Source organism: Abramis brama (genome assembly GCF_963993115.1).
Source record: "Abramis brama genome assembly, chromosome: 1".
Classification (NCBI taxonomy): domain Eukaryota; kingdom Metazoa; phylum Chordata; class Actinopteri; order Cypriniformes; family Leuciscidae; genus Abramis; species Abramis brama.
Genome location: NC_139963.1, coordinates 57757674 through 57901852, shown reverse-complemented (window position 1 = coordinate 57901852; position 144179 = coordinate 57757674). Strand labels below are relative to the sequence as shown.

Sequence of the window (144179 nt, the reverse complement as noted above, 5' to 3'; positions counted from 1 at the left end):
ATCCACATTCAAACCAAAATATCTGACTTCCTTTTGCTCTGAGCTAATAACTGTAAATTAGAAAGTTGTCTGGCTCGGTGAGACCAATATATATTATGATTTTTGTAACTGTTGGTAAAACTAACCCCCCCACTTTTGTCAAAAGCATGTTGAAAGTGACACACTTCCTGCTGCCAGTTGGTGGCGCTATAACTTTGACTCACAATAGTTACATCCATCTGATCGGCCTCTTACCACGAACACACTGCTGAAGTTTCATCAAGATCAGTTAATGTATGCATAAGTTATTCCACTTCGTGTTTCTCTTTTCTCGCCATAAATTCGTTTCCTCGCCACGGCCAAACCGTTCGAGATATCAAAAATCCGTCCGCAATTTAGAATCCTCAATGTCTTGACTTCATGCACACCGAGTTTGGTGGGGATTGGATGAATTCTCTAGAAGGAGTACTTCGCATTCCACAGCAAGCGTTTTCCAAACAACCCATAATAGCCGACTTCCTGTTGGGCTGGCGTAAAACTTGACCAGGGGAAAGTTGTTCGGCCCGATGAGATCTATATGTGTACAGAGTTTCATATTAATTCATGCAAGCGTGTTTGATCTATGGACCAAGTTTTGGGACACCGTTCAAGGGGGCGCTGTTGAGCCCCCCTGCCATGCCCGGGTACCAGCTTCAGCCCGTCCCTGATGGCAGGGGGTTCTGACTTGTGTGCAAAGTTTCAAGAGTTTTTGAGCACGTTAAGGACCCCAAAAGCCCCTGAAACCTTGATTAACAATATAAAAGCAATAGTCAAATCCCCCCCTCCCCTCACACACACAGAGACACAGAGAGAGGAAGAGAAAATTCTTCAGAAAATCCACATTCAAACCAAAATATCTCTCTTCCTGTTGGTCGGAGATTGTTAATGTAAATTAGAAAGTTGTCCGTCTTGATGAGAACAATACACATACCAAGTTTTGTTGCTGTTGATAAAACTAACCCCCCCACTTATGACTAAAGGTGGCGCTACTGAGCCCCTCACCACGCCCGTTTCTGAAACTTTGCACAAGTCTACGGGCTAATAAGTGTGATGTGTCTGTCAAGTTTCATCCAATTTCAAGTATGTTAAGAGTCTCAAAAGCATCAAAAAAGAATATTAAAGTTTGAAGCGTTGCCATGGCAACAGTATTAAAGATATCAAAAATCCTTTCACAGGTCTACATCTGCCGTGTGTTTACATTATACACATACAGTTTGAAGCAAATCGGGTAAAAATAAGAGGGTGATTTCAAAGCATTTTGAAAGGGACACACTTCCTGCTGCCAGTTGGTGGCGCTATAACTTTGACTCACAATAGTCACATCCATGTGATCGGCCTCTTACAACGAACACACTGCTGAAGTTTCATCAAGATCAGTAAATGTATGCAGAAGTTATAACACACTTCCTGTGTCTATTTTCTCGCCATAAATTTGTTTCCTCGCCACGGCCAAACCGTTCGAGATATCAAAAATCCGTCCGCAATTTATCATCCTCAATGTCTTGACTTCATGCACACCGAGTTTGGAGGTGAATGGATGAATTTCCTAGGAGGAGTACATCAAATTCCACAGCATTGGTTTTCCAAACAACCCATAATAGCCGACTTCCTGTTGGGCTGCAATAAAACTTAGAGCACGAAAGTTGTTCGGCCCGATAAGATCTATATGTGTACCGAGTTTCATATTAATTCATGCAAGCGTGTTTGGTATATGGACCAAGTTTTCAGACCGCACTCGGACCCCATTCAAGGGGGCGCTGTCGAGCCCCCCTGCCACGCCCGGGTACCATCTTCAGCCCGGCCCTAATGGCCGCAGCTTCTGACCCGTGTGCAAAGTTTCATGAGTTTTCGAGCACGTTAAAGGCCCCAAAAGCCCCCGAACCCTTGAAGAACAATAATAATAATAATAATAATAATAATAATAATAATCCTAACGAAAACAATAGGGCCTTCGCCCTTTCAGGGCTTGGGCCCTAATAATAAACAGAGCAATTCCAAGAGGGTCCTCACACCATCGGTGCTCGGGCCCTAATAATAATAATAATAATAATAATAAACAGAGCAATTCCAAGAGGGTCCTCACACCATCGGTGCTCGGGCCCTAATAAACAGAGCAATTCCAAGAGGGTCCTCACACCATCGGTGCTCGGGCCCTAATTAACCACCTCATCTAAATAACTACAACAGCGTAAGTATGGAGCGAATTATGTGCCATAATTTAACAAACAAATCCAGCATTTTGCAAACAAACTCAATCTACTTCGCAAAGGAAAACTCGACTCGCAAACAAACTCGATCCGCTTTGCAAAGGAAATCTCGACTCGCAAACAAACAGAAAGCAACGTGCAAGCACAAAGGTCAGTTTGAGTGAAAATGCAGTGGAGTAACAAATATGTATTGTGTTTTACAAATATAAATAAATGAGCCAAGATAATACTTCACAAATATATACAAACCATCCTTCAAATTGCATGTAACCTTTGAACAAATACCAAATCTAGTGCATACAAATGCATCTGTCTGTTATGATTGTGTGACACTTCGCTTTGAGATCTCTCGGCTTGATTTTCTCACAAATGCGTCCAGGCAGATTTTCTCACAAATGCAGTTGAGCAACTTCCTCTTCTAAAACAGTAGATGGCGCTAAACTAGAGGCTAATTTAGCGCTAGTCTCCCAGGAGAAGCACTGATTTGAAACTTGCCTTTGCCTACAGCTGAGGAAAATGACCGGTGAACGGGTGTGTTTCTGTCTTATTTGATCTATAATTAACCTTTTTGAGGTTTTCTCTTAGTAAATTAGTAAATGTTGAAATTAATATGAACTAAAATTGATAAATCCTGTTCATTCTTATTAACTAATGTCAACTAATGAACCTTATTGTAAACCGGGAACTGCACTCCATGGTTCAAGTCTTACCTCTCAGGTATGTCCTTTATAGCAGAGGTCCCCAACCCCGGTACCGGTCCGTGGGACATTTGTTACCAGGCCGCACAGAAAGAATATATAATTTAACGTATTTTACGAGCAATACATTTGTTACAGTATTTATTTATCTTTGTTAATGTTAATAAAAATACAGCGGTTCATTGTTTGTTCACAGTGCATTAACTAATGTTAACAAATACAACCTTTAATTTTAATAACGTATTAGTAAATGTTGAAATTAATATGAACTAAAATTGATAAATCCTGTTCATTCTTATTTCATGTTAACTAAGGTAGTTAACTAATGTCAACTAATGAACCTTATTGTAAACCGGGAACCACACTCCAATGGTGTCACATTCACCACCTTCACCGTCTGTCTTCTCTTCACTACACTTCCCAGCATCCCTCGTGTCTTCACACCTGCACTCACTCTCCCCTGAGTAATCATCATCACCTGTACCTCGTCATCTCACCCCTTTATATTCAGCACTCACCCTCAGGGACGGACTGGGGCTAAAAAACAGCCCTGGACTTTCTCCCAAATAGGCCCATCATCCGGCCATTCGCCCCTGTGCGACAGACACTAGCGAGGATGTCCTGATACTATGCCACCTATCAGACAAAGTATTCACAGCAAGTAACATCTCAAACCAATGATGATAATTGGGGTTGTGTTTATTAATGAAGCCTCAGCCTTCAAATAAAGACAAAAAATGTACAATGCCATAAAATGCAAATAAAGAAATGTCACTGCAGGCTACAGAAACCCGAAATTACACAAACTTGTAATTATAAAACATATAGTTACCATATACCAGGGGTCTCCAACCTTTTTGTGTGCGAGGGCTACCTCAAGGGATAAAATAATACAAGGGATTTTTGTTTGTTAAACTCAAATATTTATTATACATATAACATGATGGTGCTTTTTTACTTACTTTACACCATCATATGCGAAATAATAAAATATCTTGATATGCTGGCTCAGACTAACAAGTGTTTAAAAAAATCAACAATTCCTGAAAAATTATGAAAATATTTATTGATTTTTTTGTTGATTTTCTATAAACCTATTGTATGCGTTATCAAAACAGCAGCCCAAACAAACAAAATAAATTAATAAACTGCCATAACTTCTTAACAAAAACATTAGCCTACTGCATTACATTTAATACATACATGACTATATTAATATAACAGTATTTTTAATATGAATATATACAGGCACATTTCTGCCAAAAAAGTTCGTTTTACTAAAGTTAATTCATAAGTCGTGGAGTGAACTGTCTTCTAACCGGTTTGTTCTTGGAACAATGTTTCGCCTGTTTTTTGCGTCAATATGTTGAGAATATTAGCGCTGTTTCATCTAGCTTTTTAAAAGCTTAAATCACATAGTCATCTGTGGGTTTATAATAGAGATAGAGAATTCTGCGCTGAATTTAAATGCTTCTCGGTGGATCGCGCAGCTCTGTGTAATAATGTTCGCGTGATCGAGATCAGCTTTGGCTGCGATCGCTGTTTTTTGGGCCGAGCTGATAATGCTCTGCGCTGCTCAGATCAAACAAGTTTTGTTTCGCTTTTTGAGTGTTTGCCATTTGATTTTTCTCATACGCAACGCAAATAACAGCGTAAGAGAGTTGGGTAATTTTGTAGAGGCAAAAGTGCAAACTGAAAAGTTTAGTTGAAAAGGTCGCAAAATTATTCCATTTAGTCGAAGTCTGGAGCCCCGATTTACAGTGGATCGCTATTGGCAAGTTGGGGCTATTTATAGAGTGTGTTTAGCGGGCAACTTACAGGCACCACGTTGGAGACCACTGCTATAGGCTACTATAACTTAACTATTCAAATATAATGTAAGAAAATGTAAAAGTGCAGTAGCACTTTTTTTTTTTTTTTTTTTTACACGTAGCATATAAGTGATCGTAAGTGCCCCTGCTGTTGGCTGTTCATATTGCTTTAGACTTTTTCTTGTGCCGACGGCCCTCGGTTGGACGGCCGTTCTGGACTTTTCCAGAACGCACAGATTGTCAGTCCGTCCCTGCTCACCCTTCAGTCATCGTCTGGTCTCGTCAATTCAAGACACTCAGATTCCCCGAACACTCACCTGGTTCCTTACCTGAGATGCTATCATCCTTCATCTGTCTGCCTACCTTCTTCATCGATCCTCTGTCATCACCATCTGCAAGAAAGAAAGAATGAGACACTTTACCATTCAGCTAAGACCATTCAAGATTATCTGTGTTGCTGTTACTTACCAATTGTCTTCATCTCCGATTCATTCTGCAATTAAACTTTAAACTTACCATCTTGTCTGTTTCATCTGTAAATAAATCTGATATCTGGGATGTTGTTGATCAAATTGTGATTCCAGTGGGTTATCGAGACATATTAAGTGTGGCTCATGACGGTACAGCTGGTCATTTGGGTGTAAGAAAAACATACCATCGAGTTTTGTGTAACTTTTACTGGCCTGGCTTGAAGAAAGATGTGTCCCGCTATTGTCAAACTTGCCATACTTGTCAAATGGTTGGGAAGCCGAATCAAACTATTCCTCCTGCTCCGTTGTTTCCGGTTCCTGTGGTGACTGAACCTTTGAGCACATAATCATTGATTGTGTTGGGCCTCTTCCTCGGTCAAAGTCTGGTTGTAAATACTTGCTGACCATAATGTGCGTGACTTTTTCTGAGGCGGTACCTTTATGTACTATAACAGCAAGATCGATATCTAAGGTACTTGTTAAGTTATTTACACTGTTCGGTTTACCGAAAGTAGTCCAGAGCGATCAAGGTACTAATTTTACAACTCGTGTATGTTTTCTCAAGTGCTTAAATGTTTCCACATTAAACATAATTTTTCATCTGCTTTTCATCCTGAAAGTCAGGGCGCTTTAGAAAGGTTTCACCAGACCTTGAAATCTATGCTTCGCTCTTACTGTTTCGAGCTGGAACGAGATTGGGAGGAGGGAATTTCGTGGCTACTTTTTGCTTCACGCGATGTAGTGCAGGAATCACTCGGGTTTAGTCCCGTTGATTTGGTCTTTGGCCATACTCCGCGTAGACCTTTGATAGTCCTGAAAGAAAGTTGGCTATCTGATCAAAAATGTAAATCTCTTCCTGAGTACGTTACTGATTTTCGTACCCGTCTTCATAGAGTCCGTGAGTTAGCTAAACAAAATCTTGAGAAAGCACAAGGTAAAATGAAGGTCTGGTATGATAAGAAAGCCAGAGAATGAAGTTTCAGACCAGGTGACAAAGTGCTGGTTTTGTTACCTGTGCTGGAAGGGGTCGCTGCAAGCCCGGTATAGTGGTCCTTATGTAGTGGAAAAGAAACTTTCCAACCGCGATTATGTTATTCATCTCCCAGATCGCCGTAAAAGTTCCAAAGTTTTCCATATTAACATGATCAAGATCTATCATGAGAGGGAGTTGAGTATTGAGAAGTCTCTGAAATGTATTCCTCCCAGTATTAAACCAGGACCAGCTGACATGACTGCTGCTGTATGCTTGGCTGTACAGGAACCGTTGTATGAAGAGGTTGGACCTTCTAGGTGTGTAGTTGAAGGTCGGTTGAGAAACTCTGAAGTGTTACTAACCTTGTCTAGTCAACTATCACATTTATCCGCTGTGCAACAAACTGACGTTTTGGAATTAGTGAAGAACTTCTTGACATTGTTTAGTGATATTCCTACTCAAACGTCTGTTATAGAGCACGATATAGATGTGGGGCTTAACACTCGACCTATAAAGCAACATCCATATCGTATTAATCCAAATAAAATAACTCTTTTGAATAAAGAAGTTCAGTATATGCTATAGAATCAAATCGCAGAGCCTAGTATTAGTCCCTGGAGTTCACCCTGTTTGCTGGTGGGGAAGTCTGATGGTAGTTATCGATTCTGCACTGACTATCGGAGAGTAAATGCTGTAACCAAGGCTGATTGTTATCCATCGTCGAGAGTAGATGACGTGTAGGTTCCGCTACATACGTCTCAAAACTGGACTTGTTAAAAGGATACTGGCAGGTACCTTTAACAGAACGTGCTAAGGAGATTTCAGCATTCGGAACTCCTGATGCATTCCTTAATTATAGGGTAATGGCTTTCGGAATGCAAAATGCTCCTAGCACGTTCCAGAGACTCGTGAACACTGTTCTGGCTGGTGTATCTGGTTGTGAAGCCTATTTGGACGACCTAGTTTTATACAGTTCTTCCTGGGATGAGCATTTAAACTTGCTTAGGGAGTTTTTTTCCCATTTGGCAGATGCAAAGCTGACTGTCAATTTAAGTAAATGTGAATTCGGTAAAGCTAACTTAATTTATTTAGGTGAAGTGATTGGTGGGGGACAGGTTCGACCAGTTGCGGCAAAGGTTACTGCCATTTGTGAGTTTCCACCACCTGTCGATCGAAAACAACTGCGTTTTCTAGGGATGGTCGGTTATTATCGAGCGTTCTGTAAAAATTTTGCAACTGTGGTTTCACCCCTTACCGATTTGCTAAGTCCTAAGCCATTATTTCACTGGTAAGATTCGTGTCAGAGTGCTTTTGAGAATGTTAAGTCCTTGATGATTTCAGCGCCTGTTTTGATGGCACCGGATCACTTAAGACCTTTTAGCCTCGCAGTGGGTGCAGGGGCAGTTCTCCAGCAGAGGGGTTCTGATGAGGTAGAACACCCTGTCTGTTACTTTTCAAAGAAGTTCGTTGCTGCCCAAAGGAATTATTCTACTATTGAGAAGGAGGCTTTAGCTTTAGTCCTCGCCATCTGTCATTTCGAGGTCTATTTGACTTGCTCTCATCCTATTGTTGTGTATTGTGATCACAATCCTCTTCTTTTTTTTTAATTCAATGCGCAACACTAACCAGCGTGTTATGCGTTGGAGTCTGACGTTACAACCATATGACCTCTATCAAACACGTTCGAGGTAAGGATAATGTGGTGGCTGATGCCCTGTCCCGGGTGGGTTAGCGGCGTAAACTAGAAAGGTACTGTAAAGGTGAAGGTTCACTTTTGGGGAGTGAAGGTGTTACATATTCATGTATTTGTGATTCGTTTGTTCTGTTATGATCTGTCTGTCCTCTGGGGGGGCGAGTATGTTGTGTCTTTGTTTTATTAGGGACTGATTGCCGGCATCTGTGGATCCTGTATGTTTGGCATAAGAAGTCCAAGCGGCCAAACCTGTGCGGCGGGCGGGGTGTTCGGCGGCGGTTCTGTGTGCTCTCCTGTTGTGTCAAACCCCGGTTCATTTTTCTATCGTTATGTCCATATCATGTTTGTAATAAATCCCCTATTGTACGAGCTGAGTTGTCTATGTCCTCTCTTGTGTTATGGCTGCGGTCGTAACAATTTGATATTATTGATATTTGGAGGGGAAACATTTCCAAACACTACATCCTGTACTTGGAGTAACAAATTGTTCTAGACAGTCCAGAATAGACTACTGGCTTGTTTCTCAATCTGTTAGGGACTTTAATGTTTCTGTTAGCATTCTCCCTTCACCCATGATGGATCATAAAGCAACTCTTATTCAATCCCCTCTATCTTCAGTTATCTCTTCAAAACCTAGAGCCTCTTATTGGAAGCTTAACTCTTCTTTGCTAAAGCATGATCAATTAAGGAAAAACATTTTATATCTGATTGAATATTATTGGATCAAAGCACAAAAGGAAAATAAATACAGCCTCAATTGGGAACTACTTAAACATGAAATTAGCAAGTGTGCTAGGAATTTTGGCAGCGTTCTAGCTAAACGTAAAAGACTTGAAGAGGAGACTGTCATTTCCAAAATAATGATTCTTTCTGATAAAATGCAGGATGGTTTGTCAGAAGCTGAATTGGCAGAATTTATTGATCTGCAAACTCAGTTGGACTCAATGAATAAGAATAAGGCAGAGGGTGTTTTTATTCGCTCTAGAAGAAGGTGGCTAGAGCAAGGAGAACAGAGTACAGCATATTTCTTCAGAATGGAAAAGAATAATTGTAGAAATTTAACTATTAACTCTTTAAATTTAAACAGTAAGATTAGCTCTGATCCTAAGGAAATCGGCACATTTTGTGCAAACTTCTACTCAAATCTTTACAAATCTAAATATTGCAAAGACTCAGTTTTGTCCTTTTTCCAGTCTCTGAAAGATGTTAGGGCATTATCTAATGCAGATAAGAACACCTGCGATAGTGATATATCCATTGATGAAAGAGTCTATTGAAGCTCTTAAGAATAAGTCTCCATGCACAGATGGGCTGACAGCCGAATTGTACAAAAGTTTTGCTCTAGAGTTAGCACCTTCCTTGCTTGAAACCTATTTGGAGAGTATTGCGTCTGAGACACTTCCACCTACTTTATCACAGGGATTACTTTAATACCTAAACCTAAGAAAGACATTCTTTTTATCGATAACTGGCGTCCAATTTGTTTATTAAACTGTGAATATAAGATTTTAGCTTTGTTACTGGCCAAAAGACTTAAACCGGTTCTAAGTACAATAATAGACGAGACTCAGTCAGGTTTCATCCCAAAGAGGCATATTGCTAACAATATACGCCTTGTGTTAGATTTGTTGGACTATGATGAACTGATTAGAGATGAAAGTTTTATTTTTTTTTTATTTTTATAAAGCTTTTGATTCGCTTGAACATGATTTTATTTTGCAATCCCTGTATAAATTCGGCTTTGGTGATTTCTTTTGCAAAATTGTCCGTACGTTATACAAAAATGGAAACTGCTCAATTAATCTGAAATCTGGCACTTCTCCCAGGTTTAATGTATTTAGAGGGGTTTGCCAAGGTTGCCCGGTTTCGCCTTATTTGTTCTTGATGGCCGCTCAATTCCTTACTACTTCCCTGTTGAATAGTCAATTACAAGGGATTAATATAGCAGATAAACACATTATTATAACTCAATTAGCTGATGATGCCACACTCTCTTTAAAAAACGACTTGCAGATCCCTATCGCTCTTGATCATATCAAAGTGTTCTCAAAAGCCTCTGGCCTTTCTTTGAATTTAGATAAATGTGAACTTCTTCCCTTAAAGTCTTGTTCTGCTCCATTCCTGCACAATATTCATGATAAGTCTCAAGTGAATTATTTGGGTGTTTCAATTTGTAAAGATGTCAATACAAGGGGAAAATTAAACTTTGATCCAGTAATTACAAAAGCTAAGAAAAATTTTAATTCCTGGCTCCAAAGAGACTTGTCTTTACGAGGAAGGGCTCTCCTCGCCAAAGCAGAGGGTATTTCTAGATTGACCTACCTGCTCTTTCTCTGCATGTGGATAAGACATTTTCTGTAAAGGTTGATAGAATGCTTTTTGATTTTTTTTATGGAAACACAAAAGACATTACACCAAGAAATCTGTAGTCATAAATATCTTTGAACATGGTGGTTTTAATTTTCTTGATTTTGCTTCTTTAAACAATACGTTTAAGATCAATTGGTTGAGGCAGTTTTTGAACGATTCTGATTCATTATGGAATGCTATTCCCAATTATATTTTTTCTAAAGTTGGTGGTCTCCCCTTTCTGTTAGTATGTAATTATAATATCTCTAATTTGCCCATCAAATTATCAAATTTCCATAAGCAGGTGCTGTTGGCCTGGCATTTGATTTACAAACATAATTTAGCCCCCACAGGTATTTTATTTGGAATAACCATGATATCCGATACAAAAATAAGACACTCTTCTTTTCAGATTGGTTTAATAATAACATTCTTCTGGTTTCTCAACTTGTAAATTCAAACGGTCATTTGTTTTCTTATTCTGAATTCTTAACCAAATATTGTATTCCTGTCACCCACGAGACTTTGCCAATGCCATAGTGATGGATGCCATCCCCAGTGGTGCTATTGCACTTTTGAAAAACTCAGGTGATTCTTTACTCTCTTCTACCTCTTGGATACATCCTTGTGAGACGGCAATAGGGAAGATCTGTTTTTTTATCTAGTCCCTCTCTTAGGAATAGAAAGATTAGAAAACTTTTTCAGAATGATATTACTGTCCCCTCTATAATATCATATTGGAGTAATTGTTTTAATGATATTCCTTGGAAGAAAGTGTGGTCTCTATCCAACAAATATTTAATCACTAATAAGGTTAAAGAGGTATCATTCAAGTTGTTACATCGATTTTACCCAGTCAATCTTTTTATCAAAAAAATGTTTCCTGAGTTGGATCCCTTATGCTCCTTCTGTGGAGTGGAACCTCACCTTTTTTGGGAGTGTGTTCATGTAGCTACTTTTTGGAAGAAATTTTGTCTATTTGTACGTGCTTCTTTATTAGTCAATTTTTCTTTGGGGTTTAAGGATGTCTTATTTGGTTTTTATAACTCTGACAAAAATATAAAAGACAGGTATTTTCTTGTAAATCCAAATTTTTTGTACACAAGTGTAAATTTTTGTCTATCAAACCTCTTTTTATTATTTTTTGCAATGACGTGAAATGTTATTTGGGTACTATCTCTTCTTCCAACAATGCTAAAGCTTTAAAGTCAGTTACATTGTGCACAAAGTATAATATTTATGTTTTTTTATAATGAAAACAAAAAGGGACTCGAGGCATTTCTATCTCTATTGAATTTATACTAATTTATGTTACCCCTGGATCAATCTTTTTTTATTTTTTTCGTGTATTTGATTTTTTTGTTGTTGATTTTTTTTACTTTATTTTTGTTGAACTTGCTATTTGTCTACTGTTTATAATTCTATTGTTATTGTAGTTTAAACTATACTTGCTGTTATGTTCAATAATAAAAAAAATAATAATAATAAAAAAAGATCGCGCTGTAACATGCAGATACAGACGTTTTGAAGACAATAAACCTGATTGCAATGATATTTGAGTTACCTGTGTTTTTCAAGCCATGCCAGGTATTTTCATAATAATAGATTGTATTTATAATGTAATGCTAATCTATATAGACTATAATTGTGCAGAACACTATACAATAGTTTTTATCTGAAGCCAAATTAGATCACAGAAGATTATTTAAAATACTTGACTTGCGTTATAAAGTAAGTTTGGAGCACAAACATGGTTTTAATCTCATAAATTGTCGTGTATTGATGGTGTGCTAAGCTAACATGCTAGCTAGCCCTGGGTGCACCTGCCACTAGCAGTTATACTTTTATGATTTTTTTTCTACATAGGAATGCTTACTGAAATGTTTCTTTATTCAAGAAATGCATTTGATACAGTTTAAAATGTGAGGTGAACTTTGATAAAATAAATTAGGGACTGAAACCCTATGAATAGCCTGTGAATAGCCAGTCGTTAGTAACTATAATGCAGACAAAAGAAATGCATATTTAGAGCCATAACCAGGCTGGAGAGGTGTGAATGTGTGCAGGAGATACTGAGACTGAATGGGGATCGTTTGCACCACAAAACAATAGAGACAATATACTGGATAGATGCTTAGAAGATGACAATAAACATCAGTTGCATTTTAGAGTCAAATTAAAATAAAGTAATTTGACATGGTCTTGAAAAACTTTTAACTAAATACAGAGTTTTGGACTTCAGATTTTAAACATAAAATGGTTAGACATGTGGCTTTAGCTGTAGTGCATTTCTAGATTGCTACAGTGCCAACTTCAATTTTATTTTCATGAGGATGTTTCATAAAAAATAATTTCTAATAACTTTACAAAACTTTGAAGCTATTTATAACATTTTTTTTCATTATAACAATAATTAATTCTACATTTACAAAAAAGTGTCAGCTTTCAAATGAGATCATACTTGTGCTTTTAGTACAAAGGGTTCATGAACTGTATCTGTTTCAGTTTGGGTATGTCATTTCTGGGGATTTTTCAAAAGTGGGGTTGCAGCTTAACAGGTTAATTTAATAAAATTAAAACTTTAATTGTGATCATTAAAATAATTGAATATTAAATATTTACTGGCCAAGTTTTGCGCAGCTCCCCGTCAATGATCTAGCACCCCCTCAGCACATGCGTTAAAAATTCTCTGGCGCCGCCCCTGCAGAGAAGCTAGGCAGTGTAATTTTTTTTTTTTTTTCATTACCTCCAACCCCCGTTTTGAGTCGCCGGATCAATATTAACAGATCTGCTGAAAACACTCTTTATTTCATGACAATAGTTCCTGTTTTCACCTCATTTATTATGCTGATGTCTTTAGATCTCCTATAAATTGACACCTAAAGCTCATTTCATTGGTGTCAGCAGAGGGGATTTGTTGGCTACTATATGTACGTTAATTTCTGAGTTTAACTGTTTTTCTTATCATTGTTTTTTTATTTGGAAGAATTTACTTTATGATGGACAGAGAAACATGATGGACAGATTTTTTACAGATTTATTCATTTAGTTTAAAAACACTCACTAACTGATTTATTTTTTAATTTGGCAGATAAGCTCCTCCCACAACAATTACATCATCAGTGAAGCTCCTCCCACAGCAGTTCAAGTTTTCAAAACAGAAGTTATGGCCGGACGGTCACACCACATGATGTTTTGACACTTTAAATAACTAAAAAAATGACAAATGACAAATAACTAAAGGTTTTTGAAAAGTTAAAGTGAGTACATACATGAGAGAAGTACTACAAATATACAGTATTTTTTTCTGAAAAAATGCGATCGGACAGAAAATTTAGGTGTCACGTCATTGACCCACATTTTCTTTATCATTTCTATGTTTCTGTCTATATTGTAATGTAAAAAGCAGGAGAGTGTTGTGGTTAGCCATAACATAAGATATACATATCAGTTACTTTACTTCAGACAGACATAATGCTTAGATGTGATATTTAGTATAAAAACAAATTCAGGAACTGATATTATTTTTTATTTTGTCAGATCAGCTCCTCCCACAGCAATTCTCCAATAAATGCTGTACATTCCCATCAGCTACAAGTGAAGACGAGCATCAGAGCATCAGGAAGAGCTGAAATCTGCAAAGACTGAGTTTATTAAAGAGGACAGTGAGAACATGAGTGATCCAGAACCCTGCAGAATGAAACACACTGAAGATCCTGAAGAACAAAGAGGTTGGTGTTTATTCTTCATTCATTCATGATGCTGAAGAACATTCATGTTAGAAACATTCAAGCACTTCATCACATTTAGATAAACAGTTCAACTATGAAATGGTACAGATTTTCAACAAATGGTCAGTAGAGGGAGGTTGGAAAAACTTTTATATAGATTGTCAACATCGGGTCAAATTATCTCCCTTATTTACACATATTTTATAACTGGTTCGCTATATTTTCTAATATAGTTTACAACATTGTGTTAATACTTCAGTGTATATTTTAAAGATTATTATTTTTTAAGCAGCAAACAGCAAACTATCAAGTAAATGAACTTTCCAGAATGGCTGACAGAATTGTAATTAAATTACTTTGTGCGCCGATAAGACAGAGCATCCAGAAAACCTTCTACCACACCATTGGATTCAGATGTTGGGACAATTGTTGTGTCATTAATCAAATATATTTAATATTTCTCCCTTTAGAAATGTGATTTGTGCCTATTTTTCTATTATTTCTTGAAATATGAATGTACCTCATTCATGCAATTAATTAATGAAACCAACACCAGATTTATCATAATATTTTATAGCAATTGTCTACTAGTACTTTCTGCTATTACGTCATGGCTCACTTTTTATATTTCTCTCTTTGAATTAATGATGTGCTGAAAATTAAATGAAACCTTTTTCTTTTATGTCAGACCCGATGAAAGTGAAGGAGGAGAGTGAAGAACTGAGTGAAGTGAAGGAGGAACATCATGTCAAACCTGGAGAAAAACCTTCGAGTCGCTCAAAGACTATAAAGGCCCTTTTAAACAAAAGAGTCAAGAAATCTTTCACCTGCACTCAGTGTGGAAAGAGTTACACAGCCAAACAAAGTCTTGAGCGCCACATGAGAATCCACACTGGAGAGCTGTTCAGATGTGATCAGTGTGGAAAGAGTTTCACAACCAAACAGCATCTTGATGTTCACATGCGTGTTCACACTGGAGAGAAGCCGTTCACATGTGATCAATGTGGGACGAGTTTTGCACAAAAAGCACATCTGACCAAACACAAGAGGATCCACACTGGAGAAAAGCCACATATGTGTGTTCAGTGTGGAAACAGTTTCACAACCAAACAAAGTCTTGTGCGTCATATGATGACCCACACCGGAGAGAAGCCGTTCACATGTGATCAATGCGGCAAAACTTTTTTAAGGGCATCAGAGCTGAAGAAACACCTGACAGTTCATACAAAGGAGAAGCCGCATTCATGTTCTGTGTGTGGAAAGAGGTTTTCACTGCTGCCATATTTACATAGACATGAGAGAACTCACACTGGTGTGAGAGAGTACATGTGCTTTGAGTGTGAGAATACTTTTACTACAGCGAACTATTTAAAACTGCACCAGAGAATTCACACTGGAGAAAAACCTTACAAGTGTTCACACTGTGACAAGAGATTCAGACGATCAGGACATCTGAAAAGACATGAGAGGATACACACTGGAGAAAAACCTTACAAGTGTTCACACTGTGACAAGAGATTCAGTCGATCAGGACATCTGAAATCACATGAGAGGATCCACACTGGAGAAAAGCCACACATGTGTGTTCACTGCAGAACTAGTTTCAGACACAAATCATCTCTTAAGCTTCACATGAGAGTTCACACTGGGAGATAGACCATTTAACTGTGATCAGTGTGGTAAACAGTTTCATTGGGCGTCAGTCCTGAAGAAACACCTGAAGATTCACACAAAGGAGAAGATTCATTAGTAATATTACAGCAGAAAAGACACGGCGGTGTGTGTTTCGGTGCTGAAGTCCTTTACTACAGAAGATGAACTGAAAGAGTGCCAGAAAATTCACACTGGAAAAGAGGCCATAACACTTTTTATTAAGGGCTGTTTACACCTGGTCACTTCATGCGTTTTCTCAGATGGGATAGCTATCCGATCGTGAAGAGACCAGGTGTAAATGCCCTCCGCAACGCATTTGAGACGGATTTGAATCCGATTGCACTCAAACCACTTCTGGAGGAGCTCTGTGCCACATTCCAGACGAAACTGGACAAGTGTAAATGCATCTGGTTGTTGAAACCACATATGTAAATTTTACTCCTCACAAAAATGCTAAAAAAATAATGGCCAGATATGATGGCGCTACTGGAACACGCATCTCCGCAGATGAGAAGCTGAGCATCTCTTCATCAAGCCAACGTGCGAACTCAAAGGGAATCAAATCAAATCGCAAATCAAAGGGAAAGTCGCAGATGCTTAACACAATCATCATCATTAAAAGTAAAGAAACAAAATGATCTTCCAGGGCTGTTGCTGCTCTCTCTTATTGCGGTCTTTGATTTTGACATTTTAGCTGATGATCAATAAAATGCAGCTTATATCTGTTGCTTTCAGTGACGTGCGCTCCATTAAATCTGAATATAGGGAATTGAAGATGGGATTTAAATCCATTTCGCAAAAACAAATGTATGTGACCAGGTGTAGATGGAATCGTTTTGATAAATTAGATCAGTTATCCGATCTGAGAAAATGCATGAAGTGGCCAGGTGTAAATAGCCTCTAAGAGAGACATGAATCTGATATTAATTTTTAACTCCTTCTTCATTGTTTTTCATCAGAACATCTGGTTTCTCTTCCACTTCTACTTTTCAATGCAAACTCAAGATATACTTTCATGTATCTTTGAAACTGGACACTTCTCTTCTTCTCTTGAGATGCTTTGGCTCTTATAAGTCAGTAAAGAGAGAGATATGTCTCATTCTCCTTCACTTTTACTTAATGTTTGTATTTGCTTAAAGTAATGATTGATTAAACTCTTTACTCATTTAATCAAAATTGTATTGTCCATTTTTATGCTGATTCTGTTTGAATCAAGAATCATTTTATTTCTGAAAGCCATGAAGGATTTTTTGCTTATATTGTGCTTTCCATGTTGTTAATTTCTCAATAGAGCTTTTAAATGCCTAATAAATTATATTTCACTGCACACATGACTGACACTGAATGAGTTTGCTGTCTGTCTACATTATTCCCAGCTAACAATTTTACGTTCTGGGAACGTTAGTTTTTGGTTCCCAGAACATTCCCAAGAACGTTCCCTATTGGTTAGCCAGGAAAGTTTTCTTTACGTTAATAGAACGTCCTCTATAGGTTAGGGGAACGTTCCCGGAAGGTTCTCGGAGCGTTCCCGGAACGTTCCCGGAAGGTTCTCGGAACGTTCCCCTAACCTATAAGGAACGTTCTATTAACGTAAAGAAAACTTTCCTGGCTAACCAATAGGGAACGTTCTTGGGAACGTTCTACAAACAACACATTCTACATTGTTTATTGTTCAAACACTTAAGAATCCTTTGAATATATATTACAATAAATTTAATTAACAGAAACTATCATTAATAAGTAAATCAATCAGTTTGTATTAAATAAATAAGCACATAATCCATGTTTTTGCTGATTCATTGTTTAATTATCAACCTAAAATAAGTCATTAAAAACAGCATTAGTAAAATGTATTCAGGTATTCAGTAACAGTAATTTACACTTAATAATTTACTTTGTTCCTTCTACATGGTATAAATCAATCATTAAACCTATTCCTAAATCAGCGAAAGATGACCCTCGCATACCTCTTAACTACAGAGGAATCAGTCTCCTAAGTACTGTTTATAAAATCTACTCTAGTATTTTAAATGCTAGATTAAGTAATTTTTTGGAAACAACAGAGTATCTAGTAGATGAACAAAATGGATTTTGAAAACACAGGGCATGTATTGATCATATTTATATAATCTCAATAATTGTCAGAACTAGATTAACTGAAAACAAACCTACTTTTGTTTGTTTTGTGGATTTTAAAAAGGCTTTTGACTGGGTGAATAGGGATTTGTTAAGTTTGAAGCTTCTCCAGGCAGGGGTTGATGGGAAGTTTTACTGGGCATTAAAATCCCTTTATGCAGACTATGTGGGATGTGTTCAGGTGAATGATGAGCAGACTGAGTGGTTTCGTATTCCTTTTGGTGTAAAACGGGGATATTTTGTCCCCAAGCCTGTTCTCTCTGTTCATAAATGATTTGGCTCTTGAAATTAAACATCTAAACTTAGGGGTGCGCTTAGACGGTGTCATTGTTGGCATTCTGCTCTATGCTGATGATGTAGCGTTACTGGCTGAAAATGAAGAGGATTTACAGAAAATGTTAGATGTTTTAGAAAATTGGTGCTGTAGATGGAGACTTGTTATAAATCAAGCAAAAACGCAAATTATGCACTTCAGGAAGGGTGTTACTTTACGAAGTATAAAAGTTTTTACTTTTGGTAATACCGTTCTTGAGTATGCAACCCAGTATAAGTATTTAGGATTTGTATTTGATGAATTTATGTTGTTTGACAGAGGAGTTAAAGTCTTAGCTGCTGCAGCCAGTAGAGCCCTGGGTTCTGTGATAAACAAGTTAAAAATCTGTAAAGATCTTGGTTATGGTACGTTCTCCCAGTTGTATGCTGCCTGTGTGTCCCCTGTGTTAAATTATGCTGCTGGTGTGTGGGGGGCCGTGCAGAGCCCAGCCCTGGACGCTGTAGAAAATCGTGCAGTCCGCTGCTTTTTGGGGGTTCATAAGTTTGTCCCTGTGCTGGCAGCGCTGGGTGATATGGGCTGGGTTCCTGGTTCAGTCCAAAGGAAATGTGAAATGGTTAGACTGTGGAATCGACTTATTAATCTGCCTGAAAATAGAGTAACAAAAAAAAGTTTTTCTGTGGAGTAAGAGTAAGTCCCCCTGGGCTGTAGAGCTCCAGACTGTTTTTGCTGATGTACAACTCCAGTACGTATTCTGTAATTATTTGCCTTGTAGCGTCAATAACATCAGATCCAATTTGATGTGTCAGTCAAACATGCGCCACAAGCGCGGCAGTTCATCTACATTAGACGGTGTAATGAAGCGTGTGGGTTACTACATCCAACAACCGAACATTTTAACTTACCCTCTCGTAACTTCTGCATCCTTTAGCTTGGACTACAAAATTGCAGCGAGAAATAAAAATGGCGGATTGCTCGAAGTGTTGGGCCGGAAGTCAATGTCCTTATTTGGCAGATCCGCTGCAAATACTGTGACGTAATAGTTCAAAAAACGTCATAGATAACAGAAAAATCGGAACAGGTTGAAAAATATGACCAAAACAGAATATAAAGATATCAATGAAGCACCTGAAGAGAATAATTTAATCTTTTCTGTACTTCTAAACACTCCAAATATACAACAAAATGCATTTAAGGGCTAAAAAAGTGCATTTAGTATGATATGTCCCCTTTAACATAGAAATTACCATATAGAGAACGTTCCCCAATGGTTATTGTTTATATACATATGTAAACTAACTTTCCAATTAAAACGCTGCAGATGTTTTTGTACCTGTACAGAGCTCTGAAACTAGTTTATGCAGCATTTAATAAAATTTAGCAATTAGTTCAATCCAAGCGCATTACATTGTGAATGTGAAAAGCAGTAATCATAAATTCTTGGGTTTGTTTATATCTTCATTTACTGCTCCTCTGCTCTGCACACGCTTCTCCAACACGTGTTGTTGTACACAGTGCAGTGTTTCCAGGATCTACGTCAGAACGCTGCCTCGTTATTGGCCAGTTCTGCGTCAGGATCACACACATTGGCCGACGCTGGTCATGTGATCAGCACAACGCGGAGTCTGCATTCTTAAACAGCGTAGGAGAATGACAGGGAAGAGAAAAAATTGATGAATAAAGTTGTTTTGATTTTGTTTTGTTTTTGGTGTTGAGATCGTCGGTTTTTGCTTTCTGCGGTCGCCATTCATTGTTTACTTGCACACCTTTTGTTTTCATTCAGATTTAGATTTAGTCATTTAGCAGATGCTTTTATCCAAAGCGACTTACAAAGTAGGACTAGATTAAGCGAGTCATCATGAAGAGGCAAAAAACAAAAGGCAGCGCAAGAAGTGCTCAAGATACAAAGTTCAGGCATTATTCAGAGTAGCATAAGCCCGATAAGTGTGGTTTAGAGGGAAAGGGGAGTTTTTTTTTGTTTTTTTTTTATGAGGTTAAGTGCTCACGAAAGAGATGGGTTTTCAGATGTTTTTTGAACATTCATGTTTTCATGTTTCTGAATTCATGTTTTCTGAATTCATTCCGATTGGTGAATCTTACATGAACGCTAAACAAGTGATCGGTTGATGTGCGTTTTACTATTGCTAAGAAAATTCCTGCTCCTCCGTGAGAGATACGGGACCGGTGCATCTCACAGGTGCCGCTCATCAGTAATCACGCCACCGGCCTCGTGTCGTTCTCCCGCGGCCCTCGCCTCGTCCTGCTCGCCACAGTAAACATAATGAATGGCGACCAATTCCCGAATCCCGGACATTTTGTGCGATCTCAAAAACCCGGGCAGACTCACGGAGACTAGCTTAGCTTTGTTGTTTACAACTGCTCTCTTACCGGTATCCGGTATCTCTTACATCCACATGAGCCAAAAATACATTTTCTGGCTTTTCTCAGTCTAGAAGGCTCCAAATTCAAAAATAATTTCACATTTCTATAAATTACCCAATTTAAATACACATTCATCTTTCCAGAGGTGAAGTGTCCCTTTAAGTTCATATATCCAGCACATCCAGCTTAGGTTTTAGGGCGAATAAAAGGGATTGGAACTGAATATCATATAGTATTAGTAATTTTAGTAATTCAAATTCTGTACTTAACCCTAAGTGATGGCGATTTATGTCCAGAGGAGATGGGGGAGAAATACTGGAAATTTTTAATTGTTAAACCTTTTATGCAATATTACTGTGGTGTTATATTATGTCTGTGGTGTTACTTCAAAACATATCTGAAATCTCTTTGCTTCAGAGACATTTAAATCTTATAATTGAATGTCTTTAGACTGTAAAGTGGTTTAATTGTTGTTTGTTGAGCAATTAAACATTGCTTTTACATTTTTTTTAAATGAGTCCTTAAAGTTATTTATTTATTTATTTATTTATTTATTTATTTATTTATTAATATTACCTAAAGTTGCATATCCCTGCTCATTTTAGAACGAACCAAAATTTGACTTCAAATATTGTTAACACAATAGACATTGTAAAAAAGGACTTGCTATTTAGCCTAGATTGGGGATCAGCCAATCAGCGCTTTCGTTTTGGGGTCACCGAGAGGACACTTGTTTGCGCTGACTGATGATGAGTTAGTAGTGAGAGTGACTACGGGCAGCGCATCGTAGATATTTCTGAAGTGCATAGTTGTCGTCTTTGTCGTTATCTGTGCATGTGTGCGTTCAGAGACATGTGAGTACCCTGGTGTAAATGTTTACATATGTGTATTTCGGTGCCTTAGGTTTGTCTATTCTGGGATGCTCAGTTCAGTTGAAATGCCGTATGTTAGCATAAAGTTCGCTAGCATTATGCTAATAGCTAGTATAGTGTTACACTACTAGAGTGTTTATGTGTGTACTCACCTGACATTGTATAGTTATTAGCTAATGTGTGTCATCTGGTATATTATTTGGTTATTTGATATTAAAGTTACTTGAAGGGAAAGTTGTACTAATTACCATTTATTAGCTTTACTTATTGCATCATAGCACTGTCGTTTATGCTGATATTTTTCTTTGTATTGTTCATTGTAGAACCACATGCACACTCAGGAAGACAGATAATCATCTGCTGGCTGTCAATAAATCCATTGAAGAGCATTAGAGCATTCGATTGCATTCTTACCGATGCACCACAGTGGTCACCTATTCTCAACTAGCTACAGTTACAGTCCTAGCTATCAAGTCACCATTACAGACATAAGTGGTTGTTTCACCAGTGTTTGATTTAAATGATTTAAAAATCAAAATGTTATTAAGCTGCAGTTTTAATAGATATAGAATATTAAACTAATTTTAAATGCATAGCCAGGGTGCGATTTGTGAAAAAAAAAAAAAAAACAGAGTGGGGGGGGGGATGTTTTGAAACATTTTTATTCATAAAAATAAATCACATAAACTTCATTCACTGCATTTGCTGCTCTGGACCCTTTTCATTGTTCCCAGCTAGCTAGCTAGAGTTTTCGCGCTGAAAAAATACATAAATATTTGTACTTGGTGACATTCTGAAAAGCCGTACATGGATCAAAGCTAATGGACAGGATCAGATAAATCAGAGCTTAGATTCTCTGCCCGAGCCCGAACTTGATCGAGCACTTGTGTTACAAAATGCAACACGTCACGTGTCATGCTCAGCGTCTCCTCGCACGCATACCAGGCCCGGGATAATAAACTTTAAAAATATTTATTTTGTTTAAAAAATATTCTATATTCTAAAACCTTGTTGAATTAAATTAGAGTTGTAGCCTAGGCCATCCAAAATTTATTCTTGTTCATTTTCTGTGTTCATCATTGTTCACTTTCCTTTTTCGGTAACACTTTATAATAACGTTCAGTTGTAAGTAATTTATAAGTGGTTAGTTCATGATGAACTAGTCATTTACAGAACATTCATAAATGAGTAGCAAGTGATATAGCCTACTAACATTTTATGTATGTTTTGTAAATTCCGTTACAAGTCAGTAAACTATTCATCACTTGTAAATGATTAATTCATGCGTTTACACATCTATAACAGGTGTTGAACACTGTAGTGTGTACTGTAGTGTAAGTGCTGACTGGTGAGGGTATAGACAGCTTCTCTGAAACACATGGAGTCTTTAACCACTGTGCACCTGATGTGAGCAAAACATGCAAAAAAAATGTAACATCATTTATTAAACATTTATGAAACGCATAGTCATGTTTAGTAAATGATTAGTTAATCATTAGCTAATCAATTGTAAATGACTTATAACTGAATCTACAAAACATGTAATGAACATATCACTAATTTATAATTTATGAATGATTAGTCATGTTTTTAAATGATTAGTTAATCATTAACTAATCAATTGTAAATGACTTGTAACACAATTTACAAAACATACATAAAATGTTAGTATGTCACTTGCTACTCATTTATGACTGTTTTGTAAATGATTAGTTCATCATTAACTAATCACTTATAAATGACTTACAACTGAACATTATTATAAAGTGTTACTTTTTTTTGCTTTTTTTTTACGTTCCTTCATTTGGACCCATTTGCGATCCATTTCATTCTGAATAAACAAACAAGGCAGTTTACATGATTTGTCCTTGTTGCATTATTCATTAAGATAATAATTAATAAATGCACGCACAATTATCCGTGAACTTGATGCTGGAAGCCTCTTCAAGACAATGGCAAGTTTTAAACTTTCAAAGCATCTTTTAACTGTTTGACTTAGCTGAAATATTGCCATACACTTAAAAAGTGGAAACACGTTGCTCTATATGTGCGTGCAACTATAGCTAAGCAAGTTTGTGGGTCCAAATGGAAAACGCAAATGCCTCATCTATAAAACTGCTTGTCATTGTATTTAGGGAGCTGCAAATAGCTAAGTTTGAGGCTGTCCATACGGCAGCTGTTAAGAACACTGGTCATAGGATTAAATAATGCCGACGTTGTTCCGTGATATTTGTGGGAGTTTTATTCAGCGACTACCTGGCTGAGGTTTGGACGTGTGCTCATAAAAGAAGCGTCGCGGTTGCGACACAGCGCGCTCGTTTGTCCAGGCGCTCCTATGCCGTGGTGAGATGAAAACATCTAAACTTTTTAGGGCCTGTTCACATATCGCGTCTTTTGCGCGCTCAAGTTCGTTATTTCAAATGTATGCGCGCTTCATAATGGAAGCGACGCGCTCGTTTTTTCCAAGCGCGTCCGCGCCGCATCGAGATAAAAACATCTCAAGTTTCCAGAATGCCGCAAGCGTGGTGGAATAATACGACAACATTGAAAGCTCGGCCGAACAGCTGATCATAGCTGGACAGGGCGGGTTTTTATTTCTCATCTCCATAAATATATGTATTCGTAAAGGGCTAGAAATAAATTAATCCTTACTTCCTCGTCATGGAGAGTGCAGTTCATGGCTGCATAGCAATGACAGACGTTTATTATGCTGCTTGCTTGTTGCTACTGTGTGCAATAGTGTAATTATTTTATACATGCTTAAATATTTATTTTCAGAATTTTTAGCACTGAACTTTTTTTTACTTTACCTCACATGTTTTTAATATTTGTCAAATATTGTTTTTTAAGTTCAATAAATGTTCCTTTTTTAAATTGAGACTTGTAACATTTGTTATCATCATTGTGTCATTTTTATGATTTAAATTGAGTGAGCAAAAGCAGTATCGGCTCCAAATATCGGCCCAAGAAAATCGGCAGCCCGTATCGGTCATCGGTCAAGGCTGATGAAAAAAAATCGGTATCGGCATAGGCACTAAAAAATCCATATCGGTCGATCCCTAATGCCGACTGTAGAACGCAAAAGCCGAATCCCGGACATTTTGGGCAATCTGTAAATCCCTGGCAAACTCATCACGTAGGCTAGCCTTGTTGTTTTCAACTGCGCACTCTTACCGGTAGGCGTGGCCTTCTGGGAGTTGTTGTCTTTCATCCACATAAGCCAAAAATACATTTTCTGGCTTTTCTCAGTCTAGAAAGCTCCAAATTCAAAAATGTCTTCACATTTCTTCTACTTAAATGACCTATTTTAAATACACATTCATCTTCCCAGAGGTGAAGTATCACTTTAACTAAGACGAGTTGATACATACCTTTCTCATCTCAGTGCGTACACACAAAATAAAACACAGTGCTTTTCTAAGTGGGTGTCAGAAATAAAGTTTATTCTGACCCGAAGTGCCTTTTCTTTCCGTCCTTTATTTAGGTAGTGAATGAATAAAACAAAAGAAAAGAAGAAACCAGCGCTGGGAAGCTCAGGAAAATAGCTCAGCTCCCAATATTCTAGACAAAGAATATATACTGAAAATGTATAGGGAGTATCACAATCTTAACCAATAAAATCATACATGACATCATAGGTATCATATACTGTTGTATAACATAACTATAAATGGTCAATATCCGATACAGTTTCCTTTAGGTCCTTTAGATCCGAAGGGCTTCTGCAACACACAATGCATAGAAAACACACATCTCTCTCCCCCTCTCTACATTGGGGTGCATGAAACAGATGTATCCTTACGTACACACAAAAGGAATGTGCAGACCAAGCCTTTTCTTCTGGACACAACTTATGCTATGGACAAAGCTATTACATGGACAAGCTGGGACAAAGAAAATACATTTCTAACAGTGGGTTAAAAATGATAACTATAATGTATGGTGGAATAGCACTTTTGGAAGTACTTCGACTGGCGCAGTAAAAAGTCACTTCCTGATCCTCTTTCCACTATTGACAGAAGTGAGAGTGACTTTTTACTGCGCCAGTCGAAGTACTTCCAAAAGTGCTATTCCGCCATACATTATAGTTATCCTTTTTAACCCACTTAGAAAAGTGCAACGTTTTATTTTGTGTCACCATACTTGGTCGTATAACTACTTGTGTAACTGTATTTAAATAGGGAAACCGTTGATGTGTTTGGTCACTTCTAAATTCATTGCTGTTAGATACCATTGAATATACTGGGCTAAGCTAAGTGCTTTCAAAGTGTCCCCGCGCGCCAGAGCGATTGAGTGCACACACTGAGATGAGAGAGGTATGTATCAACTCGTCTTAGTTAAGGGAATAACAGTTTAATATGAAAAAACGGTGGAGTATCCCTTTAAAGGAAAAGATACTGCTAAATGTTTTACATTGAGCCTATGATGAGCCACGTGAGACATAAAATCAATACTAATAAATATGAATAAATAGTGTTTTACTCTTGAAACAACAGTGCTTTGTGGTGATCTTTATCTGATCATTTTCAGTTTCTGTGCATATAAAATGTTATTATTTAAATGACTACTTTGAGAAAACCACTTTTATGATCCTAGACTAAGGTTACAATTTAAATTTCTGGATTGTTTTGAAAGAGTAATAGAAAGTGATGTGTTTATTTCAAAGTGAATTTATGTTTTCAGATTACATGATTTGTCAGTGTATTTTACAGTTCTTTAAAGTAGGTAATGCAGAATTGGTGTTCATATTTTACTCTCTTAGTGTTCACGTTGTAACTCTGTGTCGGTGTTGCGAGAGGCAACACTCTTGAAAGTGTTGAACTAACACTTTGAGGGTTGTTTCCATATTTACACTTTTAAAGTGTTGAATTTAAGTATATTGGTGTTGATTTTCCGGATTTCAAATTTACTGTGTAGTGATTAATGTAGTTATTATAAGATCAAACTATATATTTAGATTAATTTGGACATTATGCTGCTGTAAATACTTATCTGTAGTGGTTGAGGAAGATGAGTGTCATTGTTTTGTGTTATTGATGTTTTATTCATGTCATAGTGTGAGAAATAACAGTATTGTCTTTCAATAGAGCAGTTTGTGCTTTTATCATGTATCCTGACTCAAATAATGTGTTTCTAACAGCAAACACTCAGAATAAAGTGAGATGATCTGCTGATGATCCTGAATGGCTTGTTGAATGAGTGTTGATAGTCTGAGGCTCATCAATATTAACAGATCTGCTGAAAACACTCTTTATTTCATGACAATAGTTCCTGTTTTCACCTCATTTATTATGCTGATGTCTTCAGATCTCCTGTAAATTGACACTTAAAGCTCATTTCATTGGTGTCAGCAGACTGAGGGTATTTGTTGGTTACTATTTGTACATTTATTTCTGTGTTTATGATTTTAACTGTTTTTCTTACCATTATTCATATTTGGAAGAATTTAAATATTATTTTATTTATTTCTAGATACCTGTATTTTAATAAATAAACATAATAATGTTAGGATTAGCAATACAAATAATGAATGAATTATTTGTCACAGACTTATTCACTTGAGCTTGTGTTTCTGGTGTCCCACTTTCACATGCGTATGAATGGAAGTCAGTGGTAGGAAAAGTCTAGTGTGAACGGACATTAATAATTCAAAATGTTTTAGTAAAATAAATATCAATCTCAAAGCTGGTGTCAAAATATGGCAACAATGGGATTCGTGCCTGGATTCAGATTCAATCATGTTTTAAAAATAATAATTGGAAGATAAATTTACCTCATTCAAGGAAAGTTTCAAGGACATATATATAATCAATTCATAAAAATGCATTCTGCAAATGATCATAATATTTTAGAAGTGTCATTTAGTATAAAAACAAACTCAGTAACTGATATATTTTAGATTTTGGGCAGATCAGCTCCTCCCACACCAATTACATCATCAATGAAGCTCCTCCCACACCAGTCACATGGTCAGTGAAGCTCCTCCCACATCAATTCTCCATTAAATGCTGTAAATTCCCATCAGCTACAAGTGAAGACGAGCATCAGAGCATCAGGAAGAGCTGAAATCTGCAAAGACTGAGTTTATTAAAGAGGACAGTGAGAACATGAGTGATCCAGAACCCTGCAGAATGAAACACACTGAAGATCCTGAAGAACAAAGAGGTTGGTGTTTATTCTTCATTCATTCATGATGCTGAAGAACATTAATGTTAGAAACATTCAAGCACTTCATCACTTTTAGACAAACAGTTTTTCTATGAAATGGTACAGAATGTTCTGGGTTTTTCTTCAACAAATGGTCAGTAAAGGGAGGTTTGAGACATTTTTATATTGATTATCAACATCAGATCAAGTTAATACTATTTTTTTAACTGATAAATAATCAATTTATAAAAAGGCATCAAATTATCATAATATTTTATAACAGTTGTCTACTTTCTACTATTACTAGGGATCGACCGATATGGATTTTTTAGTGCTGATGCCGATACCGATTTTTTTTCATCAGCCTTAGCCGATGACCGATACGGGTTGCCGATTTTCTTGGGCCGATATTTGGAGCCGATACTGCTTTTGCTCACTCAGTTTACATCATAAAAATGACATGTATATAATATATAATGATAACAACTGTTACAAGTCTCAATTAAGAAAGGAACATTTATTGAACTTAAAAGATAAAACAATATTTGACAAATATTAAAAACATGTGAGGTAGAACAGAAAAAAAGTTCAGTGCTGAAAATACTGAAAATAAATATGTAAGCATAATTCAAATTCTGAAAATAAATTCTGAATATAAATATTTAAGCATAATTAAATAATTTGACTGGAACATGTTATTCTGTGTAGTTGTCTGATCTATGTAATCGTGATCTCCATTTTAAACAAAACAAAAACGATTTTAAACCAAATAGATTCTAAGTTTATTATGAATTAGGGATCGCGTCTAAAACGTGTGGAAAGCACGGCCGCGCCGCTTCTACAAGCGCTTGCGTCTGTTGTTGCTATGCAAACATGAACTGCTCTCTCCATGATGACGAGGAAGTAAGGATTCATTTATTTCCTGCCCTTTACGACTACATATATTTATGGAGATGAGAAATAAAAACCTGCCCTGTCCAGCTATGATCCGCTGTTCGACCGAGCTTTCGATGTTGTCATGGAAAGGTCAGTTGTTTTTTGTCACATGACCTGCGTGCACTTGCGGCGGCGGCTTTCACATATCGCGCCTAAAAACGCATAGAAAACGCTAGGCGCGCCGCGTTCTCTTTTTTCCAAAGCGCTCGGGTGGTTGCGCTCCGGAGGCGTCTGTCGTTGCTAAGCTTGGTTCTTGTCACGTGACCTGTGGTGCGCTTGCGGCATTCTGAAAAGTTGAGATGTTTTTATCTCGATGCGGCGCGGGCGCGCTTGGAAAAAACGAGCGCGTCGCACCGCGACCGCGTCGCTTCCATTATGAGCGCGCATACCGCGCGTCTACATTTGAAATAACGAACTTGCGCGCGCAAAAGACGCGATATGTGAACAGGCCCTAAGAAAGTTTAGATGTTTTCATCTCACCACGGCATAGGAGCGCCTGGACAAACCGTTTATACTGTCTATGGGACAAACCGTTTATATACTGTCTATGGAACAAACGAGCGCGCTGCATCGCGTGCGTGTCACAACCGCATCACTTCTTTTATGAGCACACGTCCAAACGTCAGCCAGGTAGTCGCTGAATAAAACTCCCACAAATATCACGGAATCACCGAACAACGTCGGCATTATTTAATCCTATGACCAGTGTTTGTAACAGCTGCCTTATGCATATGGATAGCCTCAAACTTAGCTATTTGCAGCTCCCTAAAAACAATGACAAGCAGTTTTATAGATGAGGCATTCGCGTTTTCCATTTGGACCCACAAACTTGCTTAGCTATAGTTGCACGCACATATAGAGCAACGTGTTTCCACTTTCAAAGTGTATTTCAGCTAACAGTTAAAAAGATGCTTTGAAATTTTAAAACTAACCGTTGTCTTGAAGAGGCTTCCAGCACTCTGCTAGTGTGGGAGGGGCAGTGCATGGGCTGCACGTGAACTGCAGCGTCTCCAGCAACACAGAGCTGCCTGCGGACGCCTGTCTGTAATTAATGCCGGGAAAAAAACTATCGGCGAACGCAGCAGCCCGCAAAACCCGCAAATATCGGCCCGATTTATCGGTCGATCACTCACTATTACTTTAGGGCTCACTTTCAATTTATATTTCTTTCAATTAATTATTTTGATGTACTGAAAATTTTATTTAATACATTTTTCTTTCATGTCAGACCTGATGGAAGAGAGCGAGGAGAGTGAAAAACTGAGTGAAGTGAAGGAGGAGAGTGAAGAACTGAGTGAAGTGAAGGAGGAGAGTGAAGAACTGAGTGAAGTGAAGGAGGAGAGTGAAGAACTGAGTGAAGTGGAAGAGGAACATCATGTCAAACCTGGAGAAAAACCTTTGAGTCGCTCAAAGACTAAAAAGACATTTTTAAAGAAAAGAAGAGCCAAGAAATCTTTCACCTGCACTCAGTGTGGAAAGAGTTACACACGCAGAGATCGTCTTGAGCGCCACATGAGAGTTCATACAGGAGAGAAGCCGTTCTCATGTGATCAGTGTGGAAAGAGTTTCACGCAATCATCAAACCTTGATGTTCACATGAGGATCCACACCGGAGAGAAGCCGTTCACATGTGATCAATGCGGGAAGAGTTTCACGCAGTCATCAAACCTTGATGTTCACATGAGGATCCACACCGGAGAGAAGCCTTTTAAGTGTGATAAATGTGGGAAAGATTTCAGTCAATTTTCATCCCTTAAAGGACACATGAGGATCCACACCGGAGAGAAGCCGTTCTCATGTGATCAATGCGGCAAAACATTTATTAGGGCATCAGACCTGAAGTCACACCTGACAGTTCATACAAAGGAGAAGCCGCATTCATGTTCTGTGTGTGGAAAGAGTTTTTCATGGCTGCAAACTTTACATAAACATCAGAAAATCCACACTGGTGTGAGAGAGTACGTGTGCTTTGAGTGTGAGAAGACTTTTATTACAGCGAACAGTTTAAATCAGCACCAGAGAATTCACACTGGAGAAAAACCTTACAAGTGTTCACACTGTGACAAGAGATTCAGTCGAACATCATCTCTGAGATCACATGAAATCATGATCCACACTGGAGAGAAGCCGCACAGGTGTGATCAGTGTGGACAGAGTTTTGCTTTTATAAGTGCCCTGAAGCGACACATGAGGATCCACACCGGAGAGAAGCCGTTCTCATGTGATCAGTGCGGCAAAACATTTATCTGTGCATCAGTCCTGAAGACACACCTGACAGTTCATACGAAAGAGAAGCCACACTCATGTTCTGTGTGTGGGAAGAGTTTTTCAGTGCTGTGCAATTTAAAAGTACATCAGAAAATTCACACTGGTGTGAGAGAGTACATGTGCTTTGAGTGTGAGAAGACTTTTACTACAGCGGGCAATTTAAAACGGCACCAGAGAATTCACACTGGAGAAAAACCTTACAAGTGTTCACAGTAGCCGCGTTTCCATTACCCTTCAAATTGCGCAAATTGAAATTGCGAATTGTAAATACGCCCAATGGAAACACGTCAATTTCGCAAAAACTCCCAGTTATCGCAAAAAAGTTTTTACGCTCGCATGAGCTGGTTTTTCAGGCAATTCGAAAAAGAAATATTTCGCAAAACTGCAATGGAAACAGTTTTTGCGCATTTACAGGTCACCTGACTTGGAAGGCGCGGCGTGTTTGGACAGAATATGAGATGGACTTATTGATCCAGAAATACTGGATTCTAAACCTCAAAGAAATGCCACAATAGAGACCTCGGAGCAGAAATGAGTGAGAAAAACCCAGAAACACCTCATATGTGCTGCTCACAGACACAGTATAACTTTACTTGACATTAATGCTTGGATAACACGTCGCTTGGATAACAGTGATTAAAATGTTGAAAATTGGCTGTAATATGTTTTTGTATACGTGACATGAACTCTGGTGGTGATGCACTCTAAAAACTTTTAATATGATTTACTCAATTTATTTTTTTTTTTGGTTAAACATTTTTAAGCAGTGAAATCAATTACATGCACTGTATATTAACTGAGTAAATGTAAGTAAAACCAATTAAATGATCTGAGTAACTGCATTTGATACATTAACAAATAAAAACAAACTGTGTACATTAACTGTGTTTATATGCCAGTAATATTAACTTTATTTCCTCTAAACCTTTGTAAAAAATATTCCATACAACCACCAGTATAACTATGTTACATGACATTGGCCTTTATTGTCTTTGAGTAACGTTAGCCTACAGCAAGGCAGCATCATTTTGTACTATTTTTAACACATAGGCTATACAATAATAACCCAGTTTTTTATATATGTAACTGCTACGCTTTTCAACAAAGCAAATAAAAATTGTTGCCACTCACACACTTTGTCCATTACTATAATATCGGTAACTTTCTCCAGGTTATTTTCCTGACAAATAGAGCAAGCAGCTATGTGCGGGGTCCGACCTGCATGACGTATTTGTTGCCTTCATCCAATAGCGTGCGTGGAAAGTGTCGGTGTTGGTGACACGGCGTTTGTGAACACACTGGCGCGCTTCGCGCCCAGGATTTAAAGGGGTCATATAATGTCATTTTTGTACAAGCTAAAATGATTCTTTAGGGTATAAATTAAAAGTTTGTAATATACTTTAATTAAAAATTCTCATTAGTATTGTAAGAAAACACTAATTTTACCTGGTCAAAAACAGCTCTGTTTTCAGCACGCCGTTTCAGTGCATGTGTCTTTAAATGATAATGAGCTTTGCTCACCCCGCCCCTCTGTTCTGTGCGTACACCGTTTGTAACACAATAACCAATTCGTTGTTTATTACAAACATGGGATTATGGATTATATTGAGAACCTCGTACATAGAAAACATGCCGTAATGTACCGAGTGTAAAAATAGCCGCATTCATCGTGAAGCGTGCAGCAAGCGATTTGCAAAGATTAATATAAAGATTAATAAAACGTTACACTCACTTCAGTTCTTCTGGAATTGCAGGAGGAATACGAATTGTTGGTACGATCCTTTTTTTAGGAGCAGCTTCTTAGTAAAACCAGCTTTATACTGACCATCGTTTGTAAAGCAGTCTGGTGAAATGACTCGCGCAAACATGAAAGCATTGACGTTGTGGGGAATTCCCTTCGAAAACAAACTCAGACACTGCGTCTTCAGCGGTTCGGATTTAGGAACATCAAAATGACTGCTGTGTTCGTTATTACACCCAAGAACACCACAATCGCTTAGAAGCCATTCTACTCAGTGCTCCAGCTATCAGCAATGAACGCGCCGGTTGGCACGGGCTATGATCAGTGGTGGAGGAAGTACTGAATCTCAGTACTTAAGTAAAAGTACAAATAAACAGAGACATATTTACTTTAGTAAAAGTAAAAGTACCACAATGAAAACCCTACTTAAGTAAAAAGTACCTGATTTTAAATGTACTTTAAAGGAGCATTTCACCCATGGGAACATTGATCTTTATTGAAAGTGGGTCATATATGTAGTCGAAATGTAAAATAAATTTTGAATTTGGTGCCTTCTTGACCGAGGAAAGAAAGAAAGTAACTTCAGGACGCATTTGTATGAAAGACAACAACTCCCAAAATGCACCACATTGCACAGCTGCGCAAGCCACTCCCACTAATCTAGAACAGCATATGAATCACTCATCCGTCGGGCTAGCTACCACCGGAGCTTGAAATTCATTTCACACAAAATGTCTAACGTTAGTTATTTGGCAAACTCATTAGTGAATTACTCCTAATTTGTATTTCTTTCGAAGTGGTGAATTATTGCATGGTAACGTTACCGGGATGTTCAGTCAGATGCGGTGTGAAACTAGGATGGTTCACAACACAAACGTCCGTGTCCTCGTCTGATTCAGAGATTTCGTCCAGGAGAAATTGGCATCGTTGAAATTCTTTGCAGCAGACGTAGTTGCATAGTGAGATCACCGGCGCCACCAGTCCGCCCCCAGATCGAGCCAGTCTGGGCTTCTCGTCCGCGGCAGGCAGGTCTTCTTCAAAACTGTGCGTTTTTACGTGAAAAAATTATATGCGTTTCAAAGCTAGATTAATTTACATCACAAAAAACACTCCGGGCAAAATTCATACCTCAGTTTTAATCGGCACTATTTTCTTTCCATTTCTATCAATCCGCGCTGCTGTCAACGTCAACAGTGCACACGTTCCGATCAGCTGTTCCATATTACACAATCGAATGACAACGACTTAAAAAGTACAAAATTAACAATGGTGCGAACTTGTAAATTCCCAGGTTTTGACCACAAGAAAGTGCCGGGATCACCGTTCAGATTCCATCGTTTTCCTGTTTCGGATATATCTATGAGACAGCTTTGGCTGGTTGCCATGGCTACTCTGCAGGAGCTAAAATATCCAGAATAAAGGATTTTCGTGTGTGCAGTGCTCACTTCAGCGAAGACGATTACATCCCCAACCAAGGAGGAAAAAAAAAAAAAAAAAAGATTTTAAAGAGTTTTGCTGTACCAGTATCACAGGTAAGCTCTATTTGCTAACTTTATAATCCCATGTCTAAACTGTACGGTAAACAAGCTGATGTTTAGACTCCAGTGGAAATCACGTGAAAAGAGGTCTAATATAAAAACAGTTTATAGGGATATAGGTACAATTTTGCGGGTAAGCTCTATTTACTAACTTTATGATCCCATGTCTAAACTGTACGGTAAACAAGCTGATGTTTAGACTCCAGTGGAAATCACGTGAAAAGAGGTCTAATATTAAAACAGTATATAGGGATATAACGATGGAATCTGAACGGTGATCCCGGCACATCGGAACGTGTGCACTGTTGACGTTGACAGCAGCGCGGATTGATAGAAATGGAAAGAAAATAGTGCCGATTAAAACTGAGGTATGAATTTTGCCCGGAGTGTTTTTTGTGATGTAAATTAATCAAGCTTTGAAACGCATATTTTTTCACGTAAAAACGCACAGTTTTGAGGCCCCGGAAACTAACCGGGAATACTTTCTTGAAAAACTTTGAGCGGCCAGAACTCTGACCAGGGAGGTGACCACAGAGTGGGTCAGTGTGTATGCACTATAGTGCTGGTAAGGATTGCATACAACTTAATGTCTTAAATGGGCGAACTAACCCTTTAAGATTGGGCTATCCCAGCGTTATGGACGTGACAATTGCAGTAAAAACTTGAAATGTAAATCTTGAAATGTAAATTCTCAAATACCAATTGAAACTGTTTATATATCCATACCATCCATATATCCACAGAACTTAAAATATTCATTTTATTTTTTGTGTTCACATTTATGAGGAAAAAACAATGTTACGGACATGTCAGTTCTCCGTTACGCACATGAGCGCTCTGAAAGCGGCACTAAAATACTGCTTTAAAACGTTCACAGAGACCTTAAAAGTTTCAAGTTTCAAGTTTGTATTTATTTATATAACACATTTAAAAACAGCAAACAGGGCTGACCAAAGTGCTGAACAATACACAAGATACAAAACATAATCACACATTCATGACAAAAGCTCACAATGTATTAAAAGCTAAAGAAAAAAAGTAGGTTTTAAGAGAGGATTTAAAAACAGTTAGAGATTGAGCCGCTCTGATGTAAAATGGAAGGCTGTTCCACAGCCTAGGGCCAGCAATCGCAAAGGCTCTGTCTCCTCTATTCTTTAACCGTGATCTGGGGACAGACAAAAGTTTCTGATCACCAGACCTCAGGTTTCATGTTGGATTATGTGGACAGAGAAGCTCGGACAAATAGCTCGGTGCCAGATTATTTACGGATTTAAAAACAAAGAGAAGAATTTTAAATTAAATTCTAAAATGCACTGGTAGCCAATGCAGCGAATTTAAAATAGGTGAAACATTTGCGTTTTCTTTTGAGAAACTTTGCAGCAGCATTCTGTACTAATTGGAGACGAGCAATAGAGTGCAAAAGCCCTTCTTTAAAGTGAATTTCGTTTCATATTAATTGTATCTTAATTTTAATCAATGTTTCATCAACCAAATTGCCTGGATTTAATAAATAAGTAAATATAGCAGAAAATAGATCAGGACACGGAGGCGCGGGCGCGTGAACTGGTGAAACTCATGAACCGAAACTCAGGCCTGTACTTGCCTCACAGACCTGTACTTGCCTCACAGACCTGAGACGTATATATATATATATATATATATATATATGTATATATATATATATGTATATATGTGTATATATATATATATATATATATATATATATATATATATATATATATATATATATATATATATAGAAAGCTTGAAATGTGTACTTTTAAACAGAACAATTCAAAACGAAAGAAAACAGACTGTTCTCTGCATGTAATCCATATGAAATGTGCATTTCTCTCTGGCGCGTTCACTGCAAAGATCGCGCGTCAGCATCAATTAAAATGTCTCCTTGTTATATTTTACATAGGCTATTCATAATCATTACTTTTGCCGGTTCTTTGTGACAGCTTTTAGGTGCTTTATTGGCAGCGCTACAGTTAAATGTTACATGAACGCGTCAGCACCGAAAACATGGAGATTTTTTTCAGTCCCTGTTTTGCCAAGGGGAAAACTGATCAGAAAATGTAACGAAAATGTAACGAAATGTTGTAGAAATGTAGTGGTGTATTTATTGAAGAATACAAAGAAATGACAGGACATCGTATGACAAAAGGTGGTTACATAAAATAAAAACAGTACGAATGGATAACGTTACCTCTACATTCTTATGTTGTGTCAAACTGAATATGTAGCAAAATTAGGTAAAATAGTTCTTAAATAGTACAATCTTAAAGGGGTCATATAATGGTACATGCACTTTTACAAGTTGATTGTACTGAAATGTGTGTTGGCAGTGCCTGTACACAACCATCATAAAATGATAAAAATCCATTCAAATCTTCTTATATGTTTCCCCCTCTCCTTAATCAAGCTGTTCGATTTTGTGACGTCACAAAATCGACGCCCCTCCCACGATGGTTGATTGACAGCAGCGTTTCAACACAGACCCGCCAGTGGTCAATCATAGCCAGTGGTGGAATGTAACGAAGTAAAAATACTTCGTTACTTTACTTAAGTACATTTTTCACGTATGTGTACTTTACTTAAGTACAATCAATAGTGCATACTTTTGACTTTTACTTCGTTACTTTTTGCAGCAATTATTATACTTTCTACTCCCTTCTGATTTAACACATTTGACATAATGGTATTGCTTGAAAACACAACGTCATGAAAAAACGAGACAGACAATACTCTTTTTCTCGCCCATGTTTACTTGGAAGAAATGGCAAAACATGAAGTGCTGTATGCATATATTTGAGGGAAGTGGTGGACCTACCATTCCCTTCACAGACATAAGTTGGGAGAAATTTATTAAATCAGTGTTTCTGTGGAAAGACCTTGAGGGCAGAGAAGGTATCATTGCAGAAGAGGCAGTACAGGCATACAAGTTACAAAGCCAGGAACCTACAAACCAGTTAGTCAAACCAGCTAACACTGGCTACCACAGGGAGTGCTACAGCCATTTCACAAATATCACGAAGATGAAACGAGCACAAAGGAGAAGAGAGAAGGCAGTATTAGTTGAAGAAACTGCAAAGGAAGGTTGGTATTATATTGTATAGACAGGCGGTGCAGTATTAGACATACAGTACTTGTCAAAAGTTTGGAAACATTACTATTTTTAATGTTTTTGAAAGAAGTTTCTTCTGCTCATCAAGCCTGCATTTATTTGATCAAAAATACCGGAAAAAAAATGGAATATTGTGATGTATTATTACAATTTAAAATGAAAATCAATTAATGTATTATACTTTAAATTATCATTTATTTCTGTGATGCAAAGCTGAATTTTTAGGATCATTATCACATGATCATTTAGAAATCATTCTAATATGATGATTCATTATCAAAGTTGGAAACAGTTCTGCTGCTTAATATTTTTTCATAACATGATACTTTTTAAGGATACTTTGATGAATAAAAAGTAAAAAAATAAATAAAAACAAAACAAAAAAAAAAAAACAAAAAAAAAAACAGAGAAGCTGTTTTTCAAATAGAAATATTTTGTAACAACAACACTACTGGAGCCATATTCACAAAGAATTTTAAGGCTAAAAGTAGCTCCTAACTGGCGAATTTAGGAGCAACTCCTAAAAATAATGGGCGTGTCACTCGTAACTTTAGGACTCCTTATTTTTTTGACTAAGACCTATTTACAAACCGCTTTTTGTGGCATTTCACGTCGCGATGTTTTGAAATGCGTATGCGGCGGCTACAGGAGCTTCCAATCACGAGGGAACAATTTTGCATTGTAGGCATAATTAACTAGGGATCCAATAACGCCACCAACAACAACCAAAACTAGGCTACTCATTGCATGTAAACTAATTGCAACGTTTCATTGTGAATCAAATTAAAATGTTCTTCTCTTTGCAAACGTAGGCAGAGGCATATAGTGACAGATTAATTCAATAATGTTGCAAAGATATTGCATCAATCCATATGTTTCATTAGGCTACTAGGCTATTTGTTTTGCCTTACTCTTTATTCATTTAGGCTATTTATTCAGTTATTCATCATCTTGCGTCCTTCGCACTACTTGTGTAGCGCACGCATTCTCAAGACCTGTCACCTGTCACTCATTATCGGGGAGGGGGAATCATTCCCGCGTTACAATCATCAGCCAATCAAGGTGGTCACTTCAGTCAAGCTCGTGCATGAGTAATGACGTCATCCATAGCAACGAAGACTCACTCTTAGTTTAGGAGTTGACATTTTTCTTTACTAAGAGTAGGTCTGAAAGGCGTTGTGAATAACTTTTAAGAGAAAACTCCTAGCTAAAATCTTTTAGTGCGATTTAGGAGTACTCCTAGTGGTAAGATAAAATGTTTTGTGAATACGGCCCCAGGTCTTCTTTCATCATATCTGGTTCTGGGTCTTACCACTGTTACCCCCCTTACAATTGACATAGTTGTGATTTCCTATAGTGTGTAGTTTGAACACTGAGTGCTTATGTTAAAAAAAATGTATCACTCACAGAATGCGGTCCTATTACCGGACCCCCTGTTAGACTGATAAGAGTTTTACGACCCCAAAAGGAATCTGCAGAGGGCTGCGACAGCTCACTCGATTTATTTTTGAGGATTTTATAAAAAATATGTTTATCCTATATTCTATATAGATATACCAACTTGAGAAATATATCTAAACATGTATCTAATTTTCTCATCTAATGATTTTCCTGCTATGTGGTTTGGCCTTTGTATTCTTGTAAACTTTTGGATTAATGTTTCAGACCTGTTTACATACTATGGTTTATACAAATCATATGTGTGTCATGTTTAGTCTCTATAAACTCCAATCTTCGTTCCCCATTTGTTAATTTACATCACATTTTGTTAACTTTATGACGCATTAGGATTATAAGCATCTAAAAGATTTGTCTGTTAAACATCCAATCAAATTACATGATTCAGAGGTTTGCCCGAACAAAGGGTCATAAAAATGTTCAATGCAAGTATGGTGGACAAACAAATTATTAGATGTTGACATTAATTTTGTAGGCATTCACAAATCTGATAGCCCTTATGTATATTTATAATTGATTGTAATTTGTTGTGGTTAATTATTTATATACAGAGATATAAACACGCAGGCTATGTATTCCCTTTTTGGGCGATTTAGTGATAACCAGTATGATTAGTTATTGATTATTATACCATGGTCTGGGTGAATACTCAATTCTGATTGGCTGCAGGGTGTCCATTAAAAAGTGATAGAGGACACCTAAATAAACTGTCCGGGCGCAGGCATAACCAGGGAAACCAAGTTATTGTTTGTAACTTGTAACTTTAGATTTCGATTGTAAAACTAATGTTTTAAAAATGTGTTTTTTGGAAAGTGACCAAGGTATAAGCGGGTTAATGCCCTTCGAGGTGTCCATTGTCAGGTATTAGAATAGAATAGAATAGAATCGGGCATTTATATAGCGCTTTCATATGTATACTGTACACCCAAAGCGCTTTACAATCATATCAGGGGATCTCTCCTCAACCACCACCAGTGTGCAGCATCCACTTGGATGATGCGACGGCAGCCACAGTACAACGGCGCCAGTGCGCTCACCACACACCAGATATAGGTGGAGAGAGGAGAGAGAGTGATAGAGCCAATTCAATGTAAGGGGATTATTAGGAGGCCATGATTGGTAAGGGCCAATGGTGGAATGTGGCCAGGACACCGGGGTTACACCCCTACTCTTTACGAGAAATGCCATGGGATTTTTAATGACCACAGAGAGTCAGGACCTCGGTTTTACGTCTCATCCGAAGGACGGTGCTCTTTGACAGTATAGTGTCCCTGTCACTACACTGGGGCGTTAGGACCCACACAGACCACAGGGTGAGCACCCCCTACTGGCCTCACTAACACCTCTTCCAGCAGCAACCTGGTTTTCTCAGGAGGTCTCCCTACAGGCTACAGGGTGGTATGGCTGCTGGCACAAGTATTGTAAGTATGGCTGCTGCAGGTATTAATGGACTTCTGCGCAGCGTCGGACGGTTCACGCCTTGCCGTCGTCCATTAATACCTGACAATGGACACCTCGTCAGGCATCAACTCTTACTTAATAATTGATGATTAATAATCAATTGTTGTACATTCCCCTCATTTGAGCTGGTGTCGCTACACCAATTTTATTTTCTGCTGATTCTTCTTGCTTCAGGAATAATTACATAATTTCAGCCAAGTATTACGTTTGCTTCAGAGGCTCCCAGCAAACACAGAACGTTTCCCTAACGTTAGTTTTTGGGGTTCCTGTCTTTTTATTGTTTTGGGAACTAAATAATATTATTCTAGGAATGCTTTTTTTTTTTTTTTGCAACAATAAAATAATGTTCCCAGAAGGTTGCAGCATAGTTTTTTTTTTTAACAACATACATATTATTAATATTGACATAGAAATAGTTACCAAATATATAACGTTCCCCAATGGTTATTGATTATATAAATATGTAAACTAACTTTCCAATTAAAACGCTGCAGATGTTTTTGTATAATGACCTGTACAGAGCTCGGAAACTAGTTTATGCAGCATTTAATAAAATTTAGCAATTAGTTAAATCCAAGCGCATTACATTGTGAATGTGGAAAGCACAGAAATCATAAATTCTTGGGTTTGTTTATATCTTCATTTACTGCTCCTCTGCTCTGCACACGCTTCTCCAACACGTGTTGTTGTACACAGTGCAGTGTTTCCGGGATCTACGTCAGAACTCTGCCTCGTTATTGGCCAGTTCTGCGTCAGGATCACACACATTGGCCAACGATGGCGAAACTAAGTTTCAAATTAGTGTGGTGTGGGGACTTCAATGCACATAGTACAATGTGGGGTAGGGAATTTAATAATCATAATGGAAATATTGTGGAAAGTATATTAGATGATAATGATCTAGTGTGTTTAAATCAGGGTTCACCAATCTCGGTCCTGGAGGGCTGCTGTCCTGCAGAGTTTAGCTCCAACACACCTATTTGAAAGTTTCTAGTATGCCTAGTGAGACCTTGATAAGCTGGTTCAGGTGTGTTTAATTGGGGTTGGAGCTAAACTCTGCAGGACAGCGGCCCTCCAGGAATGAGATTGGTGAACCCTGGTTTAAATGATGGAAGAGCAACAAGGATAGATGTAGCGAGAGGTCCTCAGTCAGCAATAGACTTAAAGGGATACTTCAGGATTTAGCATTAAGCTTTGTATTAGTAGAAAACCTGTAGTATTTTCAAATTACCATGATTTCCACCCTCATATCCCCCTGAGAGGAGAGATTTATGTATTTTTTGTCTGGAAAAAATCCTCCGATGACGCAAAAATCGTCATTTTGCGTCATCGGAGGATTTTCTGGCCAGAGGCTAAAGACTACAGCCAGTAGTAGGGGCTGTCCCGCATGTTTTCAACCCGCCCATAGAGGGTGGGATCTCACTCACAGAATGTACACACAGTCAGCCGTCTTTCTTTGGAAGCTAAGCTAGCAGGCTCTTGTTCTGTGGAGAAAGCTGAATAGTAGGAGAAAGCTGAGTAGTAGGGGTTAACATCCTCCTTTTCCCGGACTTGTCCGGCGGGCGAGATCGTTCAAAATGTCTGGGATTCGGCTTTTGCTTTCTGCGGTCACCATTCATTGTTTACATGCACACTCAAAAGCCGAATCCCGGACATTTTGGGCCAACTCGAAATCCCAGGCAGACTCGTCACGGAGACTCACTGGTAGCCTAACCTTGTTGTTTTGTTTTAAACTGCGCTCTCTAACCGGTAGGCATGGCCTCCTAGGGCAGCGAAGCAAGTGCATTATGGGAGTTGTTGTCTTTCATCCACATAAGCCAAAAATACATTTTCTGTCTTTTCTCAGTCTAGAAAGCTCCAAATAAAAAAAATTCTTCACATTTCTTCTACATAAATAACCTATTTTAAATACACATTCATCTTTCCAGAGGTGAAGTATCCATTTAACTATAGTGTCTCAAAGTCTGGCAAGACAATGCAAGTGGGAAGTGCTTGATCAAACTACAATATGTAGTGATCATTACCCTATCAGATGTGTAGTAGGTATAGAAGTGGAACAAAATATAAAACAGAAAATCCCCAGGTGGAAATTTAAAACGGCAGACTGGGAAAAGTTTAAAGAAGTTAGTGTGGCTAAATTGTTAGGAATGGTAAATGATAAACAGGAACCTGAGGAATTAAATAATACAATGAATGAGATCATTTGTAGCGCCGCTGAGGAGGTAATTGGGAAAAGTGTAGGATAAAGAAAAGGGAAAAGTGTACCATGGTGGACAGAGAAATGCAGTGAGGTAATCTCAATTAGAAATAAAGCATTTAAAAAGGTAAAGAAAACCTATTCCTTTCAGGATGTAATAGTATACAAAAGATCTCAGGCAGTGGTTAGAAAAGTAATTAGATCTGCTAAAAGAGACTACTGGAGACAATTCTGTGATGAAATTGGTGAGATAGTAGATATAAGTGAATTATGGGGCATGATTAGGAAAATGGGAGGGAATAAAATGTGTAGAAATATACCTGTAATAATAGATGAGGATAAATATATAATGATTGAAAGTGAAAAAGCAGAGGTATTGGCAAAAGCATTTGTGAAGATTCATAGTAACTGTAACATATCAGAGGATATGAGAAGGAAAAGAGAGCAAGCAATAAGAGATAATCCTAATATCATGGTCCAAAGAAGGTCCTCTGAAAGCACTCTGGATGAAGATTTTACTTTGTATGAACTCAAACAGTTATTGACAGGTTTAAGAAATACATCTCCAGTGAAGGATGATATACAGTGAGGAAAATAAGTATTTGAACACCCTGCTATTTTGCAAGTTCTCCCACTTAGAAATCATGGAGGGGTCTGAAATTGTCATCGTAGGTGCATGTCCACTGTGAGAGACATAATCTAAATAAAATCCAGAAATCACAATGTATGATTTTTTTAACTATTTATTTGTATGATACAGCTGCAAATAAGTATTTGAACACCTGAGAAAATCAATGTTAATATTTGGTACAGTAGCCTTTGTTTGCAATTACAGAGGTCAAACGTTTCCTGTAGTTTTTCACCAGGTTTGCACACACTGCAGGAGGGATTTTGGCCCACTCCTCCACACAGATCTTCTCTAGATCAGTCAGGTTTCTGGGCTGTCGCTGAGAAACACGGAGTTTGAGCTCCCTCCAAAGATTCTCTATTGGGTTTAGGTCTGGAGACTGGCTAGGCCACGCCAGAACCTTGATATGCTTCTTACAGAGCCACTCCTTGGTTATCCTGGCTGTGTGCTTCGGGTCATTGTCATGTTGGAAGACCCAGCCTCGACCCATCTTCAATGCTCTAACTGAGGGAAGGAGGTTGTTCCCCAAAATCTCGCAATACATGGCCCCGTTCATCCTCTCCTTAATACAGTGCAGTCGCCCTGTCCCATGTGCAGAAAAACACCCCCAAAGCATGATGCTACCACCCCCATGCTTCACAGTAGGGATGGTGTTCTTGGGATGGTACTCATCATTCTTCTTCCTCCAAACACGTTTAGTGAAATTTTGACCAAAAAGTTCTATTTTGGTCTCATCTGACCACATGACTTTATCCCATGACTCCTCTGGATCATCCAAATGGTCATTGGCAAACTTAAGACGGACCTTGACATGTGCTGGTTTAAGCAGGGGAACCATCCGTGCCATGCATGATTTCAAACCATGACGTCTTAGTGTATTACCAACAGTAACCTTGAAAACGGTGGTCCCAGCTCTTTTCAGGTCATTGACCAGCTCCTCCCGTGTAGTTCTGGGCTGATTTCTCACCTTTCTTAGGATCATTGAGACCCCACGAGGTGAGATCTTGCATGGAGCCCCAGTCCGAGGGAGATTGACAGTCATGTTTAGCTTCTTCCATTTTCTAATGATTGCTCCAACAGTGGACCTTTTTTCACCAAGCTGCTTGGCAATTTCCCCGTAGCCCTTTCCAGCCTTGTGGAGGTGTACAATTTTGTCTCTAGTGTCTTTGGACAGCTCTTTGGTCTTGGCCATGTTAGTAGTTGGATTCTTACTGATTGTATGGGGTGGACAGGTGTCTTTATGCAGCTAACGACCTCAAACAGGTGCATCTAATTTAGGATAATAAATGGAGTGGAGGTGGACATTTTAAAGGCAGACTAACAGGTCTTTGAGGGTCAGAATTCTAGCTGACAGACAGGTGTTCAAATACTTATTTGCAGCTGTATCATACAAATAAATAGTTAAAAAATCATATATTGTGATTTCAGGATTTTTTTTTTTTTTTTTAGATTATGTCTCTCACAGTGGACATGCACCTACGATGACAATTTCAGACCCCTCCATGATTTCCAAGTGGGAGAACTTGCAAAATAGCAGGGTGTTCAAATACTTATTTTCCTCACTGTATGTAATAAAATGATAAAGAATTTATCAGATATATCGTTGAATATTTTAATAAAGTATGGGAGGCAGGAAAGCTCCCTTCTTACAGGAAACATGGAGTAGTTGTTCCAATAGCTAAACCTGGGAAAGATCATTCCAGAGCAGTTAACTATAGACCAATTGCACTAACATCAAACTTATGTAAAATAATGGAAAGAATGGTAATAGCTAGACTAAATTACACACTAGAAAAAGAAAATATTTTATGCCCATATCAAAGTGGATTTAGAAAGGGTCGCAACACAGTGGATTCTATTATATTTCTAGAATCAAAAATCAGAAAAGCATTTATAAATAAATAAGTGTTAGTCGGTTGTCCTGCATCCTCAATAAACAAGCTACAGTTAGTCCAAAATGCAGCCGCTAGAGTTCTTACTAGATCAAGAAAATATGATCATATATCACCGATTTTATCATCACTACATTGGCTACCTATAAAGTTCCGTATTAATTATAAGGTATTGCTATTGACTTATAAAGCCCTAAACGGCTTAGCTCCAGTCTATTTAACGGATCTTCTATCACCCTATAATCCATCACGCTCTTTAAGATCAATAAATTCGAGGCTTTTGGTCATACCTAGGATATCCAGATCAACCAAAGGAGGGAGAGCATTTTCGCATTTGGCTCCAAAACTCTGGAATAGCCTTCCTGATACTGTTCGTTACTCGGACTCACTCTCCCAGTTTAAAACTAGATTAAAGACGCATCTTTTCAGCCAGGCATTCATATAATATTGTTAATCTCACAGTTTCAAACTACAATCCGGCCTCTAGTTCATAAATGCCGGAGAACTGGCCCCCGACTGAGCCTGGGTTCTCCCAAGGTTTTTTTTTCTCCATTAGGTCACCTGATGGAGTTTTAGGACACCATTAGGTCACTTGATGGAGTTTTTCGGTTCCTTGCCACTGTTGCCTTTGGCTTGCTCAGTTGGGGATATTTTGGGGATATTTAATTTTATTCTATCAATCAATAAATTCCACTAGAAACAAACTTTGTTGTATTATTTTATTTTAATACTGTGAAGCTGCTTTGATACAATCTGTATTGTGAAAAGCGCTATACAAATATACTTGATTTGATTTGATTTGATTTGGAGTGTTTTTGACGTGGAAAAAGCGTACGATATGTTGTGGAAGGAGGGATTATGAATTAAGTTGGATAAAATAGGTATCAAAGGAAGGTTGTATAATTGGTTAATGGATTTCCTTTTCAAGCGTACAATACAGGTTAAGATTGGTTCAAGTTATTCAAAAATATACACAATAGATAACGGTACTCTTCAAGGTAGTGTTTGTAGCCCAATTTTGTTTAATATAATGATTAATGACATATTTTCTCAGGTAGGACAAGGAATAGGAAAATCCCTATATGCAGATGATGGAGTCATGTGGAAAAGAGGACGGAATTTCCCACCCTGTAGATAACTGTTTAGGGCTGGACCCGAATATCCGAATATTCAAATATTTGTTCAGTGGGTTGGTATTCGATTTGAAAATTTGACATTCAAATTTTTTTTTTTTTTTTTTTTGCACACCTGGGATCCCCCGTCAAACGGTTCTCATTCACGCTTGAATAAGGCCGGCAACACACTGGCTGCGTGGCGTGTCCGTTTTCATTCCGGCTCCCATGTTAACAGGTTGGAGTTTGCACACTGCCTGAGTGAGACACGTCTCAGGCACGGCTTGAGCCCCGCGGAAAACACGTGCATGCTAGGAAAATAGAATAATAGAAACAAAATGTATTTGCCTTTTTACCTGTTATTATCAATCTAAATTAATCTCGTTTTTAATTTTAACTTAATTTTGTTTTTTCTTTATTTAAATTTAGTTTTTCTATATTTAAATCTACCCTTTACTGTGTCAGTAATTTGTTAGTCAGAAAAGTATGAGACTACCTTAAAAGTATTGCTTAATTTAACAGACCTGTGTGTGTGTGCGTTTTTATATCACTAGTGCAGTGTCCGTTCTCGGAGCATATAAGCCCTGTGAGGTGCACCGCTTCCCACTCGCGCTGTTCTGTTGTTTATTAAACGTTTATTAATTCTGAACGTGTCGCGTCTCGCGTGTCCATCTATATTGCACCAAATGCAACACTGCACTCCCTTGTGAAGTCGATTGGATGAACGGTCCTCAGAATAATAAGAATGCAAACGGACAGACAGACACATAGAGAATACTGCCTTTATTAGAGAGAAGAATATGTTTAGCCCCTCTCTCTGAAGCTTCGAATATTCGATGTTCATTACTACCGAAGCTTCGAAGCTCAAAAAATGGTATTCGGACCAGCCCTAATATTTTTCAACATGTGATTAGCCTTATAATACTTAGTTCAGAGTCTGAAATATTGATTATTCCTCTCTCATCATGATTGTAAGAAATGAAACTTGTTTGTTTTTTAGCAGAACTGCCAGAAAGCATCTGGAAGGAGAGGACGGAGAGAACGCCAGTGATCCAGAACCTGCAGAATGGGCCAATCTCATTTCTCTGTCTTACCCCTTCCCCTTCCCCTTACCCCTTTGTCTGCGTCTTCCCCTTGCTTCTCGATACCGAGTGAAGGGGGGTAGGGGTAGAGTGTTCCACTAAGAAATGAGACGCCACTCGATTGCTGTTTGCGTCATCTTCCCTTGCCACTATCTGGCTGCTACGTCAACAGAGGCGACAAGCGTTGACATAAGCAAACGAAGATGCCGTCGTCTCAGGTTGTGATGTCGATTTCCTGGGCTCTCTTTATCTTTGCACGCTTGTGTGCCGTCAATGAAAGACACCGTAGAAGAAGATTGTGTCTCAGACGCATTCGACTGCTCACGGATCAAGTCATGGTACGTATGTTTCATTGTATTTAACGGCAGCGCCGGCGACACCATAGCTAAGCAAAACATTAACAAGCGGCTAACGTTAGCCTACTATTCTTATGTTGTTGTAGCTACGATCTGAGGAAACACATGTATTTTTATCCATGTATGCGTTAATTTTGTAATGTAGTTTCAATATCATAGACAATATCATGTAACTTAGGGGTGTAACAAACAATATGCCGCAATAAAAAATGCAATGTATTGTTGCATTTTTTATTGCGGTATATTGTTTGTTACAGTCTAGATTATACATTATAATCAACATTATATAGTACATAATGTTGATTATAATGTATAATAATGCAATGGGGGAAATATTTGTGGGTCCTGATAATGCCAAATGTCTTATGTTACCAGAATTTCATAGCTGAGGGTACAAGAGTAGTTATGTGTGCATTGTGCGGTTTACTGGGGAGTGTATATGTAACCTTTTTGACTCTGCCTATTAAAGGTTTGAACAAGTTTTTTTTTTCTTTTTTTTCTCCAGGCCGATCGTCCACCTATGTACTGCAGAGTGGATGCGACTGTGCCCATCTTGCGCCTATGGTTTGACGAAGAGGCTGAAATAAAGCAGGACCTACGCTTGACCAGGAGAGCCATGAATAGCCTACAGAGGCTTCTAGACAGGAATCAAGATCATGGCTGGGGAAATCAACTAGAGGTCCTCATATATACATATTGGTTGGCACACGGACTCTCATACCGGGTGGTGGCAAGTGTTTTCAATGTCCCCAAGGCAACAGTATTTCGAGTAATACACAAGGTGGCACAGAATATTTGGAACAATCTAAACAAAGTTATCTCCTTCCCACAACATGAGCTGCAAGCTTTGGGTCAAGGATTTGTGGCTCTATCAGGGACCCCTGCATTCCACAACGTTGTAGGGGCGATAGATGGCACACACATTCGGATTAAACCACCAGATCTACATCGTCTAGACTACCTTAACTACAAAGGCTTTTACTCGATCAATATGCAGGCCATATGTGATGCAGATGGAAGGTTCCTGGACATCTTCGTGGGTTACCCAGGGTCAGTCCATGACACGCGTGTGATGAAAAACAGCTCCTTTTACACATCTGGACGTTACCCCCCGCCGGGATACATTATTCTGGGTGATGGTGGGTACCCCTGCCTCCAGACCCCTATATGCCTGCTCACACCATACAAAGAGCCAGTACGTGGACGAGTGCAGCAACGCTTCAATCACCGCCATTCAAAGGCACGCAGCATAATTGAGCGGGCCTTTGGAGTAATGAAAACACGGTGGAGGTCAACTCTGTTCCGGGCACTGGAAGTCAAACCTACCTTTGCACCTCAGGTAATTGCTAGCTGTGCATTCTTACACAATGTGTGCTTGGACAATGGGGACACACTGGATCCTGACGAGGATATTACCAGGGATGATCTTGATCCCCATCCTCTCCATGAACCAATGGCACTTAACGAAGCCTCAGGGAATGCAACACGAGACGCACTGGCTGCCCAAGTTTCCGGGGATGTGCAGGCCACATGAAGAGACATGTTGCACTGTTGATTTTGCACTATTGTTCTGCCCCAATTTCTTAACCGTTGGCATGCGTGTGTTTGTATTGTTGTATAAATGTTATTGTTACATATTTTCTTATTGCATTTTTTTAAAACAATAGTCAGAGGAAGTTTTTTATGAGGAGTAGGCATGTTCTTACCTTGGTATTATTTTTTTGTTCGTGGAGTGGGGTGTAATGTGGGATTTCTACAGTTGTTTGCAATAAATCTTTTAAAAACACACTACATATGGTGACTATGCTTTGTATTACTGTAGAATTTATTCACATCTAGAAAAGCCTTTTTATAAGAACATCATTTATTGCTCAACAGCAGTAACTATTACAACATATGTAAATATAAAAATACATATTCAAATATAAATATAAAAATACATATTTAAATATAAATATAAACTCTTAAAACATTACTATTAAATTAATATGTAAACAGTTGTGTAATTGAACAGGTAATCCTTAGAACAATAATACATAGACAAATGTAAATGATAAACTCTTTAAACAAATATAATTAAGTAATATGTAAACAGTTGTGCAAACAGGTAATCCTTAGAACAATAATACATATTAAAAAATGTAAACAATATAAACTCTTAAAACAAATAAATGAATAAGTAAACCGTTGTGCAATTGAACAGGTAATTCTCACATCTTTTCAATCATTCTTTCAAAGAGGTCTAAAAACCTCTGTGTCTTCGCCTCACTCTCTTCATGGCGCCTTTGCTCCTGAAGAGACTCCTCCATCAGGTACTCCATAATAGGATTGGACCTCCTCCTAGATGTCGTGGCACTTGTTGCTGCAGGGGTACTGGTTGGCATACTACTGGGTCCTGTATCAGGGGTCCAGGATGCTGCTGAGGTGGAGGGCTCCACAATATCCTAAAGAAGAAAGAAAGAAAGAAAATCGTGTTACTTTTTAGAAATTTTCAGCAAATATCTCCTAATGAAATTTAAAGAGAATGTTTGCAAATCTGATGTTAGTGGAATTCATGAAAGTACTGAATTGCATGGTAAATGATTAGCCTCACCATGAGGATTGTAATGGGATCCTCTGCTGGTTGGAAGGATGCCACCACCACAGGGGGGTCCATCGCAGGCCGGGCACCCAAAACCTCATGCATTTCTCCATAGTACTGCCATGTAGCAACAGTGACCTCACCCTGGTCTGTCCCTGAGCCGGTTTTTGGAGTCCTCAATTCCTGACACACACACACACACACACACACACACACAGAGTAAACAACCAGCTAGCTGATACATTCATTAGGTAATTGGAAATTATTTTAAACTGGACATCATATACCTTGTATTTTTGTTTTAAATTCTCCCATTTTTTGGAAGCCTGCCGTCCAGTCACCTTGCCCTCTAAGTCAATTTGTTTCACAAATTTCCTGCATCACAACCGACAGCTCAAACGTTCAATACCGGTATTTTAAGCACAACACAGAAATAAAATTTCAGAAAACAGACGCAAGAATATGATTGAACAATGAATTACTCACTCCCATTGTTGTTTGGACGTTGTTTTGGACTTCATGAACTCTTTTTCATTATCTGCCCTGAAGCGAATGAGCCGCCGAGTCTCCTCAGGTGTCCCTGAGGGAAAAGGCAAATAACTTTATGCGTTTAACGTTACATTAGGTGAATCACGTAGCGTAGTTCTACCAATATCAAACCAGTCCACCGGTCAAATCAATCAAGGAATAACGAGTAATGTCACGAAAATTCACTTCACACTAATTTCACCTAAAAAACATAATATGAAGTGTCATGTCAAGGATACAGATAAAAGTTAACGTTAGCTTAGCTCGACAAATATAGCTGCTAGCTAGCGGTTAACTAGCGATTCAAAACAAAAACATTACAATTAAAATCGCTTAAACATTGTATTAAAGTATCCTAAAGTATCCTAAAACACGAGTGTCATTATTATTATGTCAATTAAACTGATGAAAATACTTACATTTGTGCGACTCCTTCACAGTACGACGCTCAGCCATAAAAAAGCTTGATGTTGGCACTTATTGAAAAAATTATACGTTACCCCTCTCTTTCAAGTGTGGTCCTCCGCAAACTTCGTTTCAAGGGCTATGTAGCCCTTCGCCTTGGCCCTAGCCCTTGATCAGAATGAGAATTGAGACGCCACTTCCCCTCACATGAACGCGCAAAACCGAGGGGGAGGGGTAAGGGTAAGGGCTAAGACAGAGAAATGAGACGCAGCCTTAACCTTATTGTTCCATATTTAACATACTGTATCAAAGTGTGGAGTAATGCATGCACCAGTTATACAGAAAGGCTGTTCTTACTTCAGAAGAAAGTGATAAGAATTGTGACTTACAAAGGTTTACGAGACCACAAAATGGAGAGTGAAAAATAATTTGTTGCCAATACATATTCAAAACAAATTCATGCTAATCACAGACAGTAATAATAGAAGAAAAGGCAATTTTTGTGTACCATATTCACGCACGTCACAAAAACAAAAAGGGTTTCTTGTAATTGGGATCAATTTATGGAACTCTTTGGACATTGTGCGAAAATTATGTAACACGATTGTTCAATTCAATAAAATGTATAAAAAAAATTTACTTAGAAAATACGAAGGCAGTGAAGCATAAGAACTAATGATTGACAATTCTGAAATTCGATGCCACGCCGCATTGAAGCAGTCATTTCTGCAAAAGGATTCCCGACCAAGTATTGAGTGCATAACTGAACATAATTATTTGAAGGTTGCCTTTTTTTGTATTAAAAACACTTTTTTTTTATTGGTCGGATGAAATATGCTAATTTATTAAGATAGGAATTTTGGGTTTTCATGAGCTGTATGCCAAAATCATCAGTATTAAAACAATAAAAGACCTGAAATATTTCAGTTGGTGTGCAATGAATCTAAAATATATGAAAGTTTAATTTTTATCATTACATTATGGAAAATAATGAACTTTATCACAATATGCTAATTTATTGAGAAGGACCTGTATATGCTATATGTTTTTTTAGAGGGAATATTCGAACGTCATTTTTGAACAATTTTGACAGCCCTAATAAGTATTAATTATGCACACAGTGTTGTCTTGCGCTTGCGTGCTAGTGACCGACAACACAGAAACTGAGAGACAGCTAAGTTAGATGCCCTGCTGGAGTTACGTCGTATGCCTGTGGAGCTATGTGGCGACATATAATACATAATACATGGTTTTACATTGGCTAGTGAGCAAAAAAGTTAATGTCAAGCCCTATTTGTTACACCAGACAAAACATTATTAGAAATTAAGCTCACCAGAGGCACCCCAGATTTTTTCAAAGATTTTGTCATATGTTTGCCTTGATTTCATTTCATTAGACAATCTGAGGAGGAGGTCACTCCGAGATCCAGTGGAGTCCAGACCACATTCTTTGCATAGTTTACGAATAACATTAACCTACAAAAAAATATATATTTGAATATAGTGTAGTATATTGGAAAAAACAGTAGTACTTTTACAAACAAACCTTTTGCTTTTGAAGTTCTTCCTTCAGCCTCTCCTCTGTCACCGTAATTTCTGCAGTCTCTGAGGTAGACTTTGAAGAATTAAGTTTTTCATACTCTGTATTTAGCACACTATCTGAACGGCGTGTGTTCTTGCCAATCCACGGAGCCCAGAAGTGATACATTGGTTTAACAACAAATGAATTTTGTGCACCACCTACAAAAGCAGCATTTAAAACTTAAGCTGTGTGATTCTTTTAATTTCTTTGCAATATAGTGAAAAAAAAACTATGTTTGCACATACTTGTAACAAATCCACGACATATCATCTCTTTGGACAATGCCTCCCAGAATGTTTCCAGATTGACTTCCCCTTGAAAGTTTTCTGGAGGTTCCTCTATGTCACTTACTGGAAGAAAACAAAAGTGTACAAAAAGTCACTATATGACAATAACATGAAGAAAAAATAAATAGAAAATAAATAAAACAAACTTGGAAATGAATATTATTACAATAAACATACCAGAAAACTGGAAAACACCCTTTCTGTGTAGATCCATTATTACAACAGGGGGATAATCACCACAGGTAACACATGAATAATTGTACTCATGTTTTGTAAGTGCCTCAAAGTGTAAATAGGCATGCAGCACGGTGTCTGCTGACGGAAACTTTTAACCGGTCAAATCTTGCAAAAAATCAACGGCTCTGCTCACAGAAGTATGCACCTGGAATAAACAAAATCTGTTAGCATGCATATTAGGGCTGTCACGATGTTAGATTTTTCACACCACGGTTATTTTGGCCAAAAGATTTCACGATATTGACATATCGCGAAACTGATAAACACAAGGCACATGCATTAATTCTTGTATACTCCGTCTATGGCAAATTTTTATGAAGGAAGACAAGCATGTGAAGTTTATCTGGTTTCAAACTGAAGCGAAACACTCTCTGAATGTTTCCTGAAGAACTGAAAAGCTCTTAAACCTGTTGCGCTGGCGTCAAGTCAAGTCAAGTATATTTGTATAGCGCTTTTCACAATACAGATTGTATCAAAGCAGCTTCAAAGTATTAAATCAAAATAACACAACAAGGTTTGTTTCTAGTGGAAAAAACGTCCACGTTTGGTAAGGCTGATCAATAGTATTATTGATTGATTAAATTAAATTAAATATCCCCAGCAAGTGGTCAAGTCAAGCTGATAGCAGATTTGAACAAAAAAAATCAAGTGCAAATACAAATGCAAAAATAAGATGCGTAAATAAATGGGATATATGATCACAGAAAACCACTGTTAACAGGTTAATGTCACCTTTCCCATTCCATGACTAGTAAAATAAATCGCAATTTACTCTCTGTAAAATGGCGTAATCCCCAAAGTGATGGACACAGAGATGGGTTAAAAAGGTTGGTGGCTACGACGCATCTTGGACAACTCGAGGTATCGCACACCGGACACGCAAGATATATGTCGATAATGTCTGTCTGTACTATGTTATGACTGTACTGTACAAATAAATACAATAGTTGCTGAGTCTGCGATCTGAACACTTAACCTCAGAGCATCCGTTAACTAAATGAATTGAGAATCTCACCTGAAAATCCGATATCAGCAATTCTCATTCAAGCAGCTGATTTCTGTGAATGAATGTAATTTAATGTATATTGCAGCACAGGATGAAGTCATTAACGATGATTTGAGACAAATATAATGTAAATTTAATATAAAATTATAAGCGCTGTGTCTTCTTATTTGATAGGTGTCAGCGGATGCAATACAGCCACATGAGAGGTCAACCAGGTACTGGCGCTGGTGTATTTACGTGTCATGTTATCATAAGAGTCCTGTTAATTTTAAACATTGTGGTTATCGCCAATACCGGTATATATTGTCACACGCTAAATTAACACGATGTTGATATTTCATGCTTTGAATATCACAATTATCGTCAACATATACATATTGGTATATTGTGACACCCCTAATACATATATATACCTACACCATAGTGTTAAATTAAAAGTTACCTGGAGAAGGCTTCTCAAGGTTAGGCATAAGGGTATGGCAAGGATGATGTGGTCATTGAAGTTATGTAAGTAGTCTTTCCACTCCTGGTAATGGTAGAACATTCCACAAAGTGGGCACTGCTTACAGTAGGTGGCAATGTCTAAAATGTAAACAAGTAATACATCAGAGGACAATCTAGCTGAATATCACACACAAAATTACATAACACCAAATCATACCTTCAATAATGGACCAGTTTGTGAGTATTTTAGCCGTCTTTGTAATCAGGATGGGATCACTGAGGAGAACGACACCTGGACAACTCTGACAGATGCTTTCATCTGGACAAAGGTTTCTTGGGTAGTCTTTTTCTGGTGATGGTACATGCACATCGTCTGGTAGATCAACAGGTATCTTCTTGTGCTGAAGAATGTAACATACCATATTATTTAGCCCCAGATCTTTTGGAGGATAAACAGGACTGTCTTCTCTGAAATCCTTCTCCTCAGACTGTGCATGTGGCTCTTTGTGTGGTGATTCTTCTCTGCTGAAGACTGTTCGAAATAACTCACGTTGTGTCTGAAAAAGGTGCCATTTTGCAATACATTTGTGCACACATGAACGCCGTAATTTGGCACAGGGACAATGTCATGTGTTTAATTTTGAGTCATACACAACCATTACACGTCCCAACCGGCTGTAATAGGAGACACTGGGTTCAAATACTGAAATTAACTTCTTTGTTTCAGGGGTGCCAATCGAAGTTTGAACAGAGAGTGGAATGCAATTGCTGTTGGCAAGCTGCTGCCGAGTAAGGCATATCTTCTTCTTTTCATTACTAAACCACTTTGCTTCTACCATCTCGGTTAAAATCTCCTCTTTTAGGGAGACTAATTCTGCAGAAGATGTGCAGTAAGTTACAGAGCGGATGTGTTTGCACTGATATGATGACAGGCCACTCCTCTGTGCAACTTCCATGTTGACCTGACATTCATGTGATTCACAGATGACCTTATGGTGTTCTCCCCATGTCTTGAGCTGAATATGAAGAGGAACACTGTGACCCTTGGTAACTTTAAGGACTGTAAATACGCCATTTGTCTTGTCAATGCACTGGCTAGCAAGATGGAATGTGGCATTAATGTCCTGTATTGGCTGTTCTGTGTGTTTGCGGTCAATGTGTTTTTTTAAGTTTTTTCTATTAATGAGGATATTGCAAACTGGGCATTTTTTTTTTATCACAGGCTGCACACGAACCCTTCCTGAGGAGAATGTTGTAGTGGCTGGAGATGGTGTGCTCAGCGCTGCAGTGGCTGAAGATGGTGTGCTCAGTGCTGCAGTGGCTGGAGGAGTGGCTGAAGATGGTGTGCTCAGCGCTGCAGTGGCTGGAGATGGTGTGCTCAGCGCTGCAGTGGCTGGAGATGGTGTGCTCAGCACTGCAGTGGCTGGAGATGGTGTGCTCAGCGCTGCAGTGGCTGGAGATGGTGTGCTCAGCGCTGCAGTGGCTGGAGATGGTGTGCTCAGCGCTGCAGTGGCTGGAGATGGTGTGCTCAGCACTGCAGTGGCTGGAGGAGTGGCTGGAGATGGTGTGCTCAGCGCTGCAGTGGCTGGAGATGGTGTACTCAGCGCTGCAGTGGCTGGAGGAGTGGCTGGAGATGGTGTGCTCAGCGCTGCAGTGGCTGGAGGAGTGGCTGGAGATGGTGTACTCAGCGCTGCAGTGGCTGGAGGAGTGGCTGGAGATGGTGTGCTCAGCGCTGCAGTGGCTGGAGATGGTGTGCTCAGCGCTGCAGTGGCTGGAGATGGTGTGCTCAGCGCTGCAGTGGCTGGAGATGGTGTGCTCAGCGCTGCAGTGGCTGGAGGAGTGGCTGGAGATGGTGTGCTCAGCGCTGCAGTGGCTGGAGATGGTGTGCTCAGCACTGTAGTGGCTGGAGGAGTGGCTGGAGATGGTGTGCTCAGCGCTGCAGTGGCTGGAGATGGTGTGCTCAGCGCTGCAGTGGCTGGAGATGGTGTGCTCAGCGCTGCAGTGGCTGGAGATGGTGTGCTCAGCGCTGCAGTGGCTGGAGATGGTGTGCTCAGCGCTGCAGTGGCTGGAGATGGTGTGCTCAGCGCTGTAGTGGCTGGAGATGGTGTGCTCAGCGCTGCAGTGGCTGGAGATGGTGTGCTCAGCACTGTAGTGGCTGGAGGAGTGGCTGGAGATGGTGTGCTCAGCGCTGCAGTGGCTGGAGGAGTGGCTGGAGATGGTGTGCTCAGCGCTGCAGTGGCTGGAGATGGTGTGCTCAGCGCTGCAGTGGCTGGAGATGGTGTGCTCAGCACTGCAGTGGCTGGAGGAGTGGCTGGAGATGGTGTGCTCAGCGCTGCAGTGGCTGGAGATGGTGTGCTCAGCGCTGCAGTGGCTGGAGATGGTGTGCTCAGCGCTGCAGTGGCTGGAGATGGTGTGCTCAGCGCTGCAGTGGCTGGAGATGGTGTGCTCAGCGCTGTAGTGGCTGGAGATGGTGTGCTCAGCGCTGCAGTGGCTGGAGATGGTGTGCTCAGCGCTGCAGTGGCTGGAGATGGTGTGCTCAGCGCTGCAGTGGCTGGAGATGGTGTGCTCAGCGCTGCAGTGGCTGGAGATGGTGTGCTCAGCGCTGCAGTGGCTGGAGATGGTGTGCTCAGCGCTGCAGTGGCTGGAGATGGTGTGCTCAGCGCTGCAGTGGCTGGAGATGGTGTGCTCAGCGCTGCAGTGGCTGGAGATGGTGTGCTCAGCGCTGCAGTGGCTGGAGATGGTGTGCTCAGCGCTGCAGTGGCTGGAGATGGTGTGCTCAGCACTGCAGTGGCTGGAGGAGTGGCTGGAGATGGTGTGCTCAGCGCTGCAGTGGCTGGAGATGGTGTGCTCAGCGCTGCAGTGGCTGGAGGAGTGGCTGGAGATGGTGTGCTCAGCGCTGCAGTGGCTGGAGATGGTGTGCTCAGCGCTGCAGTGGCTGGAGATGGTGTGCTCAGCGCTGCAGTGGCTGGAGATGGTGTGCTCAGCGCTGTAGTGGCTGGAGATGGTGTGCTCAGCGCTGCAGTGGCTGGAGATGGTGTGCTCAGCACTGTAGTGGCTGGAGGAGTGGCTGGAGATGGTGTGCTCAGCGCTGCAGTGGCTGGAGATGGTGTGCTCAGCGCTGCAGTGGCTGGAGATGGTGTGCTCAGCACTGCAGTGGCTGGAGATGGTGTGCTCAGCACTGCAGTGGCTGGAGATGGTGTGCTCAGCACTGCAGTGGCTGGAGGAGTGGCTGGAGATGGTGTGCTCAGTGCTGCAGTGGCTGGAGGAGTGGCTGGAGATGGTGTGCTCAGCGCTGCAGTGGCTGGAGATGGTGTGCTCAGCGCTGCAGTGGCTGGAGATGGTGTGCTCAGCGCTGCAGTGGCTGGAGATGGTGTGCTCAGCACTGCAGTGGCTGGAGGAGTGGCTGGAGATGGTGTGCTCAGCGCTGCAGTGGCTGGAGATGGTGTGCTCAGCGCTGCAGTGGCTGGAGATGGTGTGCTCAGCGCTGCAGTGGCTGGAGATGGTGTGCTCAGCGCTGCAGTGGCTGGAGATGGTGTGCTCAGCGCTGCAGTGGCTGGAGATGGTGTGCTCAGCACTGTAGTGGCTGGAGGAGTGGCTGGAGATGGTGTGCTCAGCGCTGCAGTGGCTGGAGATAAAATTGTGGCTGAAGTTGAAAGCGGGTTTTTTTTGCAAACCTGAACATGCATCTCAAAATCCCTTCTCCTTAAAACTGTGGTATCACAGTATGGGCAGTGGTGATGCAGTGCTGTTCTACATCCCAGTCCACATCTGACTATAGTGAAGCCTAAAAAAAATGAGTATACTGGTAAACTGTTATGCTAATATATTGAGTGTACTTATGTTAAATAAATAACTCAAGATATTCATACCTCCATAGACAACTGCCTTGTTGAAGTGGATTTGAACATGACTTTTTAATTTGACTAGTTTGGCTGGCTTAAATACACTGGCCGAGCAAAAAGGGCAGTGGTAATAGCTGCAACACTTGTTGCACTGCTGCAGCTCAGGTAATGAATCACTGTAAAGGACTCTATTTTGTGAAGTTAGGTGGAAGGCTAGTCCACTACGGAACTCCGGCAAGAAGTATGACAGGAGACAGAAGATTGTTAACTCTTTATCTCTTCAGGATGTGTCATTATACATGTCCAACATTATACAGCCATTAGCTATAACTGAGGTGGTAGAATGTGGTTTAGTCTGAAATGAACAAATAAATATATATAAGAATATGTATGAATACAGTAAACATAAAGATTCACCTCAGTATACATCATCTATACATGTTTATATTGTCCACAGCGCGGCAAATAGCGCTAAACATGTACACGTGAATTACACTGACATCACTCGCCTCCGAACACATTAATCACGATATGAACATAACAACAACAATCGGATATACAGCTGCTACATGAAAGTGTTAATATATATCGATATAACAGCTAAATATAAGGATAAATGAACTTACATTCATGCACGCACATTTACCACTCGTAGAAGATGGCGGCAGAAACGAAACTAAGAGAAAACTGAAACCGTTCTGGCGGAATGCACGTCAGCGCGCTGTTCGTGCGTAACAGCGTAATACAAATTAAAGGGCTACCAATACCAAATGTATAAGGAATTTAGTACAGCCGCCCCCAGATTAGCATAGCTAAAATGTAGAAGATATAAATTCCTTAGTTCTTAACATCGGTTTCATCACCGTCCGGGAGTGCTGGGAGTTGAACTAGCTTAGCCACCGGTCGAAGATACAGACGATCCTTTATTCTGACCTTTGCTGACCTAATATGACCGTCTTCGCTGGGAACCAGACTCTCAACCCTACCAACAGGCCAGTGAGCACGAGGCAGTTGTGGGTCCACCACCATTACCGCCGTACCCTGAGTCAGATCCTGAGTCTCACGCTGCCACTTAAGACGAGGCTGGAGGTTAGGTAGGTAATGCCGGGTATAGTATGCCCAAAAGTGATCAACTGTAGTCTGGGCATGGCGCCATCGACGCTTAGACAGAGGTTCTGGAGTGTAGACCACTTGGGGTAGCGAAGAGTCCCGCCGCCCCATGAGGAGAAAGTTGGGCGTGACTGGGTCAACATCTGCAATGTCAGACGAGACATAACCCAGTGGCTTACTATTCAGGATACCCTCTATCTCCACTAACACAGTGTGCAAGACATCTTCAGGCAGGGATTGGCTTCCTACAACAACCTGCAGGGCTGACTTCACAGATTTGATCTCTCGCTCCCATGTGCCGCCAAAATGCGGTGCCGCAGGAGGATTCATCTTGAAAGTGATCTGATAGTCAGCCAGCCGTTCCTGCAGTTGAGGTTCCATTTTCCTGAAGGCTTCTCTCAGCTCTGTTTCGGCACCTCTGAAATTAGTTCCTTGGTCAGAGAGAATTTCCGAAGGAGTACCCCTCCGTGCCACGAAACGTCTCAGGGAAAGTAAGAAGGCATCGGCATCCAGGCTATTGAGGAGATCAAGGTGTATGCAGCGGGTAGTCAGACATTTGAAGATCACACCCCATCTTTTCTCTGAACGGCGGCCTACTTTGACAATGAAGGGCCCGAAACAGTCGACACCTGTCGAGAAGAATGGTGGTTGATGAAGTCGTATACGAGCCAAGGGTAGATCAGACATAATGGGTACTGTTGGCTTAGCCCTCCACCTCTGGCATTGAACGCACCCCCTCTGGTGTTGCCTCACTGCTTGCCTGCCTCTCAGGACCCAGTAGTGACGACGGAGCTCAGCAAAAACTCTGTCCGGACCGGGATGAAATAAGCGTTCATCAAAGTCTTGGATAAGGAGCTTGGTAACAGAATGATGGGGGTCTAAAACTGCCGGATGAGACTCGGTTGGACTCAGGCCTTCCAATCTCCGGAGCCGTCCTCCAACCCGAATTAGACTTAATGCTTGATCAAACTCCGGTGCCAGAGTGTTGAGACGACTGGAAGGGGCCACTGGTTTGCCTGCCTTCAAGGCTTTGAACTCTAGAGGGAAGGACTCAACCTGAGACCGACTTAACAAAAACGCTTCAGCGCTCCGATAATCAGGGCTCTGAGTTCCTGCATCTAAGTTGGCCGCCCCGTAAAGGGACTGGTATGTTGCCTTAACCAAGGCTTTCCAGGAGGTGAATTGAGCTGCGTCGGGCATTTGCGGACTTTGGTCATCTACAATTAGTCCACAGAATACAGTCTTTCTGGTTTCTGAGGAATCATCTCGATTCTCCATAGGGGGTATAGCTGGCCACTGATCTGGTGATCCACGGAGGAAATGAGGTCCCTGATTCCACCGACTGGGAGTTGCCAGATCTACCAATGTCTTCCCCCGGGTGATGTCGTCTGCCGGGTTATTTGCTGAGTCCACATATCTCCATGAGTACAGGTCAGTCAATTCCTGGATTTCGGCCACTCTAGTGCCGACAAACACTTTATACCGGCAGGACTCAGATTGTATCCAGGTCAAGACGGTAGTAGAGTCAGTCCAGAGTGTTGTCGACTCAATATGAATGGTCAACTCTTTCAATAGAAGCTTAGCGAGCTGTGCACCCGCCAAGGCTGCACAAAGTTCCAACCGCGGCATTGTCAATTGTCGCTTTGGAGCTACCCTTGACCTGGCCATCACGAAGGAAGTGTGGACTTCACCCTGTTGCTCGATAAGCAGGTATGCTACTGCTCCGTATGCCACTTCGGCGGCATCACAGAAAATGTGTAAGCTGAATCGGGACGCCTCCACCTTGAAATGAGGAGGTATGTAACAACGGGGAAACACAACCATAGCAAGGTTAGGTAACTCATGTTCCCATGCTCTCCAGCTCTCAAGCAGATCTGTGGGAAGGTTTGGGTCATCCCAGCTTCTCGGTTTAGCCCAGAGCTTTTGGACTAAAACTTTAGCCCTGGTGGTGAAGGGGTTGACAAACCCTAAAGGGTCATATTGAGATGCCAGGACTTTGTAGATGTGTCTCATTGTCGGGAGACACTCTGTCGTTGGGCGGTGTCTGTAACCCAGACGATCATTGAGGCAATGCCACATCAGACCTAGAGCCGGCTCCTGAGGGTCAGAATGATTCTTCTGCAGCCATAGCTCTATACTCTGTGATTTCGCATTCGCTGGTAAGTGCTCGACCACTGAGGGGACATTGCTGGCCCACTGCCGTATTTCGAACCCGCCAGATGCAAGAAAGGATCTCATCTTGTCGACTAACTGCCTGGCTTGCTCCACAGTGGGAAGACTCTGTAGACAGTTGTCCACATAGAAGCTCTGTTCTATGGACTGTCTTACTCCTTCGTCGCCTGCCTGCTGATCTCTGACATGCTTCTGCAGTGCGAAGGTCGCACAGCATGGGCTGCAGGTTGTTCCAAAAGGCAAGACTTCCCACTGGTAGATATCAGGCTGATCTTCTTTCCGCATGTTTCGCCAGATGAACCTCAGAAGAGGTTTGTCCTCTGGCAGGAGTCTCACCTGATGAAACATAGCACGTATGTCTCCGCTGATAGCAACTGGATGCTGTCGGAATCGAATGAGAACTCCCAGTAATGAAGCACCAAGGCATGGGCCAGGAAGGAGCTGCTGGTTGAGGGAGAGACCTTGATGGATGAAGGAACAGTTGAAAACTAGTCTATCCTTACCATTGTGGTGGACAAGATGATGTGGGATGAACCATGATTCCTTATCCATATGTAGAAGTTCTGGCGGGACCTTGACAACATATCCTGCATCCAAGAGCTTCTGGATCTCAGCCTCATAAACCTTAGCCTTCTCTGGATCCCTGCTCAAGCGTTTCTCCGTACCCCTGAGATTGGGTAGAACTGACTCCCTAGTACCCTTCAATGGTGGTGCATTTGGAGAGCGTACAAGGGGGGTAGCATAACGCCAAATTCCATCAACTTCCACACGCTGAGTTTTGCTCTCCAGTAGTTCCATGGCTACTTGGTCCTGTCGTGATCGCATTACCAGCTTCTCGTTGCGGTAAGGAAGAATGTCCAACTGCCACAGCCTTTCTACTTCTTGGAGAATAGGATCTCGCACCGATGAAAGGGAAGTGAGCAAACACTGTTGAGGTGATATTTGGTGTGGAAGAAGCCCGTCTGGTCCCTGGAGAACCCAACCGAGCTGCGTATGTACAGCTGCTGGTCCGCCATCTGGGCCTAATCTGGTGGGCTCCTTTGCAGTGATTAGACCTGGGTAATCAGATCCAATTAAGAGAAGGGGCTGAATCTTGCTGAATGATGGAAGAGGAATACCCCTCAGATGACAGTAACTCCTCTGAAGTCTCTTGCTAGGGTACGTCTGCTCAGTCAAGGTCAGGAGAGGTGCAGAGAACACACCAGCAAGGTTGTACCTCTCTTTTGGCCTGGACTGGGATGAGAGATGAAACTGAACAGACTGTCCCTCCAGCTGGGTAATATCATGACGAATGGTACGAAGGGCCATAACTTCCTTCTTTCCTTGTAGGCCTAGCTGCTGGACTGCTGCGGGAAGAATAATGCTGCGCTGTGCACCATCATCAAGGATCGCGTAGGTTTGTATAGACTTCTCACCTTTCCACAGTAACACGGGGGTGACCTTTAGAAAGACCCGTCCTGTATGGCTAGGTGGTGTCACATAGATGCGGTCACTGGAGGTTGTAACTAGCATGATGCTCGGGCCTTGCTGTGCTATGTGATGAAGAACTCTAAGATGCACGTCCCCACATTCTCCGCATGGTTTTCTCAATGTGCACTCATTACAATTGTGGTTGGTACGTCCGCATTTCCAGCATCTCTTACCTTCTTTTATCCACTTGATAAGTCGCTCAGGTGGGCATTCAGTGATCTCATTGCACTGAGAGAGGTAGTGCTCTTCACTATGACAGAACAAACACAGGCGCTTTGTTCTCTGGACTAGTTGCTGGTTTGGAAGAGCCTCTGTTCGGACATGCTTTACTTCTTTAACCTCCTTGGGCTGATTACTACCATGATAAACGGAGATGGCCCGGGTCTGTGGCTTAATAATAGCTGGACGCTCTCTACGTGGAGCTGGAGCCTTCTCAGTGTGGTAGCGTTGAGCCATCTTTGATGAAAGCCGTTGGGCTTCGGCCTTGACCTTCAACCACTCTGCAAGATCGTGCAAATTATATGGATTAAGACTGTCCGTGTTCAGTCTTCCCCTTAGTTGTAAGTGCTCTATGAATCCATCCCTGTAGTGTTTAGGGAGTTTACTAAGCAACCTGTCAACATGACCGGTACAGGTAAGCTCTCTTCCTTGTGGTCCCTCTAGAGACATAAGCATACCCACCAGAAGATCAATGTTAAGAGCAAAGTTCTGGAATGCTTTTGAATCTCCAGCCTTGATATCTGGTAAGTTCATTAGAGCCGCAACTTCACTTTGTGCAAGCTGGTGAGGTTGGCCATATTGGCGCTGCAGGGCTGCCATGGCTGCTGTGTAAGGTGCAGGGTGATGACGGCATGCTTGGGCTATCAGCTTTGCTTCGTCAAGGACCAACTGCTCCATCAGCACGCGATACTTGTAATGTTCTGTGAGCTCAGTGTGGGGGTTCAGCAGATTATCAAGGGCTATTTTCAGATCTGTGAACTCTCTTTCACTGTCATTCACAAGTTTTGGTAGCGATGGGACTGGGACTGGTTGAAGCGGAGGTGCAGCAGGTACTGGCTGATATACTGGACGTGCGTGTGAGGCCAGATATGGCATAGTGGATGCAACTGGAGGAGGATGCCAGTTCTGCACTGATGACTGAATGGAGGGCTGCGGTGTGTAATATCCTGTGACCATGGGTGATGGCTTATACGGGTGTGGCACATGTGTTGGTTGGCTATGTGCAGGGATCTGTAATTGGTAAACTGGTGGCACCAGAGTGTTTTGTATTGTCGTGGCTGTAGGTAGCTTCAATGACGTGATGGTTTGCGGCAAAGATGATATAAGATTATAGGAAGCAGGAGAGGATATTGCACTGCATGCCACTGCTGTCTGTCTCGCATACGCAGCTGCTGGCATCTGAATAAAGGGTTGTGGTGCAGGTGTGCTGTACACTATATGAGCTGTAGTCGGAGATGTCTGCCACCGTACAGATTGATGTGGTTCCCTGGGCACCCCAAGGCATGGAATGAGCGTCTCTGTATTCAGTAACGGGATGGCGGGAACTGCAGTAGCCTTTGGCCTGACAATGGGTGGTGAGTAAGCTTGAGCCTGTTCCATTCGCTCGGAAAATGGAGAAACAGTGCCACTACTTGATGACTCACACTCTAACTGGCTGTTATCTCGGTGCTGTGGTACTGGAGATGTGTAATAAGAAGAAGAAGGAGATCTACCAACATCTAGCTGCTCCACCAGGCTGCTGAGCCCCATATCTATACTTCCCCCACTGACTATGGCAGTACCTCGTCCATACTGCAGAGATGATAACTCGTGTCTTGTCGGCTGGACCCCAGTCGAGGCGGGCTCGGCCTGCCCACTGAAGGTCAACGGTGCCGCTGCATGATCCATCTTCAGCTGCTGATATGTCTCGTGAGGCCCAGTAACTGGCAGAAGGGATTTAGGCAAGGCTACCTCATAAGCTTGCAGATATGAAGGGATCTGACGCGCTCTGGCTTGCATTTGAGCAGGATGCGTGGTATCTGGAGAATAACATGTTCTCTGTGGCTCCATGTCACCGCAGTGGCTATAGCATCCGGCTCGAAGGACCAAATGTAAAGGACTCTATTTTGTGAAGTTAGGTGGAAGGCTAGTCCACTACGGAACTCCGGCAAGAAGTATGACAGGAGACAGAAGATTGTTAACTCTTTATCTCTTCAGGATGTGTCATTATACATGTCCAACATTATACAGCCATTAGCTATAACTGAGGTGGTAGAATGTGGTTTAGTCTGAAATGAACAAATAAATATATATAAGAATATGTATGAATACAGTAAACATAAAGATTCACCTCAGTATACATCATCTATACATGTTTATATTGTCCACAGCGCGGCAAATAGCGCTAAACATGTACACGTGAATTACACTGACATCACTCGCCTCCGAACACATTAATCACGATATGAACATAACAACAACAATCGGATATACAGCTGCTACATGAAAGTGTTAATATATATCGATATAACAGCTAAATATAAGGATAAATGAACTTACATTCATGCACGCACATTTACCACTCGTAGAAGATGGCGGCAGAAACGAAACTAAGAGAAAACTGAAACCGTTCTGGCGGAATGCACGTCAGCGCGCTGTTCGTGCGTAACAGCGTAATACAAATTAAAGGGCTACCAATACCAAATGTATAAGGAATTTAGTACAATCACCTCTCTGAATCGTTATATGTTTCTACAAGAGATGAAAACAACACACAATTATCTCAACATTGACAAATGGGGTTTAATATTTAAAAACTCAACTATAAGGTAACAGTAACTCACAAACAATACAACAGAGGAACGTGGAGCAAACACTTTAACACCTTCACAAGATAAACTACTTTAACCCTTGTGTGGTGTTCATATTTTTGATATTCAGCCAGAGTGTTTTTAATTCAACACAATCAAAAAATGTATTTTAAAATACTATACTATATAATGTTTACTTCATCCCAATTACAAGCAATATAAACAGCATATATGGTTAATATTTTCTTTTTACCTTTGTTAGATCACATTTAAGAATTGCAAGTTGCAACCTTTTGTGGGAACGGCAGGGGTAAAAACACAAAACCCACTCGCACTCAAACTCTCTCTCACACTTAGACAAAATCTCTCTCACATGCACGCACGCACGCGCACACACACACGACACCGTTTATTATGTTTTTTTTCAAGCCGTTTGGTTTATGAGGACACGGATGTCCTCATACACCATGTTTACGTTGTAATAGTGATGTGATTATGCACATTTGTGTCCTCATAAACCATATACATGAACACAAACACAAAACATCCTGTGTGTAATGTAAATGTGAAGGGCGTGGTCATTGAAAATGTGTTCTGATATATATTCTTCACAGAAAATAAGCCAAGGCCAATGAGTCTGTGTATGAACAAATAATTGATCGTACAATTTTTCTTTTGATGAAAAATGAAAACGGGTCCTACAGACCCGAACACCATAACGTGACAAGGGTTAAAACGTCACCGCAAGGCCCATTTACAACACACAAAAATTAATCGAACCATCCGTAGAAAAAAAATGGTTAATACAATAAAGTATTACAACATATTCAAGCTTCAATAAGATGATAAAGCCAAGCACAAATGAAATATTTAGCAGATAAACGCTGAACTTAATATGCGATACTTTTTCACCACATTATGTCTAAAACATTAGACAACTCCTCACCGTGCTTCCCGCCATGCCTGTGTCGTCGTTGTCAATTATAACTCCGCCCTCACTTCCGGTCCTGGCGCTGGGGTTCTGGCGCTGGGGTTCTGAAACTGGTGGTGCTGCGGTCTGCAGCTGGATATGTCTCACTTTTTTGCCCTTGAAAAAAGAAATTATAAACGCAAATCATTGTCTTCCATAAGTATTGATAATGTTGTCTCTAAAGATCCCAAAATAATATCTGACTTTGTTTCTACCTTCTATGAAAATCTATACAAGTCAAACTTTAATGAAGATGACTGTAAAACCTTCTTACAAGAGATACATGTGCACACACCTAAAGCTGCCGATGAGTTTAAATCTTTCTGTGATGCAGAGCTGTCCATATCTGAACTAAACAATGCGTTAAAAACTATGAAAAAGGGCAAATGTCCCTGTATAGACGGTCTACCTGTAGAATTCTACCTTAATTTCTGGGACATATTAGAGAAACCCATCTACAATCTCTTCAAAGAATGTGTAGAGAATGAAGAAATAGTCACCACAATGAAGCAGGCAGTGATTTCCCTAATTCCAAAACCTGGGAAAGACCCCCTATTTATAGACATCTGGCGTCCAATAAGTCTGCTTACCACCGAATACAAGTTACTTGCTTTGATTTATGCAAACAGACTCAAAACAGGACTACACCACCTTATCAATGAAACACAGACTGGATTTATGAAAGGTCGGCATAGGCTATTAGCTGCAACATAAGACTTGTGTTAGACTTAATTGATTACGCAGACTCTATTAACTCAGACGCTATTATTTTATTCTTAGATTTCTGCAAAGCATTCGACACCGTCGAACATGAATTCCTCTTTGAGTCCTTAAACATCTTTGGTTTTGGTCCTAAGTTCATATCTGTTGTTAAGATGTTCTACAAAGATATTAACAGCTCTGTGATCATTAATAACCAGACGTCCAGAAGATTTAATATACATTGAGGTGTGTGACAAGGGTGCCCTATATCAGCTTTCCTTTTCCTCTTACTGGTGGAACTCATGTCGATTCAGATCCTTAGCAACCCAAATCTACAAAGTTTAACCATCTTTGATAGAGAAATTAGAATCTCCCAACTTGCTGACGATACAACATTATTCTTAAAAGACAAAAAACATATTCCACTTGTACTTCAAAATATTCAGTCATTCTCCCAGGCTTCTGGTCTAAATTTAAATCTAAGTAAATGTGAGGCCCTTTGCCTTTATAGCACAGATGAAAAATGTACATATGGCATTCCTGTAAAAGACACTGTCAAGTATTTAGGTGTCCACATATGTAAGAGCCCTAAAATGCGACAAGAACTGAACTTTATTCCCAGAATGAAAATCACAAAAAGCATTTTTAACAACTGGCTCCAGAGGGACCTTTCTATCATTGGCAGAGTCCTTCTGTCGAAAGCAGAAGGTCTCTCACGTTTTGTATATCCTTCTCTATCCCTTTTTGTTTCAGAATCCACTTGTAACGACATCAATCGCATCTTTTTAAACTTCCTCTGGCGAAACAAGCAACACAAGCTTAAAAAATCTGTCTTATCAAACAATAGGTCAGATGGAGGCCTTGAAATCATTAATTTTATTGATACTAACCACACTTTTAAAATTAACTGGTTGAAAAGATGTTTACTAATGGGTGAAAAATCATTGTGGTACTTTATTCCTTACAATATATTTAGAAAATGTGGCGGTCTAGAATTTCTTCTCAAATGTAACTACTCCCCTTCTAAACTTCCTCTCCATTTGTCCAAATTCCACGAACAAGCTCTATTATCTTGGAAACTGATTTATGTCCATAACTTTTCTCCCCACAAATCACTTTTATGTAACAACCAAGACATCACTGTCAAAAAACAAATCCATCTTCTTCCCTACTTGGCATGCACATGGTGTTTCTTTCATCATTGACCTTTTTGATAAGCAAGGTAACATTTTGACTTATGAAAACTTCATGTCATGTTTTAATTTTCTCATACATGCTCATGAATTTATCATTGTTTGTAAAATCATCCCCTCTGGTATTCTACAACTTATGAAATGTCACTCCTCTTATTTACAAAAGAGTTGTTATAATCCTACACTCACCATTAATGGCTATTTGCTCACTGATAGAAAATGTAACAACAAATTTATTAGAAATGTGATACATAGTAAGAATAAGAGCTCTCTCCGAGGGAAATTTTTTTGGGACAACCAGATTCCAGATGTTGATTGGAAAAAGACGTGGTTGTTTTGCATTTCCAACAGGATAATAGAGACTCAGTTTAAAATACTTCACAAAATATACCCCTGTAATCTATTGCTCTCCAAATAGCCTACATGGACATTAGCCAAAAATGCTCATTGTGTGACAAAGATGATGAATCCATTTTGCATGTTTTCTATGAATTGATGTTGTACGTAATTTCTGGTTGATGTTATCTAATCACCTTGGTTTTCTTGATAATTATAATAATAAAGCTGAAGAAGAGGCCATAACACTTTCAACAGAGACATGAATCTGAAATTAATTTTAACTCGTTCATTGTTTTTCAGAGATCTGTCTCATTAGTTTTAATTTTTATATTTTTTTTACTTCAAGTTATGATTGATTAAACTCATACTTTTTTCAACAGGTTGTTGTTATTGTCCGGCACGGATTTGAGCTGTATGTGTGGGCTGTCAGACAATGCACCAGTTGCATGTTGAACAATTAAACATTTCTTTTAAAAAATGAAATTTAAATGATCAATGAAACTGAGTCCTTAAAGTAATTTATTAGTTGCATATCTTTGATCATTTTAGAACGAACCAAAATGTTACTTCAAATATTGTTAACACCATAGACATTGTAAAGAAGGACTTGCTATTTATGTAACGGGGATCAGCCAATCAGCGCTTTCGTTTTGGGGTCACCGAGAGGAATCTGTTTGCGCTGACTGATAGATTTCGTTTTGAGTTAGTAGTGAGAGTGACCATGGGCAGTACATCGCAGTTATTTCTGAAGTGCTGTCGTCTGTGTCGTTATCTGTGCATTCAGAGACATGTAAGTACCCTGGTGTAAATGTGTATTTCGGTGCCTTAGTTTTTTTACGAGTGTGTCTATTCTGGGATACTTACCGGTAGTTCGGTTGAAATGCAGTATGTTAGCATAAAGTTCGCTAGCATTATGCTAGTGTGTTTATGTGTGTGCTCACCTGACAACATTTTATTAGCTAATGTGTGTTATCTGGTATATTATTTGGCTATTTGATATAAGCAGCTAAAGTTACTTGAAGGGAAAGTTGTACTAATTACCATTTATTAGCTTTACTTATTGCATCATGTCAGCACTGTCGTTTATGTTGATATTTTTCTTTGTAGGCCTATTGTTTATTGTAGAACCACACATACTGTACACTCAGGAAGACAGATAATCATCTGCTGCATGTTTTGAAACATTTTTATTCATAAAAATAAATCACATAAACTTCATTCACTGCATTTGCTGCTCTGGACCCTTTTCATTGTTCCCAGCTAGCTAGCTAGAGTTTTCGCGCTGAAAAAATACATAAATATTTGTACTTGGTGACATTCTGAAAAGCCGTACATGGATCAAAGCTAATGGACAGGATCAGATAAATCAGAGCTTAGATTCTCTGCCGGAGCCCGAACTTGATCGAGCACTTGTGTTACAAAATGCAACACGTCACTTGTCATGCTCAGCGTCTCCTCCACTCGCACGCATCACACCAGGCCCTAGATCAGGGATAGGCAACTCGGTCCTGAAGGGCCACTGTCCTGCAGAGTTTAGCTCCAACCCCAATTAAATACACCTGAACAAGGCAATCAGTGTTTTCAGGATTACTAGATAGATACAGGCAGGTGAGTTTTTATCAGGGCTGAAGCTAAACTCTGCAGGACAGTGGCCCTCCAGGACCGGAGTTGCCTATCCCTGCCCTAGATAATAAACTTTAAAAATATTTATTTTGTTTGAAAAATATTCTATATTCTAAAACCTTGTTGAATTAAATTAGAGTTGTAGCCTACAAGGCCATCCAAAATTCATTCTTGTTCATTTTCTGTGTTCATCATTGTTCACTTTTTTTTTGCTTTTTTTTTACGTTTCTTCATTTGGACCCATTTGCGATCCATTTCATTCTGAATAAACAAACAAGGCAGTTTACATGATTTGTCCTTGTTGCATTATTCATTAAGATAATAATTAATAAATGCACGCACAATTATCCGTGAACTTGATAAATGTTGCAGATATGTTTTACTATGCACAAATGCTACTTATGTGTGCAAAATTCAGAAGCAGTAAATTAATGTGTACAGAAATTTGTACAGAGATCCTGTAGGCCTACTATATGTGTTGTAGCCATTAAATACGCTAATTTAGTTTCATATTTGTTATAATGTTATTTTTTTTCCATCTATGTTGATTTTATGAAAAGTGAACAGCAGGAGTAAGATAGGATGTGCAGTATATCGGGAGACTTGTAGTGGGTCAGACATGATTTTGACCACTTCATTAAGTTTTGCTTTGTAGAAAACCTTTCTTTAAAGTGAATTTCGTTTTGTATAAATTGTATCTTAATTTTAATACGTTTCATCAACGAATTGCATGTATTTAAAAAATAAGAAGTAAATATATCAGACAATAGGCTATAATCATGCAGGCGCCGCGGTCACTTGCACTGCACGTTAACTGGAGCGCATCTCATCATAAATTAAGAGAGAATATTAAGAAATATAGGCTATATCTAAAGAAAGCTTGACAAAACGAAAAGAAATAGGCAACACTCTGATGTAATCCATGCATTTCTCCATATATGTGCATTCACTACGGCGATCGTCAACTTCATCTTTGCTTCATCTCTCCTTCCCTGGCTCCACCCCTGGTTATAACGGCCCACGTTTTAAAAAATGGTCGGGTTTAAATCGGGCTCGGGCCAGTTAATGTGTAATTACAGTTAATGTGTCGGGCCGGGCCGACAAAGTCAGTTCGCCTCATTCGGGCTTCGTGTCTACCGCGCCACGTGAAGCGCCTTCGCGCCGCAGGACCTCTAGACGCGCGTAAACGCGTCTTTACATTGACTTAACATTGAAATCACTCGTGCCAGACACTCAAGAGTGAGTGAGTAATCAAAAAACCTTTGCTTTAGCCTCAATTGAATAAAACACTGTGTGTAACTTCGGCCATTCTCAGTGGTGTGACTGGGACACTAACTCTGCTTGTCATCATAGAAACAGATAATCAGTTTGTGATGTTTATTCCCGCTTCAGTAATATGCTGAATATGCGGCGTAAAAAAGACCTGCAACCGTCTCACAAGTGTTGATAGGCTATTACTCGTGAGGTGTAACCAGCGCCGTGGGCGGGACAAGTCTGCAGAGTGGTGATTACAGAGAGGCTGCGGAGCCAAGTAGCGCATTTTTAAATAAAATGGACTTTAATCAAACCACGGATCCGTGATAAGTTTTGTGATCCGCCTCGCCACTAGTGTAGTAGCACTGATCACTTTGAGGGGGGGATAAATTTATCCCCACCGGGGATACAAATAATTAAGCAGAGGCAGGGATACATTGACCAGAAAGGGGGAAATCCCACACACACACACACACACACACCCCCCCCCCCCCCCCCCCCCCCCGGCAAATTGCACCATGTGAATAGCAATGCTTTATTAAAGGGATACTCCACCGTTTTTACATATTAAAGGGATAGTTCACTTTGAAAATAAATTTTGGTATGTTTTAGCTTACCTCAAGGGCATCCAAGATGTAGGTGTCTTTTTTTCCGCAGTAGTTTCAATTTTGATATTTTTAGGTCAAACCGTTCTTGTCTGTCAGTCAATAGATGTCGCTTGGCTACGGTTTCGTTCCAATGAACTGCATTAGCGAAGGCGACATCTAGTGTATATATGTATACCCGCCCGCGCCGTCAGATCATTTGGACGTGTGCTGTTTTCAAGAGATAACAACGATATAAATACTGTTCGTTTTCTCACACAAACCGCTCGTTTCGTGTCTTAGGCCATCAATGTGTACTTATGATGGGGAATTGTTTCATTTGGACAATGGGGAATTGTTTTAATTTGGACTCTGTGCTTGTGTTTTGATACAGTGACCATAGACCTGCATTATATGACTGACAGACAAGAACGGTTTGACCTAAAAATATCAAAATTGAAACTACTGCGGAAACAAAGACACCTACATCTTGGATGCCCTTGAGGTAAGTTAAAACATATCAAAAATTAATTTCAAAGTGAACTATCCCTTTAAACTATGTTATTCCCTTAAAGGGATACTTCAGGATTTAGCATTAAGCTTTGTATTAGTAGAAAACCTGTAGTATTTTCGAATTACCCTGCTTTCCACCCTCATATCCCCCTGAGACAAGAGATTTATGTATTTTTTGTCTGGAAAAAATCCTCCGATGACGCAAAAATCGTCATTTTGCGTCATCGGAGGATTTTCTGGCCAGAGGCTAAAGACTACAGCCAGTAGATGCCGTTGTTCCACATGTTTTCAGCTCGCCCATAGAGGGTGGGATCTCACTCACAGAATGTACACAGTGTCAGCCGTCTTTCTTTGGAAGCTAAGCTAGCAGGCTCTTGTTCTGTGGAGAAAGGTGAATAGTAGGAGAAAGCTGAGTAAGTAGGGGTTACATCCTCCTTTTCCCGGACTTGTCCGGCAGGCGAGATCGTTCAAAATGTACGGGATTCAGCTTTTGCGTTCTGCGGTCGCCATTCATTGTTTACATGCACACCTTTTGTTTCAATCTAACTGGTGGCGTCTCAGGAATGACGCCACCGGCCTCGCGCCGTTCTCCCGCGACCGTCAGCCTCGTCCTGCTCGCCACAGTAAACATGATGAATGCCGACTGTAGAACGCAAAAGCCGAATCCCGGACATTTTGGGCGATCTGTAAATCCCTGGCAAACTCATCACGTAGGCTAGCTAGCCTTGTTGTTTTCAACTGCGCACTCTTACCGGTAGGCGTGGCCTCCTAAGGCAGCGAAGCAAGTGCATTCTGGGAGTTGTTGTCTTTCATCCACATAAGCCAAAAATACATTTTCTGGCTTTTCTCAGTCTAGAAAGCTCCAAATTCAAAAGTTTCTTCACATTTCTTCTACTTAAATGACCTATTTTAAATACACATTCATCTTCCCAGAGGTGAAGTATCACTTTAACTAAGACGAGTTGATACATACCTTTCTCATCTCAGTGCGTACACACAAAATAAAACGTTGCGCTTTTCTAAGTGGGTTAAAAAGGATAACTATAATGTATGGCGGAATAGCACTTTTTGAAGTACTTCGACTGGCGCAGTAAAAAGTCACTTCCTGATCCTCTTTCCACTATTGACAGAAGTGAGAGTGACTTTTTACTGCGCCAGTCGAAGTACTTCCAAAAGTGCTATTCCGCCATACATTATAGTTATCCTTTTTAACCCACTTAGAAAAGCGCAACGTTTTATTTTGTGTCACCATACTTGGTCGTATAACTACTTGTGTAACTGTATTTAAATAGGGAAACTGTTGATGTGTTTGGTCACTTCTAAATTCATTGCTGCTAGATACCATTGAATATACTGGGCTAAGCTAAGTGCTTTCAAAGTGTCCCCGCGCGCCAGAGCGATTGAGTGCACACACTGAGATGAGAGAGGTATGTATCAACTCGTCTTAGTTAAGGGAATAACAGTTTAATATGAAAAAACGGTGGAGTATCCCTTTAAAGGAAAAGATACTGCTAAATGTTTTACATTGAGCCTATGATGAGCCACGTGAGACAAAATCAATACTAATAAATATGAATAAATAGTGTTTTAGTCTTGAAACAACAGTGCTTTGTGGTGATCTTTATCTGATCATTTTCAGTTTCTGTGCATATAAAATGTTATTATTTAAATGACTACTTTGAGAAAACCACTTTTATGATCCTAGACTAAGGTTACAATTTAAATTTCTGGATTGTTTTGAAAGAGTAATAGAAAGTGATGTGTTTATTTCAAAGTGAATTTATTTTTTCAGATTACATGATTTGTCAGTGTATTTTACAGTTCGTTAAAGTAGGTAATGCAGAATTGGTGTTCATATTTTACTCTCTTAGTGTTCATGTTGTAACTCTGTGTCGGTGTTGCGAGAGGCAACACTCTTGAAAGTGTTGAACTAACACTTTGAGGGTTGTTTCCATATTTACACTTTTAAATTGTTGAATTTAAGTATATTGGTGTTGATTTTCCGGATTTCAAATTTACTGTGTAGTGATTAATGTAGTTATTATAAGATCAAACTATATATTTAGATTAATTTGGACATTATGCTGCTGTAAATACTTAACTGTAGTGGTTGAGGAAGATGAGTGTCATTGTTTTGTGTTATTGATGTTTTATTCATGTCATAGTGTGAGAAATAACAGTATTGTCTTTCAATAGAGCAGTTTGTGCTTTTATCATGTATCCTGACTCAAATAATGTGTTTCTAACAGCAAACACTCAGAATAAAGTGAGATGATCTGCTGATGATCCTGAATGGCTTGTTGAATGAGTGTTGATAGTCTGAGGCTCATCAATATTAACAGATCTGCTGAAAACACTCTTTATTTCATGACAATAGTTCCTGTTTTCACCTCATTTATTATGCTGATGTCTTCAGATCTCCTGTAAATTGACACTTAAAGCTCATTTCATTGGTGTCAGCAGACTGAGGGTATTTGTTGGTTACTATATGTACATTTATTTCTGTGTTTATGATTTTAACTGTTTTTCTTACCATTATTCATATTTGGAAGAATGTAAATATTATTTTATTTATTTCTAGATACCTGTATTTTAATAAAGAAACAGAATAATGTTAGGATTAGCAATACAAATAATGAATGAATTATTTCTCACAGGGTTATTCACTTGAGCTTGTGTTTCTGGTGTCCCACTTTCACATGCGTATGAATGGAAGTCAGTGGTAGGAAAAGTCTAGTGTGAACGGACATTAATAATTCAAAATGTTTTAGTAAAATAAATATCAATCTCAAAGCTGGTGTCAAAATATGGCAACAATGGGATTCATGCCTGGATTCAGATTCAATCATGTTTTAAAAATAATAATTGGAAGATAAATTTACCTCATTCAAGGAAAGTTTCAAGGACATATATATAATCAATTCATAAAAATGCATTCTGCAAATGATCATAATATTTTAGAAGTGTCATTTAGTATACAAACAAACTCAGTAACTGATATATTTTAGATTTTGGGCAGATCAGCTCCTCCCACACCAATTGCATCATCAATGAAGCTCCTCCCACATCAGTCACATGGTCAGTGAAGCTCCTCCCACATCAATTCTCCAAATAAATGCTGTAAATTCCCATCAGCTACAAGTGAAGACGAGCATCAGAGCATCAGGAAGAGCTGAAATCTGCAAAGACTGAGTTTATTAAAGAGGACAGTGAGAACATGAGTGATCCAGAACCCTGCAGAATGAAACACACTGAAGATCCGGAAGAACAAAGAGGTTGGTGTTTATTCTTCATTCATTCATGATGCTGAAGAACATTCATGTTAGAAACATTCAAGCACTTCATCACACTTAGATAAACAGTTCAACTATGAAATGGTACAGAAGGTTCTGGGTTTTTCTTCAACAAATGTTCAGTAAAGGGAGGTTTGAGAAATTTGTATATTGATTATCAACATCAGATCAATCTAATACTATTTTAACTGATAAATAATACAATTATAAAAAGGCATCAAATTATCATAATATTTTATAACAGTTGTCTACTTTCTACTATAACTTTAGGGCTCACTTCCATGTCCTTTCAATTTATATTTCTTTCAATGAATTATTTTGATGTACTGAAAAATTTTTTTGATACAATTTTCTTTCATGTCAGACCTGATGGAAGAGAGCGAAGAACTGAGTGAAGTGAAGGAGGAGAGTGAAGAACTGAGTGAAGTGAAGGAGGAGAGAGAAGAACTGAGTGAAGTGAAGGAGGAGAGAGAAGAACTGAGTGAAGTGAAGGAGGAGAGTGAAGAACTGAGTGAAGTGAAGGAGGAGAGTGAAGAACTGAGTGAAGTGAAGGAGGAGAGTGAAGAACTGAGTGAAGTGAAGGAGGAGAGTGAAGAACTGAGTGAAGTGAAGGAGGAACATCATGTCAAACCTGGAGGAAAACCTTTGAGTTGCTCAAAGACTAAAAAGACATTTTTAAAGAAAAGAAGAGCCAAGAAATCTTTCACCTGCACTCAGTGTGGAAAGAGTTTCTCAGACACATATAATCTTGATGCTCACATGAGGATCCACACCGGAGAGAAGCCGTTCTCATGTAATCAGTGCGGGAAGAGTTTCACACGATCAGTATCCCTTAAGATTCACATGAGGATCCACACTGGAGAGAAGCCGTTCACATGTGATCAATGCGGCAAAACATTTACCTGTGCATCACACCTGAAGGAACACCTGAGAGTTCATACGAAGGAGAAGCCGCATTCATGTTCTGTGTGTGGAAAGAGTTTTTCACGGCTGGACTCTTTACATGAACATCAGAAAATCCACACTGGTGTGAGAGAGTACATGTGCTTTGAGTGTGAGAAGACTTTTATTACAGCGAACAGTTTAAAAGTGCACCAGAGAATTCACACTGGAGAAAAACCTTACAAGTGTTCACACTGTGACAAGAGATTCAGTCAATCAGGACATCTGACAACACATGAAATCTTGATCCACACTGGAGAGAAGCCGCACTCGTGTGATCAGTGTGGACAGAGTTTTGCTTTTAAAAATGGCCTGAAGCGACACATGAGGATCCACACTGGAGAGAAGCTGTTTAAGTGTGATAAATGTGGGAATGATTTCAGTCAATCTTCATACCTTAATGTTCACATGAGGATCCACACCGGAGAGAAGCCGTTCTCATGTGATCAGTGCGGCAAAACATTTATCTGGGCATCAGAGCTGAAGAAACACCTGAGAGTTCATACGAAGGAGAAGCCGCATTCATGTTCTGTGTGTGGAAAGAGTTTTTCACTGCTGGTAAGATTACATAGACATGAGAAAACTCATACTGGTGTGAGAGAGTACATGTGCTTTGAGTGTGAGAAGACTTTTATTACAGCGGACAAGTTAAAACGTCACGAGAGTATTCACACTGGAGAAAAACCTTACAAGTGTTCACACTGTGACAAGAGATTCATTGATTCATCATCTCTGAAAAGACATGAGAGGATCCACGTCAGAGAGAAGCCACACAAGTGTGATCAGTGTGGAACAAGTTTCTCTTTTAAAAGTTACCTGAAGCTACACATGAAGATCCATACAGTGGAGAAACCACATCAACACAGTCTGAAATCACAGTAAGTAGTTTATTTTCATGTGCTGAGCAACAAAGTCTATTCTGTGTAAGTTAGACACACATCACTCTATAGCCAAATCTCTCCTCTCCACCTATAGATGGTGTGTGGTGAGCACAGGACACTTTGTTGATTGATTGATATCTATTAACTTGCGCTCTCTGACAGTAGGTGGCGCTCATGTAAAAGCAGAAATAAAGCACTATTCATAGATGCCACCTAAGTCACTACAAATAGAACGCCGCCATATCTGCGACCGACTCGCCCGGTATGGCTGCCCAAACTGCCCATTTGAATGAGAGAGAGACAGAGATACCTGGAGAAAATTTCTATTTTAGGCTCCGATCCTTATTTGTTACCCCCAGTTTTCTTTAGTCCATTATTATCTGCCCCAGGCTTGCCCCAATTGGCCTTTCATGATATAGAATTACTTGTCATAGAGCTTCATGGCGCGCGTTCATGAGAGTCGAGGCGATGTCATGAATGAATCTATGAATCTGCAGCTGTTCGGCTGGCATGAATGAATCTATCTAATCCGAACAGCGGCACTGGCAGAGTCCAGAGAGACACCAGCATCAGCACAGCCAGAGACATCAGCCAAATATCATAAAAGACTGCCATATCTGTCCGAAAGAACAGATGTTCAATTACAGAGAAGAAGGTTTAATACACAAATATCGAAATGAAAGAATCTTTCGAGTCGAATCTTTTTGAATGATTCACTCACGATTCGGCTGCGATTAAAAGCTATAAAGAGGTAAAGCTCATCAGTGATTATAACGACTTAAATTGCAGTTTGTTCGTCACATAAAGCTATCATATGAATAAATAACCATATTAATATAACAGACGAGTCGTATTAGATCACTTTTATTATACTTTTGTGATGTTTTTTTTGTCTTCTATTATTATTATTTTTTGCGTGACAGCCCCCAGTAGGCTAACGTTACTCATTCACTTTCATTACATTGACAAGAAGAGTCTCCATATTTAGGCTACATATTCAAAAATGTCCCTTTGTCTTCCACGGAAAGTAAACTAATGGATTTGCACATGAAGGTGAGTACATGACGGCAGAATTATCATTTTTGGAAGAACTAGTAATATGCATTTCAAGGCTGAGATTATGCATCGTCTGCAGAGCTAACCTTAACGTTACTTACACAAAATAACATCTAAAGCGCATGTGACGAAGACAATATCTTTATGAACTTCAGAAAAATATTTATTAGATTTAGGTAGAGACAGTTATATTTAAAACAACCCCAAATCTTACTAACTTACCATGATAAAGTGCATTTAAACAGATCCAACAATAAAATGAAGACAAAACATTATCTGTCGATATCTGTCTGTATAATGTTGGCCACTGAGAGTATAATGGAAATATAATTAACCACAAACCAACATGAGAATTCAAGTCTTTTAAATAAATGATTCTCTTCTATCTTCTTTTGGTATAGAATAAAATACCAGTTCAGGGTTCCACTTTCGGCTGTTGTTGCAGCCAACTGCACAACATATTGCAGGCATTACTGAGACCGTCGGTCGCAAAGATGGCGGCGCAAAGCTACAGTGACGTCATGTGAATCGAATGAATACAGGGCTCTAGACTGCAAGTAAATGGAAATTCATTATAATCCATTATAAAGCTTGGAAGAGTCAGGACATTTTTTTTTTAATATAACTGATAGTATTTGTCTAAAAGAAGAATGTCATACACACCTAGGATGACTTGAGAGTGAGTAAATCATGGGCACTGACTTGGAAGCCAGTAGAAACATTGTGCCTTGAACAAACAAGTTCATGAAGTTTCAAGTTATAAGGCTTTTAAGTCCACAAATCACCAATATTCCCTGTGGATTTAATGTAGTAATGCTAACTGTCACCATGGTATTGTGGCAGAAATAGTCAAATGTTTTTTACATTATTCATTTCAGGGTTCGTACATCCTTTTGAGAGGAAAATTCAAGCACTAATCGAGGACTTTCAAGTCCTTCACACTTTTTCCAGCTCTTCAGTTTTTTTAATATTATCCAGTTTTAATGTTATTTTTAATATGATGACCAAAACCATGATTTGTTCATGCTTCAAAGATTGTCCCTATTTGTAAAAGTAAACGTTTCAAAGTGTAGGAAAACTTATACTTGGCAAACCAACATATTTATTTAAGAATTTGAAATTAGCACTATAAACAGTAGATGGCGGCAGAGGACCGCTTATTGACTTATAAGCCATTTCCACTCCATAATAGTTTTTTCTAGGCCTGCCACTTATGACTATTTTTGTATCGATTAACAGGGGCGGCGCTAGGGCTGGGCTAAGGGGGCTTAAGCCCCGAATGTTTTTAGTAAAGCCCCGAATAATTTGTTACCTTGTCTTTCTCATAGAGCAAAACAATTAATCAGAAAAACAAATGTGAATAAGATTAGCCTACAGCAGCCGCGATTACCTAATCATGAAAAGTGCATATTACAGTTTTATTTATTTTTCCCTTTGCATTAAAGGTACTTTACGACGTGCGTTTGCAGCATTGAGCATTGTAGCCAATCACAGACATGTCTGTTGAACGCATCGGCCAATCAGAGGCGTTTAAATGAGTCGCTGTGCTGAAGATGTATTTTGCGCGAGCTCACAGAGTTCTACACTTTCGCAAACCTGTCATTATTATTGGCAATAAACTTAAGATGCAAATAAGAGATTCACTGCAATGTATTTTATATTCTTGATGCTGCTCTGATGCACTCCATTACGCATCGCTCTGTTTGTTAGGATGACTAAAAGTTCAGCGGTCTAGCTCATCAATGTCAAAATGATTAAAGAAGTGAACGAATGCCTGGTAAAATGTAAGTAGATAAACATTTAATATTTGACTGTTTTACAATAAAAATGTTAAACTACTGACAGTATCCGGGGACACAAGTTAGTCAACTTTTTTATTTATTTATTAAATTTAGCCTTTTTGAATTTACAATATGCTATTATTTCCTTGATTCATTTAGAGAGAATGCATGCCTAATTAAAAATAAAATATGATTTGCAAATAGTTACAATTATTTAACTAATGTTTTTTTCCTGCATAGAGAATTATGAGAGACGGTAACAAAGTTGCGCTGTTGAGGCTCGTGCTGTTATTTATAACATATTATAGTTGAGAAAAAATATATAGCCTAGGCTGATTTCATAACAGTTCAATAAACAAATAGTTAAAATTAAGTCACTTACATTTGAGACGCAATGACTGTTTTTGTTCTGTTTCAGCAGCGAAAATAGTTCCAAACAAAGATCACCGCAGAACCATAGCGCATCTCACAGCAACACTCAGCCGTCTTTCATTACTGAATGATTCAGCGTTTTGAACGAATCTATTGAGTCTAAGATTCAATGCCCATTCATAAACTGCCTCATTCTGAATAAATCAGCCGTTTGAACGAATCGTTTGAATGAATGACTCAATGACTCGCTCATTAAGACGGTCGCCTGCCGCCTCCTACTGGCGTTTTAGTTTCATAAAGTATCATTCTTTTCAACATTCCTTATTATTCAAAAATATTTAAAATAATCTAATTTAATACAGTTATAATTTTTCAATGTAAATTATTTAATTTGATTGGTAACAGCCTAGTGTCTTATTATTTTAATTGAATATATTGATCAAATTTAAGAATTTGAAATGAAAGATGGAGCAAACATTTAATAAAATAAAACCTTATACAGGTACAAAAAATTATTCTGAGTGTTTTCAAACAGTGATGTAATGAAACATTGACAATTTAAGTTTGAATGGAGTAAAGCCTCTGTTAAGGCTATTAAGGAAATGTAATTTTGCCAAAAGAAGAACTTTTATTTTAAACAAATGTTCATTTTTAATTAGCCAACTTCAGTGTGATATGTTACCATATTATCATGCTTAACACTGAGAATTTGAATAATTGTAATGTGATGATCAGATGCAGATATCTAAATCAAAGAATATGGGCGGTTTGCGGGTGGATTATTTATTTTTAACAGTGGATTTGGGTGACTCAAAGTGCACCAGATTAATGAATTTATCTTTAAAATGTACAAAATTTCTTCCGGGGGGGCATGCCCCCGGACCCCCCTAGAGGTACCAAGCTCCACCCACAAAAATAATGTCGAAAAAACATTAGGCTATATGATGATCTATGAAAAATAACATTTAATTACCTTATTATTAAAATACATTATTAGGATTTTACCACCTCCGCCTCATTTTGAGCCAGGAAAAACCCTGAATACAATAAGCCTTTATTTGTCTTTATTCCCATAAAACGCTTTTATAAATAATTAATTCCTTTATATAAAAATACCAATTTTTAGTTTGGGCTAAAGCCCCGAATATCCACTGACCTTAGAACCGCCCCTGTCGATTAATCTATTGACTAATTTAGTAAAACATTGTATATAAACATGACAATAAAAAAAAATGACGGTAAATATTAGTCACAATAATAACAGCAATAATAAGTCTGAGAAAGTCAGCATGTTCTGGATGTCAAAATATCCACATGTTCTGGGCTTCTGTTCAGCACAGCTGGATGAAAATATTAGACAGCGGACTTCAGTAGTGAAACTCCACATGAAATCCAAATTTCTATGAAATCCTGTTTTAAAGCAAAAGTAAAGTAGGGCTGCAGCTATCGATTATTTTAGTAATTGAGTATTTTACCAATTAATCCACCGATAAATCGAGTAATCGAACATAAATGTGGTAATAAATATAGATCCAAGTGAAACAACAGCCTTTAAAATACAAATATATAATAAGCAATAATTAGTTCAAATAAAGAATCAAAGTAAGTAATCATTTGGGTTTTATTGAACAACACTGTTACATGATCAAGGTCACTATTTTTTTAACATGTGATTAGCCTTAGTACTTGAAATATTGATTATTCCTCTCTCATCATGTCTGTAAGTAATGAAACTTGTTTGTTTTTAGCAGAACTGCCAGAAAGCATCTGGAAGGAGAGGACGGAGAGAACGCCAGTGATCCAGAACCTGCAGAATGAAACATCAAGATACTGAAGAACAAAGAGGTTGGTGTTTATTCTTGATTCCTCATTCATTCTTCATGATGAAGAACATGCTGATGCTCACCAGATTTACATTGTTTCATTACCAAACTATTGATTTCTAACACACATCATCTTCATGACATTAAAATAGACCATAATCGTGCACAGCCGTTGTTGACCAGATTTGATGAGATTAAAATGACTGTTGAACTCATCAGTGATCTTGACTTTGAGCTTCACTTATCATTTCACATGTGTCTCTCATTTGAAATCTCACTTGATTTAATGTTTCTTTTAGACCTGATGGATGCGAACGAGAAAGGAAAAACAGAAGCCAAAAAATCTATCACCTGTAAATCTGTCACCATTTCACATGTAAATCTAGTCTGAAGATTCACATGAGAGTTCACACTGGGAAGAAGCGGCTCTGGCTTTCGCTCTGAAATCACATCTTCTCATTCTGAAGGAAGACCATTTAACTGTTATCAGTGCGCTAAACAGTTTCACTGGGCATCAGTCCTGAAGAAACACCTGAAGATTCACACAAAGGAGAAGATTCATTAGTAATATTACAGCAGAAAAGACACGGCTGTGTGAGTTTTAGTGCTGAAGTCCTTTACTACAGATGATGAACTGAAAGAGTGTCAGAAAATTCACACTGGAGAAAAAGCCGGATGTGTCGTCGACGACACAGCCAACCAAGCTGTATTCATGTCACTGTAACTCTTCAACCGTTTGCACTATCAAAATAATTTAAATAGTTCCTGAAAGTAGACATCATGCGCTTTTCGCCAATATACGGCTTATTACGGTAATGTCATGCTTTCCGTCTGCAAATGACAGCAGCGCGAGATGGAAGGATTTGAACAGAGAGATTCGACGCGCGGCAGGTTAGAGTGTTTTGGATTGCATAAAATAATAAAAGAAACGAACAAATACATGGCGAAAGAAGTGTTAGACAGCAGAAGAGGGGATTGGGATGATTTTTACTGACATTTGGGAGGCGGATGGCCGTTACTCTTTCACGTATGTAAGCATGTAGTGCGTGCGTGTGCATGCTTGAATGGGTGCATTTGTATGTGTGTGTGTATGAAAAAAAGTATCCTAAATGAAAACTGTGCAACTCAATGTCACAAAAAACACTTGTATATATGTATTATAGTTCATTTTTCAACTTTAAAGTGTTAGTTTCTTTCGTAAGAAACTACATGTAAGCATGTAGTGCGTGCGTGTGCATGCCTATGAATGCGTGCATTTGTATGTGTGCGTGTATGAAAAAAAGTGTCCTACATGAAAACTGTGCAACCCAATGTCACAAAAAAGACTTGTATATATGTATTATAGTTCATTTTTCAACTTTAAAGTGTTAGTTTCTTTCGTTCATGATTTTTTCTGCTTTTTTTCTAAATAAAAATCAGTAAATTTATTCTCGTTTTTTTATTTTTGTCTATTTAAATCCTATTTACAAACTCACCACACACAATAATGGTCAATAACTGTAATTTGTTGAAAGCTTACCTTTTTCTGAAAAAGATGACACCTTGCACATGAAGATAGCACATTGTTTTAGAATTTTACAGTCAAAAAATCAAATTATGTGAAAAACACCTATTTTAGCTTCAGGTTCTAAAGGGTTAAGAAAGACATGAATCTGATATTAATTTTTAACTCATTCTTCATTGTTTTTCATCAGAACATCTAGTTTCTCTTCCACTTCTGCTCTTCCATGCAAATGCAAGATATGCTTTCATGTATCTTTGAAACTGGACACTTTTCTGATGCTTTGGCTCTTATAAGTCAGTAAAGAGAGAGATCTGTCTTATTCGCTTTCACTTTTACTTAATGGTTGTGTTTGCTTCATGTATTGATTGATTAAACTCATTTGATCAACATTTCATTGTTATTGCCCATTTTTATTTTCTGCTGATTCTGCTTGAATCAGGAATAATTCTAGTTCTGAAAGTCATGAAGTATCCTGATATGATTGCTTTTTGAGCTTTCCATGTTTTATTTTTCTCAATAGAGCTTTTAAATGCCTAACTAAATTATACATTTCTAGTCAATTTGATGTTTCATTCACACCATGAGGCTTTTACAAAATACACTGAAATTATCTCCATCTCAACATAGCTTTACAAAACCAGAAGAAAGAGAGCAGCGTGAACAAAGAGAAGTTGTGTGTAATCCTTATTGGTGTTTTGATGAGTTTTGAAAATACCATTTACTGCAGATGACGTCATCATTAGCAATGTTGTATCCATGTCAGTGGTTCCCTTTCGTCTTGGGAGCTCCCTGATGAATTGGGATCACGCTAGGGAGACCAATTGCCTACGAGTGAATTAAAACTAGCCAATGAAAATTGGCATGCAGGATTTGCATTCCGCAGCCCGCCTACCAGCGTGGGTATAAAAAGGCGGAAGCAACGCATGCATAGTGCTTTTAGCTTCGGAGCCGACCGGTTGTGTCCTCTCTGAGTGAATGAGCTTTAAGATTGTATCTATCTTAAAGTTTGTACCCAAAGTTTGAGCAGTCCACTTCCTCTGAGTCACTCACGGGCCCCAGTGCTCAGATGACAGTGAGGGCTACGGCTCGTTTCCCCTCACGGTCGAGTCTGGCAGACCAGTAAGACCAGTCTCCTCCATCCGAGAGGGTCAGAATGGCAGTGCGCACCGTCCCCGAACAGCGCCACTCCCATTCCCCTCTCCCCAGCTCGCGGATAGCAGTGACGCAGCCTCGGCTGCGTTGCTCCTGTCTGCAGCTGGGCACGGAGGCACAGAGACCAGGTCACGAGGAGTCAGGGCCTCGTTCCTCGTCTCTCCCATTCCCACGGGCCTTCTCTGCCGTCTGCCCACAGGTGGAAACAGGTTGGTGTCAAGTTAAAACGCCCAGACCCCGCTCTCGGTCGCTACACGAGACGGTATCTGGAAGCCTGGCTAGCGCTTCCGGGTCCGTCCCAATGACTCATCCGCACCATTCTGTTTGGCTGTGCAATTCAGTTTGCACGCCGGCCTCCCAAGTTCAGAGGCGTCCACTTCAGCCGTGTGCGGTCAGTGGGTGCCCCTGTCTTGTGGGAAGAGATTGATGTCCTGCTGGCGAAGGACGCGATCGAGCCGGTCCCTCCTGCCGAGATGAGGTTTGGGTTTTACAGCCCCTACTTCATTGTACCCAAGAAAGGCGGTGGGTTACAGCCAATCCTGGACCTGCGAATTTTGAATCGGGCCCTGCACAAACTCCCGTTCAAAATGCTCACACAGAAGCGCATTTTCGAATGCATCCGTCCCCAGGACCTGAAGGAAGCGTACTCTCAAGTCTCGATTCTTCCGCGACACAGACTGTTTCTACGGTTTGCTTTTGAGGGTTGAGTGTGTCAGTACCAAGTCCTACCCTTCCGGCTGGACCTGTCGCCCCGTGTCTTCACGAAAGTCACGGAGGCGGCCATTGTTCCCATGAGAGAACAAGGCATTTGCATTCTCAACTATCTCGACTATTTTCTTGGAGGATGGAAATTAAATTTATGGGTGAAGTCGTCATAAGTTAAAATTTGATTTGAGTTATTTAATAATTGGGATACCAGTAGAATATCATGTTTAAACCAGTTTTCTATAAAGAGAGTCTTGTTTCTATGTTCATGTTGTTCCAGATAAAACATTTGTGAGGGGAGAAATTGTGCTTGTATAGAAGAGACCAACAAGTTAGAGCCTGTTTATGGAATATTCGCTTCTTATTTATTAAATCCATGCAATTGGTTGATGACAAATTGCTTAAAATTAAGATACAATTACAATACAAACGCTCTGTATAAAACCTGTGTAGAGAATGTGTATAATCGCCAGGCACAGATGGTCTCTCAGTTGAATTTTATCTCTGCTTCTGGGATATTATTGAAAACCCCTTACTCGAAATGTATAAGGAATGTATTGATTCGAATGAATTATCGACTTCGATGAAACAGGGATTAATAACCCTCCTTCCGAAACCCGATAAAGATCCATTGATCTTGGATAATTGGCGCCCTATAACATCATTAAATGTAGATTATAAATTGTTATCTCTTGTTTATGCAGTTCGTTTGAAAAAAGGTCTAGACGAAATAATTAATGAGTGTCAAACTGGATTTATGTCTGGACGGCACATAAGTTGGAACATTAGACTAATTTTGGACTTATTAGACTACTCAAATTTAGTAGATTCAGAGGCTTTAATTGTTTTCTTAGACTTCCACAAAGCGTTTGATACGATTGAGCATCAGTTTATGTATAGGGCTTTTGAATCCTTTGGTTTTGGGGAAAGATTTATTTCTATAATTAAAATGTTCCATAAAGGTATTAATAGCTCGATTAATTTATATCCTAACACCTCTAAACGATTCCCCATCTGTAGAGGAGTGCGCCAAGGTTGTCCTATAGCCCCTGTCTTGTTCCTCACTGTAGTTGAGTTTCTTTCCATAAAAGTCTTGAATTCTCCAAATATTCAAGGACTTACCATCTTCAATAAACAGCTTAGACTAGTGCTGCACGATTAATCGTATCGCAATCGCGATGTCAAGCCTACGCGATTATATGACGCAAAATGCTGCGATTTTATATTAAATAAACAAATGAATGTAATTAACGCAGCATCTCTTATTTTTTGGCATCCTTTGGCTAGTGTTACATGATCCCCACTCTTATTCATGCAAATGCTTTTAAACCATTCATGCGCGATAAGACAAGAACATCAGTGAATGTCCTCCTGACACACACACACGGCCCACAGATAGACGCGCGCCAGTATCAAGTTCTCTTTCGCGGTAGAACGAACAACACACATGTATGCCAAAATGAACGCGCTGCCTGTGAATGTCCTGACTGTGACACACAGAAAGACTCGCGCCAATATCGTGCGTGCGCACAAAACAGCATGCCAGAATACAGTTCTCTTTCGAGCTTGAACGAACAATAACACACACAATTATGCCAAAATGTCTTTTTGTGAGTATCTTCATAACATAAGAGCAGTCTTATGAACGTGAAGAGATGTGACTCGAGAGAGAATGAGGCGCGTGTGAGATCCGCGTCTCTGACAGCAGCGGCTGGTCTTAAAGGGACAGTACACAGTAGCCACTAATTATATCTGTCGCTAAAGTTAATCAAAGAACAAAGGGAACAGAGAAAAACACTCACTGCTCTTGACTAAAGAACTTTTTTCTTTAGGCAGAATATCACTAATCTGTGTGTGCATTTATTTTCCTTGTCCAAGCAAGTTGACTCATGAAACCATTTGTTTATTATATCGCATATCGCAATATTGACCTCAATTATCGCAATATGATTTTTTCCCCAAATCGTGCAGCCCTAGCTTAGACTAACTCAGCTTGCGGATGATACTGTTCTTTTTTTGAAAGATAAAGAACAGTTGCCCGCAGTATTGCAGCTAGTAGGTACATTTTCTGATGCCTCGGGATTAAAGCTAAATGTAAATAAATGTGAAATAATGTGTCTCTATGACTCAAAAGAAAAAATGATATGTAATATCCCAGTAAAAAACAAGGTTAAGTATTTAGGATTAAATGTAACAAAAGATAAAGCGGAAAGACAAGAATTACATTTTTCCCCCAAACTTAAAAAAACTCAAAACATCTTTAATAATTGGCTTCAAAGAGACTTGACTATCATAGGCAGAGTCCTATTAACCAAAGCAGAAGGGGTTTCTAGATTTGTTTATCCAGCTTTATCTCTTGCTGTTCAAGATTCGATTTGTAAAAAAATCAATGAGTTATTTACAAAATTTGTTTGGAGGAATAAACATCATCATTTAAGAAAGGAGGTTCTTCATGGTCCAAGAAATGAAGGTGGTTTTGAGCTTTTGGATTTTTTCGATTTAAATTATACTTTCAAAGTAAAATGGCTCAGAAAATGTCTTCTTAAATCAGACTCAATATGTTTTTTTATTCCATATAATATTTTTAAAAAGATTGGAGGTTTAAATTTTTTGTTAGTATGTGATTACTCTATTAGCAAACTGCCTGTGACATTATCCAACTTTTACCAACAAGCTCTTAAGGCCTGGAAGTTATGTTATGTACATAACTTTTCCCCACATAAAGCAATCTTGTGGAATAATGCTTATATTACAGTAAACCGGAAATCTCTTTATTTACAGAGTTGGAAAGATAAAGGAATTTACTTCTTATCTGACCTTTTAGATCAGTCAGCTCAGTTTCTTTCTTATGAAAATTTCATGAATAAGTGGGCATTTCCTATTAAATATAAAGAGTATTATTATGTAATAAAAGCCATTCCTACTGGTCTAATGATGTTAATGAGAAGTCATATGCTGTCCCTTAACATTTGTAGAATTGATCCCATTCTTTATTTAAATGCTGTAGACATTATCAGTAAAAAGTGCTCAAATAAATTCATTAGAAATATGTTTTATAAAAATAGATTTGTTCAGCCTAGAGGGAAAATTTTCTGGAATATTTGCTTCCAGAGATTATCTGGAAAAAAGCTTGGTTGCTTCCCTTTCAGTTTTGTATATTTAACAAACTTCGAGAAGTACATTTGAAAATACTTCATAATATTTATGTTTGTAATTATACTTTATCAAAATGTATGGATATTGATGAAAATTGTACTTTTTGTTTGGATCAGCCAGAAAAAAATCTACATCTTTTCTTTGAATGTTATCATTCTAAAAAAATTTGGGATGATCTTTCTAGGCACTTTCAACAGAAGTCTGGTCATAATTGTGAACTTGCATCCAAAGATGTTATCATTTATTTTGATTCGAAAATTGCTTCTGTTAATTTTATGATGAATCTTATGATATTGTTAGGTAAATTTCATATTCATAAGAGTAAATTGAGTAATTCTAAACCATGTTTGAAGGTTTTTTTGAGTGAATTTGAATTGTATATTGAGTCTCTCAAATGTATTGATAACAAAAAATGCAGTGATACAATTATATTTGCTAAAGAATTGAAGTTAATTGAAATTTAATTTAATATATGTTTTTTTTTTAAGTAGTACCAATTATTGGTTTCTATACATAACAGATTGGTTTTATCCCCTTACATTTTTTTTTTTTTTTATTTTTTTTTTTTCTATTCTGACATTTTTCTTTGAAAAAAAAAATGTTTTTAGATTATCTTTTTGGATGTCATGTTATTGTGTTTTTTTGATGTTTGTTATGTTTAATGTCTAATAAAAAAAAAATAATAATAAAAAAATAAAATAAAATAAAATAAAAAATAAATAAAAAAGAAGCTGCCCTCATGTGATCAGTGCGGATCTAGTTTCAAACTCAAACCAACTCTTAGGCATCACACGAGAGTTCACACTGGGAAGAGGCGGGAGTCAGGTGTGAATCACAGTTTCACGCCTCCCCGCATACAGCCATTATGACAATAAAGGCCCTATTTTAACCATCTAAAGCCCTATTCAGACGTGATTTTACAAGGGTAGATGGAGTAATGTAATTTTACTACAGGACGTCTATAATATTAATGGCCAATTCGCACGGGATAAGATATCTCAGTAAAACTAGCAGAAGTGGGAGAGTAACTCGATTTGCGCATCGCTGTCACCATGTGTACAATACAATGTGTGTATTACTTTGCTTCCTGATATCATGTGCGCAAACACATATAACCTATATTTATATATATATAACAGGTATGTCCAGTCGAACGATGTATTAATTAACTTCAGATTGGATTGTGTTGGTAATAGGCACTTAACTAACTCTAAGCTTTCGATCTTCTTTCTGATCTGAATGGTGTGTGGAAAACACTTGAGTTTTGCCACAGACTCGTTCCAGCGTCTAGAACGCAACAGAATGCTTTTTCAAGCGTCTCCATACTTGAAAAATTACGGAGATTACCACACATTCAGGTTTTATTTAAAACTGTGTTTTATTTAAAGTTGTGTTTAATAATTCAGAATGGATCCGTATAGCTGTACTCAGTCCAATTGGTCTTGTTTGGAATTGCAGATTGACTTCTTCTTATATGTTCAAGTTACTGTTTAACTGAGCAAAGTACTTTTAAGTTGTAAAGCTTTCCTGTAGTTCAGACAGTAGAGGGTTCGATTCCAAGGGAAAGCAAGAATTGTTGAGACTGTGGATGTGTGGACCTTCAATTGAGTTGAAAATTAATAATACTAGCATAGAAATGTTTTTGTGAATAAAAAACAGTATTGATTTGGCGAGGAGGGGGCCTTGGAGTAATAACGTTGGGGAATCACTGATCCATGTCATATTGGGAGAAATAACAGTTTTGTCTTTACAGGCTTTTATCATGTATCCTGACTCAAATAATGTGTTTCTAACAGCAAACACTCAGAATAAAGTGAGATGATCTGCTGATGATCCTGAATGGCTTGTTGAATGAGTGTTGATAGTCTGAGGCTCATCAATATTAACAGATCTGCTGAAAACACTCTTTATTTCATGACAATAGTTGCTGTTTTCACCTCATTTATTATGCTGATGTCTTCAGATCTCCTGTAAATTGACACTTAAAGCTCATTTCATTGGTGTCAGCAGACTGAGGGGATGTGTTGGTTACTATGTAGGCTACATTTATTCTTTAGTCTTTATGCATTGAACCCTTTTTCTTACCATTATTTATATTCGGAATAATGTCATTACATTATTTATATTCTGTTACCAATAAGTATAAAAAACAAACTCAGTAACTGATATATTTTTTTTAGTTTGGGCAGATCAGCTCCTCCCACTAAAATTTACCATAGTTGAAGCCCTTCCCATGTCAATCACATCACCAGTGAAGCTCCGCCCACATAAATTCTCCAATAAATGCTGTAAATTCCCATCATCCTACAAAGTGAAGACGAGCATCAGAGCATCAGGAAGAGCTGAAATCGGCAAAGACTGAGTTTATTAAAGAGGACAGTGAGAACATGAGTGATCCAGAACCCTGCAGAATGAAACACACTGAAGATCCTGAAGAACAAAGAGGTTGGTGTTTATTCTTCATTCATTCATGATGCTGAAGAACATTCATGTTAGAAACATTCAAGCACTTCATCACTTTTAGATAAACAGTTTAACTATGAAATGGGTACAAAAGTTTCATTATTGGTTTTCAAAAAATGGTCAGTAAAGGCAGGTTTGAGAAATATTCATATTTATTGTCAACATCGGGTCAAAGTAATTATAATTTGATCTCTTTTATTTTAAATATATATCTGGTTCACATTTTTTGTTAAAATGTGTTTCATAGTTTATAACAATTGTTTCTTGTTTTGTTTTTTTGCAATAAACATGCTGTATCAAGTAAATGAATGGCAGACAGAGTTATAAGCGTAACCGTTTTAATAAAGTATTGATTTGGCACCGGTAGCATAAAAAACCCAAACAATACCCAATTATTGATAGTTATAGAGATTAGTCTTCTTATAATATCTTTGGTAACAGGGTAGATGAATGTAGTCAACATTGTGCCATTTGTGTAAAAAAGGAGACAATGGATTGAGATTATTTTCTTGTCCTCCAATCATGCTGTAAAAAGAGCCCAGATAATTAGTGATCGACCATACGGTTTTTTATGATCAATACCAAGGGCTGCACTGATATAAAAATTGTTCGATAACTGATAATTCTTTATATTTGAAAGCCGATAACCAATATATTATCCAATTAATCTAAATCCAAATGTGTTCAAATTTTTTGATAGCCTGATTACAAAAGTATCACCGTTAAAAGCCATGACCCAAACACACAATTATAATGTTATATCGTAATTTTATCTGGCCTTTATGATAGACTTGCACTGCAGATGTTGCACTGAACTGTATTTTCCTTTTGGAAGTGATCAAATCATATTTTAAGCAATCTAAATCTCTCATCACTCATCTGAAGGAAATAATCCTTTATGTATTGCCTATTTATGTCCCTAATAACTGATATACAGAACAAATACTTATTTATTGTTTTTTTTTCCTGTTTTTGACAACTACAGTAATAGCATTGAACTATAAATCTGGTTAACACTTGTTTTCAATGCTGTAATTTCAGTAATTTAACTTTCATACAAAACCAAATAATAAATAGGAGTAAAAAAGAGTGCAAAAATAAATAAATAATTGCACGGTGACTAAAGCGTGTTTTTTAAATAACACGTAACATATAAAGCATTGAAAAATAATTCAAACACATTAAAAAACATTCTAAACCACCTGAATAAAAAACATTGCTACTTCAATTAACCTTAGTGCTCTCAGTTGCATATTTTATTTATAACAACAGCATTTATATGAACTATAGGCAAAATATGAACTATATTTCACAACATAAATAAACGACGGGGAAGTCTATCAACTTTGCAAAAATATAATCATTCGTTTTAAACCACAGTTTTAAAAGGTTTATGTGTTTAATAGGCTAAAGAGGGAAGAGAATGGACTATGCTGAAATATGAACTGCAATATGCATACATTGAAAAATAAACAGAACAATGTTCTGTATCACATTATCACAATTACCAAGTCCATCTCATCTGGCGTGTCATCAGAATTATTAATGTTTTTGTCTGTCTAGATTGTAAAGAACCAGCTGACAGAGCGCTGTTTTTATCTGTGCGTTTACACAGAACTTAGTAATTAATAATTTAGATGTTTAATAGCGAAATAAAGGTTATATGTTAATACAATTATAGGGAGTTTTAAATAAGAGGATCAGTCTAGACTTTCAGCTTGTGAAATTTCTACAGACACTGTTGTGATATGTCACACTCTGTGGTGTTTTTTGTTAAGATGAATTCAATGTATAACAAATAATAATAAATCCAACATTTAATAATATACAATCTGCTCCACTAAACTGCAAAAATCTTGTGTTCTTGTAATTCAACTAATTCGCCAAACTCGAACTGGAACACAGGGGAACTCGCTTTATTTAACTTTATTTAATTTTTTTTTTTTTTTAAACAGCAAAATGGTAATATTTTATAGCAGTTGTCTACTTTAATGTCCTTTTACTTCATTTTTTTCTCTTTGTATTATTTTGATGATTTTTTTCTTTCACTTCAGATCTGATGGAAGAGAACGAGGAGAGTGAAGAACACTTGAGTCGCTCAAAGAATAAACAGACATTTTTAAAGAAAAGAAGAGCCAAAAAATGTACAACCTGCACTCAGTGTGGAAAGAGTTACACAACCAAACCAAATCTTGAGCGTCACTTGAGAGTTCACACTGGAGAGAAGCCGTTCACATGTGATCAGTGTGCGAAGAGTTTCTCAGGATCAGCAAACCTTGAAAGACACATGAGAATCCACACCGGAGAGAAGCCATTCTCATGTGATCAGTGTGGGATGAGCTTCACACAAAAACAACATCTTCATTTTCACACGAGAGTTCACACTGGAGAGAAGCCGTACGCATGTGATCAGTGCGGGAAGAGTTTCTCACAATCAGCACACTTTAAAGAACACATGAGGATCCACACCGGAGAGAAGTCGTTCACATGTGATCAGTGTGGGAAAACATTTCTTAGGGCATCACACCTGAAGACACACCTGACAGTTCATACAAAGGAGAAGCCACATTCATGTTCTGTGTGTGGAAAGAGTTTTTCACGGCTGTATAGTTTACATAATCATCAGAAAATTCACACTGGTGTGAGAGAGTACGTGTGCTTTGAGTGTGAGTCGACTTTTATTACAGTGAACAGTTTAAAACTACACCAGAGAATTCACACTGGAGAAAAACCTTACAAGTGTTCACACTGTGACAAGAGATTCAGTCGATCATCATCTCTGAAAGCACATGAGAGGATCCACAGCAGAGAGAAGCCGCACACGTGTGATCAGTGTGGAAAGAGTTTCTCTTTTAAAACTCATCTGAAGCGTCACATGAAGATCCATACAGTGGAGAAACCGGATCAACACAGTCTGAGATCACAGTAAGTAGTTCAGGGGTACTCAAGTTCAGATGCCAAGGGGGCCACATTTTAACCATATTAAATGTGAAGGGCCACAAATTACAACTCGCATCGTAAAACTTTATTTATGACAATATTTACAGTTTTTACTTGTATAGAAATTCAGTTTATTACCTATTTTGCTATCTTGAGTTCATACTCAAACAGAGTATTAAAAACCTCCTTGCAAGGTAAGTCTTGCTAGCCTTTGTCCAATTTAAAATAATACTGAACATGAAAATAAAAACAATTACAATTCTGGAACAAAAAGGTTGATTAACATGAAGTAGATTAAAAAAGTATAGGCCTACTCGGAGTATTAAAAAATGTATGAAGAAAATCATTGAGCAAATACAGGCTATTATATTTTGCTACTGTTTATAACCCATTGACAATTTGAAAATACGTTTTGTTTTTCATGCTGTTAAGAGGATCATCGGGCAATTACACACTGCAGTAGAGATGCGCGGATCAGCTCTATCGTCACCCGAATCAGCTGTGAAAGTGCGCAGCTCTGAATGCACGAGCTATGCATAGCGTGCCGCACACACAAGTTGCCTGACAGTTTTACCGCTTGTTCTGCTATTGTTGCGCTTAGCAAGTTAATGGTACATTTCGGAGATATCAAGTAGCTATATAAAGTCTCACTAAACATTCCACACACATCACAATGACGATGATGAATGTTATTTTTTATTATTACATAGCTTGGTTGAATTCCAATGTAGAATGCGGTCAGTTATTTCTTGATAACAGACCGCTGCGAAGTATAACACACCGCTGCCATGAAAAACAGAGTGTTGCTATGGACGCGGAACAGACTATTTTCTTTAGCGGAAGAAGTACAATTGTTTTTAAATCAATAAACTCCTTTTTAAATCAATATTTTGTGTCAAATTATTTATTTATTTTGTAGGTAGCCATGTAATAAGCGGGATAATGTATAGCGAGGCGGTTGTTATAGTGAATAACAACCCCTTCAGGCTGATTCAAGCTCCGCTTCGCGTCGAGGTCCCGTTCAGCCTGTCGGGGTTGTTATTCGCTATAACAGCCGCCTCGCTATACATTATCCCTTACTTAATCGACCAACGGATTATCGACCGTCCGCAATATACATAGATATAAATCACACTGTCTAATATTCACACAACTTTTGAGCTCAAATTATAAAAAAAAAAGTGCGTTCATCTTTTGCATGACGCGGGCCATAAAATTAATGCCAATGGGCCGTATGCGGCTGCCTTTTTATGTGCTGAGCATTAAAGTCGACGAACACAGAGGTCCTGTGATAATATTAGTCCCGTGTGAATCGGCATCTCTGTGATTTGGTGGGGTCGTTTATAATTTTTTCAAGGATTTTGTTTCCTGCGATATTTTTTCCATCTTTCGCGAAGAATGGAGGCTGCGTTGGAGTGTTTTGATAGTATTTTGGGTGCTGGGTCGCTATACCATGATACAATACAACTATACAATTTGCAGAAAGAGAAAGCTGAAAACCATCAGAAGAGCAAAAATAAAAATAATGATTAGATGGAGGTGGACAGCAGCATGTGGTAAGGTGATATATCATACAGCTAAACCTATAATAATGACAAGACATTTCCAAGCAATAGCCTATTGACATCATATCCGGGAGATAAGTCAGTAATTTCGCGTAAAATCACAGGCTTCATTTATCCCGTGCGAATGCGCCACAGATTCAGATCGAAATTCAGATGTGGGGGGGTAATTTCTAAATCACACGAGGTTCCCAGATAATACTAATCCAGTGCGAATAGGGCTTAAGAGACACAGTGATACTTCTCAAAAGTGAATAAGCAATGCTTTATTTCTTGCAAGAAAGGCGTTCTACACACAGACAATGTCTAGCATGAGAAGGCAAAGTGTCCTCCTCTTTTCAAAGTTAATATAGTACTTTCTTCAGCATCCACACCCTAACACCTCTCGTCTTATTTGCTATTGGTGTATCAGTAAACATATTACCCTACATGGCATGTTCAATTCTGCTGATCCTGCTCTTATGCGTGCACAGAAAAAAACAGAGTTCGATATGAAAAACAGAGTAATTATTCATTAGAACACAACACACTTCCTTTCCTTTATGTGGGAACACAGCCCACTAGGGACAAGATATCCCACCATATTTCACTCAAGCCTACGTGCGTTATGCAGCTTATATCCATCAATGCATTCAAGATAAGCAAGAATAAAGTTTCCATTACAAAAGCATAAGTAAGAATACAATTTCCATTACACTGGACATCTTGGTGGTTGCTTGCATTCTGCTTCACATTTTTCACATTATTATGAGATATTGAGTTAGAATTATAAGAAAGTATCTCATTATTATGACAACATTTCTCATTATGAGATGTTAAGTCGTTATTATGAGAAAGGATCTCGTTATCATGCAATGTTAAGTTATTACGAGAAAGTTTCTAATTAGTATTAGATACTAAGTCATAATTATTGAACAACATTTCTCATTATTGTGACTTCCATATTTATATTATTTGCGTAGCTGTGATGGAAACAGGCTTCCATACTTTGTCCCCCCGACATCATGTGACTAAACAGATGAATATAAATCAGCTTTCTGTTTCTGACATCTGCTGGTTATGCACCTACCGGCAGACCACAAGCTCAGATTTTTTTATATGGGGTACCATATTTCATATATCATACCATCTACATTTAAAATGCATTTACAATGAACAAGGACTGCTATACAAAGAATATCATAAAAACATATCTTACCTAATGCAGAAGAAGCTGCCTCGAAGAAGTTGCATAGATGTCCACTATCTTCTCTTCTGATAAATTTGCAGTCAGGTCGTTCTCTATATGCAGTAGGGAAAGATCCGAGAATCTGTCCTGAGCCATTGCAGATCGGAGCCAGTTTCTGATTCTTCTCATAACTGAGAAACTTCTTTCTGACGTAGCAGAGCCAACTGGCAGTGTGAGTGCAAGCTGCAGCAGTTTGGATATCTATCCTTCCGTACTTCATCTTGAAGTTTTTTTCACATTTCACAAGATCCATTTCAGCTGTCACAAGCTGAGGGTGAATCTTAAAGCTCGCATACATGCTTAGAAAAGGATTGATGCCGTTCTTGTCACAATTGAATACAGCATCACATGCCACACTCAGGGCCATTGCTTCAGTTGAAAATCGCCTGTCCAATTCAGCCAGCATAATGTCTAAAACAGGGAGATACAAATGACATTTAAATGTCTGTGATTCTGATCCCCATTGCGTCTCATTTTCATCACGCCATCCAAGTGCGGTTGGTACTATGTACTGCGAAAGCCCGGGAGGTTGTCGCAAAGATCTTTTTCGTTTTCCTGCAGTTTGGGGGGCAAACCTGCAAAAAGCGTCATCCTCACAAAACGTTTTCACCTGCATCCACATTGCCTCCCATGAACTCTCCTCTCTGCAGCGCTGGAGATGTGTTATCAGACTATTGACTGCTGAGGCCGCATCAGCCATGGTTGTACTTGCACCTTGCAGACGTTTGTGTGTTACATGTACAACTCTGAGAACTTCCTCGAGAACAATTAAGGACGTAATGAAGCGGAGACTTGTCATATGGTTATACAACCCACTTGCATCTACAGACCACTTTTCTCCTTCTTCTTCCATCTCTTTCAAACAGCGAGTGATGGCAACATATTGTGATTTGACAGCAGACGGCAGAACAATCCTTCCATCCACCATAGATAATTTCTCAAATTGCTTATCTGATCTGTCTCAGCTGCTGCCTGAACCCAAACAAACAGATGAACTAGAAGAACTAACTAGCACTATGAGCACCATTCTCTCTAGAACATTAGATATTGTTGCACCCATTAGAATAAAAAAGGTCAGAGAGAAAATTAAAGCACTATGGTACAATAATACTACGCATGTTCTAAAGAGAGAAACCCGTAATTTAGAGCGTAAATGGAAACAAACTAATTTAGAGGTCTTTAGAATCGCGTGGAAAGACAGTATGTCACGTTATAAAAGGGCCCTAAAAGCGGCCAGGGCTGAGCACCTCCGCAAACTAATAGAAAATAACCAAAATAATCCAAGGTTTTTATTTAACACCGTGGCTAGATTAACAAATAAACAGACGTCACCTGAACAAAATATCCCGTTACAGTTTAGTAGTAATGATTTCATGAACTTCTTCACTGAGAAAATAAAAACATCAGAACCACAATTGTAAACGTTCGATCTTCAATCGCGCCTTATAATTCAGCTTCAATTATCACCCCGCAAGAACAATTACAGTGCTTTACAACTATAGAACAAAAAGAGTTAAATAAACTTATCACTTCATCTAAAACAACAACATGTTTATTAGATCCTATACCAACTAAACTACTGAAAGAAGTGTTACCTATAGTGAAAGAGCCTCTCCTCAATATTATTAACTCATCTTTATCTTTAGGTCATGTTCCAAGAACATTTAAATTGGCAGTTATGAAACCACTCATTAAGAAACCACAATTAGATCATAATAACCTACCAAATTATAGACAATTATAGATTTCAAATCTTCCATTTATGTCTAAAATACTAGAAAAAGTTGTGTCCGCTCAACTGGGCTCTTTCTTGCAAGAAAATGATATCTATGAAAAGTTTCAGTCAGGATTCAGGCCACATCATAGCACTGAAACTGCGCTCGTTAAAATCACAAATGATTTACTCTTAGCTTCTGACCAAGGCTGTATCTTAGTGCTGCGTTCGATACAATAGTTCACACAATACTCTTAGATCTACTAAAAAATTATACTGGTGTTCAAGGACAAGCATTAAGCTGGTTTAGATCATACTTATCTGACCGCTACCATTTTGTCTATTTAAATGGAGAAAAATCGATCATAACTCCAGTAAACTATGGAGTGCCGCAGGGATCTGTGTTAGGCCCTCTATTATTCTCAATATATATGCTGCAACTTGGAAATATTATAAGGAAACATGGAATTAGTTTCCATTGTTATGCTGATGACACTCAAATATATATTTCATCACGGCCAGATAAAAACGCTAAATTATCCAAATTGACAGATTGTGTTAAAGATATAAAAGATTGGATGACGCGTAATTTTCTTTTATTAAATCCAGACAAGACAGAGGGTACTAATCATCGGTTCAAAAAACCACCCACAAAACCTCTCACAATATAACTTTGACATCGTAGGATGTCCTGTTACTTTATCCTCTACAGTAAAAGACCTGGGTGTTATACTAGATTGCAACCTGTCTTTTGAAAATCATATTTCATATGTTGCAAAAACAGCCTTTTTCCATTGCTAAGCTACGTAATATGCTATCAGTTTCTGATGCAGAAAAGTTAGTTCATGCATTCATGACCTCGAGACTAGATTACTGTAATGCTTTATTAGCTGGTTGTCCTGCATCCTCAATAAACAAGCTACAGTTGGTCCAAAATGCATCCGCTAGAGTTCTTACTAGATCAAGAAAATATGATCATATAACACCGATTTTATCATCACTGCATTGGTTACCTATAAAGTTCTGTATTAATTACATGGTATTGATACTGACTTATAAAGCCCTAAACGGCTTAGCTCCAGTCTATTTAACGGATCTTTTATCGCCCTATAATCCATCGCGCTCTTTAAGATCACTAAATTCAAGGCTTTTGTTCATACCTAGGATATCCAGATCCACCAAAGGAGGGAGAGCATTTTCACATTTAGCTCCAAAACTCTGGAATAGCCTCCCTGATACTGTTTGTTGCTCAGACTCGCTCTCCCAGTTTAAAACTAGATTAAAGACGCATCTTTTCGGCCAGGCATTCATATAATATTTTTAATCTTACAGTTCAAACTACAATCCGGCCTCTAGTTCATAAACGCCAGAGGAGAACCGGCCCCCGACTGAGCCTGGGTTCTCCCAAGGTTTTTTTTTCTCCATTAGGTCACCTGATGGAGTTTCAGGTTACCATTAGGTCACTTGATGGAGTTTTTCGGTTCCTTGCCACTGTTGCCTTTGGCTTGCTCAGTTGGGGATATTTTGAGGATATTTAATTTAATTTTATCAATCAATAAATTCCACTAGAAACAAACCTTGTTGTATTATTTTACTTGACTTGACTTGACAGCAGAAACACACCTATATTTGCAAGCCCATCGTGTTTCACTTTGCTGAACTAGCTCTTTTGGTTTAAAGGGGTCATGACATGTTTTTTTCTTTTCTTTTATTGTGTTCCCTTATGCCGAGTTCAGACTGCATGATTTTAGCCCCGATTTTGGCTAAATCAGTGTGAAACCTCCTGTCGCCGATGCATCGTGCAGTGTGAACACACCAGCAACTAAATGTTACCCTGGATAGTCATGCAGTGTGAAAAGAACAGTGACCCGACTACTTAGAAAATCGTGCAGTCTGAACTCGGCATTAGGTGCAATTATAGTATTACTATAGTTTTTTGGACAAAAAACGTTTAAAATTTATAACGTCAGTGCCTATGCATCAATTGTTAACGCCCCCTTTTCAAAACGTGCGGATTTTGCGGAGCTGTGTTTACCGTTACCATAGTATCGGGTGATGTGTCATGCGTGCGAGGCGATGGCGATTTCAAAAGTTTGAGTCGGAATCAGAGGAAATGAACCATCAACACAACTAAGAATGCATCAGCCCGTCCACATAGAAAGTGTGAAACTATTTTGTCAGTTTAACAGCCTACATCTTTTAATAGCCTACGGGGCATGAACATGGCGGTTATAAAACAATAAGTAGGCTAAAAAACACGGTGATTATTCATAATGAATTAAACTGCAATTAACGTTTTTAAAAAGTTTTAAGTTTTAAATAGCCTATATTACTTACAGTTTGCGCCGTCGTTGTGTAGCCCAGAATAGTCCACACGGCCTTATCTTGTACAAAAGTTTTCTGACAAAGCCAGCATCAAACTGCGATTGTTCTCAACTGTCACTCATCCTTGAAATGTGGAAAACACACGCTTAAATTAACACTGCCGTGACTGGGACGTCCGCGAAAAATAAACTGGATCCATCTTCCCCTGACGTCTGGATCTTTCAGCAGCGTATATTATTCAAACATGTTGTTTGTCCACAGCCAGGAACAGCACATCTGCGTGTCGTGACATCGCAATCTTCTTGTAAACAGACCCACTCGCTGCACGTCGACTGAACACATGTGAAGCGCGTGACAGATGCGATGATGAAATGAGGTAGTTATCTTGCGCTTGAAGCGTAGTTGTCTACGCTGGAGGCGGTCATATGCAAACGACTGCTACGTCACTTCATACCGTGGATCCAGAACGAGCTGTATTTAGAGCTTGATTAAATAAATGATTCGTTTATAATGGGGAGGACGTCTTAAGCTATGAAACTTGCAGGACGTTTTAATGGTACAAAGACCTCTTATATGCCAAAAGATCAAGGCAAATTTGGTTTCTCATGTCATGACCCCTTTAAGAGCTAGTGTTTTCTGCATCATGAGAAATCTGCAATGGTAAAATATAATTTGTCAATGACATTTAGACAGGTTTTAATGTCCCTATTCACTGTACAACGATTAAACGAGTACGAGATTTAGTTTATGTGCCATGCAATGCACATACACAGCAAAGGGGAATTCCTCTCTGATCCGTTGCTGAACTCCACTCAAATGCCCCGACATTACAGAGGCTCCGTCATATGCCTGAGCAATTATGGGAATGTCCTTCAGCCCACACGACTGCAATCCTTCTTTAATGCCAGAAACAATCCCTGCAGCTTCACGAGAATTGGAACAGTCAACAAAGCAAATAAATCGCTCCTTGATCTGAAGTCCCTCCGTGTATCTAATGCAAACAGAAAGTTGCTCAGTCTTTGAGGACTTTGCTTCATCAGCAATAACAGCAAGAAAACCAGTCTTGTGTACTCGTTCTCGTGTACGAGCTCTGCACACAATGCAATTATTTCATTCTGAAAGTCTCGGCTTGTGCAGTTAAAGGAACACTTCAACTTTTTGGAACTTTAGCTTATTCACCGTATCCCCCAGAGTTAGATTAGTCCATACATACCTTTTTCATCTCCGTGCGTGCTTTAAGTCTGTTTGACGCACCCACCGCTAGCCTAGCTTAGCACAAAGACTTGATGTAAATGGCTACAGCTAGCATACTAATCCCAATAAGTGACAAAATAATGCCAACATTTTCCTATTTACATGTTGTGATTTGTATAGTCATAGTGTGTACAAATAACAAGGTCATGAGACACAGACATTTTTTAAACATTTAAATACTGGGAAATATATTCTCAGAAGGCGAAGCACTGCTACTTGGGCGGAGTGATTAGCGCAGCACCCGAGAAGCGCCGTGGTGAGGAGCAGAGAGTTCGCTCAGAGTTGGAGTAATAGTCAGTAATTACTAAATAGTTAATGCAAAGTTTAAAATCATGTGTGTTTGCTGTATTGTAAAGAGCTGCGACAATAAACAGGGGAATTCCAACCAAAAACGCTGACCTGACGAAGCGTGTTTTGTCAGCTTCTCTGACAGTTTTTTTTCCAGTTCCGAGCTCTCACTTTTGTAAGTAGTTTGTCTGCGTCTGAACTTGAAGAAAAGTGGCGACAGCAAAAACAAAAAACTGAATCCAGTGAAATTGAGTTCTCCATTCATGGGAACTTGTGATAGTAAATGAGAAGGCACGATTAACATTTGCAATTAGGCGCTTAGGGAAAGAAGAAATTATGGGCTGTTTCGGCCCAATAGCTTTCACCCCAAGGTCAACGTATCCAGATCCAGATGCGGCAGGTTGAGCGGGTAACTCCGCTGACACGGTGGCGGTGCTGCTGGATCCCAGGCCGGCTTTGTTGTTCTCAGATGCGGCCTCGATTGCTGTGTCAGTAGCAGCAATGGAATTGATGGTTGAAGTGTCAGAATTAGAAAACTCCACACTTTTACTAGTGGGTTTACAAAAAAAACGACAAATGTACATTTTCTTTATTTAGCATGTAGACTAAAGCGGGAACAGAACGAGAAGAGAATCCACTCACGTACCGCGATACTTTGAGATCCGCTAGTCGCGAGAATATGAGCTTCTTTTTAAATACAGCAATTAAAAATAATTTATTCTTAACTTACTCATTATACCCACAAAAATTATAAGATAAGACAAATAAAATGAGAAAATATAAATTCTGTAAAAAAAAAAAATATTTTTCAAAGCACAAGACAGGCATTAATTGGCTCTGGTCTGGTCTTGGCTTCTGTTCATTTCACATGTGTCTCTCATTTGAAATCTCACTTGATTTAATGTTTCTTTTAGACCTGATGGATGCGAACGAGAAAGGAAAAACAGAAGCCAAAAAATCTGTCACCTGTAAATCTGTCACAGTTTCACATGTAAATCAAGGCTGAAGATTCACATGAGAGTTCACATTGGAAAGAAGCGGATCAGGCTTTCGCTCTGAAATCACATCTTCTCATTCTGAAGAAAGACCATTTAACTGTGATCAGTGCGGTAAACAGTTTCATTGGGCGTCAGTCCTGAAGATTCACACAGAAAAGACACGGCGGTGTGTGTTTCAGTGCTTCACTACAGAAGATGAACTGAAAGACTGCCAGAAAATGCACACTGAAAAAAAAAAAATTTGAATGCAAAGTTCAGGAGCTGAAGAAGAGGCCATAACACTTTTAAGAGAGACATGAATCTGATATTAATTGTTAACTCGTTCTTCATTGTTTTTCATCAGAACATCTAGTTTCTCTTCCAGTTCTACTCTTGGAAATGCAGTATATACTTTCATGTATATTTGAATCTGGACTCTTCTCTTCTTCTCTTGAGATGCTTTGGCTCTTATAAGTCAGTAAAGAGAGAGATCTGTCTCATTTGCTTTCACTTTTACTAAATGTTTGTATTTGCTTCATGTAATGATTGATTGAACTAATTTTATCAACATTTCATTGTTATTGCCCATTTTTATTTTCTGCTGATTCTGCTTGAATAAGGAATAATTTTAGTTCTGAAAGTCATGAATTATCCTGATATGATTGCTTTTTGAGCTTTCCATGTTTTATTTTTCTCAATAGAGCTTTTAAATGCCTAACTAAATTATACATTTCTAGTCAGTTTGATGTTTCATTCACACCATGAGGCTTCATGAAGTCAGAACCATTACTAGTATGAACTTTAAACAACACACAGTTTTCAATCACTAGGGGGCCACGAGATAACTTGAAATTAATGTAAATATATTAATATAGCTTAATTCATTGATTTTTATTATTAATACATTGATTATTTAAAAAGATAAATGAAATTAATAAAAAAATTAAGACAAAGCACCTTCTGTCTCGTAAGTATTCTGTAATACAGACCGAACGGCGGCTCAAATCACCCGACCGCTTCATGAACATAGGATACGCAAACTACATCTCTCAGTTGGAAAAAGACAACAAGTGTCACAAATAAAGCTTTGATGGACGACAATTGTAATGAAGGTAAAGACGAATACAGTGATAAAGGAGTTATAGTCCACTATTATTGATGCGCAAACAAACCGTCTCGGCTCACTGATCGCTTAAACATCGTATTTCTGCATAAACACAGTTCAATATATTCACGCAGTTGTCTAAGTGAATGTACTGTGTGTGTTTTATAACGGATGCTCGTCTAAAGAGAAGTTTGTGAGGATCAGTGGTGTTTATATACACATAAACATCAGACGCTCCAAACATAGACACGATAAACGCTTGTTCTAGCAGAGGAACGGTTTACTGATGACATCGACCCGCCTTCAGATCGCGGAGTTACCACACATTCAGAATGTTTTTATTTTGTTGTGTTTAATCATTCAGAATGGATCCGTATAGCTATACTCAGTCCAAATGGTCTTGTTTGGAATTGCAGATTGACTTCTTCTTATATGTTCAAGTACTGCATAACTGGGCAAAATACTTTTAAGTTGTAAAGCTTTCCTGTAGCTCAAACAGGAGAGGGTTTGATTAAGTCGCTCTGGATAAAAGTGTCTGCCAAATGTGTGAATATCTGTAAAGTATGTTTGCAAAAAAAAAAAAAAGAACACTGAAGGTTTCAATCTATCTTGAATTTCTTTTGTTTAAAAAATAACATGTATTGGACATTAATAATACTAGCACAGAAATTTATTTGGCGAGGAGGAGGGCCTTGGAGTAAAAACGTTGGGGAATCACTGATCCATGTCATAATGTGAGAAATAACAGTTTTGTCTTTAAAGGCTTTTATCATGTATCCTGACTCAAATAATGTGTTTCTAACAGCAAACACTCAGAATAAAGTGAGATGATCTGCTGATGATCCTGAATGGCTTGTTGAATGAGTGTTGATAGTCTGAGGCTCATCAATATTAACAGATCTGCTGAAAACACTCTTTATTTCATGACAATAGTTCCTGTTTTCACCTCATTTATTATGCTGATGTCTTCAGATCTCCTGTAAATTGACACTTAAAGCTCATTTCATTGGTGTCAGCAGACTGAGGGGATGTGTTGGTTACTATGTAGGCTGCATTTATTCTTTAGTCTTTATGTGTTGAACTCTTTTTCTTACCATTATTTATATTCGGAATAATTTCATTGCATTATTTATATTCTGTTACCAATAAGTATAAAAAAACAAACTCAGTAACTGATATATTTTTTTTAGTTTGGGCAGATCAGCTCCTCCCACTAAAATTTACCATAATTGAAGCCCCTCCCATGTCAATCACATCATCAGTGAAGCTCCTCCCACTGCAATTCACCCATAAATGCTGCAATATTCCCATCATCCTACAAGTGAAGACGAGCATCAGAGCATCAGGAAGAGCTGAAATCTGCAAAGACTGAGTTTATTAAAGAGGACAGTGAGAACATGAGTGATCCAGAACCCTGCAGAATGAAACACACTGAAGATCCTGAAGAACAAAGAGGTTGGTGTTTATTCTTCATTCATTCATGATGCTGAAGAACATTCATGTTAGAAACATTCAAGCACTTCATCACTTTTAGATAAACAGTTAAACTATGAAATGGCTGCAAAAGTTTCATTTTTGGTTTTCAAAGAATGGTCAGTAAAGTGAGGTTTGAGAAATATTCATATTTATTGTCAACATCAGGTCAAAGTAATTATAATTTTAGCTCTTTTATTTTAAATTTATATCTGGTTCACATTTTTTGTTAAAATGTTGGACTTTTCATAGTTTACAACAATTGTTTCTTTTTTCTGTATCAAGTAAATGAATGGCAGACAGAGTTATAAGCATAACCGTTTTAATAAAGTATTGATTTGGCACCGGTATCGTAAAAAACCCAAAACAATACCCAACCCTAATTATTCATAGTTATAGAGATTAGTCTTCTTATAATATCTTTGGTAACAGGGTAGATGAATGTGGTCAACACTGTGCCATTTGTGTAAAAAAGGGGGCAATGGATTGAGATTATTTTCTTGTCCTCCAATCATGCTGTAAAAAGAGCCCAGGGGTGCGTTCTCCGATAACGTTGTCTCTTAGCGCGCTACGAAGACTCAAAAGGTACACCTTAACTACAGGTATACCTTTCCTACGTGTGTTCTCCGAACTATACCTTAGGATGTTGCTTAAGGTAAACCTTCTTAAGTTCGACCTTAGCAGGCGCTGTCCATGGTGGAGGTGCTGAATAGGTTGATATCGATGCCTCGATGATCGATTGTGCGCTCTTTCCTTCACAGCGGTATAGGTAAAGTATTGAGAAAACAATGTTCTTTATAAAGAAATAGTACAAACTGCATTTATCGGGGCTCATTGAAATATGTACATGCAGAAATAAATATGAGTATGTGTTTATAATTTAGCAAGAGTGCAATCCCAAACCCTTACGGCCATAAGTGTGTTAATGTTCTCCACGTATGCTGATTATCCACCAGCCATGTAGTTGACATACACTAACTGGCTCCGCGGACGGCGCCGTCTTTGATTTAAAATAAGTACTCGCTGTCTCGCTGCCATAGCTATAAAGTTTGTGTAAACTCATCTTTCTTTATATAGACTCCTAAGCCTTTTCTGTCAAATGGTTCGCCAGCTGATGTGCCTTAGGATAGTAATTAAAAAAGCTAACAACCATTAGTGTATGGAAACTTTATTAATGAAAACACTTCCATACACTGGGTGTAGGCTATAACAACTTAAGTATTTTATGTGTAAAATTTTAAAGTAAAGTAAAAATGTAATTTTAATACTAAATCAGATTTTATATTAAATGTTCATATAAAATGTTCTATGTGTAATTAAACTGCGATGTAAAAAAGCTTTTTGCGTAGTGGTGGCCACTAGCGGTATGAACCGTCAGCAGCGATAAGGTATAGCTAAGAGCGCTCCAGACCAACCTTACGAACGTATGACTTACAGAAGGTATACTTAACTAAGAAGGTTTCGGAAACCACGTATTAACGATAAGGTACTTCTTAAGGTACAACTTAAGAACGACGTAGCGTTAAGGTAGTTTCGGAGAACGCACCCCAGATAATTAGTGATCGACCATACTGTTTTTTATGATCAATACCAAGGGATGCACTCACTCTAAAAACTGCTGGGTTGTGTTAACCCAATTTTGGGTCAAATATGGTCTCACCCAACGTTGGGTTAAAAATTCAATTTAAAAATGGACAAACCCAGCCGTTGATTTACATTTTTAATGTAACCAATGCAATTTGTCCATTTTTAAATTGCATTTTTGTCCATTTTTGATTTTGTCCAAAATGCAATTTGTCCATTTTTAAATTGCATTTTTTAACCCAACGTTGGGTGAGACCATATTTGACCCAATATTGGGTTAACACAACCCAGCAGTTTTTAGAGTGCTGATATGAACATTGTTCGATAACTGATAATTCTTTATATTTGTAAGCCGATAACCAATATATTATCCGATAAATCTAAATCCAAATGTGTTCATAATTTTTGATAGCCTGATTACAAAAAGTATCACTGTTAAAAGCCATGACCCAAACACACAATTATAATGTTCTCATCATAATTTTATGTAGCCTATATGATAGACTTGCACTGCAGATGTTGCACTGAACTGTATTTTCCTTTTGGAAATGATCCAATCATATTTTAAGCAATGTAAAACTCTCATCACTCATCTGAAGGAAATAATCCATTATTTATCTGCTTTAATATATTGGCCAAATTTTCTTATTGGGCCGATAACGATAACATTAAAAATGAACATATATCAGTCGATACGATATGGTGGCCGATATATCTTGCATCCCTACCAATGCCAATTATTTGCCTATTTATGTCCCTGATACAAAACTTGTAAACTTAACAAATAAACGTATTTATTGTTTTATTTCTGTTTTTGACAATTACAGCAATAGCATTGAACTATAAATCTGGTTAACACTCGTTTTCAATGCTGTAATTTCAGTAATTTCACTTGCATACAAAACCAAATAATAAATAGGAGTAAAAAAGAGTGCAAAAATAAATAAGTGCACGGTCACTAAAGCGTCTTTTTTAAATAACACGTAACATATAAAGCATTTAAAAATAATTCAAACACATTAAAAAACATTCTAAACCACCTGAATAAAAAACATTGCTACTTCAATGTACCTTAGTGCTCTCAGTTGCATATTTTATTATAACAACAGCATTTATATGAACTATAGGCAAAATATGAACTATATTTCAACATAAATAAATGACGGGTAAGTCTATCAACTTTGCATAAATATAAGCATTCACTTTCAACAACAGTTTAAAAAGGTTTATGTGTTTAATAGGCTAAAGAGGTTCACAAGTTCACACTTACATATAATTTTGAAGGGGTAAAGTTTAATGCGTATTTGGCGTGCTGTCCGGAGGGAGGGCTCCGAGCTCGGAGTTCGGCCCGAACCCAGAGTACTCCCCCCGTATGTAAGTGTTTAGGACTAGAAGCGTGGAGAAGGGGTGGTGGAGGGATGCTGCAAAAACTGTCAATGAAATGAGATGAGACTGCTGCGTATATATACACCTCTTACCATTGATTGCTGAGTGCTCTCCACTTGTGTTAATTATCTGAACGTGCTCCTCCCGAACCTTGTTAATAAAACGTCATGAAGAGAATGGAATATGCTGGAATATGAACTGCAATTTGCATACATTGAAAAATAAACTGAACAATGTTCTGTATCACATTATCACAATTACCAAGTCCATCTCATCTGGCGTGTCATCATCAGAATTATTAATGTTTTTGTCTGTCTAGATTGTAAAGAACCAGCTGACAGAGCACTGTTTTTATCTGTGCGTTTACACAGAACTTAGTAATTAATAATTTAGATGTTTAATAGCGAAATAAAGGTTATATGTTAATATAATATAGGGCGTTTTAAACGAGGGGATCAGTCTAGACTTTCAGCTTGTGAAATTTCACAGACAATGTTGTGATATGTCACACTCTGTGGTGTTTTTTGTTAAGATAAATTCAATGTATAACAAATAATAATAAATCCAAAATATAATAATATACAATCTGCTCCACTGGACTGCAGAAAGCTTGTGTTCTTGTAATTAAACTAAGAGGCCACTGTGACGTTTCTGTGGCAAGCAGAGCGAGAATTGAGTTCGCCAAACTCGAACTGGAACACAGGGAAACTCGCTTTATTTAATTAATATATTAAAAAAACCAGCAAAATGGTAATATTTTATAGCAGTTGTCTACTTTTATGTCCTTTCACTTCATTTTTTTTTCCTCTTTGTATTATTTTGATGATTTTTTTCTTTCACTTCAGATCTGATGGAAGACAACAACGAGAGTGAAGAACACTTGAGTCGATCAAAGAATAAACAGACAATTTTAAAGAAAAGTAGAGCCAAGAAATCTTTCACCTGCACTCAGTGTGGAAAGAGTGTCACACAAAAACAACATCTTAAGCTTCACATGCGAGTTCACACTGGAGAAAAGCCATATGCATGCGATCAGTGTGGGAAGAGTTTCACACAATCAGCACACCTTGAAAGACACATGAGAATCCACAATGGAGAGAAGCCGTTCAAATGTGATCAATGTGAAAAGAGATACTCGCACAAACATGATCTTAATCTTCACATGAGAGTTCACACTAGAGAGAAACCGTTCTCATGTGATCAGTGTGGAAAGCGATTCTCAAACAAACAACATATTGAGATTCACATGAGGATCCACACTGGAGAGAAGCCGTTCTCATGTGATCAATGTGGGAATAGTTTCAGTCAATTAGCACACCTTAATGTTCACATGAGGATCCACACCGGAGAAAAGCCGTATGCATGTGATCAGTGCGGGAAGAGTTTCACACAATCAGCACACTTTAAAGAACACATGAAGATCCACACCGGAGAGAAGCCGTTCACATGTGATCAGTGCGGGAAAACATTTCTTAGGGCATCAGAGCTGAAGTCACACCTGGCAGTTCATTCGAAGGAGAAGCCGCATTCATGTTCTGTGTGTGGAAAGAGTTTTTCACGGCTGCACAATTTAAAAGTACATCAAAAAATTCACACTGGTGTGAGAGAGTACATGTGCTTTGAGTGTGAGAAGACTTTTATTACAGCTCAATCTTTAAAACAGCACCAGAGAATTCACACTGGAGAAAAACCTTACAAGTGTTCACACTGTGACAAGAGATTCATTCGTTCAGAAGATCTAAAATCACATGAGAGGATCCACACTGGAGAAAAACCTTACAAGTGTTCACACTGTGACAAAAGATTCATTCAGTCGGCAGATTTGAAAGCACATGAGAGGATCCACAGCAGAGAGAAGCCGCACACGTGTGATCAGTGTGGAACAAGTTTCTCTTTTAAAACTCACCTGAAGCGACACATGAAGATCCACACTGTGGAGAAACCACATCAACACAGTCTGAGATCACAGTAAGTAGTTCATCTTTATGTGCTGAGCATTAAAGTCTCTCCTGTGTAAGTTAGTTTCCTAACAGCCATGATGAGCAACAGGACATCTTGGTGGTTGCTTGCTATCTGATTCACATTTTTTACATTATAATGAGATATTGAGTTGTAATTATAAGAAAGTATCTCATTATTATGACAACATTTCTCATTATGAGATGTTAAGTCGTTATTATGAGAAAGCATCTCGTTATAATGCAATGTTAAGTTATTATGAGATACTAAGTTATAATTATGACAACATTTCTCATTATTGTGACTTCCATATTTATATTATTTGCGCAGCTGTGATGGAAACAGGCTTCCATACTTTGTCCCACGGACATCATGTGACTAAACAGATTAATGTAAATCAGCTTTCTGTTTCTAACATCTGCTTGTTATTATTAAATTCATGAATTAGTTGCAGCCCTAGTTCATTTAAGTTAGTTTTGATCATTAAAAACAATTGAAGAAAAATAGTTTGTTGCTGTGGCTTCGACAAAACCTGATTATCATGTTATACTGCGCGATTTGAAGATCTTGAGTTACAGATGTCACAGTTCTGTTCAGTTAGTTTCATGTTTCTCTCTCATTTGAAATCTCACTTGATTTAATGTTTCTTTTAGATCTGATGGAGGCGAACATTCTTCTCATTCTGAAGAAAGAGCATTTAACTGTGATCAGTGCGTTAAACAGTTTCATTGGGCGTCAGTCCTGAAGAAACACCTGAAGATTCACACAAAGGAGAAGATTCATTAGTAATATTACAGCAGAAAAGACATGGCGGTGTGTGTTTCAGTGCTGGAAGTCCTTTACTACAGATGATGAACTGAAAGAGTGCCAGAAAATACACACTGGAGATGAAGCCATAACACTTTTAAAGGTGCTGTATGTAGGATCCAGCGGCCTCTAGCGGTGATGTTTCAGATTGCAACAACAGCGCTCGTGCTCGTGCGGGTGCTCAAACTCAAGAGCGCGCGCCACACTCACTACCGGCCACACTGAGACTTTCAACACAACGGAGAAAGCATCACACAACATGCTGGAAACTCATGTAAACTCCCACTGCTACATTACCATAATAGGCTACTTTTATCAGCTTGACGTATAACTAATGCTCCATGCTCGTACCATGATAACGTTACATTGACTGTATTTTGCCGACATGTGGTGTTATCTAGCATAAGGCATTTCACTAACTATTCGTGTATCTTTCACAATTAGCAATGTCAACATAGGTCAATGAATGATAACGAAAACGGTTAGTCAACTAGACTGAACAATTTCAGTGTAACAATAAGACAGTAGGAAGTAATATTACTGTAGGCCTACTGAACGTGTCTGGAAATGTGTATTATAAACAATATGATCGTAGTGGGATGAGTGACGTTAGACATTAGACCTAGTACATAAAATAAAAGTTACATCCTAAAGCACCTACTTTTTGTTATCATGGAACAGTCTTTTGTATTCATTTCATGTCTCATGTATGTTGTATTTTACCTTGCTATTTCATTACAGTTTACTATTATTTATTTCAGCATATCTGAAAACTTGTAATTTATCAGAAAAAAAGCCAACTCAGGGTCTGTTTTTATAGGCTACCTAAAACAAAGCGGAGGTCTCTCCATAATTCAAACGCTCTGCCAATGTTGATCCGTGTTTTCGTCCTGAGTCGATCCGATTGACGTTTGGCCTGACGAGCTTCAGCAGATAATTTTTTTTTTTTTTTTTTTTTTTTTGGAGTTTGTGTTGGAGTCTGTGTTGTGCTGGAGGCAGGTCGCTTTTTGGTGTTATCAGACTCCATGTCGTTAGCTGCAGTGCCGTCGCATAGACTGTATATAAAAAGGAGAGAGGCTCGGGAGCGCGCATGCACGTCACATCCGGTGGATTTCGCAGAAAATCCGACCCGGAGACTTAACATAAAAATAGGAATACTGGCCTTCAGAGGTAATAGCAAAACATGAAAAGTGGATCATTGTAATGTGTGATTACAACCCCTTCACAGAAAGGCAATAAAAAAAGGATTCATTTTATAAAAAAAGTTACATACAGCACCTTTAAGAGAGACATGAATCTGATATTAATTTTTAAATCGTTCTTCATTGTTTTTCATCAGAGCATCTAGTTTCTCTTCCACTTCTACTCTTCCATACAAATGTAAGATATGCTTTCATGTATCTTTGAAACTGGACACTTTTCTGATGCTTTGGCTCTTATAATTCAGTAAAGAGAGAGATCTGTTTCATTTGCTTTCACTTTTACTTAGTTTGTAATTGCGTCATGTAATGATTGATTAAACTCATTTTATCAACATCTCATTGTTATTGTCCTTTTTTATTTTCTGCTGATTCTGCTTGAATCAGGAATAATTCTAGTTCTGAAAGTCATGAAGTATCCTGATATGATTGCTTTTTGAGCTATCCATGTTTTTTTTCTCAATAGAGCTTTTAAATGCCTAATTAAATTATACATTTCTAGTCAATTTAATGTTTCATTCACACCATGAGTCTAAACAACACAGTTTTTAATAAATAAACTGAAATGATCATCTCAACACAGCTTCAACACATGAATGTACTGTGTGTGTTTTATAACAGATGCTCGTCTAAAGAGAAGTTTGTGAGGATCAGTGGTGTTTATACACACATAAACATCAGACGCTCCAAACATAGACCTCATTTTTCCGGACCTCTTTACTGAAGGTAAAAGTCGCCGTAATCTTTACTGACATTGTCCGTAATGATTACTTAATGATTACTTAGATGGCACATTTGCACAGGACTAAAATTACGTAGAAGCTTTGGTAACTATTACTTTTCATCACCTCTCCATGTACAGTGGGTACGTAAAGTATTCATACCCCCGGTAAATATGATCAAAAACGGCTGTAAAAAATAAATCTTTAATTCAAAAAATGTGATCTTTCATTCAAAAAATTGCCAACAATCTAACCTTTCATTGAAGTAAAAGAATTCAAATTGGGGGGGAAATCACATTATGAAATAAATGTTTTTCTCCAAAACACGTTGGCCACAATTATTCATACCTCTAGAATGTTTTATGAATAAAATATCTCTGAAGTATATTCCCATTAATATTTACCTTTTTCAGCACACCAGGGGGACTAGGAACATGAAATTGTCCAGCCATGACTTCTTGTTTCACAGGATTTTAAATATGATGAAACACAAAGGCCAAATTCCCTTAATCATCCATCACAATGTGTAAAACCAAATAATACAGTTCTGAGTTGCAGCAAAAGATTGTTGAGCGTCACAAAATAGAAAGTGGCTGTAAGAAAATAGCTAAATAATTGAAAATACCCATTTTGACCATCAGGGCAATAATTAAGAAGTTATAATCAAGTAAAAATGTTACAAATCTGCCAGGAAGAGGACGTGTGTCTATATTGTCTTAATGCACGGTGAGGAGGAAAGTTTGAGTGGCCAAAGACTCTCCAAGGATCACAGATGGAGAATTGCAGAGATTAGTTGAGTCTTGGGGTCAGAAAGCCTATTAGAAAAATCAATCAACCCCTACATCACCACATGTTGTTTGGGAGGGTTTCAAGAAAAATGCTCCTCGCTCATCCAAAACTAAACTCCAGCATATTCAGTGGTCAGACACGACTGGATCTTCAAAAGGCACAGGGTTCTGTGGTCAGATTAAACTAAACAAAGAGCTTTTTGGCAGCAAACACGCTAGATGGGTTTGGTGCACACAAGGATAAAAAGTACCCCATGTGTACAATTTAATATACCACTGGATCTTTAATGTTGTGGGCATATTTTTCTGCTGGAGGTCCTGGACTTCTTATTCAGATACATGGCATTGTGGATTCTATCACATATCAACGGATAAAAAAATCCAAACCGGGCGGCTTCTGCTAGAAATCTTATAATGGGCCGTGGTTGGATCTTCCATCAGGACAACAATCCAAAACAAACATTAAAATCAACACAAAAATGTGTTAGGGAGCACAAAATGAAGCTTCTGCCATGACCGTCCCAGTTCCCTGACCTGAACCATATAGAAAATGAGTGGGGTGAACTGAAGAGAAGAAGCACCAACATGGATCTGTGAATCTGAGGATCTGGAGAGATTCTGTATGGAGGAATGATCGCTGATCTCTTGTCAGGTGTTCTCCAAACTCATCAGGCATTATAGGACAAGACTCAGAGCTGTTATCTTGGCAAAAGGAGATTGCAAAAAGGTATTTACTAAAAGGGTATGAATAATTTATTTCATAATGTGATTTCCCCCCCAATTTGAATTATTTTACTTCAATGAAAGGTTAGAATTTTGCCAATTTTTTTAACGAAAGATCTAATTTTTTGAATGAAAGATTTATTTTTTTCACTGATGACACCGACCTTCAGATCGCGGAGTTACCACACATTCAGAATGTTTTTATTTTTCATTTTTTGGTAGGCGGGCCGCAGAATGCAAATTTTGCATGTCAATTCAGTTTCTCTTTCATTGGCTCGTTGTTAACTCTCTCGAAGGCAATTGGCTCCCTAGCGTGATCCCAATTCGTCAGGGAATTTTGAGCACTTTCCTTGTGCTTTTGGATCAGTAGTTGTGGTGTAGTCTTGGAGTTCCTGTGCCTGTTGCCACCAAGTCTTGCTGCAGGTCTTTTGTAGTCACTCGAGGTCTTTTCTGAACCTGCCTTCTCAGAAATCTGGTTGCAGCCATTGATAGCTTCCTTGTTTCAGTAACTTCACTTACCATGCATAAACATAATTTTCTCAAAACTACAAACTTTTACATACATGCTTACATACATATTTTGTGCTGAATAGAGTGTAATCAGACTTTAGACATGAAAATGTTACAAGTACCAGGAATAAGCACAAATGTCAGGGCATGTCAGAACACCTCAGACCCTAGAGGGTTAATGTGACACAAGGGATTTTGTTTTGTAACATGCAGCCATTTTTTTAGCCAAAGATCCTCAATATTTTAAAGGACATACGAAGAATGTTGTTCTAAGAATGTTTACTGCCAACATTACGAGAACATTCATAAAATATGAATGAGAATATTTAAATTCATGAACATTGCTTTGAAAGTGTTTAATTATAACACTTGCATAACCTTTACATAAATCCAAGAGAAATGTTAGAAACAACAATTATGGGGCAATCAACAAAACTTTCCCAAATTTCAAGTGTTTTTTGTTTGTTTGTTTGTTTGTTTGTTTGTTTGTTTAAACGGCAAACACACAAAACACAATCTTACATATGAGATCATTTAAAGTTAGTTATCAATCTAATGTTTGAAGGATGTTTATGAATGTTCTAAGAATGTTTTCTATCAACATTATGAGGACATTAAAAAAAATCATATTTTAAAAACATATTATTAACGTTACCGGAAGAATGTTTATTCATAACTTTGAGAGAACCTTGCAGAACATTAGCCAAAGTTATGACAACATTCCATGTTGGCTGGGAACGAATCGTTCCTTCAGTAAGTACTCCCAGAAATTTTTAATATAATCTTTTAACTCTATCAGCATCATTCCATGTGATTTTGAGGCAAAAGTTGTAATAGTTTTCTTTAGTTCCTGAATGTTGTCACAGTAGTTTGGGTTTGGTGGTGCCATGGGTGGGTTTCCCTCCCAGAGCTGAGAAAAATACTTCACATCATACTGAACATCAAATCCAGCAACAGAAGTTTGTTCATAACAACATCATCACTGAAACATTCTGCATCACTGACTTCATCTTTAGCAGCAAGTTTTGTCATATCATCCAGTTTCTCCTGCAGTCGTTTCTTTCCCTCCATGTTTTTCTCTGCAGTTGTGACATAAGAAAAGTTCTGATGCACAAACACACAGCTGGGATTCAGTCTGACCTTCTTCATCCTCATGAAGGCCTTAAAAACAATCTGAAGAATCTCCTGCAATTCAGTTGGGTTTTCTCCAAAGATATTGATCAATGTCAGATTTCCAAGACCAACAACAAATGTGGCCAATTCATTATCATGATGTCTTGTTGAACTTCCAGCCAGTTGTAGACCCTCAGTATCAACGACCAGAATATAGTCAAAGTTCATCTGTGGTTTCATCTCCTCTGAGACTCTGACCAGTTGCATGAAAGCTCCTCTGGTGGTCCTGCCAGCACTGACGGCAAACTGGAGCCCAAACATGGCGTTCAGCATGGTGGATTTCCCAGAGCTCTGAAGCCCTAAAACTGACACCACAAAGACTCTCTGGTGTCCCAGTTTCTGGATGAGTTCTTCTAGAACAGCAGAGATCCAGATCACAGGAACATGAGCAGCATCTCCATCCATCAGCTCCAGTGGAAATCCAGAGATCATCATCTCTGCGGCAAGACTCGGGAGAGAAGAGAAGTCAAACTGCAGGCCTTTCTTTTGCTTCTTCACAGATGAACATGATTCAAAGATCTGACCGATCTCCCTCATGATGTCCTCCAAACCAAAGCCTGCATCTTGAAGATCCTCAGATAGTTTGACATGTTTCTTTGGTTTAGGGTGGGGTTGTCCATATTTATCAGGTTTCTCTTTCAGTTTTACAGTTGACAATTTTTCATTAGACTTGAGGCCACCTGAAGTTTGTTCATCCAGGAGGATTGTGAGCCATTTGAGGAAAAACATCTTCTCATGTTCAGCATTTGAGTTAATTTCTGTAATAAAGAACTTTATAATCTCACTGATGTCAGATTTATTCTGCTGTTCACGGATTTTATTCATTTCTGTTTTCTTTTTATTTGTTTCCTTTTCATTTCCTTGTTCTTCGCCTTGAATTTTATGTAGTTCTCTGTTCTTCTGACACCATTGATGCCACAATTTCCCCTGACAGGGCAGAATTGATTCTTTATTTTTTATCAAATCTTTCTTCTTCAGTAAACTCATCATCTGCTGTGCAGCATCTCTTCCTCTCCTGCAGTCATCATCATCTTCCTCATCTACTCTGGTGTCTGAATGTTTGGCTATATCTTCAAGTCTGAAAGTGGAAGATGAATCTGAGAGACAATCATTTATCGCTCTTCTGAGTTCTTCAGATACATCTGACTGATTTCTGTCTTTCAAACCAATGTTGTATTTCCCTTTCTGCATCTCAGGTAGAGTTGAAACATCCTCAGTAAAAAGACAAATAAGAGGCTTTGAGTCATTGTAGAGTTTTTGAACTTCTGTCATGCTTCTGTCATTCCTCTGAAGTTTTGGCAGAATAACAACATTGACTGAGGCCATTTCAGAGAGGATCTGCAGCTGTTTATCATTGTGTCCTGCATCACCGTGTAGATTACAGAACGCAACACAGTCAGTGAATTTATCCATGTTTTTCCCAGAGGGGCAGAACCAGGCGATCTCCACCACTCCATCCATCAGGACTCTGGATCTGCTGCTGCCTGGGCAGTTCCTGTGGAAGAACGTGTTGTGTCTCTCATTGATCAGACTGTTCATCAGCTCAGACTTGGATGAAGAGACAGAGCCAAACCTGAAGAAAAACACCATTGGAGTTTCTGCTTTGTAGATAGGGAAGGTTTGACTGATGGTTTCATTGTTGGTGTTTCTCATCTTCCAGCTCTTGTTGATTTGTCTGAATGTCCAGAGAGGAAACTCAATATGTTGTGTGAATGGATCAGGAACAAGCAGAGGCAGAGCATACTGACACTGGGAAAGTTTAGTGACCATCAGCTGCTTCAGGAGACCATCAGCACAGTGAAATACGGCCATCTGAACATCCATCGGGTGAATTCGCTCAGGTTGACTCATTCCTTGGTTTGATAAAGATAAATCTTTAAAAATATCACTCTCATCTTCAAATGAGTCACTGGTCTCTTTAGCATGAATGTATCTTGCTCTGTAGTTCATCATCAGTAGTTTTTGTATGAAAGTTTGAATCAGCTCCTCTTCAGCACAAGACTCATGGGACTGTAATGAATGTTTAGTTATCCGAAGAACATCTGCTGCTTTCAGTTTATTGTGGCGTCTGTGAAGATGAAGTCTATGAAATAGATTCTCTACTGCTCTGACTCCTGCTGTTCCATTGCCTTTGTTTTCTCCCTGTTTAACAGACAACAATACAGTAAACTAAAACAAATAATTTCATTCAACTATTGTTATTATTAAAAGCAATAATATATCAAATCAAATCAAATCAAGTATATTGGTATAGCGCTTTTCACAATACAGATTGTATCAAAGCAGCTTCACAGTATTAAATTAAAATAAAATAATACAACAAAGTTTGTTTCTAGTGGAATTTATTGATTGATAGAATAAAATTAAATATCCCCAAAATATCCCCAACTGAGCAAGCCAAAGGCAACAGTGGCAAGGAACCGAAAAAAACTCCATCAACTGACCTAATGGTGTCCTAAAACTCATCAGGTGACCTAATGGAGAAAAAAAAAAAAAAACTTGGGAGAACCCAGGCTCAGTCTGGGGCCAGTTCTCCTCTGGCATTTATGAACTAGAGGCCGGATTGTAGTTTGAACTGTAAGATTAACAATATTATATGAATGCCTGGCCGAAAAGATGCGTCTTTAATCTAGTTTTAAACTGGGAGAGCGAGTCCGAGCAACGAACAGTATCAGGAAGACTATTCCAGAGTTTCGGAGCCAAATGTGAAAATGCTTTCCCTCCTTTGGTTGATCTGGATATCCTAGGTATGACCAAAAGCCTCGAATTTATTGATCTTAAAGAGCGCGATGGATTATAGGGCGATAGAAGATCCGTTAAATAGACTGGAGCTAAGCCGTTTAGGGCTTTATAAGTCAGTAGCAATACCTTATAATTAATACGGAACTTTATAGGTAGCCAATGTAGTGATGATAAAATCGGTGTTATATGATCATATTTTCTTGATCTAGTAAGAACTCTAGCAGCTGCATTTTGTACAAACTGTAGCTTGTTTATAGAGGATGCAGGACAACCGGCTAATAAAGCATTACAGTAATCTAGTCTCGAGGTCATGAATGCATGAACTAACTTTTCTGCATCAGAAACTGATAGCATATTATGTAGCTTAGCAATGTTTCTAAGGTGGAAAAAGGCTGTTTTTGTAACATACGAAATATGATTTTCAAAAGACAGGTTACAATCGAGTATAACACCCAGGTCTTTTACTGTAGAGAATAAAGTAACAGGACATCCTACGATGTCAAAGTTGTATTGTGAGAGGTTCTGTGGGCGTTTTTTTGAACCGATAAGTATTACCTCTGTCTTGTCTGGATTTAATAAAAGAAAATTACGCGTCATCCAATCTTTTATATCTTTAACACACTCTGTCAATTTGGATAATTTAGCGTTTTCATCCGGCCGTGATGAAATATATATTTGAGTGTCATCAGCATAACAATGGAAACTAATTCCATGTTTCCTTATAATATTTCCAAGTGGCATCATATATATTGAGAATAATAGAGGGCCTAACACAGATCCCTGCGGCACTCCATAGTTTACTGGAGTTATGATCGATTTTTCTCCATTTAAATAGACAAAATGGTAGCGGTCAGATAAGTATGATCTAAACCAGCTTAATGCTTGTCCTTGAACACCAGTATAATTTTGTAGTCGATCTAAGAGTATTGTGTGATCTATAGTATCGAACGCAGCACTTAGATCGAGTAAAACTAGTATTGAGATACAGCCTTGGTCAGAAGCTAAGAGTAAATCATTTGTGATTTTAACGAGCGCAGTTTCAGTGCTATGATGCGGCCTGAATCCTGACTGAAACTTTTCATAGATATCATTTTCTTGCAAGAAAGAGCCCAGTTGAGCGGACACAACTTTTTCTAGTATTTTAGACATAAAAGGTAGATTTGAAATGGGTCTATAATTTGCTAGATTATTATGATCTAATTGTGGTTTCTTAATGAGAGGTTTTATAACTGCCAGTTTAAATGTTCTTGGAACATGACCTAAAGATAAAGACGAGTTAATAATATTGAGGAGAGGCTCTTCCACTACAGGTAACACTTCCTTCAGTAGTTTAGTTGGTATAGGATCTAATAAACATGTTGTTGTTTTAGATGAAGTGATAAGTTTATTTAACTCTTTTTGTTCTATAGTTGTAAAGCACTGTAATTGTTCTTGCAGGGGGATAATTGAGGCTGAATTATAAGGCGCGATTGAGGATTGAACGTTTACAATTGTGGTTCTGATGTTTTCTATTTTCTCAGTGAAGAAGTTCATGAAATCATTACTACTAAACTGTAACGGGATATTTTGTTCGGGTGATGTCTGTTTATTTGTTAGTCTAGCCACGGTGTTAAATAAAAACCTAGGATTGTTTTGGTTGTTTTCTATTAGTTTACGGAGGTGCTCAGCCCTGGCCGCTTTTAGGGCCTTTTTATAACGTGACATACTGTCTTTCCACGCGATTCTAAAGACCTCTAAATTAGTTTGTTTCCATTTACGCTCTAAATTACGGGTTTCTCTCTTTAGAACATGCGTAGTATTATTGTACCATGGTGCTTTAATTTTCTCTCTGACTTTTTTTAATTTAATGGGTGCAACAACATCCAATGTTCTAGAGAGAATGGTGCTCATAGTGCTAGTTAGTTCTTCTAGTTCATCTGTTTGTTTGGGTTCAGGCAGCAGCTGAGACAGATTAGATAAGCAATTTGAGAAATTATCTATGGTGGATGGAAGGATTGTTCTGCCTGGTCGATAACGCGGCGCCGCATGACATATTACAGCAGTACGTAATATGCAAGTTACCAAGTAATGGTCAGTGACATCATCACTTTGTGGAATGATATCTATATCGGTTGGATCGGTTCCATATGATATAATTAAATCGAGTGTGTGATTAAGACGATGAGTTGGTCCGGTGACGTTTTGCTTGACCCCAAAGGAATTTAATAAATCTATAAACGCAGCTCCTAACGCATCATTTGAATTATCTACGTGTATGTTAAAATCTCCAACAATTAATGCTTTATCTACATTGACCAATAGATCTGAAAGAAAATCTGCAAACTCTTTTAGGAAATCAGCGTAAGGCCCAGGCGGTCTATATACGGTAGCCAAGGCTAGAGATAATATGGATTTTTTTCTAACATCTAAGAGCGTAACATTTAGTACAAGTACTTCAAACGAAATAAACTTATAACCCGTTTTCTGAGTAACATTGAGAATATCTCTATAGACCGCTGCAACACCGCCGCCACGACCAATCAGATGGGGTTCGTGCTTATAGGAGTATCCTGCTGGAGTAGACTCATTTAGACCAAAATAATCATTAGGTTTAAGCCAAGTTTCAGTAAGGCAAAGTACATCGAAGCTATTATCTGTGACTATTTCATTTACAATAACTGACTTAGGTGTGAGTGATCTAATGTTTAGAAGACCTAGCTTTAAAAATTGTTTTTGTTTACTAATAGCAACATTTTCTGTTTTAATAACAATTAGATTTTTCCTAGATCCTGCAGTAGAATTATTATTTGATCTCACTAAACGAGGAATAGACACAGTTTCTATGCAATGTAGTATTTATATCATTTAAATTGGTGCAGGAGAAACTATGATTTGGACTTTTGGTTACTAGTCATTTAATGGTATTTAACATTTTGGAGATGTTATCCGACAGAAGATCCACTCCGAATCTGCTTGGGTGTAAGCCATTGGCACGGAAAAGCCTAGGATGCTCCCAAAACAGATTCCAATTATTTACAAAGAGCAGTTTCTGCTCATTGCACCATGACATTAACCATTCATTTAGCGCGAATAGTCTACTAAACTTTTCATGTCCTAGTCGGTACGTGGGAAGCGGTCCTGACACTATGATCGTTGTTTCAGGCGATGTGCTGCGTACCGTATCGATCAGATTCCTGAAGTCTTTCTTTAGAACCTCTGTCTGGCGCAGCCTGATGTCGGCCCCTCCCGCGTGCAAGACCACAGTTCCGACGTGCTCGTCATCGTTCAGAATCTCGGGTACGCGAGCAGCAATTTCAGAAACACGAGCACCAGGAAAGCAGTGACTAAGCACCTTACTTTTACCTAACGTAGCGTGTACGTGCCGAACGATGGAATCGCCGATGATCACAGCATCGCGTTCGGTTTCGCGAAGTGGGGAGAAGCGGTTTTGTGTGGATAACTCGAAAACCGGGAGGGGCGGAGAGAGTCTTGGTCTAGACCTGACTCGCGTCTTCCGCTGCGGAACCATCCAGGCTTCGTGGTGGCGTGTTGGAGCCGGAGTGAACGAGACCATGGCTGATCGCGACCTCGGCGCTCGGGCTTGGGACCGATGCTGAGTAACGCACGGAGTAGATGAGGTTGGAGTCAGCGGGTTAGTAACGTTAATTACTGATTTGTGTGCATCGGCGCGTGATGTTTCAAGAGCTAACCGCCGGTCTATCAGCTCGGCTTGTCTCACTAAAAGGTCGTGGATCTGTTTCTCAACAGCTTCCAGCTCAGACTGCAACGCGTGCAGCTCAAATGTATCCTCACCTGCACCTGCAGGTAGACTACTTACATCTGATATATTTGCCATGTTTTTTGAGTGTGGAGAAGACGCGTTCAGCCGTGATCCACGGACGTAACCTATAAGAGTATGCAGCGTTGGATCACTAATAGGCTTGAGGCGCGTTGTAACTATGAGGTTTGAGCAGTAGTGCTTCTCAGTGAGGAAAAGTAGAAAATGTTCGTTGTAAGTGAGTTTAAAGGGAAAAATCAAGAATTATAAATCAAATCGATAGAGCTCCAAAGACAACAACGCGTTCAGACGCGACGCATGCGCATTCCTGGAGTGTCGATATACTGTTTCCATGTTACATGACATATCTATAAAAATAATCAAAGCCTTTTCTTTTGTACTCAATCATAACAGATATTCAGTTCATTATGACTGTCAGCATTGCAATGATTATTTCAGTTTATCAGAATATTACTGACTCCAAGATTCTCTGAACACTCACCTGTAGTGAATGATCAGTTTCAGAGCAGATCATCTTCATGATCTTTTCTTTCGCTCGTTCATATTGCTCTCTCCACTCCACTCTTCTTCTCTTCAGTTCATTTTCATGCTGTTCTCCAAGGAGTTTCAGTTTCTCTTCAAAAGTCTTTTGTTGGTCTTCTCTCACATTTATTTCATCTTTCAGTCTCTTCTCTAAATCCTCTAGTTGTCCTTGTCTCTCTCTTCCTATTCTCTCTTTCTCTCTGATTATTCCCTCCATTTCAGTCTTGAGTCTCTGAAACTGTTCATCGTAAATCTGTTTTTCTCTCTCCCACCTCTTCCTATCCTCTTCTTCTCTTCTCTTTCTGTCTTCATCATGATTCTCTCTGTCTTCCTCCATCATCATCTTCATTCTTTTTTTCTCTTTTTCTAGTTTGTCCATCAGTTCTTCTCTTTCTCTGACTCTGTCCATCACGATCTTCATCTGTTGTTCTTGTTTTTCTCTTTCTATCTGTCTGAACAACTTACACGAGTAGAAACTCCCTCCGTTTGCTTTCACCATGTTGTCTATCTTCTCCAGTAGATCAGACACCTGTGTTCGGTCTCCAGGCTGATTATTATTGAACACATGGAATCTGTTTCCACACGCTTCAATCAGCTTCATCAAAGCAGATCCAGGTTTCCCCAAACACTGTTCAATAGTTTTGTCCTTCAGATCATCTCCTCTTGTGAAGAGCACCATGGTGTACATTAAAGATTTCTCACCAAACGTCTCTTGGATGATCTTCACTGTTGCTGTTTCTTCTTTAGTGAATCGTCCCAGTGATATCAGTATGAGAATCGCATGTGGTCCTGGCAGTATCATGGAGATGCAGTTGCTGATTTCTCTCTGGATCTCCTCATTAGTAAGTTCAGTATCAAACAGTCCTGGAGTGTCGATCACAGTAACGTGTCGGCCGTTGATTTCAGATGTTTCTATCTGATTCTCTTTAGTAACTGATTCAAAAGACTGCTCCACATTAAATGAGTCTCTTCCTATGATGGTGTTTCCTGTTGCACTCTTCCCAACTCCCGTTTTTCCCAGCAGCACAATCCTCAGATTTTCACACTCTGTTGACCCTGTAAAAGAGGAAGTCCATCAGTCTTAAAGCATAAAACGAGTTTTTCAAATGTCTGATTATGTGACTTGCAGAGTGATCATTTAATCTCTAATAACCCTGTATTTGTGAGAAGTCTGCTTGTGTAGCATGTAGATAGTTAAGTATGGCCTACTAAGGCATTGGGAGGAAGAAAGTCTCTCCTTTCCGACACTCACATCTGAGGTCTTGGAGTCTTTACTAACAAGCTGAGTCCAATCAGGTGTGTTTGATTAGGTAGACATCTAAAATCTGCAGTGCTGGGGGGCTCAAGGACCAGGGATGGAAATCATTAGGTTAAAGTAATGTTTTTATTGATATTATTGACTGTAATCTTTTTGTTTAAACAAGATCAAGTTGACCTCTAAAAGGTCACTGCATAATATGTGCATTTTAGATCCCTGGTGGAACAGTTCAGAGACATACCTCCGTGGGCATTTCCAAAGTCAAATGTAATATGCAAAGTTTAAAGCAATCATTTTAACACAATTGGTGTATCATGACAAATGAGTGTTTATGCCAGGGGCTTGCATTCCATATAAGCTGTGAATGAGTCTCCCATGAGTCTCCAGCCCATAGAAAGGCAAGGGCTGACCAAGGGCTGAAAGTTTGGCAACAGCTTGGTGTGATGGCCACACAGAACGTGCCGCGTTGCCATGCCCATCTTGGGACTTGGCTCCCAGGTGAGACTACAATACGTCAGTATCGACGTAACATCGAACGTAACTGACTGAATGGGAACTGGTAGTTTGCTTATTATAAACCCATCCAATGTAATGACGTCAATTCCATCATCCCGGCAGATACAAATACATTAAAATAAAGTTATTTGTAATCCTAACTTTAATTAATTAATTGTAATCATTGTCATAATCATCTTGGATAAGTTTCTTACATTTATGTTTTGCAAATGAACCCTATAGGCGATGCGCAAACTGCTTTATGCTTTATGTCTTAAAGATATAAAGTGAATAAACTGGTCTTCATCAATTTTATTTCATTTATTTTATTTCAAATTTACATTTCGTCGAATTCGCCCCCTCAAGTCCCTCGGTTCACCCGTGCTCATGAATCAGCACAACATGCAGTTGGCTGAAAAAAAAAATTGGTTCAGACAGTGCTATCATGCATGCTCAGTATCTGCAGCTCGTCAGTTTGAACGTGTCCGAAAGAAACTGTTCTCAGTTCTGTACCATGTAAGTTTGGTAGTGTGCGCATGCTCAGTATCAGCTGCTCGTGCTCATCACTTCTCTCAGCACAACATGTCTCAGTTCAACTTGTGACTTGTGGATCAGCGCTGACTCAAGACTGTTTTGAACGATTCAGTCTGATTTGGTGAACTGGTTTCGACCGTTTTACTAAAAAGAACCGGTTCAAAAGAACAATTCGTTCAGGAACCGGACATCACTATTTCATTTTAGATTTGTATTTTAAAAGACCAAGTTATTTAGATAAATGTTCAGCCTCACTGCTCCAGAGAATTGTAGTAATTTTGTGATTGGCCACAATGATCAGTTTGAGGTTTATAGTAATCTACATTTACTGTGGAACACTAAAGCTTGACCTTTGACCTTGTTTTTGTTCAATCAGAATTGTTTTAGGATGTTTCACCTCTACAGTTTTAAAATAAAAACCTAACACAAAAACAATTTGTAAATGTCACATTTGTAAATGTCACATAAATGTTTTTTATGTCTTTTTGTAATTTTTCTTGCCCCAAACTGATGTTCTGATCACTACCTGTAAATGACAGTAAATGTGTTTCTAGTGAGTCGATTTTCTTCTTCATCTCTTCAAATTGCAGCAGTTTTTTCACCTGCGCCTCAAACAATGTTTTTGTGGAGAAAAACTCTCCTCTGTTTTCTTCCACCATCTGCTCAACGTTCTCCATCAATGTGGACACTTGTGTGGTGGGACCAAAAAAAAAATGTCGTCCTCCAAAAGTCTTAATGACAGACTGTGTTTCTTCATTTAGCTCTGCTGTCTGATGCTCTGAATTCTGCATTATGACGATCATGATGTGTTTGTTGATTCTAGAGCCGAATATCCTCTGGATCTCCCCCATTTCTGCTTTGTCTTCATCAGTCACTGGAGCTTCAGGAACTATGAGGAGGAAAACATGAACTCCACGATCACGGAGAGACACACAGCGGAGAGTCTGACGCATAACTTCCTCCTCTGAGAGCTGAATGAGAGCTGGAAGCTCCACCAGACGGATCAGACGCCCATGAAGCTCCACGTCTGATCTTCTGTCTGTCTGCTGCAGGATCAGCTCTGATATGGAGGATTTTAATGTCCCGTCACTTCCACACACAACCAGATTTAGCTTTTCTCCCTCTGAAACTGATAGAAGAACATGTAAAAAACACAAATTTATCACTAGCAACATCAAATATGTTCACACTCACATCTTTCTGTGGCCTGTTGCTCCATTGTGAAATACTGTGAACCTTCAGCACAAACCAGGTGCCGTCCATCATTCATTTGTACAATGTCGTCAAACGTCTGTAGAAGATCATCGGGAGAGCTGCTTCTCTGAAGACAGAAGTGTCTGTAGCAGCATTTTCGAATGATTTTCTGAAGGATGTCATTGGTTTCAGTCGGCTCTTGTGTGGTGAGAACCATGCTGTGTTGAAAAACCTGCTCAGAGAAAGAGTCCAGCACCTTCTCCACACACTCTTGATCTTCTGTTGAACACTGATCATGTTTGAGGAGCAGAACGATCACAAGAGGCCCTGGATCAGACAGATACACACACTCTCTCACCGTCTGTGTGATCTGATGGTCTGAGATGTTTTTCTGGAGCAGCTGAGGACTGTTGATGACCATCACGTGTCTGTCCTTCAATCTTCCTCCGACTCTCTCTACAACATCTGGAGGAGCCAGTGGCGGAGCCAGAGGGGGGTCCGGGGTGGCACTGGACACCCCTGACATGCGATTGGCCACCCCGGGTGCCACCCCAAAATTTTATTTGCTACTGGCAGTTGCTGATGCTGATTAAAAAAAAAAAAAAAAGTATGTTCGCCGGCAACGCGGCGCGCGCGCAGTTTTCAAACGGACGAGCAGAGGACGAGAGATAGTTGCAAGATACCGAACTTCACCGAATAAGAAAACATCATATTTGAAGTAAGTTTTTAAGGTTTAGCATCAGGGGGGTTTGCTCCGAATACATTCGGCCTAATACACGCATATACAGTAGGCTACCTTGCCGTGTGTAGCCTACGTTACAGTATACAAATGTTCTAGCTAATGTGAGGATAGGAGATCAAAACGCAGGCAAAGAAGAACAGAAACAAGCGATATCATAATGCGATTACTATAGGACTGTGAAGCTTTATGGGTGTAGGGTGTTGATGGACTCGAGCTGTGTTTTGATCATCATTAAATCTGATCTAGATGTAGTCTTTGATAAAAATGCGATTTTCTCAGCTTTTTGCTCATGTTGCTTTTTATGAAACTTGCCAACATTCAAGTGTTGATAAACAAGTAATAAAAACTCAGTAAGTGTTTTAGCGCAATTTTCTCACCTCATGGGATCACAACACTAAGAGATAGTAAATCTTTTCCTGGATTTTTTTTTGTGCGTTCCCGAGATTAGACCTTCCTTAACATAATGCCGAAAACCCGAAGTCTCTAGGTGGTCTGGTTGAGGAGTAGATAGAAGTGCAAGATTGGTGCGCACAGACGCACAGAACAGAAATCATGAGTTAACCAGCGCAATTTGTCCGGTGGAAAATTGCGCTAAAAAGACGCACGAAGCTAGAATTTTTTTTTTTTAAAGCACAGGGTCTGTTCTTTCTTATGTTCAGATATTCATACAACAAAATATTCTGGGGTGCCATGAAATTGTGAAAATTACCAAAAACACCATTTTTTTTTTTATACTGGAAAGAGTTAAGATAAAAATATTTTTAATAAGCACAAACATAGTCCAGTCATTTTATGAAAAAAGGTTTAACAAATTGCAACAGAAGCAAACTCAAATCATTTTGTATCCTCAATATGTCCTGAGTAAGGAAAAAAGTCCAGAAGAATCCCATTAGGGGAAAGTTTTGAAAACTGTTTCTGGGGATTCACTTTTTATTTTACCTACCTTTTAGTCTTCAGCATTTTCCTTAACATTGTCTCCTGTTCTTCCCTCAGACTCGTCCCCCAGAAACAGTCCCACAGACCCAGCCCCAAACCCAATCTCTTAATAATTAATAAAGGCTGGTTTCTAAAGTACTTCTTCCTGCCTCTATGTATTAATGTTCATGGGTAGCCTAAATGGGTTCCATTCAGACCTTAACATTAAGTATTTTACTGTTATATGTCAACAAGATTCAACAAGACATTTTCTCCTGGCTATATCCAATGTTTAGACCTGTTGTGGTATTTATGCAAATTATCACATACATAATTAGATTATGCACCATTTGTCCATGTTAACAACCAATTTAAAAAAAAACTTGTAATACATTTTTTGTTTGTCTTGATGCAAGTAATCAACTCAGTAATTTTCATGGTGATATCTAAAGGTTACAATTTTTACCCTATTCACGTAAGAAAAAGAATGAATAGGCGTATGAATAGGCTATATTTGGGTCTTTTTCAGAATGGGATTCTTCAGGACTTGTTTTTCCTTACTCAGGACATATTGAGGATACAAAATCAGTTGAGTTTGCTTCTGTTGCAATTTGTTCAAGGTTGACCCCCATTTTGGCTTAAAATGACTGGACTAACAGGCAGATCAGACCCCAGCCCTTGCATCATCACTGGCTAGTCAGAGTCAGTGTGGTCAGACTTCAGAACCATCAACAGCTCAGAGCATCTACCAGACACAGGCAGTCAATCACATACCAAATTCAGGAATTTAAGTTGAGAAGATTTTGCCAGATTAAAAGGATAGTTCACCAAAAAATGAACACAAAAAAATAATTATAAATTAAATAATTATAATTAGAAAGATGTTCAACACTTATAGACACAAACAGAGTGACCCAATTCCTTCCATAAGCTTTTCCACTGTCTGTCTGTCTGTCTGTGTGTGTGTGTGTGTGTGTGTGTGTGTGTGTGTGTGTGTGTGTGTGTGTGTGTGTGTGTGTGTGTGTGTGTGTGTGTGTGTGTGTGTGTGTGTGTACTGTGTACCCCCGCAAGTAGCAGTGGCCACCCCCTGGCCACCCCATGTATAAAACTCTAGTTCCGCCACTGGGAGGAGCTTCACTGTCAAATGCTGCTCGTCCCAACAGGATGTTTCCCACTCGACTGTTTTCTGACATACTCTTCCCCACCAGAACAATCCTCAGATCACACACTGAAACACAACAGAAAACAATATGTTATTAGACATCCAGTATGGCGTATGTAATGATTTTTACATCAAAAACATCCTAATTTAGAAGTGCACCAAACTGTGTCTTGTTTAAAAAAACTAGTGATGAAAAAGAACAACAACTTCCACAATCAAAGTTTCTTTAAAAAGGGGTCATGAATTGGGAAATCAAATTTTACTTGATCTTTTGACATGTAAGAAGTCAGTATATAAATATATTGTAAGTTTCAGAACTCAAAAATCAAGCGTAAAAAAAATCTAAAATCTATTGATCTCAATGCAACATCAAGTGTCAAGGTTGAATTTATCCTTCTGACCATAATTACCACATTCTCTTCATGTATTTGTTTATCAATTTAAAGACTTACTCGCAGGAGGAAGATCTCTGCTCCATCTTTTCCTACGAGCAGGATCCTGGGTAACTATCACTGTGTGAAAAAAAAGATTTACATTACATTTGTAAAGGGCTTACGTGTCACCACAGTGAGACATAACAACAGAAAACTATAAAATCGCTCCGCACTATGATCGAAATGGCACTTTACTATAAGCGATTAAAGGAGCTTGAGCACCGGCCACGCCATCAAATCAAATCAAATCAAATCAAGTATATTTGTATAGCGCTTTTCACAATACAGATTGTATCAAAGCAGCTTCACAGTATTAAATTAAAATAAAATAATACAACAAAGTTTGTTTCTAGTGGAATTTATTGATTGATAGAATAAAATTAAATATCCCCAAAATATCCCCAACTGAGCAAGCCAAAGGCAACAGTGGCAAGGAACCGAAAAAACTCCATCAGGTGACCTAATGGTGTCCTAAAACTCCATCAGGTGACCTAATGGAGAAAAAAAAAACCTTGGGAGAACCCAGGCTCAGTCGGGGGCCAGTTCTCCTCTGGCATTTATGAACTAGAGGCCGGATTGTAGTTTGAAACTGTGAGATTAACAATATTATATGAATGCCTGGCTGAAAAGATGCGTCTTTAATCTAGTTTTAAACTGGGAGAGCGAGTCCGAGCAACGAACAGTATCAGGAAGGCTATTCCAGAGTTTCGGAGCCAAATGTGAAAATGCTCTCCCTCCTTTGGTTGATCTCGATATCCTAGGTATGACCAAAAGCCTCGAATTTATTGATCTTAAAGAGCGTGATGGATTATAGGGTGATAGAAGATCCGTTAAATAGACTGGAGCTAAGCCGTTTAGGGCTTTATAAGTCAGTAGCAATACCTTATAATTAATACGGAACTTTATAGGTAACCAATGTAGTGATGATAAAATCGGTGTTATATGATCATATTTTCTTGATCTAGTAAGAACTCTAGCGGCTGCATTTTGGACTAACTGTAGCTTGTTTATTGAGGATGCAGGACAACCGGCTAATAAAGCATTACAGTAATCTAGTCTCGAGGTCATGAATGCATGAACTAACTTTTCTGCATCAGAAACTGATAGCATATTACGTAGCTTAGCAATGTTTCTAAGGTGGAAAAAGGCTGTTTTTGTAACATACGTAATATGATTTTCAAAAGAAAGGTTACAATCGAGTATAACACCCAGGTCTTTTACTGTAGAGGATAAAGTAACAGGACATCCTACGATGTCAAAGTTGTATTGTGAGAGGTTCTGTGGGCGTTTTTTTGAACCGATAAGTATTACCTCTGTCTTGTCTGGATTTAATAAAAGAAAATTACGCGTCATCCAATCTTTTATATCTTTAACACACTCTGTCAATTTGGATAATTTAGCGCTTTCATCCGGCCGTGATGAAATATATATTTGAGTGTCATCAGCATAACAATGGAAACTAATTCCATGTTTCCTTATAATATTTCCAAGTGGCAGCATATATATTGAGAATAATAAAGGGCCCAACACAGATCCCTGCGGCACTCCATAGTTTACTGGAATTATGATCGATTTTTCTCCATTTAAATAGACAAAATGGTAGCGGTCAGATAAGTATGATCTAAACCAGCTTAATGCTTGTCCTTGAACACCAGTATAATTTTGTAGTCGATCTAAGAGTATTGTATGATCTATAGTATCGAACGCAGCACTTAGATCAAGTAAAACTAGTATTGAGATACAGCCTTGGTCAGAAGCTAAGAGTAAATCATTTGTGATTAACTAACAAATAAACAGACGTCACCCGAACAAAATATCCCGTTACAGTTTAGTAGTAATGATTTCATGAACTTCTTCACTGAGAAAATAGAAAACATCAGAACCACAATTGTAAACGTTCAATCCTCAATCGCGCCTTATAATTCAGCCTCAATTTTCCCCCCGCAAGAACAATTACAGTGCTTTACAACTATAGAACAAAAAGAGTTAAATAAACTTATCACTTCATCTAAAACAACAACATGTTTATTAGATCCTATACCAACTAAACTACTGAAGGAAGTGTTACCTGTAGTGGAAGAGCCTCTCCTCAATATTATTAACTCGTCTTTATCTTTAGGTCATGTTCCAAGAACATTTAAATTGGCAGTTATAAAACCACTCATTAAGAAACCACAATTAGATCATAATAATCTAGCAAATTATAGACCCATTTCAAATCTACCTTTTATGTCTAAAATACTAGAAAAAGTTGTGTCCACTCAACTGGGCTCTTTCTTGCAAGAAAATGATATCTATGAAAAGTTTCAGTCAGGGTTCAGGCTGCATCATAGCACTGAAACTGCGCTCGTTAAAATCACAAATGATTTACTCTTAGCTTCTGACCAAGGCTGTATCTCAATACTAGTTTTACTTGATCTAAGTGAGCGAGTTCGTCACAGGAGAAACCAGGATCGACAAAGCAGCAGCATCAAATAGTGTGAATAGTGCGGGAACGTCTCCGAGACGCTTGAAGAAAGCTACAGTACCGTGAAAAGCACTGGCACTTGTGTTAAAATGCTGTAAAGTGAGAATGCTTTCAAAAATAAAATTACAAATTGAATTTATTTATGATTTAACTTCTATTAACTAATTCAAATCAATATATGGTGTAACGACCCTTTGCGTTTAAAATGGCTTTTGTCCAGGTACACTTGCGCATAGTTTTTCAGGGAGCTTTGCAGGAAGGGTTCTTCAGGCATCTCGGAGACGTTCCCGCAGTTCTTCTGGATTTAGTCTGTCTCAGTTTTTTCTGTTTCTTCATGTAATCACAGACGGACTCGATGGTGGTGAGATCAGATCATGTTGTCAGACTCCTTGTGCATACACAAATCTCACTGGATTATTACAATTAATGGCAAAAAGAATCTTTGGAAATGTAGACTGATATTTCCTACTGACACACTACAGCAAAAGATACAAATAACTGACTTAAAAACATTTTTTTTTTAGCGGGGGGGATATTAACATGCCTTAGACTTTTGCACAGTACTGGATACCTTACATTTTCAGAGCACTGAAAAAGTAGTTGTTTATGCAATGATAAAAAAAACAATCCAAAAAGCAAATAGTTTGTCATATAAACAAAACCAAAGTCCCAGACCCTCCCAGTGATAAACCACAGTGTGAAATGAGAGACGGAGGAGTTAGACCAGAATTTAAAAAAAAAATTAAAGCTAAAACTATGCTTAGGCGTCTTAGATCTTATTTATACAAAAATATTTCAAACAGTATTTTTGTCCATATGAAACATGTTGTCAAAGTTTGTCACAATGTTTCGTTGTTGTTGTTTTTAAGAAATCTGAGGACTGTGCATTGCTCTTATTTAGATTAAGTTGTATCTTTTAGAAAATCACCACACATTTTCAGAGACGCGATGTGTGAATCTACACGTGAGAGGCCTTCAGAAGTCATAACTTCAGGGGTCAACGGCTTAGGTCACTTGGCGAAAACACTGCATGTGAAAAATATTTTCACATATTTTCTTTTTGTTTTATAAATGTATAAACTTTTAGGCAGCAGTGGCTCAGTGGTTCATGTAGGTTGTCTACAAACTGGAAGGTTGGTGGTTCAATCCCCGGTTCCACCTGGCCAAGTGTCGAGGTGTCCATGAGCAAGACACCTAACCCCAGCTGCTCCCGACGAGCTGGATGGCGCCTTGTATGGCTGACACCGCCGTCGGTGAGTGAATGGGTGAATGTGAGACTATATGTAAAGCGCTTTGGTGGCCATAGGTCTGTGAAAGCGCTATATAAATGCAGTCCATTTACCAAATATCAGCCTAATAAATATGGACTTAATACATGATTAAACAAGATAATCATGCTACCAAATACGTCTGACACAATGTTTTTAAGAAAAAGCAGTGTTTTAAAATACAAATAAACCATGATAACAGATGATTTTTTTTGACAGACCTACAGAATGAGAAATCTAATATTGTTGTAATCTTTGCGAGGTCTCACTCACAACGCAAAACTTTGTGTTGGCTGATCCAGGCAAAGCTTTACTAAAACTAAATATTATGGAAGTCATTTTCAAACTGTAATTATAGCATATTTTATTTATTAATATTATGGCTTCATGTTGATTTAAAGTTTTTGTTTGTTTGTTATTAACTAATACCTTTATCTTTTAACTAACACTTCAACATCCAGCACAAAATTAAAGAGATGTATAAGCTAAGGATGTTCTCTGACCCCAAATAAACAGATAATGGAATGTTCACAATCTACAATATACAGTAAGATATTCTCCTATTTAGTATGTGTGTAAATAGTTGTGCTTAAATCTTTGGGTGTATTTTTACACAGCAACATATTTTGTTGGTTCCACACTCTTGTAAAGCCTATAGGACTAACTTTAAAACATAATCTTTATACAGGAATCACACATGTCCAAAACATCCATGTAAGATTCAAAAGAAAAGAAAATCACTAAGAAAAGAGGGTTGAAAAGCACAGTTTATAATAACAAGTTTCCAAATGATGGTATTATTACTCCACTAGATTTAGTCATCTTGTTCAGATAGCAGATGACGCTGCATCACATTTTGTATGCTTAAGTGAAGACTTTTCTTTGAGAGCTGTCAACATTCAGTGTTTATAGAAATAAATGAAATTAAGAATTTAAGTGGTGTTATCAGTTTTTCAGCACGTGATTGATTATAACCAATGAGACTGCTGGAACTGCACGTGGGAAATCATCAGGTTCTCCCTTCTACGAACTTGTTGTTGCTTCCGTCAGGTAAGTGTCTTATGTCTTTTGTAAGAATTTGTAAGAATATTCAAAATAGTGGTGAATTAATTAATTGGATTAAAAATACATGAATTTTAGCCTGATTACAACTTACGAGTATTACTTTTATAATTGCTGTTCAAACTAGAGGGCCTAATGTGGCCAACTAGCCACTAACGTTATTGTTATTCTTCGAGGTAACGCTAATTTCTGAGTTAATTTATGTTTTAAATGTTTATCTTTTAAAACTTACAAAAGTTAATTAACTGGAATTCATTTACGTCCATTTTATTTATTGTTATGAAGGGATGTGACGTTAATGGCAGAGCTATGGATATAAAGGCCGGGCTAAGTCGATATTGTTAGCCTACATATTGAACAGTGCCCTCCACAATTATTGGCACCCCTGTTTAAGATGTGGTCGAGGACTTCTAAAAATTCTCCTTTTTTTTTAAACAACATAGAACCTAATGCAAAAAAAGAGAAAAATCCAACCTTTTATGTACATTACATAAGTACATTACTTTGGTGGTAAAAAAAAAATCACACATTTAGACAAAAAAAAACTTGAAATCATGTGTCCCACAATTATTGGCACCCCTGATGTTAATACTTTGTACAACCCCCTTTTGCCAACAAGACAGCACTTAATCTCCTCCTATAACATTTCACAAGATTGGAGAACACAGAGAGAGGGATCTTTGACCATTCTTCTTTGCACAATCTTTCTAGATCATCCAGTGTCCTGGGTCCTCTCTTATGCACTCTCCTCTTTAGCTCGCCCCACAGGTTTTCGATTGGGTTAAGGCCTGAGGACTGAGATGGCCATGGGAGGACCTTGAGTTTGTGACTGCTGAACCATTTTTGTGTAGATTTTGCCACATGTTTTGGATCATTATCCTGCTGAAAGACCCAATGACGACCCATCTTCAGCTTTCTGGCAGAGGCCATCAGGTTTTTATTTAAAATGTCCTGGTAGTTCAAAGCGTTCATAATGCCATGCACCCTAACAAGGTTCCCAGGGCCTTTGGAAGAGAAACAGGCCCACAGCATCACAGATCCTCCACCATACTTCACGGTGGGCATGACGTGCTTTTCGGCATACTTATGGCGTTATTTTCCTGTCAAATGTCAAGAGCACATTATTGTAGCGCGAAAGTACATTAATATAATGCGCGAGCGCGAATCTCTCTGCTCGCGCACAGAATATAATGTGCCGAGTGCGAATCTCTCTGCTCGCGCACGGTATATAATGTGCCGAGTGCGAATCTCTCTGCTCGCGCACGGTATATAATGTGCCGAGTGCGAATCTCTCTGCTCGCGCACGGAATATAATGTGCCGAGTGCGAATCTCTCTGCTCGCGCACGGTATATAATGTGCCGAGTGCGAATCTCTCTGCTCGCGCACGTTATATAATGTGCCGAGTGCGAATCTCTCTGCTTGCGCGCGGAAACTGGGCGCGCGCTCTCAGATACACGCTGCTTGTTTTAACCGTGGAAAGACGTCAGTACTCTCCGTTTATCAAGTTCAAATCCTCCAAGGTTAATCTACTAACTCTCCTGACTGCTTTGTCGGACAAAATGGCGGATGGCGAAGTATGATTGGTCAGATCACCTGTCAATCAAGCTCCCTGCGAAGGGTCAAATTGAGCGTTTGCAAAACCAATTTTGTCAGACAAAATGGCAGATTATGATTGGTCAGATCGCCTGTCAATCAAACTCCCTAATTGATAGCTGGCTTCACAAAAAAAAAACACGCAATGTATTTCATGTAAATGTAAGTTTTTGCTTTACATCATTACAAAAGTTAAGGTTACTTTGGCTGTGAGCACGCAAGCTCTCTTTCATCAACGCGCTGGAGAGAGAGAAGATTTGCATTATAAGTAATAATAATATACAATCAAAATAAGACATTTAGGCCATGTTTACATCAGGAAAAAATAAAATTATGTAAGAAGTAACTATTTTTCTGTGCCACATGGTGATTTTGTACAGTTAAAGGTTGTTTCAGCGATTTCAGGCCCAAACATAAATGATCACATTCATCTAATCTTTCCAAACAATCCGCTAGCTACCCGCCCAAAAACCTCACAACACCCTCCCCCTGTCTTTGATTGGTTGGAACACTATTTATTTTGGTTTTGAGTGGTGGTGAAACCAATTGTTTTTATGTGCAGATCTCAGAGCCTAGGCTGCTTACAGAGACGCGTTTTTTTGACGGCATGCTTATGGGGCGGGCAGCTAGCGGATCGTTAGGAAAGATTAGATGAATGTGATCATTTATGTTTGGGCCTGAAATCGCTGATACAACCTTTAAAGTGCCGTTAAATGTCTGTTACCTCCGGGACCAAGTATAAATGATAACACTTACATAATAAGAGTATAGCATTTTGATAGATCTGTAGCCGGTACTGAAATGCAACATAAACATATTCTAGCACATATTGTCCACCCAATTCTTTTTCTTTCCATAATTTGTTGCAGTATAGTCTACTTATGATGTTCACATTCATAACATATTGGTGTAATATTTTCTATTGACTATATAAAGTTCATCAGTACATGTTTATCCATGCAGACCTATGTAATATTTGATTAATTTTAAATCTTTTTAATTAATTTTTTTGTTCCCTTTCTTCTTGTGAAATCAGATCATTTGTTCTGCTCAGTAAGTATTCTATTTCTCACTATTCTATTCAGACTTACTGTATATGATTATAGACATTATATGATCATAGGCATAGCATATTGATTGATCAGTGATGATTTCTCTTTAGATTGTATTTGTATATAATTAATCTGCACATTGACTCAGATATTCAGTGATGTTTTTTTCTTCTTCCTTTTACACTTCAGAAAACGGTCATTGTTTCTGCTATGTAAGTATTCTTTTTGATTCACGCTTTCCAAATTCTCACACAGGGAATTTGGGGTGGAACGGTACACAGAAGTTACGGTTCGGTTCATACCTCGGTTCAGACATCACGGTTCGGTACGAGTTCGGTACAATGGAGGGAAAAGTAAAACAAAAATGTAGAAGGCAATTTTTTTTTTTAATTGTGCATGTCTCAGGCTGTACCACCAAAGGAAAATAAATGTCTTAAGCCTTGTATTTTTTAAACAAGTTTTATTAAAGGTGCTCAAGTGATGTCACACATTTTTTAGGCCCAAACATTTTTTGTCACATACAGCAAACATCTCCTCAATATATCCGCTAGCTGCCTGTCCCCTGAACACACTGTAAAAAACACGGTCTCTGTAGACACCCCAGGCTCCACAAACGGCAACAAAAACAAACTGGGCTAACCCGCACCACGAAACACAACAAACAGTGCTCCAGCCAATAACCGACAAGAACAATTTGGGGTGTGGTTTGGGGAGTTAGTGCGCGGATGAGGAGGAGGGAGGGTCTAGCTAGCCTCTGTTTTGTTTGACAATACTTTAAACGTCAACAAGAAGTGACATCACCCAACATCACTTAGAGCACCTTTAATAAAGTAAAGGCATAAAACCAGTTTATTTGTACTGCACTGACAATAGTTTTATATAATTAGTTTATTAATTAAATTAACAAAAAGACAAAAAGACCTTGAGATATATTTGGTTATTGTACCTGAATGAATTTAAAATGAATTTGCTATATTTCAGATCAATATATTTGTTTTCCTTAAAATTTAATTAACACTAACTTTATTCTCATCTGAATTATACATAATTTATTTCTGTATAAAATAATACTACCATTAAAACACATTTTGATTTTCTTTTTTAATCAATGTAGAATGTGTGACTTAAAAATAAACAGATTAGTGCCCTGTTTGAGGACAAGAAATGAAAACCAATGCAATATGATGAATGTCCAAAAGATGGCACCGACAGACTGTTTTTAAATGGGGTTGGATCAATATTTTCTGCTTTTAAACAGTGTGTGTGTGTGTACTCGTCTACCTATATAAGTGGGGACCTTGGTGTCATTACACACTCACCAACAGGGGACCGCCGAGCCAAGTGGGGACATTTTTCAAGTCCCCTGTTGGTCATGCTTTAAAACATGTTAAAATCAGCTAAAACACACTGGTGATTTTTTTACATTTTTGACCAAATGTGTGTGTGTTTAAGTCCATACTCAGCAGCGCTCCTGTAGGCTGGAGCAGGAACTGCAATGCCCCATTAACTCATTATTCACACTTCTCTATTGTCTGAATGGCTTGCTGTCCTAAAGAGGCTCTGAGACTGTAGAGCTGCTGTTTAACTGGCTGCTTAGTTCAGGAGCTTTCAGTAACACTTTATAATAACTCCATGCTATTAATCATTAGTTAAGCATTAGTAAACAGTTAATTCATTTATAAAGCATTAATAGACTTTAATAAGCAGTATATAAATACAGCTATAAATGATTTATTCTTGTTTTAAAAGCATATCTATAATGTGTTTAATAATTGTATTTTCATACTTTATTAATGATCAATTTATCATTTCTAAATGAAGTATTGCATTGTTTACAAACCGGTTATTTAAGAGTTGTCAGTGGTTCATAAGATCACTTAGAAAGTGTGAGTAAATGATTAAACTATTTCAATGTACATTCATAAATCTTATTATTCAGACATATAGTAATAGTTACTTAGTGTGTTAATAAATGCTTTATTAACATGTATTTCTACTGTAATGCAGGGTTAATTCAGGTAGTTATAAAGCATTTAGTAGTGGTCAGTTCACTATTTTTGTGAGCTCATCTAAAGTGAGGACTAGTTATGCCTTGTAAAACATTTATAAAGGAGATTTAAAGGCTGTTAATATTTCTATGTTCTGTATCACCGTGTTGTGTTTGTTTCCTTTTTTTCTGTTTAGAAGATTAATGAGCCTTTAAATCCCCTTTATAAATGCTTTACAAAGCATAACTAGTCCTCACTTTAGATGAGCTCACTAAAATAGTTAACTGACCACTACTAAATGCTTTATAACTACCTGAATCTACTACATTTACTTAAACTTTCTAAGTGATCTTATTAATCACTGACAACACCTAAATAACTGGTTTGTAAATAATGCAATACTTCATTTAGAAATGATAAATTGATAATTAATAAAGTATGAAAATACAATTATTAAACACATTATAGATATGCTTCTAAATCAATAATACATCATTTAAAGCTGTATTTATAAACTGCTTATTAATGTCTGCTATTATGATTTAACTGTTTACAAATGCATAACTAATGATTAATAGGATGCTAATATTTTTCATAATATAACTTCAAATATGCATTTTTTTTTAAACGTGCCAAGAGGGGATCTGCAACACAATGTTGTAATTATAATGTAATTATTATTATATTATTAAGATATTAATAATGCAACTGATAGTATTGGCTGCCTATTAAGTAAAACATAATTTCTACTCTAAAAAAAAAATCAATAGACATGTCCTTATTTTCTTTTTTCCTTTGTTTCTAGGATGTTGATGTACAGAGATATTCAGTGTTTGAAATATTGCTCAATTTAAATGCAACCAAACATATGTCACTCGTTACCATCCATCAGTAGACATTTCTTTAAGATCAAATTCAAAACTTTTAAGTTGACTTGCTGTATTTGGTCATTTTGAAACAAAAATGAAATACAAAATGTTCTTTTAAGGTCTTTTTTCATAATATAACTTCAAATATGCAACAACAACAACAACAGCAACAAAAAATCTTAAACATGCCAAGATGGAATCTCAACTCTGAACGATCTCTACCTATCCGACAGGGGACTTCATAGCCTGCAATGGAACTGTGTGTGTGTGAATAGTTAAGTCTGTCTTTATTTTGTAACTATAAGTTATATTATATACTTTATATATATATATATATATATATATATATATATATATATGTTTGGTTAGGATTAGTGTTGTAGGGTGCGTGTGTATTACACGCAATAAAGTGCGTATCATATGCATGTAAAAAACTAATTTTTGCGTAAAAATTGCACGATAAACACAATGCGTGTTATAGAGATGCATTTTCATGAGATCAGGCTGGTCATGCACAAGTATATCACATGTTCACATGCGTACTTATGATCACGTGTTCACATGTTCATGAGTATTACGTGTTTTTTTGACAAAGCGACATCAACTACTGGCCTGGCTTGCATAATACAGCCCTTATAGTGTTTATAGGGTTTGTTTGTAAACAATGTTATAGTTGTATTTAACAATATTTTACATTTTGCACGCAGTTGTGTAGTGTATTGCTTTAGTTTGAAAATTATTTACATTAGGCTATCTTTTTAACTGTTAAATTCTCATTAATTTCTCTTTTATTATGCTTAGATGAGGTTAAATCTTGGCTTGCTCAAAACTTTTCGTCTTTAAATGAAGACAAAACTGAGGTGATAGTTTTTGGCCCCACTGATCATTTTAAGACCACCAGCATCGATTTGAGGAGCTTATCTGCATTCAGATCTACGCATGTGCGGAATTGGGGTGTGCTTTTAGATGGGCCTTTAAAATCTGACAAACAAATATCTTCGGTAATTGGATCTAGTTTCCATCAACTCCGTCTTTTGTCTAAAATTAAACACTTCCTAACTGACAAAACACTAGAGATGGCTGTTCATGCTTTTATTACTTCCCATTTAGACTACAGCAACTCATTGTATTGCGGTATTTCCAAGTCACAAATTGCTCGCCTTCAACTGGTCCAAAATGCTGCAGCAAGATTTATTCACAAAAGTCGTAAATATGATCACATGATGATGATACATTTTATTTATATTGCGCTTTTCTCCAACCCAAAGCGCTACAAAAAAGTCAGAGGAGTAAGTCAGAGGAATGCTTATTTCTTCCTTTGGTTTCAGTTTTGAACACGTTGCAGTTCTTTTAAAAAAGGCTTTAAAATTATATAACATGATTTATGATTTAATACTGTATATTAGCAGCAATTACACATTTTTAACTTTAGCAACAAAGTGGAGACCCTCTTTTCTGTAATGAAAGACCAATCTAATGGGTTGTGGTCTTTCATACATTGGCAGTAATAAAAATTAAACATTGTTTCCCTTAGGGCTTAAATTAACCTGATTTTTTTTTTTTTTTATGTTTCACATCATTACATTGTTCCCCTGACTGACAGGTGATGCTTGTAACCCGATCATAATCCGTTAACCAACAAGATTATAATGTTACATTCTAATTAAATTAAATTAGAATGTATGTATTTCTCAATACTTATCACTTTTTCAAAGCTCTTCACCAACTTTCAGTTTCACTGCAGTTAATTTCAGATTCAAAACGCATTAAAACTACCAAAACACATCATTCATGTTTCAAATTAAGTCATTCTTTCAGAACTCTAGTAAAGGTTTCACGCAACAAACACAATTAAATATACAAAACAAAAAACACAAACAACAGGCAGCAATATGCACTACTTTCTGCTGTTCAGAATTCAATGCAGTTTATGTTACATGGTTCATGTTTACATGTACAAAATGATTTCCTTTTGTATAGATGGTGAAGAAAATGAAAGACTAAGGGCCCTATTTTAACGATCTGAAACGCAAGTGTCAAAGCGCAAAGCGCAAGTAACTTTGTGGGCGGGTCTCGGCGCTGTTGCTATTTTCCCGGCGGGATAAATGACTCTTGGGCCCAGCGCAAATCTAAAATGGATTGGTCTGAAGTAGCTTTATTATTCATAGGTGTGGTTTGGGCGTAACGTGAAATAAACCAATCAGAGCGTCATCTCACATTCCCTTTAAGAGCAGACGCGCTTTTTCTATAGCGGAGTCCTATTATAACGGCGGATTTACGTTTGCGCCGGAACACGCCTCCTCTTTGCGCTGAACCGCCCCGGGAGCGCAAGTGTATTTCTTAGTTAACCGACGTGTGTCTGTGGAGGGAAAAGTCCGCTTTGCGCGGGTGCAAAATAGGAATGATACATGCGTCGC

General features: G+C 38.5%; 4 protein-coding genes across 11 annotated transcripts; 2 read left to right on the top strand and 2 right to left on the bottom strand.

Annotated features, from left to right (window-relative positions):
* Positions 1 to 21140: 21140 nt before the first annotated feature.
* LOC311077438 (uncharacterized protein) lies at positions 21141 to 32662 on the top strand. Of its 3 annotated transcripts, XM_084105909.1 has the most exons (3): positions 21163 to 21246; positions 27164 to 27429; positions 29576 to 32662. In XM_084105909.1, exons 2-3 carry the CDS (start codon positions 27372 to 27374, stop codon positions 30829 to 30831), a joined length of 1314 nt encoding a protein of 437 aa, XP_083962035.1. In that variant the 5' UTR covers positions 21163 to 21246; positions 27164 to 27371; the 3' UTR covers positions 30832 to 32662. The 3 variants fall into 3 exon arrangements, with proteins under 3 accessions (XP_083962036.1, XP_083962035.1, XP_083962034.1); XM_084105910.1 differs by lacking the exon at positions 27164 to 27429 and having other exon boundaries at positions 21141 to 21246; XM_084105908.1 differs by lacking the exon at positions 21163 to 21246 and having other exon boundaries at positions 26918 to 27429.
* Positions 32663 to 49316: 16654 nt separating this feature from the next.
* On the bottom strand, positions 49317 to 50921 carry LOC311077494 (uncharacterized protein). Its single transcript, XM_084106029.1, has 5 exons — positions 50739 to 50921; positions 50278 to 50371; positions 50079 to 50166; positions 49804 to 49974; positions 49317 to 49654 (listed from the first exon to the last, which is right to left on the bottom strand). The coding sequence occupies exons 1-5, from the start codon at positions 50773 to 50775 to the stop codon at positions 49421 to 49423; spliced, it is 624 nt and encodes a 207-aa protein (XP_083962155.1). The 5' UTR covers positions 50776 to 50921; the 3' UTR covers positions 49317 to 49420.
* Positions 50922 to 69521: 18600 nt separating this feature from the next.
* LOC311077371 (uncharacterized protein) lies at positions 69522 to 112535 on the top strand. Of its 6 annotated transcripts, none has more exons than XR_014604871.1 (7): positions 69522 to 69657; positions 72723 to 72833; positions 75977 to 76116; positions 76499 to 77954; positions 82915 to 83011; positions 83289 to 83666; positions 84614 to 84882. XR_014604871.1 is itself a non-coding variant. In XM_084105802.1 (6 exons), the coding sequence occupies exons 3-5, from the start codon at positions 76059 to 76061 to the stop codon at positions 82982 to 82984; spliced, it is 1581 nt and encodes a 526-aa protein (XP_083961928.1). In that variant the 5' UTR covers positions 69528 to 69657; positions 72723 to 72833; positions 75977 to 76058; the 3' UTR covers positions 82985 to 83011; positions 83289 to 84882. The 6 variants fall into 6 exon arrangements, 4 of the variants coding, with proteins under 4 accessions (XP_083961928.1, XP_083961926.1, XP_083961925.1 ...); XR_014604872.1 differs by having other exon boundaries at positions 69553 to 69657; positions 75850 to 76116; XM_084105802.1 differs by having other exon boundaries at positions 69528 to 69657; positions 82918 to 83011; positions 83289 to 84882.
* A 4687-nt stretch (positions 112536 to 117222) lies between these two features.
* Positions 117223 to 119636, bottom strand: LOC311081799 (interferon-induced very large GTPase 1-like; the record flags this gene model as incomplete). Its single annotated transcript, XM_084112479.1, is given in 2 exon segments — positions 117223 to 117462; positions 117465 to 119636. Coding segments are annotated over 2 exon segments (2412 nt in total).
* Positions 119637 to 144179: the final 24543 nt, after the last annotated feature.

What these genes read in the sequence shown, in the direction of transcription:
- LOC311077438 (XM_084105909.1), top strand. Translation starts at nt 27,372, where the DNA reads ATGAGTGATCCAGAACCCTGCAGAATGAAACACACTGAAGATCCTGAA. An exon ending in AGATCCTGAAGAACAAAGAG is followed by an intron (nt 27,430 to 29,575) that starts GTTGGTGTTTAT and finishes CTTTCATGTCAG; the next exon opens with ACCTGATGGAAGAGAGCGAG.
- LOC311077494 (XM_084106029.1), bottom strand. Translation starts at nt 50,775, where the DNA reads ATGGCTGAGCGTCGTACTGTGAAGGAGTCGCACAAAT. An exon ending in TGTGAAGGAGTCGCACAAAT is followed by an intron (nt 50,372 to 50,738) that starts GTAAGTATTTTC and finishes CTTTTCCCTCAG; the next exon opens with GGACACCTGAGGAGACTCGG. An exon ending in ACGTCCAAACAACAATGGGA is followed by an intron (nt 50,167 to 50,277) that starts GTGAGTAATTCA and finishes GTTGTGATGCAG; the next exon opens with GAAATTTGTGAAACAAATTG.
- LOC311077371 (XM_084105800.1), top strand. Translation starts at nt 76,059, where the DNA reads ATGAGTGATCCAGAACCCTGCAGAATGAAACACACTGAAGATCCGGAA. An exon ending in AGATCCGGAAGAACAAAGAG is followed by an intron (nt 76,117 to 76,498) that starts GTTGGTGTTTAT and finishes CTTTCATGTCAG; the next exon opens with ACCTGATGGAAGAGAGCGAA. An exon ending in CAACACAGTCTGAAATCACA is followed by an intron (nt 77,955 to 82,914) that starts GTAAGTAGTTTA and finishes GTTTGTTTTTAG; the next exon opens with CAGAACTGCCAGAAAGCATC.